Genomic DNA, 144,179 nt, shown 5'->3' on the forward strand with positions numbered 1-144,179 from the left:
AACAAAGTTTAAGATGGCAAAATATCTGAAAATTGGTACAATCAAAGAATTGCTTAGAATCCCAATTTATTTGCGTGGCCACCATATGTACACAATACTTTAACTTTTGTATGGCAGAGTCCAAGGTTTCCTTTAAAAACTAAACTAAACATATATATACTTACATGCACACACTTAAAACATCCAGAGAAAGATAAAACGTTTAAATTTCAAGGACACAGGAAGAGAAATCCAAGTTCCCACTAAAGGGGATTTTGTTTTTACAAGTTCAGAATGCCAAAAAATGTTTTTATCAGGCCTGGTTATTTCCAGAGTGAGTTTTTTTTTTTTCTTATTCCCGATTAATGTTGTAAGTTTTGTATGTACATAAATCTGGCTGGGGTTTTACTTGGAGACTGGCAATCTGTCATTTCTTTTTCTTTTCTTTTCTGTTCTTTATTTTTTTTTTTGAAAGTTCTATTCCCCATTGTAAGGTCGGGTTCTCAGAATAAATTTGCTAGTAAGATTTCCCAGAGGGACAACTCTGTGGCATGAAGTCTTTGTGTCTACCACTCCTGGAAGATTCCCTGTCACCCGAGAATGCTGTTACCAGCCAGGAGGATGGTCCAAAATTTGGAGTTGAAAGTTTCCTCATAAGAGTTTTACTTTTATCCTGAAAAATTCAATGGAGGTAACCAAATTGAGGAAAACATTAGACCAGCCTCTTACCTAACCACTCAGTCCTGAACCCAGTGTCTTTCAACTTGGACCCACTCGGGATGTCTCCACTGGGTGGGTAATTCACCTCAGTTTCTTTCAACTGGAGGGCCACGTACCTGGATACACCGCCAGATAAAACTTAGGATCATCAACCAATATGTGAGATCTGAGAACCAGGAGAGACTCAGCCAAATTCATCTGGACCCCCCGAGGAGGCGGATGAGCACAAAGGGCCACTGCTGGTACCAAGGCTCTGGTTACTTGGAGAGTTCAGGTGGAGAGAAATCTGCTGTGGTGCTTCATGGTGTCCAAAACTGTTGACTGAAATAAACGTGCAGCCTAAAAGTTAAGAGTTATGTTTCATTTGGCGGGAGGACTCGAGCCAGGATGACTGTCTCTCAGAACTCTCTGAGGGACTGCTCCCAAGAGGTTGAGGAAGAGCTAGGATATATAGGAGCTTTACAACAAAGACCAGGTTGTTGGAACAATAAAAGATTACTTGTTATCTAAAGAAAGCCAGGTATCTCAAGTTCAAGAATTTAGTGATTTTGTATGAATGGGAGGAAGCAAATATTAGGACTCACTGAATTCATTTTTTAGACAAGCACCTAGCTATCTCGGGCCAGTAGCCCGTCCTTTCTTATTCTGAGTCTGCTCAGAGGGCACCATTGTGAGTTGCTGCAGTGGCTGGGCTGCAAGCCTGTCCTCGCCGGGGAGTGGCGGAAGCCTTTAATGACTTGGTATCAGTATTCTTTGTTTACTGACATGGTTGCAGTATTCTCATTCACATTGAAGTATTTTCGTTCACAGACCGAATATGGATAATCTGCAAACTTGGAAAGCAACCGAGATGGAATTACTGCAGATACCTTCTGCTTTAATAAGCCGTGTGCAAACATAAACACGGAGGAAGCATACACTTGGATTTGGAGGTGTAGGAAAGGGATCCTGCACATTGCAGGAGAACGCAATGCAGAATTCCTTAAGTCCAACTTTCTTTACTGTAGTGGTTTCTGAGAACAGTTTATGGTAATTAAACAACATTGACAAACGGTGGCACACATTGCTTTTAAGGGATGGCCGGCTGCAAACTTTTATATTGGACAGGTGGAATTCATAGGCAAGTGGTCAGGTGGATGGGAGAGAGATGGAGCCAAGGCCTGGGCCCAGATTCCGGTTTAAATTGCCATTTCTTCACCATAGGGCCTTGGAATAGAATGCATACTCTCAACCTGTTGGTGAATCTGTGAAATGGGCATGATAATATTCATTTCTTCCTGGGATTGTTGTAAGATCTAAAGAGTATTATAGCACACATGAAGCATTTAACACCCTGGCACTTAGCAGTGTTCACTGTGTGGGGCTGCCCCGCTTAGCGTGCGTCAGAGCCGTAAAGGCAGCATTTGTCTGTTGAGGATGCACTTGTAGCCCCTTGGCTAGGTTGTGAATTTGTTGATTTCCTTTAATACTTGTAACTCTGTGTGACATGGGCAGTTATTTTCATGGACAGATGAGGAATCTCAGGGTAAAGAAGACTGTGTAATTTGCCCAAGGTCAGACCATAATTTTGGGTGCAGGGGCCTCAGTTCAGCATGGGCCCCTGGGCCTTCTGCTCTCTCCGTTCAGCACCAGAGCCAGATATGGAGTTGGCTGTTTCCCTGCCCAGAATATCCGGCAGGACCCAAGACACACCTGGCCCTGTGCTGCTTGAGCAAAAACTCCGGAGGAGAGGGAGTTACAAAAGGGATAAACATAAAAACAGACGACAGCAAACTGTGATCAGCTCTGAGAAGGAGAGGAACACGTCTCGCCGTGCAGAGCTGGGAGCTTTCCCGTCTGGGCTGCTCTGGGGGTGTTCATCTCAGCTAAACAAGTTCTGCTGTTGCAGCAAGGCAGGAAGGCAGGGCGCATGTGGGCAGGTAGACAGGGCCTCATTGATCGTACTCATTCCCCATTAAGCGGCAGCTTTCACGGGCACTTACCTAGTAAACATTGGCCATAATCTTCACGCAATTTGCTTGGTAGTTTTATTGACCCCAGCTTTGAGATGAGGTCATTGAAGCTGGGGAGTTTGTCGCATGCCCGTGATTACCTTGCAAATACCCCCACTGGTCTTTCAACCTAGACTGGTGTGGCTGTCATGCCCCATCCCTGTGAATGGCATCGTGTAGCTTCTCCCAAGTGGCCCAAATGACTGACATTGATATGCTTAATTCGTAGGAAATGGTATGTGGCAATAAGAGAAAAAGATAGTAAGAAATTGTTTGGAAAACAAGAAAAAAACCTATTCTTCCCCAGCTGGGGGAGCGTAACCTGTATCACCCACCCTAATCACTGCCTGTCACCTCCTCCCTGAGGATTCTGTGTTCAGAAGCCACTCTGAGCCTTGGGAGAACATTTTTCCTCATGACACTTTTGACTAGGACCCGCGACATCTCTGTCCCTGGTTAACACTCTCTTCAAAGCCGTTTAAATTTTTTGCAGGTTCCTCCACTCTGATGTAAGAATACCCTGTATAACTTCTTGATGCAGCTCCTTAATGAAGATCTTGTGATGGAAACCTAGCCAAAACTGGGATGTATGCACATAGTGACTGCAACTTCAGCACATTGTGAGTTCATAATCAGAGGGGTGGGTGACTCAGGAAAGGCTTTTTTAAGGTAACAAGGGGAAAGTGAAAGGACGCTTGCTGTGTGAGAAAGAAACATCTCGGTCACAGCCAGCAAGACACCTGTGTTCATGATGGGGTGTGGCGAGTGCAGAGTTCTCACAAAGAAAGAAGTGATGTGATGGGAGGGAGGAGAGTTGGGTAATTTATTGGGGAGGAAAAAAGTGGGCTGAACATTTCCTGGTTGAACAAGAGGATTGTGACATGACGTGCTTGTATTTTGGAGAGAAGGGTTTTGTGGGGACAGGCCTAGGAGTACGCTGTATGGCTGGGGAGTCAGCACAACAGAGAAACACAGAGAACCGGGCAGACCCCAAGGCCCAAGCTGGGGAAGAGGCTGCCCGCAAATTGGAACCCTGGAAGCTGGTTCTGTCCCTTAGCTGGGGCCTCAGACGTCACTTCACAGCCCAGTCCTGTTGATACAAGAATAAAAAACGTTGGGCATGAGAAGGGCTGTGTCCCAGGCTTTCGTTGAGCCCCTGGGATGTGCCCCACCAGATTTTGTTCTTTGACTTCATGCAGTAAAGAATTCAAGAGCAAGCCAGTGTTGAGTAAAGGTATATATATTCAGACAGATACATTGAAATGCAAGAGAAACGTCACGAGGTGTGGGGGTTTCATGCACAGATTAGAAGTAGGTACACACCCCACAGACAGAAGGTCTGTCTTCTCCAAAGAGGGACAGAGAGTGGTGACCGCGAGGTGGCGCTGTGTTGCTTGTTTTCTTGGGCTTGGTGGTTTCATATGCTAATAAGTAGAAGGACCAGCCTTAGGGCAAGGGGCTAGGATTCCCAGGGAGTTGGCCATTTCCCACCCTTTGACCTTTTGTGGCTATCATTGGGACTGCCATGGTGCCTGGGGCATGTTATTCACCAGGTTACTATTACAATGGATGTTTACTGAATCTCAAGATCTGCTAGAAGTTAAATCTCTTCATCCTGAGCCTCAAGGCCTATTGGGGGTTGAATCCTTCACCATTTTGATGTCAATTGCTGCGGCCTTCCTTGAATGGCTGTGCTCTTCCCCCTTCCATCCTGTATCACTGTGATGACACAAAGACAGCAAAGGCCGGGCCCTAACCGTGCTCCTGCATTTAACGGCAGGAGGTGTGGTGTGGGCTTATGATGACTCTGAGTGGTGAGAAGGATGTTTCAGATTTTCCCACGTGAGACATGGCGACTTACCAGCAGCCTCCCCAGATTTATCTCACGGGCATTATCGCTTGTGTTGTTATGGAAACAAAAGGCCAGCCAAGAAATAAGAATCACACAGAGGGTTGGAGTACTGAGATTTATTACGCTGGCGGGCTCAGAGGGGTTTCTTTTCCAAAGCTCTGAGCACCTCCAAGACGTGCACATGAGGTTTTATAGGGTTAATTACAAGTATGGGGCTAATACCCAATAAGGCTCAAACAACAAAAAGCAAGGAATCAGTACACTGAAGCTTATCAATTTGGAACAGATCACGTTACTGACAACTGTTGACCTTGGATTTTCGGGTTAGCTTATTAGCCCAGTAAACTGACACTAAACTTCAGATTTACCAGGTAGCCCAGCAAAACTTAGATCAGGAAACCGACACTTATCACACTTTGATTTGTGACTTAGCTTGTTAGGCCAGCTGTGGTTTTCCTTCAGTGTCACTTATCTTTTGAATTTTTCTTTTTTTCTTTTTTTTAATATTTAATCCAAATTTAATATCAGGGTTCTTTGGGAAAGAAATTTCTCTTTTTCTTTTCTTTGGTGATCTTTTAGGGGGGCAGTTAATTAGATGTATTTACCTGTTAGTGGAAGCCCTGGGGCTTCAACCCAGGACCCCGTGCACGCTAAGCACACGCTCTACCACCCGCCCCATCATCTTTTCTTTTTGGTTTCGCTGCCAAGAATCCTACAGCTGAATTTCTAGTCAGCCTTAACACTTGCCCTGACTTCATGGAATCCATTTTTATGAGTTTACTTCCCCCTGGTTTCATTTAAGTATTGAATCTCCATTTTCTCTTCACTCTCCGTTTTGCCTTTTGTTGTTATGGTTGTTAAGCTGTGTTTAACAGAATTGTTTAAATTCTCTTTTAGCAAGAGGCTGAATGTAAATAAATATGTAAGCAAACAGCACAATTAAATGCTTTTATACATTCTGAGCTGTTTAGTAGTAACTTAAAAACCGAATTGAATATTAAAGTGATAGCATTTTAAAAATATTTTTTAATTTTTCATAAAAATATAGCTGATTTAAAATATGATATTAGTTTCAGGTGTACAATAGATGCTCCATTTATAGTTACTGTAAAACATTGTCTGTATTCCCTGTGTTGTAAGATACATCCCTCTAGCGTGTTTACATTACATGTTGCAGTTTGTATAAGAAAGTTGGGTAACGCAGAGTCTGGAACGTGGCTGTGTATGACTCAGGTTCACGCTCACCCTGCCTGTCAGAGCTCAGGCCTTCACTCCTTTCTGCAGGGGAGCGAGTGGAGGCAGCTCTCATCAGCGCTGTCACCACCCTCTGAGTGGCAGTGACAGCAGTGACTGTGTGTGGACGTGCAAATTGTTTTTCCAAGAGCTTTATATGCGTTTCTGCATTTAATAATTAAAGCCCTCCTGTGAGGAAGCGTTTTAAGTTTTTAATGCATAATACATTTTATTTTGATATTGATAGATTTCAAAACTCTGGAAAATTTACAGGAGTAGTACAATAAACGCTTAGATACAGTTCACTTTAAAGGGCACTATTTGGCTTTCTGTGTCTGGCTTATTTTAGCATAAAGTTTCAAGGTTCATCCATAATTGTAGCCTGAATCAGTACTTTATTCTTTTTGCTTGATAATATCCTTTTCCTTTGTTTTCGTTTTTGGTCTATTTAAAAATATTTTCATTGAAGTCTTGTTAGTTTATAATTTTGTGTTAGTTTCTTGTGTACAGCACAACACTTCAGCTAAATAGGAACCTACCTGTATTCATTTTCATCCTCTTTTTAAACATAAGTTACTATAAGATATTAAATATATTCTCCTGTGCTATACAGTATAAACTTGCTGTTTATTCTTTACATACTCAGTATCTGCAAATCTTGAACTCCCAGTTTATTCCTTCCCACACCCTCTCCCCACTGGTAACCATAGTTTGGTTTCTATGTCTCTGTGTCTGTTTCTGTTCTGTAGATAAGTTTATTTTTTTGTTTCTTTCTATTTTTTTTTTTTAGAGTCCACATGTGAGCAATCTCATATGGTATTTTCCTTTCTCTTTCTGGCTTACTTCACTTAGAATGACATTCTCCAGGTCCATTGATGTTGCTGCCAATGTCATTATTTTATTATTATTTTATGGCTGAATAGTAGTCTATTGGACAAATATGCTACAACCTCTTTATCCAGTCATCTCTCAGTGGACATTTCGGTTGCTTCCATGTCTTGATATTGTAAATAGTGCTGCTGTGTACATTGGGGTGTAGGTGTCTTTTTCAATTAGGGTTCCTTCTGGATATATGCCCAGGAGTGGGATTGCTGGGTCATCTGGGAGGTCAATTTTATGTCTTTAGAGGAACATCTATACACTTTTCCACAATGGCTCCACCAAACTGTATCCCCACCACAGTGCAGGTGTGTTCCCAATTCTCCGCAGACTTTCCAGTATTTATTGTCAGTGAACTTCTGAATGATGGCTATTCTGACTGGTGAGAGGTGATACTTGATTGCAGTTTTGATTTGCATTTCTCTGATAATGATATTGAATATTTTTTTATGTGGCTACTGGCCATTTGTACGTCTTCATTGGAGAAATGTTTCTTTAGGACTTCTGCCAATTTTTGAATTGAATTGTTTGTTTTTCTTTCTTATTAAGTGTAAAAGCTGTTTACATATTCTGGGAATTAAGCCCCTAGCAGTTTCATTTATTGCAAATATTTTCTCCCATTCCATAGGTTGGTTGTCTTTTTGTTTTGCTTACTGTTTCCATAGCTGTGCAAAAGCTTGTAAGTTTAATTAGATCCCTCTTGTATATTTTTGGTTGTTTTTCTATTGCTTGAGTAGACTGCTCTAGGAAAACATTGCTGAGATGTATGTCAGATGTTTTGCCTATGGTTGCTTCTAAGAGGTTTATAGTGTCTTGTCTACATGTTTAAGTCTTTAACACATTTTGTATTCATTTTTGTATATTCTGTGAGGGAGTAGTCTAACTTCAATGATTTACATGCAGCTGTTAAGTTTTCCCTACACCATTTGCTGAAGAGGCTGTCTTTACTCCATTGTATGTTCTCACCTCCTTTGTCAAAGTTTCAATGACCAAAAGTTTGTGGGCCTATTCTTGGTAAATGTGTTTATCCGTTCATTGATGGATGGATATTGTTAGTAACTTTTGGCTACTCTGAATGATACTGCTATGAATATTGATGTGAAATTTTTTATGAGAATATGTTTTCATTCTGTTGGCTGTACATTTGCCCCGCCATATCTGTAGTTTCCACTACATGAATCCAGATGGTTGATTGTAAAGGGACTCGAACATCCTTGGATTATGGTATCCAGGGTGTGGGGTTCCTGAAACCAACCCCCCAAGGATATTGAGAGATGACTCTATATGTAGGAGTGGAATTGCTGAGACATATAACTCTAAGCTTTTGAGGAAATACCAGACTTCTCCAAAGAAGCTGCAACATTGTTCCTTTCCCCTGGCCGCATATGAGGTTTCTCTGCCTCCTGAACGACATTTGTTATTGTCCATGTTTTGGTTATAACCATCCTAGTGGGTGTAAAATGAGATCTCATTTTGTTTTTGACTTCCCTAGTGATGCTGAGCATCTTTTCATATGATTATTGGCCATTTGTATATCTATTTAAATTCGTGGTAAATTTAAAAATTGGGTGTATTTTTTTGTATTGTTCAGTTGTAAGCATTCGTTATATATCCTGGATACTACTCTCTTATTAGATACATGCTTTGCAAAATTTTTCTTCTATTCTGCACATTGTCCTTTAACTATATTTTTTTAAACATTAAAACAATTTCTTTACAAGGGAGGTAGTTTGATGTAAAGATTTATTTTATTTTTTTGCAAAGCACGCACTCTCTGACTTGAGATACCCTTTTCCCCTGTCATTTCACTTTCTTGATGATGTCCTTTGTAAGAAAAAGGTTTTAGTTTTGATGAAGTCCAGTTTATCTGCTTTTTCCTTCTATCACTTGTGCTCTTGGTTTTGTATCTAGGAAACCAAAGCCTATCCTAGGCCCACAAAGATTTATACTGTGTCTTCTTTTAGAAAGTTTATAGGTTTAATTTTTACATTTCTGTCTGTGATCTATTTTCAATTAATTTTATTTGTTATATAAAATATGGGTGTTCAGATTCCAGATTGATTCTTTTGCCTGCAGATACCCAGCTGTCCCTGAACCATTAGTTGAATAGACTATTCTTTCAATGGAGTGTTTTTGGCCCCCTAGTGGAAAAGTGTCTGTAAATGTAAGTTTTTCCCCGTGGGTTTTTATTGTGTCTCTTAGACTTATTTATCCAAACTTATGCCAGTATCATACTGACTTAGTACTATAGCATTTTAGTACACTTTAAAGTGAGTCCTCCAACTTTACTCTTCTTTTTCAAGGTTGTTTTTGCTGTCCTGGGCCCCTTGCACGTCCATGTGAATTTTGGGATCAGTTTTTCAATTTTGCATAGAAGTCAGCTGGAATTTTGATAGGGATTCCACTGAATATATAGTTCACTTTGAGGATTCTTAACATTTTTAATAATATTGTCAAACATTCCATGAAAATGGGATGTCTTCCATATATGTAGATCTTTTAAAATTTATTCTGGTGATACTTCAAAAAGTTCAATGTACAAATCTTGTAAATTTTTGTTAAATGTATCTCTCACTTTATTTTTAATGCTGTTGTAAATGGAAAGGCTGAATTTCTTATGGGTGGGACTATGTATCAATCTTCTTATTTGTAGAATTCCTTCACAACAAATACCCTTGGTATATATTTGCTACATAAATCTATCCACAACTATTCCCCGCCCCGTGTTATAAGAAACCAAGACCCAAGGTAAGCTACTTGAAAACACCTATGTGGAAGTGAGAAATGAGACCCTTGGGTGGGTCTTTGTGCAGATGATACTGAGAGCTTATTCTGAATGGCTTCTTCTTAATTACTTTTAAACAACCCTTTCAGTGTATTTAGTCAGATACATTAAGATTATGCCCTTTTGATGTGCGGAGTAGCTAAGACTATAATTTTCAAATAAATTCTAGTGAGAGTGTTGTACTTGAAACCTAATTTGCATCAATCTTTGAAGATTTATGTTTCAGGAGCTTTGACTAAAGAACAACTGTCTTTATTCTATAATGAGAACTAAATGCTCAAGCAACATGTAAGAGTTTGAGCAAACTGCCCCCGCCCCGTAGTGCTGGGTGGCTGCAGCTGTAACTGGAGTCAGCACTTACCTCTCCCAGTATGCTTGTGCTGATCTGCTCAAAGTGGTTCGTCCAACAGTTTGTCAGTAGTCTGTTGGACAAAGTCATAAAACATTGATTGAAGGTTGCTAGAATGCAATATATTCTTATTAATATTAAGTAAGCACATATTGAATGCTTACTGTATGATGGAATTGTCCCTCAGCCTCACATGAATATTATTTCTCTTGAAACCTCACATATTTCCTTGTTATTCTCACTTTACAGATAAGGAGACTGAGAATTAGGTCTTCTCTCTTTGGGGGGAGCTCATTATTAATGATGGGCAGTTGTAAGGAAAAAGATATTGATTCATCATGAGAAAACATTTTTGTGAGAGTCAGCAATGAAGAAGATGAACACTGAAGAAGGTGATCATTGTTCGAGTGAGACAAGCCCTGGGTTGTGCGGAGTCAGCATCCCTGTCCTAGACACGGCACGTGTAGAGCTGCGTGGTGGGTGAGGCGGCGCGGCCGTGCAGGGAAAGCGGATGCTGGGGCCTTAGGCTGTGCTCAGGCCTGGTTGGGCTTTCTCCTAAGGGGAGTGAACCATCATTGACAGATTTTAAGTAGGAGAGTGGGGTGCTCTCATAGTTCATATTTGTCTTCTAGAATGTTTGGAAACATTTAGAAGGCTTGGCAGGAGATGATGTGATGAGTCAGAGTAGGGTGGCTGCGAGGTGTAGCAGTGTCCAATTTTCAAGTGGTTTTCAGGCCCAGGCTTGTGGCTTAGTAGCCGTGTCAGTTTGAATGACGCACGCAAGGAAGTGAAACAATTTATCTAATCAGTTGAAGCAGTGATGTACCCAATTCCCAGGACTATTGTGGAGATCCAGTGAGATACACTGTGCAGTGTGCAGCGTGGTCTCCAGCAGAGGGTCAGTGCTGAGTGAGTGCCAGTGAGTATCTGGTAGGTCAGTTGAGGGTAGTGGGACTCGGTGTCTGAGGATATCTGGTCCCTGAAGGAGGGGTCCATTCACATCTGTGAGTGATGGGCCTGAGTTGGGAGACGCAGGGAGACCTTACCCTCCGACCAGGGGCCCTGGTAAGGACGGCTATGGGAGGAACACCGTGAAGTCAGCTCTTTGCATGTGGAGTTGGAGCTGCCTTTGAGACAACTAACTGCAGTGTCACGAGCTTAAAGAGGAGATCTGGGCCCAGGTTGTGCATTTTCCTAAAATCTCAACTCCTAAGGACGCCGAAGTATTGATCACTGAACGTGAAGTCATACTTTAAAGGACAAACGAATAGTAGTATTATCTCTGTCATCAAAGCTCACGTCTATTTATTCATCACTCACTTTGCTAATTGGGTACTTACAGAGCTCACTTCACCGTCCTCCCGTGGGCTCAGGCTCCACAGAAAAGAGCTGGTGAGACTCCCTCTTTTCTAGAATAAGACACATTTAGCTTGTAGACTTCTGTACCTCGCCAGACTTAGGAAATTAGTTTGTTGGTTTAATTGTATTTTCTGTTGGCCATGTCCTGACAGGAGAGAAATTTTACCTCATGGTCATGTTTCAATTAGCTGTTACTGAGAATTGCTGATCTGATACATAGTGTATGTATTACATTAACTTTGTAGAGTAGTTATCATTTTTCTGTCTTTACCCTTTAATTTTGTTTGCCCCTTCAGTGTTCTATTCTTTTTGGGGCCTTATTTTTTTTTAATTAAAAAATGTCTGTTAGCAGTTAAGAAAAAAAAAGCACAGAAAAAATGCACATGAGAACTAAATTTAGAAAATGTCTAGTGTGTTTTCTGTCTCGGCAATGGAGGGTACTAGAAACTCCTGAAAACCTTCATTACACAAGTTCCTTAAAATGCTGATTGAGAAATAAAACCTTCCTTCCTCATCTTTCAAGCTGCACAACTCATTGTCAAGAAAGTGAGGGAAAATTCTCAGAAGCCAAGACAAACGAGAAAGCAGGGTTTCTGAGAGATACGTGAGCGTTAGAAGCCGTGGTGTGCTGGTTGGCTCCTGAACTGATTTTCAGTTGCCTTGACAGGAGGGAGGGATGTGAGCCCCAGACCTCTCACACTAGGAGTTGGATGGGTGATCATATAATGGGCCAAGCCCATCCTGAGAATCTTGCTTTACTAAAGGGTGAAATAGGAAAAAAAAATTCCTCAAAACAAGAAAGTAAGAAAAGTCAATTTTGTTGGAAGAGGGGAAAAATAACAAATCCAAAGTAAGGATATAGTTTAAAGCTGTTCTGGCATGAGAGTGACCACAAACTCCTGGCAGAAAAGCACAGCTACTCCTTGATTGATAAGTTGTATTTTGAATGAATCAGTGAACAGCTATTCCGAAAAAGGCCTCCAGAGTCTTGTGGATCAAGATACTGGACAGCAAACACCTCTCTTCCAAGGTCTCATTCAAATAACCAGAAAGGTTTTAAAGGAAACTAACAATAATCTGAGTTGTATTTATTGACATTACTATATGCTAAGAATTCAGAGGTGACTATGGAGTTGTCTCCTATTTTATGGACCTTATTTTCTCTTTGGGGAGAAAAATGACATAGTTGGGTATCTTGGTGGAGGGAGGTGTTAGTCTGTTGCAATTAGCCAGGAGAGGAGATTAAGAAAACAGTGAAAGATCGGTGAACTTTTTAGCTGAGGACAGTCTTGTTCACTTGGCTTTTAATTGCAGGCTCAATGAGCTGTCACTGGAGGGAATAGATCTTACGGAGGATGGACTTAGCTCAGGCCTCTTTTGAATGGACAAGTGAACCTGGAAAAAGACAGTCAAATCTGTGCAGACATTAAAGTTCACTTGAACGTGCTGCATCCCTGAGCCAAAGATAGGACAAATATGCAGCAATTCTTGAGGACAGAAGAGTGGTTTTTAAGGTTCTCCAAGAATGAATCCCATGGAACCGAGATGGCCAGTTGTCAAACTGAGACTTTGTTCTTTGGACGGTGTACCCAGCAAGGGTATTGGCCTTTTATATGTTTCCATTTGTCTTTAATACATGTCTGTTGATGAGGACATGGGCACAAATGTTTGACACCTTGTCGAGGCGATTTTGGATACCTGCCTAGAAGCACGGGCACAGTTATGGCTGCTTCATACATCTTGCAGCCCATCCCTTTCCCCGGCTCCGTGATCACGGCAGAGTGGTTCCTTGTTGACCTGTCCGTTTCCTCTGTGACATCATAACCCATGAAAAGACCGGAGCATATTAACTTGGCTTTGTTAAAGTCAAAGAAACAGATCAAATATGGAGTCAGATTTGTTCTTTCCTATTTCAGTAGTACCATGGAGATGGCAGTTTGGGCAGCTTTTTGTAGTGTCCTGGAGGTTTTCTCTCTCAGCTTCTGGGTGCCTCTATTGAAAACCCTTCATTGCTGTCTGGCCTGCTGGTAATGCACACTGCCTGTTTTGCCCTGAAGATGTGTTCTGTTTATAAACTCATCTCTACTCCTTGGAAAACAACTCAAGAAAAACTCAGTTGGTTTTCCACCAGCCATGGGCAGGGGTGAGGTAAACCGTGTTATTATTTCATAAAATAATAGTAATAATAGTAATAGTCATAGTAGTAGTACTTGTAGTAATAGTAATAATAATAATAATAATAATAATAATAATAATAATAATAATAATAATATTAATAGAAGTCTTAAAACAGGACAGAGCACATTGGAGAGAGTCAAAAAATGCTTTCTGGCTTAAATCAAAAGTGATGACTAATGATTCCATGGCTGCTGTATTTGCTAAGCTAATTACTCCTTTGCTCCATTACACATTTCTTTTATCTGAAAAAGAAATACAAGGAAATGGTTTAAAAAAAACTCAGAGAACAAAAATACACAAGTGAAAGAAGTTTTCCCTCATCCTCTGTTCTTTCAGCCCTCTCTGGAGATGCCTCTGTTTACTATCCTTTGGGTGCTTTTCCAGATATGCTTTGCACATTCCCACCTATGTATGTAAATTCCTTTAAAATTTTAGTTATTTTTAACTTAAAGGGGTTTAAATCCTCAAGTGGCATCTGGCCGGGTAATATAACAGAACAAATCTGACTCCATATTAGATTTGTTCCTTTGAATTTAACCCTATGCTCTGTCACCTAGGCTTCATCTTGCTTGTAAAACAATGTTGCCTAGAGCCTGAAATAAACAGGAGACCCTATTCTGAAGGCTCTGACCTTTAAGGATATTTAACACTTTTTCATTCATTAAAAGATAGCAAATTGCAGAATAGAAAATAACGTTTCTTTTGTTGGAGGTTTACAGGGATCTGACCCACGCAGATAGCTGCAAGAAGAAAGGATTCTAACAAGAAGGAATTCCTACACTAAGAAGTTTGCACTAACCAAGCACATAGGAAAGGAGCCTGAATTGTGACTTGGGGAGATGGTTTTCCAGGACATTAGTTTGCCATCTAGGTCTACAGAAACTTGCTATTCCATGCCCCAACATCTGGTCTCCCAACTTATTGGCCTGTCCTGCACTGAGGAGAATTAATTTCGACTTGGTAACACTCCTATCTACCTAGAAAGCTGGGCACTGGAGCTGAGTGTTATGGAAACAGGCCAGCCAAGACAAAAGCACCAATCGGAGTGTTGGAGTACTCAGAATTATTATGCCGGTGGGCTCAGAGGGGCTTCGGCTCCGAAGTTTTGAGTACCTCCAAGACGTGCACATGAGGTTTTAAAGGCTTAGTTACAAGTAAGGGGGCATTAGCCAATAAGGCTCAAAGAACAAAAAGCAAGGAATAAGTACACTGGAGCTTATCAATTTGTAACAGATCACATTACTGACACTTGTTGAGCTTGGAATTACGAGTTAGGTTGTTAGGCCAATAAACTGACACTAAACTTCAGATTTACGAGATAGCCCAGCATAATTTAGATCAGTAAACTGACACTTATCACACTTAGATTTGTGACTTAGCTTGTTAGCCCAGCTGGACTTTTCCTTCACATGAGGACAGCTCTCCCACACCCAGGGAACTACTGTGAGCCCTTGATGTTTCCACTAGGGTGGGGTATGGTTTACCCAGGAGGGATGGGGACTATGCACCAACACTCAGGCAGTCTGCTCTGTCTGGGGCTCTGATCTTGTACCATCCCGCTCCCCGCCAGCCCAACACCTGGGACAGTGGAGCTAAGGCAGAGATCCTGCCTGCCTGTTTCCCAGCGTGTAAAAGGGGAATATGTGCTCTTCCCAAGGTAGTTCTGAGCGACAACACCTGCGGGTGCTTGGTTCTCAGAGCAACAGAAAACCCAGCTCCGCGTGGGGGCAACGGGTGTGATCTCCCTAGGGTTTCTGCAGAAGCATCGGACGGAGGGTTGGATCACGGTGGTAAAATTGAGCTGCGGGGCTTGAAGGGTAACAGAAGGGTACAGAGGCAGGTCTGCCGCCTAGGGGTGCCCCAGAGGTAAAGCTTTTTTTCTCCAACTCCTCTAAGACCCTCCCTTCTCCAGATCCCTTCCTTCTCTCTGCTCATCCTGTCCATCTGTATCCCTCCAATTTTCCCGTCCTCTCCACCCGCTCCCATCTTCTCCCTCCCTCGCTGTCCCACCTTCTCTCACAGAACCCAGAGAGGATCGCTGGCCCTCCTGCGCATGCGCAGTCAGTGCCAAGTGGTCCGCTGGTTGGGAGCTCCATATCCGAGCCGGGGATCGGGCCCAAAGGCTTCTCAACTACGTCGCCCGGTAGGCCTTTGGTTCCTGCCTGGGGTCGGGGCCTCTGACTGTGGAAGTGCAAGGTGGGGGGCTCCTGGGAAAGGGGTCAGGCGGCTGCGGGAGGGCGGTCCGCCTGTCACAGACCCCAAGGGCGCTAGTCAGCCCGTGTTCAGATGAATTGCTCAGGCCAGACCCCTCTGCCAGCGCCACCTGCCCCGGCGTCCCGGCCACAGTGTCCAGGGCCTGGTGTGCACCTGCCATCTCTCACCCAGCCGGGATCCCCTCAGTCCGCGGCTGGCGTCCCCTTCCCCTCTCCCTCCCGCTAGTCCTCTCCTCCCGGGCTTCCTCTTCTCGTCCAGCGGCCCGTCCCCGCCCCTGGGCGGGCTGTGTCCCGGGCGGGCGGGGTCTGCGGACCCGGACGGGGGCGGGCGCTTGGGACTGTGGCTGGGGCTGTCCTCCGAGCGAGGCTGCAGCCCGCGTCCCCCTCCCCGCTTTCCCTGCCCCGCGACCCCGGGGCTGCCCTGCTCTCCCTTTCCCGCTCCCTGAGGACCAGCTCTGTGGCGTGGGCGCTGCTACCTGGGCTGAAAGCCTCCGGCTCTAACGCCCAGCTTCTCCTGGTGGAGTCGGGAAAAGGGAGCGTCACTGCTAAGCGAGGTTCTGTCTCCCCCCTCCATGTTTCTGCCTCAGGTAAGTACCTTGAACACTTTCAGGTGTTATGATGGCGGTGCTTGTTGATGTCACGTGTTTTTATAGTGAGAGGGATTGCAGTGGTGAAAGCAGGGCTTGGTTCTGTTAAAAATGTGCTGAAGGCATGAGGCTGTGACATCCTCCTTCCTTCCCTCTCCCAGGGTGAAAGGAGTGATCCTCGATTTTCAAAAGATAGTTACAGTCCCTAACTAGCCCAGCCCAGCTATTGTGCGTTAACAGGAACAGCACCACCAGAGGCCTTGGAGACCCAGGGATATTGCAGTCCTAAAGTGCTCCTGGCAGAGTTTGGCTTGTTTAGGTTTTTTGTTTTTCTTAAATTGTGGGACAGACTAGTGTATAAACTGAAAAATAATTGTCAAGAAATAATTTTCATAGGACAGTTTTATTGTGATATAGTTCACACACCATGAATTCCATCCATTTAAATGGTAAAATTCAGCAGCTTTTTGCATATTCACAGTGGTGCATGCATTATTATTCCAGAACGTTTTCATCACTTCAGAAAGAGCAGTGGAAATGAATGACCTATCCACCCCTCCCAAGTGGTGGTTCTAAAGAAATTTCTTGGCTATTCCTGACCATAAATTAACTTGTTATATTCCAAGAAAAATCTGGTAGGAATTCTAACCAGAATTGAAATGAATCTGTCTATCAAAACAGGAAGAATTTATACCTTTATGGCATAAACTTCTTCTACCCATGAATATATCTGGGACCCTATCTTTTCATCTGACCAGAGCCTGGCCCATGTGAAGTCCTCACTACTTTTTGCGCTTGTGAATGATGAGATTCTATACATCATTAGTTGCAACTGTAGCCTTTCACAGAAGAGAAAAGTAACCTCAGTGAAGCAAGTGACTCTCTGATGGTCAGAAAGAGTGACAGCCAGTGCTGGAGTGATCCAGTGGACTTGGTGTTTGCAGCTAGATTTCTCGACCACCTACAGTTAAGGGGATTAGAGAGTTCTTTTATTTTTTCTTAATGGCGTTGCATTTATTTTTACTTATTTTTTAAAATTATTTTTTATTTAAGTGTATTCAATTTACAATGTTAGTTTCAAGTGTACAGCAGAGATTCAGTTATAAACATATGCATATGTATATATATATGTTTTAGATTGTTTTTAGTATAAATCACTACAAGAAATTGAATATAGTTCCCTGTGTTATGTAGCAGGTCCTTGTCATTTATTTTATATTTACTAATTTGTATCTGTTAATCCCCCCTTTCCTGCCTGCTAAACACAGTTTGCTTTCTATGTCCATGAGTCCATTACTAGGAGCACCGTTTTTCCTAGTAATATATGCTCTTTTGCTGCTTTCAGTTTCAGTAATTCCATCATATCTGTGGGCGCTTTTCTTCTGGTGGCCTTAATGTGGTTTGCACACGTGGTAATAGAGATCTGTATTTGGGAGAACCCCAGGCCTCGTGTAGTCCCTGGTACAGAGTGCCCACTGAATTGATGCTTGAACTGGGAAAAAAGCACAGTAAATGTTGGAATTTCCAGTATGGTTGAGAATTCTATAACCTCTTTTGACAAACTTAATATTGGCTGCACCCATTCTGGGTAATTTGGTGGAAATTCATGTTATGGTGGTGAAGAGACGGGGCCTTGTATGCTTCTTCTCTTTCTGTTTTCTAACACTCATTCTCCTGGGCCTTCCAGATCCTCCCCTAGAAGTGCCAGGTCTGGCTTGGTGCTGCGCTGAGGCAATATTTGTTAATAAGGCCCTTTCCTCATCTCTTCTGAGCCTCCGGTTCTTTCTCTGCACAATGAGGGCTTAGACTAGATAACTACTTTTCAGTTTCTTTTAAAGCCATGTTTCCTTTGAGAAACAGAAAATGCAAATCTCTCCTCTCAAACCAACCCTTTAGATTTTGAAAAGTCCTCCAAGGAGTGACATAGCTCTTTGTGGAAAATGAATGTGATTGTGATTCCAGGTGACACAGAAAAGACTCTTCAGAGATTGATTGCAGGGAGAGGGCAGAAAAGGGGCAGTATGTCACACTTTCTAGTGTGAGCACTGGAGCAGGGGCTTGGATTTAAATACGGTGTCTGACGTGGCCTCTCTCTAATCTTGTAGAATGTGATAAACTACTCTACCTCAGTTTCTTGATGTGTCAAGTTGGGGTGATAATATTTTAAGGCTTTTGTGAAACATTATGCAGATAAGCCATTTGTGTATGGGTAGAAACAAGACCTGCTAGGGATTCAGGGATTTGTTTAAAAAACAAAATCTTGTCCATAGCACTCTGTCTGTGTGTATTTAGTAGTTCCTGAAGGGTGAGGGTGAGTCTAAAGTCCATCGTGGGACAGGTGGCCCATGGTTCTCTGTGCCCCTGAATGCCCCCTCCTCCCCAGTCCTCTTCCTCAGTCCAGGATGAAGTTCCCTAGTAGATTTACTCAGAGGTCTTGTGAAAATGGCTATTCATTTTATTGTTTCACCAAGAAGGGCTGCCATCATGATCTCTGTGGTCAGGTTTTGAAGGGCTGCCATCATGATATCTGGTAAGAATTCTATGGAATTGGGTGTTTCTATTTAATGAAAAGAAAAAAATTACAAATAGAAAATTAGAACAAGGATGGTCACATGGGCTCTTGGAAGTGGACACCATTAGAAGTTGGAGGGACTAGTGGGCTCAGTGGGAATGTTAACTGAGTGTATCTCATGGGCTGGGCATTGTCCTATTTGTACTGTGTGTTCCTTATTTGAGACAGTGAGCTCACCTAACCTCGAAAACCTCTTTAAAAAATTAGACTTTTTATTTTGAGATGTAATGTAGATTCCCATGTGGTAGTAAGAGATAATATGGAGAGAGCCTATGGACTCTTTGCCCAGTTTTCCTTAATGGTTCCATCTTGCAGTGTTGGGGTACAATTCATTACTGACTCACTAACAATTTGAGGTTTGTGTTATTGCCCTCATTTCTATCCACGATTAAATTGGGGCTTAGAGAAGCACACAGGCCTGCCCAGGTCACCCACATTGTTAGTGCAGAGTCTGGTGAACGTGGGCTTGGGATTCCCAGGAAGTATCATTATGATGGTCTTTGGCAGGGAGCAGCATTCACTTTGCTTGTTTATTCATTCATTCAAGAAACATTTATTGAGTAAATTCTGTGGGTCAGATGCTTTCTTAGGGTTATCTGATTCTTCAGCAGTACTGAGAACCAGGAAATATTTATATTTTTTAAACTGAGAAAATTAGCTCTGAGAGGTTATAACTCCCCCAAAGGAAGAATAGCTCATAAAGGGGGGATAGTACAATTGTACAGTCACCACTTTTTATGCAGGTGGTACCCTAGGCATTTTACATTTGCAAACATCCGTAATCCAGATATATTCTTGCAAGGCATGGATTTTTTTTAATTGATGTATAGTCAAGTTTACAATGTTGTGTCAATTGCAAGGTGTTTTTTGACTTTTGAATTAAAAAATACTTTTTCAGGAGGGAAATTAGGTGTATTTATTTGTTTGATTTTTTAAAATGAGGTACTGGGGTTTGAACCCAGGACCTCGTACATGCTAAGCATGTGCTCCACCAATGAACAGTACCCTCTACCCCAAGGCAAGTTTTCTTATCCATTACTATGAAGCTAAGGGGTTCAAATAAATTGAATAGGAATCCAGATCTTTTGATCCTACTGTGGTCCTTCTCTTTATATTCTGCTGAAGGGGGTTGGGGAAGCATTTCCTTTGTTCATTTCTTTATTCAGCATTTTTGAGCAGTGACTTTGCATCAGGGCCTTGCTAGGTGCTTGGAAATAGAAAATAAGAAATGACCTTTCTCTGCAGAGGCAGGAAGCCTAGACCAAAAGCTGGGTAATGTGATCCGAGCTACAGTAGCCATGTGCAGACTATGAGGACAAACTGTACCCCCGGATTTGCTTTGGCTTCCCTTGCCTTCTGTCTGGTACACACCAGGTCACCGCAACCCAGATGGGCCCATAGCACACAGCAGAGTATGTACCTCGATCTCCTCTCCTGTCTCGGCAGGGCCTGCAACATGAGCATCCCTGACTACGTGCAGTGTGCTGAGGACCACCAGACTCTTCCCGTTGTAGTCCAAACCATGGAGATCATCTCAGAGGAGAATTTCTTTTGCATCTATCAGCTACTCACCTCGGTGAGCCATATCAGCCCATGTGGCTCCCAGTGGACACTCTGTATCCACTACAGGCACCGCTATGTGCCCGAGAATGGGTGGAGCGTCTTCCAGAAACACTGCAAGGTCGTGGGCCTTGTCACCATTACCGACTGTCTCTCTGCCAAGGCCTTGGAGAAGCTCCACGTGCAGAGGAGCTGTATGGCACCTCGATAATGACTCTCAGCTCTTTGTCTTTGTACTGCATGTGGAGGAAGTCGAGCAGCCGCGCACCGACGTTGCCTTCAAATTTAGAGGACTGCAGGGTGGTGGAGAAGAGGATCGAGGACTTCACTGAGTCACTCTTCATCTTGCTCAATTCCAAGTGGCTGGATGGTGGCCCCAAGAATTCTGGGGACAAGATCCCCCTCCCCTGCATCCCGTTTGAGAAGGAGGACTTCATGGGACTGGACACAGACAGCAGGTAAGTTTACCTGGAGGCCAGTCCACCCTGGCTTTGTGCCGGATTGCTTCCCTACATCCAGAAAGGGATCAGCAAGGAAGAAGTCTGTCTTGTAGCCAAGGGGGGATGGAGATGCAGCCCGCCGGTTTCCAGACATTTCAAAGTGAATCCGCCTTTGTTTCAGAGAGATCCTTTTAGGGTTAGTGTGGACACTTACTCCCGCTTTACAGCCATGACCATGGTGGGACCCCTGGGGTTGCTGTCCAATAAAGTAGCCAAAGCCACTGATGCTAGGAGCACTGGGGAGGAGGCTGGACTGAGCTGAGATGTGCTCTAGGTCAAATGCACATCAGACACTGAGGCTTGTCTAGTAAAAGTATATAAACTATCTCTTTACTTCCTATATTGATTACATGTCAAAATGATAGTATTTTACATACAGTAGATTAAGTAAGATCTGTTCTTAAAATCAGTTTCTAGTATTTGTTTTTTGTTTGTTGGTTTGTTTCTTTGTTTACCATTTTAAACGTGGCAAATGGGAAACGTTATTTACATGGCTCTCATTTCATTTCTGTTGGGCAGCCTGTCCTGGGACAGTCTCATCCCTTTGCTTATAGATGAGATGCTGAACCCCGAGAGGCGGAACGAGGAGCTGGTTGAGCTGGGGCTGGAGCCGGTGTCTCCTGCCTCCCAGGCCCAGCACCTATTCTGCTCAGGCCCTCTCTTCTTGCCCGACAGCCTCCATGCCAAGTTAGGACATCAGAAACACCGCCGGGGACTTCCGAATGAACTCCTTATGCAGGGAAAGGCGTATCACGGTGTATGGGACAGAGCAGGGAAATGTTCATTCTCACTTTTTCCCTGTGATTAAGTCAACGGCCCCACATTGCCTCGGAAGTACAGACGAGCTCTTCTGGGCTGCCTACCCCCCCAACTTCAGCTCTGTTTCCCGGTGTATCTGTTGTGCTGTCCCTCAGGCAGAAGAGGGTGAGATGCCTTTTCCGAGACGTGGAAACCTTTGCTGGGGAGAGTGAGGGAAGCTGTGTTCCCCCGGCCTACGGCCTCTGTCCTTGAGTCTGGAGAGGGCTCATGGTGGTCCCACAGGTGACGGTCGGAGAACCTGGCACATGTTTCTGGGCCCGCTGTGAAGGAAGTGCTCTGTGACTCTTGAACTTAGCTAAGATCAGATCCTACTCTCTGGTTGTTGGTAAGTTGGAGGAGAAGATGCTAGAGAATTGATAAAAAGAATGTCTAGACCAGCCCTGTGAGTGAGAAGCACAGGGGACACGAGTCCCACCTGCGAGAGATAATGTAGCGGGCTCTGGATGAATTTTCTTTTCCTCCCAGACATACCTCTATGACTTAAGGAAGGGGAGAGGCATGCTGTAGCCATGATCTGTACTTGTCCTCTCAGGGCCCTGTGATCTACATGCCCGCACTCCCCATCTGCTTCTTAAGATGAGCTGGCATGTATAGGAGCCTGGGCACTGCTGAGGGCATAGCTGCCAGCACCGTGCTACACCAAGTCTGGCTCCGTTCACCTCTCCTGTCAACACCTGCTGAGGCCCCAGGCATTAGTCAAGGTAGGTGCATCAGTGCAACATAAGCAGGGACCACTTCTCCCCCTGGACAGACTGGTGAGTGAGCAGTGGAAGCCTGGAGCCCTGCCCCAGCCCCCACGCCAGTGCCTCCTCTTTTGTCATAGGAGGCACTGGTGATATTTTTGCTCAACAAATGCTTGTCTCTGAGTCTGCAGCCCCACCAGAGAATGCCAGCTTGTTTTTGTCTTTTGAAGTCTGCCCTTGGGACTTGGCGGAGTATCCGGATGTGTAATTAGCCCACAGTGGTTGACACTGTCCCCATTGTTTACCCAGAACCTCGTGTACCAGGCATGGCTCCCAGTATCGAAACACAGCAGCGCATTAAACCTCCCTCCTTTTGGGTCTGTCTGTTCTGGTACCATAAGGGCTCAGCCAGCTTCTGAACGTCAGTGAGATAACGCGGCCAGTGAGCTCGGGTCAAGCACATTCTCCTCCAGTCACTTTTACCCCATTGTTGCTTTTAGTATTCCACAGTCATTAATTATTTAAACAATTCTTTGGTACAGGAGCAGAGCCTAATTCTCTCCTGCTACTCTTGGTGGAAGTGAGTAAAACGGTCCAGACTGAAATGCGACCACAATTTGTAGCTCAAAAGCTGCCTTGAAGCTTGTAGGTGGAATTTTGGTTAGGGGCGCTGACCACGTTGGGGTCCCCCGGCAGCGCCGCTCCCCTTAGGTCCCTGCTTTCCCTGGAGCAGGGGGTGAGGGTGGGTCTCACCATCCCCTCGTCCCTGGCCTCACACACTCACGTAAATTCTTGTACATGCTGTCAAAATCATTTTTGTTCTTGTGTGTTTCTAATTTTCTCTTGTTCCTCTTTTCCTTTTTCTTTATTCCTTTTTCATTTGTACTGCCCAGTGAGCATGTTGTTGCATCTGAAAATGTGGGCTGTGCACACCCTGCATTGGAAATAGCCAGATTGCCCTCCATACTGTCTCCATCGCTTTAAAAAGCAAAATCTTAATATCTGTCTTGATCCATGTATTATCCTAGTCATTTTGTATTTTCTAATGTTTTGGAATATTTGCTTTGTTAGCACATTACCCACTGGTGTTAGATACCTGTTAAAATCCTTGCTTTGAGGGACCTGTTTGGTCCTCCTTTTATTTGGTGACAAATGCGCCCTTATTAAATTTGTTTGATTGTTTTGAAGAAGTAAGATGCGACTTGATTTAGTCGGCTGCTCAGGGATTCTTTTCATGGAGTATTTAAACTTGTAAGCTCAAACTCTGCAGCATTTTGCTCGATTCCTGCTTTTACACAAACGTGCTCGGCACGCGGTTCCTGGCTGTCGCTGTGTGACGTGCGTGACGGCGCTTCCTGGCCAGCGGTCACTGGTGAGGAAGTGGCCGGCTCGGGGGTGACAGCTGCAGGGGACGCTGTTGGAGGAAGCGGTCACCGTTTGGTTCTTTAATTTTTTTTTTTGCATTCAACTTCCCCGTGCCATTTACTTTACTTTGCCTTCATAAAGGGGCAGAATTGGGTCTAAAATCCATGCCACTATTTGTTCCCTTTACGAGGCTGGTTTTTCTGGGTATCAGGACAACATGACCTTCTCCTAAGTAGCTGGCTCACCTGGATCTGTTGGACACAGGGACAGCTAAAAGGGCCGTAGCTTCCTCTCTGCTCCAGCCAGTGGGCATTCAGAGCTGGGTCTGTGGTTTGCCTCAGCAGCCGTGCAGACCTCCCTGCCCCGGCCTTTACTTTTAACCCATGTTGGCAGTAAAGAGTTGAATCCGTTTCTGTTGCAGCTGACATCCACCACTGACAGCCGTGTCGTTAGTTTGTGGTAGTCAGTCTCCAACACCCCAGACAACCGTGAAGGAAGATGATTTGGCCGACCTAGGACCCTGGATTCTCACCCTCACCATGGTTCATCTCACCCGGTGGAAGGGTGTGGCCACCACCATCATGCTGACCATGAGGCCTTGTTTCTCCTTTCATGCTCTGGTCCAAATGTGGACACTTCATTTTTCACTGAATCTGTCTCGCTTGAGACAGGCCAGAATATCTGAATGAGTCCATCACATTCTGGGTGGGGAACAGAACAGAAGTAAGTGTCGCAAGTAGATGGAGTCTAGGCTGTCCGGGTTGGCAAATGCAGGCTGGGATCTGTGATGGCTGGGCTGTACACTGGACACAGGTCTTTCCCGTGGCTCCCGAGAGCCCAGGAGTTGGAGTGATAACAGCCTTGCGTGGGTTCCCCCATCCTCATCTGCTCACTGGCAAGTGTGTCTGCTAATTAGGAGCTCCCCCAGACCTCGGGCCCTTCAAAGCTCAGACCACGGGAAAATCTTGAGTCCCTTCTCCTGGGCCTCCTGTGTGAGAATCCAGTGCCTTCTGAGGTGACCAGCGGCAGGAGATGCCTCCCCCTCCAGGGAGCACCCTACGGCGGACTGTTAGTGAACCATGCTGTGAGCTTGTGTGTTTCCGGCCATGGTCCCTGCAAAACCACACTTGAGATCAGCTTATTGGCGAAAATAAAAGGACTGATTCCAGGGCAGGGCCGGGGGGAGGGAACAGTGGAAATTGAATGTGAGCTGAGACAACTAGGTGGGTGCTGAGCCTGTTACTAAAATGGGGAGTCTGGGAGGTACCTGCCAGGAATCGAATTCCAGAGTAAATGGTGGACATGAGGCATTTTTAAGATGCCATTTTTCATCCAAGTTAGGACTTCAAAGAGGCACTCGGCTCTATGAGACTGGGGCTCAGGTGAAGGAGCTGGACTAGAGATACAAGTTGGGAGTCGTCATTCTTAGCTGGTGTTCACAGCCTTGCATGTGAATTAGATCATCTCGAGAGCTGCAGACTGAGGCTGAGGGAGGGGAGGGCTGTGCCTCGGTTGGAGGTAAGCCCAGACCACGCAGCTTTGGTGTGTCAGCCAGCGGCGTTTATCAATTTCAGAGCAATCCCATTTATCCTTAAGGGGCCTGGGGGTCAGCAGGGCCAGCCAGAAAGAAATCCAAAGGGAGAGTCTTGGCCACGTGTGCGTCTTAGGAAGGTGCAGAGGCTGCAGGATACGGAAGGCTAGAATCCTCAGAAGCTGGAGTTGGAGTGGGGAGAAGGTATTCACAGTCACCTGTGAGGGAGGGAGGGAGGCCTAGGGAGTCCCCACCCTACCGGACTCGCTTTCCCATGAACAGGAGGCAGTCAGACAGAGGATCTGAGGTAAGAAGGATGGGCACTGGGAGGGGAGCCAACCTGGAGAATGGTGCTTGGAAAGTTCTGGAATAGTCTCCCTGAAAAATAGAGTTAAAAATACCCAGACTCTTAAGAATATTGTTAGTGACTTGGGAGGAGGCAGTTGTTTTTCTGGCCTCCTAAGTGTAAGTCATGTATCCAGGGATACACAGAAGATACGGGCAGTCTGTTCCGGGGACTTGATCCTTACCAGGGGGATCAGTGCAAGTTTAAAGGGGCAGAAGGGCAGCGGAGCGAAACTAGCCAGGCCCCGTGTCAGGTAGCAGTCGGCCGCCCTACTTGCGTGTTTCATTCACATCCATGACTCCCAGGTGGGCGCTGACAGCCCCCTTTTGGGGATTGGGAAGCCTTCTCAGAGGGGTTAAGGAATTGGTTTGTTTAGCGGTTGATAAATGCTGTAGCAGGATTCAAGCAGAGCCTTGTCAGACTTCAAGGGCATGTTCTCTCTACTGTTTCCAGTACTTCCCTGTTATACCTGGAATGGTGAAGTGGGTCAGATTTGGAGCCTTTCAGAAAAAGTATGATTTAAGTGCCTCAGGACTGTTTCACAAAGCTCAGCGTTCTTTTATGGTTCTGAAGCATGCAGTGCTTTTCGCCCCACAGAGGTAACGTCTAACTCCATTGTCGATGATGTGGTTGCAAATGATATACAGGTGTAAAACCACACTTCGCAGCTTCTAAAGGGAAACTCTCCAATTCTCCCTTGGTCGGCTTTCTTCCACGGGGTGTAACTGTGCTGCAGCATAGGCCTGAGCTTCCGTATGGAGTGAGGATTTAATATCCGAAGTTAGCATAAAATGGTCAGATGAAGAAAACCGACATTGACAATTTATTTTTGGGTTTCATTAGTCAAGATATACTATCAGTTAATGGCCCATATAGCAAATGAAATTCAGTATAGGACATTGCATTTCTTCCTTTCTATTCAGAGTTCTCTTACCGAATAAGGTTGCCTGCTTTGGAACATCAGTTTCACCACACGGCACCTATCAGTGTGTTGGTGTGATTGCATTTACAGAGTGAATGTAATCTGGGCTTCCTCAGCCCCAAACACTTCAGTGCAGAATCACGGGCTGTAGACGTCTGTTAGTCACGCAAATACTTCTAAAATTATATGATGCCAGAAAAGAAAGAAGACAGAGAGAGAGAGATTGCCTTTATCAAAGTTCCTTTCAGTTCTAACTGCAAACTGTTGTTGAGCAGCTCTTGTTTCCTTTGGATATGAATATATACATTTCTTTGCATGTAACCTAGGTTTTGGACTAGAACACCAAGTTCTTGCTGTCCCCAAGCCACAAAAATAGTAGCCAAATTGCACACGTGTGAAATAGTTTATACTTTTTTCTGAGAAAGTATCCTTGAATTTGGGACTTGGACTGTGATTTCTGCTTTTTGCTTCCCTCAACCGTCTTGTAATCTCTCACTCCTTCCCACGTGGTTCCCAAGTGTTTGTGGTCTCAAAGGAGCGGGCAAACACCCAGTTGGTCACCATGTACTGCTGCTATAGATAGAGACCAGACAAGACCTAAAGGACATTATCGGAGAGGAATTCCTGGAAGAAATGGGCTCTACATTCAGTTGTGAGGACAGAGTAAGAGTCAGCCAGGAGAAGGAGTCAAGAATGTGTCTCAGATCGCAGGTGCAGCCCGGGCAGAGGCCTGGAGGCTTTTGGCATGGGCACCCGGGGAGAGTGCCCTGTGCAGTCCAGGGTGGAGGGAGCCCCTGCTGGGGAGGACACTGGAGAGAGTCCGGGATGTAGGGCTTTGGAAGAAGTTGAGTTTTACTAGAACTGACACAGTAGGCAGTGAAGGGTGTCAACAGAAGTGACCCTCAGGAAAGGTACTTCTGGTTTTGCTTCTGATATTCTACAGACCGAAGGATCGGGACGGGCGAGAGCAGGTATGTCTGTCCCTTTGAGACCCAACCGGTCATTCATTTATACATTACACGTGCACTTCTGTGAGTCTAGGGGAGAGAGCGTGTAGCCACTTTAGTAAGCAAAATGTATTTGATTCTTGAGAGCTTAGCATTGTCAGAAGTTGACTTAGCCTAGAATGTTCTAGGAAGAGAGGAACAAATTGTGGAGGTTGGAGGGAGGGAAGGCTTCCTTGGGAAACAGTCAAAATGAGACTGGAGCAAGTGGGAAGTAGGAGCAGGTCAGGGGCCCCTGTGGTCACTGGGGACCTGTGTACTTAGGTGAGGATGGGCGAGCAGGGTCTGGGGTGGGGCTAGAACTCTAACAGGGAGCCTCTAAAGGGTTTGAAGTGGGGGTTGATGTAATCAAATTTGTGATTTGGGAAGGCTGCCGTGGCTCTCTGTGTTTGTATAGCGGGGAAGAGGGGGTGGGTGCCACCAACTGGGGGATCATTAGAAGACCATTCACAGGCTGGGATATGGGCATCGGGGCTACTTGGGGATGGCAGGGGCAGTGTGGATGCCGGCTTTCCTTATTGGGGGACTTGTTAGCGGGCCGACCTAGAGGCATTTTGTGGCTGGAAGAAAACTGATGGAGGCCGCCAGGTGGATTTTCCTCTTCTCTCCTTCCCTGCCTAGTGTGATGATCTTAGCTCAGCCAACATTTGGAACAAAAGAGCTAATTTCCAGGGTTGCCCAGGACTTTGTAGAGCTCCTTCGAGTGAGATCTGATCGGATTTAGGTTTGTGTTCAGATCTGGATGTTCACTTAGCTAGAAACGTCCTGTCATTTCGATTTCCATAGGGGTTTTTTACTTCATAAAGATTGCTTTCTTGGTGAGAGGAAATTTAATACAGCTGTTGTCTTTTTCAAAAAAATCATATCATTTAAGAACTTTAATATTCAAAAGAATAGAAATATATAAAATATTTAAGGAAGTCTTTGGTGTAGTTTCTTTGCTTTCTGAGCTAATGTGGAGTTAGAGCCTTTGCATTACTTCATAGCACATCCTTGTCAGTATTTAAAGAGCTGATAGTGGGCGCCCCAGGCCCCACCTCTCAAAGAATCGTTAAAGTTTTCTCTGAAATAGTGAGGTCATAAAGGTCTTGTTTTCAGAAATCAAACGGTTTATAATACGCAGCATAGCCACATTTATAAAATAATAATTAGTTCAAAATTAAGAAAGTGGAGGATAATTGATTTTTTTAAAGCCTATACATAAACTTTCTTGTGCTAATGTTGCAAGTGGAAATTTTGAAAAGAAAAATCCTACTGCAATATCATCTACATGGAATACATATGAGTTTTACGCTTGAAAAGTAACTGCGCAGTGGTTTTCAAAGTCAGGAGCATTCCAGCTCAGATACTGGCAGTGATGGTTGCTGGTTTTCAATGAAAGAGCCTAAATTTGCCTTCTTAGCTTTTTTATTTTTGTATTGAGAGGGTTGATTAGTGCTTTGCGAGCATGATTTTGGGGCAAATTGAGGGCAGATGTCGTGTAAAAACAGTGAGATATTTCCATGCATTTTATTTTCTGGACATCACCAGGGCACATGTGCGGTTTGTGCCTGCAGGCTGGAATGCTGCAGGACTCCCTAATCCATCACCATTATGTCCTGGAGCTGCTCAGGTCATTGAATGCTTTTCCGTTGCTTGGAGGAAAGGTGGTCTGATGGAGATGATCAGATGTGCAGTTAAAGTGCTATTACTTGAAATAAGAGTAACCTAGAAACATTGCTCTAACAATACAGGATGAGGGAGGAGAATTGTCTGAGCTACTTGCAGTGGGGAGTCTTCTCATGTTTCTCCCACACCGTGACTCCTGCCAATATCCGCCACAGTCCTGCACGGTAGTCCTGCCGAAGCAAGCAAGCACTTTGCTCAGAAACGCACTGAATTTCCTTGTGCCTCTGTTTGTTGGCTTTTTTTTAAAGCACATTTTGCCCTTTGCTTAAATGCCATCCATGCTAGTCAACTCTTACACTCAGTTTTCTGGAACTCGTCCATAAATAGCTGCTGAATGGATGAACAGAATGTAGTATCTCCATGTAGTGGAAGATTATTCACACGTAAGAGTGAATAAAAAAGAAAAAAAAAAGAGGAAAATGAAAAAGGCCACCTGTTTTTGGAAGTCCACCCTGACTGTTCAACCCACACTTTTCCCTTTGAAACCCAATCACTTATGCTCCACTCTACTCTTTTTGATAGTGCTTACCACCTTCTAATAATCTTTAACGTTTTCAAAAAAAAAAAAAGAAAGAGATGCTGATACCACTTCAAAATATACAAGCCTTGATAACAGCTTGTTAATTGAAAGGAAGCAGACACAAACGGTCAAATATTGTTGATTTCAGTGATCTGAAATGCCCAGAAAAGGCACATGCAGAGGCAGAGAGCAGGTGATGGCTGGAAGGGGCTGGTTGGAGGGGGATTAGGGAGTGACTGTTAGTGATAGGCGGATTCTTTAGGGGTGATGAAGTGTTCTGGAAATAGAAGGTGATGGGTGCTACACAACCGTGAGTTTGCAGAAGACTGCTGAGCGCTGTGTCTGGGAGTGCCTGTTGTTGGGACATCTTTATTTTGTTCTCATCCTGCAATGTGAAGAGCCATCTTCTGCTGTGGCTGTTCTACTCCTGTGAGTGGTGAGGGTCAGAGACTTTGCAGAGTCATGTTTCTTTTTTCCCCCTGGGTGAGTGTAGGCAAAAAAAGATTTAAGCCTAAGAAAGTGCTCCATCTGCAGAAATGTCTTTTTGTTTTGCATGGTGTAAAAACCTTGAGAGCTTTTAATCGTTGAGGCCAGTCTGTGGGAGGAAATAGCCCGTGAAGCCTGTTTGAGCCTGGGAAGCACCATGCATCTCTCCCAGACACGGGTGGGGATTTCACCCCCGTTCAGGCAGTGAAGGGCCCAGACCCGTGAGCAGACTTGACAATCGTGAATATTTACGTGTATCCGCTGCTTCATCTTGGACATTAATTTCAAGCTGAGTCAGTTTGTGGCGGCAGCCTCATCCTACATCAGGAATTTATACTATCTGCTCTTTGAGGTGAAGACCTGACAGACTTGATTATTTAACAGTCTGCCTTGAATTGATATCTCAGATTCCTTTGTCAAAAGCAAACAGCAGAAATACAGAATTCCTTTAATGCCAATGTGACCTGGAACGAGTTTAGTCTCTGTGCCTCAGTGGCCTTATCTGTGAGTGGGAAAGATGATAACAGTGCTTCCCTCAGAGGAGCTGGTGAGGGGAGAGTCAGAAGCACAAATGGAGGACTTACAAAAGATGCTCTTGAATGACCGAATTTAGTGCTCTCAGCCTGGTGAGGCCTGAGGGGCAGAGATGTCAGAACAGAGCAGTCCTAGCCGGAGCTCGATCCGTGATGGAAGCTGTTATGATCAGTATCACCACTGTGCGTTATCAGGTAATTTTAAGACTTGGTAATATGAATTCTTGAATAATGTTAAAGGACTAGACATCTCAGATCCAGTTTACATAGTCCTCAAGATTTCTTCTGAGAAATGGATGGTTTCTTCCCCATCTTAAATCTGAGATGAGTCTCTAAAAAATTCTGTATTCCTCCATCTTTTTGCTTTAATTTTCCATTTCCTAAAAAACCATGTTTTTAAATGGAGTTAATGGGGACTGAACTGAGTGCCTCATGCATGTTAAGCACTTACTCTCCCAAATGAGGTATAATCTCCTCCGTGATTTTTGTTAAAATTTACTTTCTTAGTTTACAGAGGTAAGAGGCCTCTAATTCTTTTTCTGGAGACTTGTCCATGAACCTGTAAATCTATAATTAATGGACAAAATTTGGTTTATTAAAAAATCATTAGAATATTCTGCAATTCATCCAAAAAGAAATGCTCATTGACTTAAAATGTTTCTCCTTTAAGGGGATTTCTCCTGTTTGGTCTAGCTTAATTTGTTAACAGCCATCCTCATCATCATAATGACCAAACTCACTGTGAGTGGACACCTACCTAAGGCTAAAATGTTTTCCTCATGTTTTAATTCATAGCAGGTGTTTGATTGTAGGTATCAGTGTCTCCTTTTTTGCAGCTGAGGGATTGAGAGATGGAGCAGCTTGTCCCAATTACACGCAGCAGGCTGTGGCTAGCTCGGTGCTGGAACCCAGGCTGCACAGAATGCATTCTTAATTGCTCCTCTTATCAGCCTCCCGTTAAGTGGTTACCCGAACACCTGTGACTCCATAAACGGCCGAGTTTAGTGACCTCAGACTGATGAGGCCTTGAAAGGAGAGACACCATTGAGAAGTTGAGACAGAGTGGCAGAAATTAAAATTGTTCATTTTCACAAATTTTTAATTCTCAGGTAATTACATAAAAAGTTATTTTTTTATTTTAGTGCTCTGTAAGCACTAAAAACAAAACATTAAAAATAATTATAGTGCAAAAGAGAAGTGAGCTCTTAAAGTCCAACCACTGCTAATGATGTTGCTTGTTTTTCTCTTGTGGCCCTTTTTGACAGAAACACTTACAAAGACTGAATTGGTTTTATGTAGTTTTAATATGGAAGAAAAGATTGTCAGTGAATATTGTAAGAAAAGTCTTTACTCTTTTCTTTCCTGTTGATGAATATGTACTTTATTTTCATGGCTTATGTACATTTCCTCATTTGTGAAATTTGAGTAATATCGTTTAATTTGTCTGACTGTGAGAGGTAGATGCCTTGTATACAAAGAACCCAAGAGGTGCTTAATAAAAGTGTGCTGTCACAATGACAGATATTTTAGAAGGATCAACTCTGAATACTAAAGAGTGTCGCTTATTTCTGATACATATTCAATATGTATTTGTATGATATATTTGAATATGGTTTAAAGTAACAAGGATTCATTTTTTTTTTTTGGTGTAGTATGAAGTTTTAATGAAATCTGTATCATTCTAGTGAGACAGGGACTAGTTAAATTGCCTTAATCAGATGACCTTGAAGATTATTTACACAGAATATGTATTGTTACAAATCAGAATTTATGTTGCCGTGTAACCATCCACTCAGACATTTAAATTCGTGGGATTCTGACCAGATCCGTTAAGTTTAGTAAAATCCATATTGATCATTTTCAGGGAATAAACTCCTCTATTTTGTGATTAAAGAAAATTTTGATTTTTTTCTACATTCTTAACAGGTTTAAAATATCAAAACATTGATTTGACATGTCACTTTTTTAATAGAGAGAATAAAGCTCATGCTGTTTTATTATGTAAATAAATGTTTTTGTATGGCAACAAAATTGTATGATATCCTGGCTCTTTTAGTATTTTGCAAGATACTTAGATAACCTACTGTTGGAAAAATACAAACGTGAATTTTATGAATATAGGCCTAGTACAGATCTGTTGGTTTTTGCTACAGTGCAAGACATGAGGCATAGGAGAACTTTGCTGCTGATTGCCAGGAGGACAGATCCCATGTCTCAGTTTCCCCTCCTGTAAAATGAAGTGGCTGAACTGGATTCTTTCCTCTTCTAAGATGAGTTTCCATGAGCCTATATCTTCTGTTTATATTCAGGAGTATTAGCAATATCAGATTAAATACTGAATATCCCTCCTTTCCCCCGAATCAAAGTGCAGCATGTGCTATATAAGTTTTATTTATCTGATTCTCGTTACTGATCCTACAGGCAATTTTTGTGTTGCATCTTTCCTGGTAACCTGGAAGGTCATTTTACCCATAGGTGGCACTGTTGCACCTACTTACAGTCTTAACTTTCCTGTTTGTAAAAGGAGGCTTAAACAACGTTATTTTATTTTGATTACTTTACTTAATGCTTCAGAATAGCCCAATGTCCATTATGTCTGTCTAACTGGAAAAGTTATTCTGCTTATATCTTAGATTTATTCTGTCATCTCACTGTGAACATTTCAGACTTGCTGTGCAAACAATAGCAAAATCGGGCTTTTCTTCTAGTGTTAGAAACCAGTGAGCCGGGATTTTATAAAACAGCTAGAAGCGGCATCTGGAGGACCTTAAAGGTGAAAAGTGTATTGAGTTCCCTGAGTTTTGACCCCGCCGCTGTGTGTTAATTGGTGGTAGGAGATTTGGTACATATACGAAGGGGTGTAGTTTTTGATATGGTTTGCCTGCACGCGCTGCCACTGAGCCACTTGAGCCTGAGTCAGTTCGTTTTGAGTTTTTCCCTCGTCTGTGAGATGGGGACATTTGTATCTGATTTGTAGAATTGTGAGAATTAGAAATTATGTGCAGTGTTTACCACAGTGTGTATGTCAAGAGGGCTCTTAAACTTTAGCTGCTGTTTTGTGTGAAGCCATCATTTGAGAGTCTTTGGCAATTACTAAGAAACAGGAAAATAAGAAGAGATGGTTTTATGATGAAAGATATTTGAGGAGGTTCCATAGTTCCTATACCCATAATTTAGCATCAGCAGAGTCAGAACTGTTACACAGTCGCCCTAAACCAACGTTAAGCCACAGAATTATTTGTTACTTCATATATTTTGGGGTTTAAGGAGATCCAATACTTATACTTATGTTGTCTCCAGCAGCCTACTGAGAGATGACACAAAAGAGTAGACAGGCAATAAATGTCTTCTTTGTTACTGATGAAGCCACGTTCTCCATGAACTTCAAGGCTGTGGGAAAATGCGTGTCATGATACTGTGTCCCAGAAATACAGACTCACCCTGTCCCATGTAGCTCTGGGCCACAGCGAGCCTTCCCTTGAGAAGACCTGCCCTTTCATGCACAGGGCTTTCCTGACATGGAGCTGAGCATCCCGCGTGCTTCCCAATGGTGACCAACACTGGAGTGAAAGGAAGGGTTTCACATGCCCTGCTTGTCTCCCCGGACTCACACCTCACTCTGTTAGTGTAATGAGTGCTAGCTGTGGGCCAGGGGCCAGGGGTGTGAAGGGAGAAGCACCCTCCATGGCCCAGAGGAGTGGTTAGGAGACATCCACTCCCTCAGTTTAAACAGGTGGTTGGATGGAACATAAGGGTGCTCCCCAAGAGTGTGTAAAAGGAGAAATAAGGATTTCATTTGGGACTTAGGCTAGCCAGGAAACAGATAAGATGATTAGAGGGGACACTTGTAAAACAATTTGATATTAAGTTGACATTTGTTGAACACCCAAAATGTGCTACATTCTTTTCTGAGCATTTTACAGAAATGAATCCTTCAATCTTCTCAACAAGCAAGTAAGGAAGGTTTGATTGTTATCCCAGTTTTACAGTGTGGAAATTGAGGCACACAGAGGGTAATTAAGTTGGCAAAATCACAGAACTAGTAATTGGCAGAGCTGGTATTTAAACCCTGGCTGTCTGGTTTTGAGGTTCCCAGAGATGGGCTTTGGGTGTTTAGCATTATCGACATCCCTGAATCTTTATACCTCTGTGCATCAGTTAGCCTAGAAAGGACAGGGAAAGGAGTGTTACACAGGAGCTCATAGTCATTTCTTGGCCGCTGTCCACGGAGAGTGCACCGTGATTGGCGTTAATTGACTTCTGGGCAGTAGATCTGTTCGTATAATAGAAATATAGTCCATTGAATTAATCTAGAAACCCTTCCTGCTCCGTTTCTGTCCATGCTTGCCATGTGACTGCCTGCCCGTGATTGGGCCGTGGAGGAGAAAATGTACTCATGGTTGAACTCTGATATTTCAGTCTGGTTCATAGATTCACGTCTTCTGTTACATTAAAAATTTAAGTTTCTGGTTTCCTTGCATCAGTGTCTCATGAGCTTGGTTAATGTGAAACCAGTCCATGGGAGCCCAGGGATGATGACGGTATAATTTCTGAGCACGTTGAGGCACTTCTACCCGTGCAGACGTGGCTGGAGGATGTCCAGCTTCCTCACTGATTTCCCCCAACAGCATGGTCCTCTCCCACCCCTGGATGTGAGGTTGGGAGCTCTCTGAGTAGGCCAGTCAGAGGCCGAGTCCACCAATCAGAAAATGATGAAGTACCTGGAAGTGGGTTTAATAGAAGACAAGGGCTTCCAGGTTGTCAGATGGGCTGTTCGAGTCCATTTGGTGAAAAGCTGTCCACTGTCTGTGGTTGAGCTACTTCTTTGCTGTTGAAAAGTCTGGAGTAGATGAAGGGATTTTAAAAAGCAGAAAGGAGTGATTTCAGGTGGTACGTCCACACCGGTGAGAAGTGATGAATGACCGCCTTTGTGAGTCATAGACAGTCTTACAAACTTCATAAACCAGCTTTAAAAGCTCTTCCATCTGAGTGCACTTCATATGGGGTCCAGATCATCACTGGTCGCACTGTGAGGGCAAGTAACTGATAATGGCAGAAAGGACACGGAGGCATCAAAAAGGTCTCAGTCACTTTCCCTGTTTAAAGGATGCAGCACAGTGTAATATATTTTAGCTGGTTTTTCACTGAAAAGTTTTTAGTGTTTTCTGGGACTCCCCAGTGCCCCAAGGTTCCATGCAGCTGGGTGTCCCCTCAGTGCAGCTCTGTCAGCGCTTGCCCTGGGCTGACGCGGTGTCACGGGGAGCAGGACAGTCAGCGTCCCCGGCTCCTCCGAGCTCCGTCTCCTCATCCGCAGAGCCGGGTTTCTCATCCGTGTCTACTTAGTAGGGTTGCTGAGAATCACACGTGATGCTTCAGGTGTGACTTTTGGTTGTCTCTGTGATTGGCATATAGTTAATATTTGATAGAAACACTTGTTTTTTTAGTATAATTGTAGCACCTAGATTGCAGTGGTTTTTAGTCTGCATTTTTTATAACTTTATTCTTATTTTTAAATATGCACTTATTTTTATTTATTTTTTTTGGAGGTACTGGGGACTGAAGCCAGGACATTGTGCATGCTAAGCAGGTGCTCTACAACTGAGTAATACACACCCTCCTTTTCTGCACTTGAAGGTAAATATTGCTATACACAAAATAGCTCTTAAACACCATCATGGGACCTAGTCACTGTATAGACAATTGAACACGTATACTATTTCAATAGGAATAAATGTTTTTGAGACATACATTTCTGAATCTGTTAATGTGCTTAAAAACGATCATAGGTAGTGATAAACACGAATCTTTGATCCAGTACTTCTTAGAGACTGTTTTGCCATCAAGGGAAATTACATTCTACAGAGAAGGCTAATTGGGTCTCTTTGATATTTAGATGGTTTAGCAGATGATGAAGGCTTTCAAAAGCTGACAGTTTTGTATTTTAAAGTAACTACAAAGTTACCTTCTACAAGTTGTAAGTACTAAGCTTGTGAAGTGCCCAGTAATCCAGGGGGTATGTGTCTGTGTCTGTGTCTGTGTCTGTGTGAACGTTGGTGTGTGTGATTTCAGGAAGGTAGAAAGAAATTCCATATAGACTTCTGATACCTTTCTCCTCCATTTCAAGGTGTTGGCATATATTTACACTAATAAATTGATATTCAGTTGTCATTTGGCATATTGGGAATAAGACTTTCTCATACTTGTTTCAGAAGGATTAGGGAGCATGAGCTTAGGAAATGGGAGGAGATAGAGGCAGGGAGGTTCTTTAAACTTTGTGCAGAATTAGAAACAGTAACTTTTCTCTTTTCTTTTAAAGCAAACTGGCACTGAATTGTAACATACTATTACTCAGAATTGCTTTTCTGATCAGATACATGTACCTCAGTTTTTTAAATGCAACATGAATGATGAAATGTGTTTTAGCAGTTATTTTTAAAAGTAGTCTCTTTTCAAGTAAAAGGCTATAGCCTGTTCTTTCTTCTAGCGGTACAAGAAATTCTCATTGTTCTGTTGCAATGATCTATGTGCTTACTTTCTTTTTTTTTTTTTTTTCTTTAAGTGCTTTTTTCATTGTGGTTTGAATGAATGTTTAAAATTTCTGGATTTTGATCTTTAGAACATGCTGATTTCTCAGAACTGTTAAAAACCTGATTGTTCACTGCTCTTTGTTTGGTGGGGCACCCTATTGATTTCTGTTGTCTGTTAAAGAGTGAAATTCTTCCTCTAGCCTGCAGATCATTAAGTGAATGGTTTGCAGTGTGCCTTTAAAATTATTTGTATGCATTGAGCATGTTTGTCCAGTGAATTTTAAATTGACTCATTGTAATGACTTTGATTTGATTCTGTGTCTTTTGCTCCTCTCCACAAGAATTTGAATTCTCTGTTGCATTTTGTATACGTGTTCTTTACAGGGGAAGAAATTTTGCATTTTTTACAGAGGTGGGTTTTCCTATCCCCTCTGAATGCCTTCTAAAATTGATACAATAAAAATCAGTTATTGCAGTGCATAAATATTTCATAAATTATTTTTTGGCATAATCAGAAACAATGACCAAGAATGATAATAAAAAATACGAAAACCTTCCTTCCTTTGAAGAATAGAAATCAGGTAGTCAGGCTCCCTCATGCTTTGTGCCTGACACACTTAATCTCATGTCATTGTGTATCATGATTCGGAGATGGTATTGTTTCAGGTTTATAGATTTTTGTTTTAACATTTGTGTTGAATTCTTTCTCCAGGCTGATGTTTCCTGTTGGGTTTGTGGAAAGAGTAGAAGGGAAAAAAATACTTTGTTTTGTTTTCAGGAGGCCTGAGTTGATGGGAAAAGAGTTGAGGGTGGGCTGAGGAAAAGAGTGACACTCCCTCTCCTCCTGGTTGAAATTGATAAACAAAGAAATCAATTAAGTATATCGATATTTGACCAAAAGAAGTTAGCGAGCCCAAACTGGCTAGAAATGCACAATGGAAATTACTGAATTCAGCTTCAGAATGAGGTGCTTTACCAAGTAGAAGCAGCTTAGAGCAATCAGAAAATCAGTAATATGATGAGATATAAATGGAATATTATATCTTTTATTGCTGAAACTTTTCTACGTTAAGTTGTGTAGAGCTAAAATTAAGTTTCAATCACCAGGAGTTAAGAGAGTGAGTGGTACTGTAGGATCGTTATTCACGGATGTGCCTAGACCCTGATAGAGTGGCTGAAGATGGCAGGAAGAGACCCACATCCAGGATTTTCATCCTAGGGTGTCCTCCATAATGGTTCCATGTGGAAGCAGATGATTGGGTTAACAAATTGTAACACACCCCAGTCGCCTCTGAATTTTAAGAAGAAAAAATATGCTTTGATACTGCTTTACAAGCAAGTTCCTGTGCATCCTCACTCCAGACGCCTTGCCTTAAAAAGCAGAGACAATGCTTTGCTTGTGTAGTTGAGGTTTTAGATAGCACTCTGCTGGTTGTAAAGCAAGGACCGAGACCCTCAGCTATAAACGCTGGGCTTGTGTGTTGTTAGATAATGTATTATCCCCAAAACAAGGACCTGGCTGGTCTGGTGGTCTGCTTTTTAATGAACATATCTAAAAATGTATCTTGTTCCCCTCACCCCATGACTTCCCTAAAGATACACTAATCCTTTGTACTCATTGTGTATTCTACAATCTCTGCCTCATCCTGTCTTTCCCGAATTTCCTCCTTACTATCTCACAACTGTTAACGAAGTTTTCCTTTGATTATACCCTATAAATATGGGAGCATTTGAGAGGCTTATGGAGATGGCTCCCTAATCCCTCTCGATTTCTTGACTTTTTCCACAGAGTCTTGAATAATCATTCCTTGTCAGTAAGACTTCTTCCAGCCAGAACCCACAGTTCCAGGTGAGAAGGATGCAGGCTTTATCTCTCCTACCGGAGGCAGAGACAGAAGAGAATTGAGATATGCTCCCCCGTGATCCCTTCCTGCCCCAGGTCTACTGCAGTTCACCTGCAGCCTTCTGGCCTCTGCTCAGAGGGCCTCTGTCCCAGGACTGACCTCAGCGTTTTCTTCCCTTGTCAATATTTCCTGTGCCTTTCAGAACTTGGTCTCTTCTCTGCAATTCAAACCTGGCAGATGTGATGGTGGTCAGCGTGCTGGTGGGCAGTCCTTTGGGGACCCCCAGGAGCCATGCTGATTCTCCTTAGTCTCTCAATCGGGGTTACAGAACAGTCGAGCACAGAAGGAAGCCCATTCTCGAGATGTCAACAGAGCATTTCATCACTTTCATTTTATTTTTCAATTTTTGGTGGAGAAATTATTTGTAGTGAACTGTTCCAGATATTTGCCGCCTGCTTTCCTCATCACCATTCCTTGTTGTCTCTGGTGCTAGTTTTATAAACCAGGTTTCTTCTCTGGTCATTTCTGGCAGCTGGGCTTGCCGAATCCTTGATCTGTATTTGAAACAGAATGCTTCCTCGTGATGTCAAGGTGATTTTCCTATTTCTGAATATTTCGTGTACACTCAGCAACTGTTTCAAGTGAAATGCTCTTGTCCAATTTCGGTTAACTCACATTTGCTGATCTCCTGCTTTCATGCTGAGAGCAGTTTCTTTTTCCTCTAATAAAAGTTAGCAATTTGCATTTACTATGGAAGATACTGGCCCAAGGTCCTTTTGTTCTTAAGAGTTTTAATACAATTCACCCATTAAAATGTACATCGGTTTTTACTCTATGCCCAGAATTGTGCGTCCCATTCAATCTTAGAATATTTTCATCCCCCCAACAGGAAGCCCTGTATGCATAAACAGACATTCTCATCTTCCCCATCCTCCCCCAGCCCCAAGGAGCCACTTTTCTCTCTGTGGATTTGCCTGTGCTGGACATTTCATGTAAATCGAGTCACTTCATATAAGTGGAAACGTCTATTGTGACTGACTTCTTTCACACTGAGTAACGTTTTCAATATTTGCTCATGTTGTGGCCTTAGTCACTATTCTATGCTATGCTATTGCTGAATAACATTCCACTCTATGGCTGGGCCCCACTGTTTACCCATTCATCAGGTGATACGCATTTGGGTTGTTTCTGTTTTTGGCTGTGATGAGTAATGTCGCCGTGAACACTCATGTGGTATTATTTATGTGGATATTTGTTTTCAGTTCTCTTACGTGTGTGCCCAGAGAGCAGAATTGCTGGGTAAGTCAGAAACGAAATGTTCAACTCTCTGAGGCCCTGCCAGGCTGTTTTCCAAAGTGGCCACGCTGTGTTACATCCTCACCAGCAAGGGCTGCGTGCTCCGCTTCCTCTGTGTCCTCTTTAGTGCTTGTTACGCTTTTTTTTTATTATACCCTATTGTAGTGAGTGTGAAGCGGTTTCTCCTAGTGGTTTTGACTTGATTTCCCTTACAGCTAATGCTATTGAACATCATTACATTGTGTTTTATGGACATTTGTATATTTTCCTTGAAAAATACCTTTTCAGATACTTTATTAACCTTTTAATTGAGTTGCCTTTTTATTGTTGAGTTGTAGGGGTTTTTTTTCTTCATTTTGAGATACAAATTCCTTACCAGATAAGTGATTTGAAAAAATTTTCTCCTCTGTGTTGTTGTTTCACTTTCTGGATGGTGCCCTTTGAAGCAAAGTTTTAAATTTTGATGAACTGCAATTTGTCTCTGTTTTCTTTGTTTCTTGTGCTTTTGGGGTATTATTTAAACTCTGAGGTATTTTATTTAAGCTTTTATATATAAAATAACTTAATTCTTAGGACCGTTATAGGAGATGGGTGCAGTTGTTGTCCCCAGTCTATGGATAGGAGACTGAGATGCAGAAAATTTCACTGAAATATCAGTGTCACATCTACCTAGTGCTGTGGGATTTCAGACCCTCATGTTTGTCCCCAGCATTTGTGATCTTCACCACCATGCTCCACTACTGCCTGGAATCGTTAATGAAAATGACTTTCATTTTTTGATTTCTTGTTAGTTTGTTTTCTCATTGGGGACCTCATCTCCTTATTTTCCTTTCGGATATCAGTGTAGATTTATTTTAGGTCTCATGTAGGCAGAAGCATTGCTATCAGTTAACTTCTTTATTACTCACTCTCCAGTGATGATTGTTGCTAGTTGACCTAACCAAGTCATGCTTAAGTCTTTCCTGCTAATGACACTAAAAACAGTCATGACTTATAGAATGCTCAAAGAAAGTACTTGATTGATTTTATTTTGCTACCCAATCAAACCAATCAAGTAAAAACCCCAGTGTTGACACAGACTATAAGCCCTCCAGAATAGGATCACTGTCTTCCTTCTGTTTCATTTATTTGGTCACAGTGTCTGGATAGTGACTTGCTGTCCAGCAGTTTTGTGAGGATATGGTGCTCGTGAATCATTGTAAGGACAGAATTTTGACAACAGACTGTGTTGTTCATTTCACAAGGGAAAAGATAATATAGAAATACTGCTCAGATCTATTTTAAAATTAAGCTTGGAATTTTGAGAAGAATTCAAGAAACCATACAAAGCTCTTTTTCACTAATTTTAGATCTATCTTAGACACATATGGTTACATAGCAGAGTAAGTTATCAAGTACATTTGACAATAGGAGTGTAATATTGATTATTTGTTTTAGTTGAAATATTCTACCTGGGATAAAGTAATCAGTGCCCATAAATGAACAAATATGTTTGTATTTCTATGCAACATGGGAGCAGAGTTCATGTTTCTATATAATATGTATGACTGTGTGTTTTAATCTGTCTGTCAGTGTTTTTATAGTTTTTCAGCAATGTTGTAACTTCAGAATTCTTCTAACATATTCACTCCCGATACTACTGCAGTTTGTACTGTGTATCCTATCTTATGCATGGGATTCCACTGTCCCCTCAGTGAGGAATTTCCTCTCCTATTGAGCTAGTAGCAGAGTTAAAGGAACAGTGATTTCAAGGCCTTTGCTCTCCACGTGTTCGCAGTTTCCTGTCAATCACGATTTTCTCTTTCTTGTGTTTTCATTGTGCAATTAGAATTTTTGAAAATAATTATTAATATGTTTCACCAGTCTTCCTAGAAATTTGATGTGTTTGTGCTTTTCAGTTTTCAATTTATGAAAATTGTAAATGCAGACTTGTTTTTAAGTGGTCCTTTTTCACTAGATATTTGTTTACCTCTTTATAGTTAAAATAATTTTCCCCAATGAATGAATCGGTGTGCATGTTTTAAAAGATACTTTAGTTTTTATTTTTCTTATTCTAACAGGTATATTCGTTGTACAGAATTTAGAAAATAAGGATAAACACAATAATACCTTAAAAATGGCCTCTAATCTCACTTGTAGATACAGTTGTAATGTTTGAAATTGAGAATTACAAGTCCTCTCACTTTGTTCTACTCTTTCAGGTACGTTTTGGTTACTGAGACCCTCGAATTCCCATATGAATTGTAGCAGAAGCTAGTCAGTTATTGCTGAGGAGCCCGCTGGGATTGTGATCAAGACCACGTTGTATGTGTGCTTCACTCTGGGGAGCACTGCCATCCCAAGAATATTGTCATGTGATCCAGGAATTTGTGTGGTTTGTCTTTCCAGGTATTTAGGTCTTCTTTAATTTATTTCAGCAATGTGTATGGTTTACATAGTATTATTTTACTTTAATTTTTGCCTTTATACTGAGGACAATTGTGCAAGGTACCAAGATTAGAATTGTATTATAGCCCCTCAACTTGCTGCCACCATGGACGCTGTGGTCTCTCTTTGCCCTTTGTAAAATCTAGCACAAAATAGGACCTAAGTAACTCTCTCTTGAAAGAATGATTATATGATTGCTGGATGACGCTTGAGAGTCCTTGTGATGATGTCTTTTTCCCAGACTTTCCCCTCTTCTTAAATATGCCCTTTCTCTTCCTTTCCTCCAGCCTGGGTTTCAGCCTGCCTGTGGCATTGATTTTCCTTGTCTGTGGACTCTTCTTTTCACTAGTTCATGATAATGTTACATGTCGGCTGTGGAAACTTGCTAGATGTCAAGAAAGAGCAAATCCATTGCATGCTAGTATTTTTAGAGTGTGTTATTGAATTATCAATTGAAATTAAATCAGGCTGACCCATTGAGCCATCCCCTGAGCTCTTTTTGCCTTCCTACAGGTGATACTGCTCTCGTTGCTGCATGTGCCCTTCCCCCAGACTTAGTTTTGGAGTTGAGTAAATCACCATCACTGGAGCCCTCTCTTTAAAAGATGAAGAGAACATTTGCTCCTTCTCCCTGCTTGGGGACTTGGATGAGATGAGGTAACAGATAAAGAATGAAGCCCCACCTCATTCTGACCACTGCTCTTTCCGTTCATTTCTCCAGGGGAAGAGTACAATTCAAAAATATAAAGATTGTGAGCTAATGAAGTATACAAGACAACCGATCATTTATTAAATACACTTTCATGCCAGAAACAAATGTATTATACACACAAAAAGCACATAAATTACGGTAGTACTGTGGTTACAAACGTGGGCCGAGTTCGATTCCTGCTCTGGAGTGACAAGTCCTGTGAAATGGAGAACTTGTAGGTCGGCTTAGCCTCTCCCGGACTTTTTTCTTTCCTGCAGAGACAGGGCTCGCTAGTCATCCCTCCCCCGTAGAGGTGCTGTGGGTTGTAAACGACGCACGTGGGCAGGCCAAGCACAGCTGCTCGTTCCTCGTAAGTGCAGGATAGCACAGCTTTTGCGGTTACGGCTTTATGATCGCACCGTGTAGACCCTCAGTGCTCCGAAGGGATGTCTTGCGGATTGGAGATGGGATTCTCACTTCTGTAAATACCCAAAGATTGTGTTATTGAGCCTTGCTGATATAAATCTATTCTTTAGAAAGTACATAATGTAGATATATTTTTCAAACATGCATGCTTTTTTTCTTTTATTATTTATACTTCTACCCTCTCATCACGTGGTGTGACTTTTGATGGAATCCAGGAAACAGTCCTAAGCCACCTGCCTCTTCACACTTCTTCGTGATGGTTTTCTTCCTTGACTAGAAGAGGGTTTTGCATAGGAAATTTTGTTTGCTCCCCTTCTCTTGGAGTCTCCCTGTTTGTCTGCCCATCTCTCACCTGTCCATCTGTCCATTTCTCTACCCACTCATTCTTCTGACTTGTTCCAAGAAGCACTTCAGGCAGCTTACAGAAGAACAGATACCAAATAAACAGGTGAGAAAATGGGACCAAGTTCACAAATTGAGGCTCGGAGTTGAGCCTGTGTGAGAGTTGCAGGCGTGAGACACACGCCTCTGCCTTGTGACTTATAAGATAGACAGCATCAATGTTCCTGAGGCTCCCAGCACACACAGGGAAGCAGGGTTTGTGGGAGATGCTCACTGGCTGTGAAATAAATAAGTGGCTTAGGAGAAGCCCAGCCTTTCCAAATACTAAGACTTAGGAGAATATTTTGAGTGTCTTCCAAAATCTGAGTATTGCATCTTTTCTTTTTCAGAGTTTTATGTATAGTTGGTTAACATTCTATAACTGGAAATTTCTCCAAAACTGCTGCCCACGTGAGTCCCATGACTCGGGAATGGGGTGGTTCTGCTCATTGACGGGTGTTGGCCAGAAACGGAAAATGACAGCCTCCAAGGAGCCTGAGATTAAGCAGTTATGTTTTGTCAGTGCTGTAGATTTCAGAAAATGCTTTTACCGTTTCTCTCCATCTGAGGAAGCAGCGTGCTCTCTTCCCAGCATCAGGAGTTCAGGGTCTCGGGATGGTGGGGGCTGACTGCACTGCCGTAAAGACAGCTGAGCTAGTCACTGCATGTGTGGTGCTTTCACGTAGTGCATTTCATGTTTTTTAAAAGGTTTCAACATGTAGTTAATTAACTGAGTTAATTAACATTTAATAAATATGAGGCTTTTTTGAAAAGACAGTTATAGGCAGAATATAAGTTGTGAACACTTTAAAAATGGCTTCATTAGTGAAATTTCAGTAAGGAAGATTCAGTTTATCTTATTTACGCCTCTCTTTAAAAGTAACAAAGAAACAAGACAGAAAAAGCAGAGGATTACTTCTGTTCTTCCTCTCGGCTTGCAGGTGCCCTCACCTCCAGTGGCATCCATCCAGACACCAGCACTGACACTGGCCGTGCTCAGAAATGCCTCAGCCCTGAAGACACAACTGACAAATGGAAGGGAGCCGCGTCCTGTTACAGCAGGTGCTCTCACTTTGTGGGTCCTTATGTAACTGCGTGGTGTTATTCAGGATCGCCCTTTCTACACTGTGTGACGGTGCTGCGGTGACTCCTAGTTATTTGTTTCTGTAACTACTCATGTATTTTTTCCAATGTGTGGTACTAGACATCTAAAAATGCATTTTTCAGATGAAAAATAATGTGTATTTAATATAAAAGTCTGAAAAAAGAGTCAAAAGGGTCTATCCTGGTCCCAGTACTCAAAGATAATAATTAACACTTTAACATCTATTTTCTGTTCTTTTCATCAGTGTGTATCAGCTCTGTCATAAAAACCAGTGAGCACTGTGTGCCTGTTTACTGTGTGGAGACCTCCATTTTCCATTCGGCTTATTACACATTTTTCTACAATATTCTATCTCCCCTGACATGATTTTTAATGACCAGTATAGCATTCTGTTTTGTGGAGGCATCGTCCATTTTACTTTGTACTTAAGTAAACTTTTAAATTCCAAGTATACTTAACTGAAATTCTGAAAAGAGATCTGTTGTGGTACCGAAAGTCCCCTACTTCCCTTCCCCTTTTTTCCTGAGAGTAAAAGCTGCTGACAATGTGGAGTATATATTTCATGACCTTTATGCCTTTGTCATATATATATACACACATACATACACGTATATGAGAAATCTATGTATATGTGTGTGTATATATGCTTTATTGAAAAATAAGGCCATACTATATGTTTTCTGTAGCTCGGTTTATTCACTAACGTATATATCATAGACCTCCTCCCACTCCAGACTCACTCGGTCCTTTCAGATAGAGTAAAGGGGTCTCCTGATGTGCAGGTTTGGTCTCTTGTGTAACGACACCTTTCGTGGGAGAGTACTGTGGACAAGGCCTTGGACCACGCTGAAACGCTGCAACTTTAGTGCCCACAGCTCTCCGTGATTTACCGCATCATTGTCTTGATGGTGAACACTTAAGTTTTCTCCATTTTCCACTGTCAGAAAGGGTGTTTGACTGGCATCCTTCTTGTACAAACATTCCTGTGATCTTGTATGAGTATTCCTTTAGCTAAGGTTTCTGGAAATTTAGTCCTTGGATGTGACAACTTCATACATCACAGGATGCTTTCAAGTGAATCTTGAAATTCCTTCTCCTGTGGGGCATGAAAAGATGTAGAATAACTTATGTAACCAATTCTCTATCGCTGGATATGATTTCACTTCAGCATTTCTTCCCACCATTGTAAACAGTGCTGTGCAAATGTTCTGATGAGTACATCTTTTTGAACTGATTTTTTCTAAATGTAACGATTCCTAAAAGTGGAGTTCAGCCTGTGTGCACACACGTTTTTCAGAGTTTACATATCCATTGACATGTCATCCTCCAAAAGATCGCTCACAGTTTGTTGTCTCAAAGATGGACACTAGCTATAATATCTTTTAAACATATTTGCCAATATGACGAGCAAAATGATTTTCATTATTTTAGTTTGCACTTGATGACCAGTGAGGTTTTGAGCATTTTTCACTCATTAGCCATCTGACTTTTAAAAAGTGAATGATCCCTTTTGTCCTTTGCAAACATTTAAGTGGGGGAGCTTCTTGCTGCTTTGTGACAGCTCAATGTGTATTATGAACATTAACCCCTTGTCTTCATCAACATGTATCAGAGAGCTTTTACTTGTCATTTCTTGCCTTTCATTTTGTTCAGTAGGTTCATTATTGTTGTGGCCCAAAATAATCTTAAGATAGTAAATGTCTTCTTTTTGGGTTTTATTCTTAGAAATGCTTTCTTATAATGGTATAAATTTCTTCTGTAGGTTTTTTTAATCTCTAAGATGGAGATGATAATGGTACTTGTTACAGTGAGGAGAAGCTGAATTGATATGAGCAAAGAGTTGTATTTGCTCTTATTAGTACTTTCTAATATTTACATCATTTTCTGTAATTTTTCTTGTGGTCATTTTGACGGGAATAGAATTTGTTTTTTCCAGGTATTCTCTGATTGTAACAAGACAATTATTAAATTCATACTTTGCTTTTTAATTTGAAATCCCACCTGTAAAAAATACTTATGTATACTAGAGTCTCTTTTTGAGCTCATGATCTATTTCTGTCAATCTTACTTTCTTACTCTAGCACTATATCTTACATATTGTAAAAATTTATTTAATATATTACAGTCTGAATTTTTTGATTCTTTTTTTGATCCCTAAATTTCTTGGCTTGTATTATGACTTTATTATTCCTGAAGAATTCTAATATAATTTTTTCAAGTTAAAAAAAAAGATAAGTGTTGTCATGGGATTTTTTAGTAATTTTGAATTATCTTTAGGAGAACGTACATCTTTAAAACTGCTTTCCTCCATACAAAAGGTTGATGTCTCTACTTTCACACTTTTACTTTACCCCTCAGTACAGTCCTGTACTTTCTCCATGTACAACATGGGCATTGTTTTTGAGTTTATTCCAGATTATTGTTGATGTTTTTGTTAATTTTTTAAGTGAGAAATGTTTGCTATTATATTTTTTAACTGTTAAAACTGACACCTAGGAAGGCAGATTCGGTTTGTAAATACTCACTTTGTAACTTCTCATTTAAAATTGTAAGTATTAAGTACTTGTTACAGAATCCTTTCTTTTCTGTTTTTAAAAATTTGTTTCCAAGATTCTCAAAATGGTCATAGCTAAGTAGTATAGGTGGGGAGACAGATGGAGAGAGGTAGTGTGGCTCATGTACAAACTGTGAGCACTTTCATGGCTGCCTTTATGCTGGAAAAGCTGATAAACAGTCCAGCTTAAACCAGGGTGGCTTTGTATGCACTTGAAATCCAGCTTTCCTGCCTGTATGGTGAAGCCTGGTAGGCGTGGCAGGTAGATGATCAAGGTCGAATGGAGGTTATTGGCTGCACAGAGCACTGTGTCTGAGAATTGGAGACCATCGCCATGGGAAATGCTTGGTGCCAGGAACAATGCAGAGGAGCTGGGGAACCTTGTGTTAAGGATTTTCCAGCCCTGGGAGTGGGAATATCAGACTCTGCATTCAGATCTGAGTTTGAATTCATCCTCTTTAGTTTACTTGTCCTCTGACTTTTGTCAAGCTATATACCGTCTTTCACTTCCTGTTTTCTTGTCTCTCAAATTAGGAGAATTACATCCTGCTGCTAGAGTGTTTGATCAGGTTAAATAATTTGTGTCTATAAGATGTCACATACAGTCACAAGCTCAGTGAGAAATGGGCTGTCGCCTGTTCTTCTGCAGCTCAGTGCTTGACAAGACATGGGGGAAAGCCAGTCCCTAATTTGTGTGTGATGCAAGTAGGAACAAAATTAATGTCTTGCCTTTCCCTAGCAGTATTCTTACAGCTTTGCTTCATTTACTTCTTTCCTCCTTTCCTTTCCCCTTTCCCATCCTCCACCAAAAGAGCCTCTCAGAAAAATAGATTCAAATTACTTTAAAGGTTGGCTCATCCTCATGAAATGATAGTATCATAAAAAAAACTGTGCAAATCCCAGAATATATTTTATATGATTTACACACACACATGTGCGTGCAAACACACACACACACAAAATCAGTCTACCTCCCACTTACAGAGGGAGAAGGTCCACTTTTTCTGAGTTTTCATTCACAGAGAGTGAGAACAATGTCTCTTACACAGACTTTCACCAGGCTTCGTGCATGGTGTTTTTAATTGAATTTCTGTTTGTGGCCATAGATATAGTCTCCTAATAGAAGAGAGAAAGTGGAGACATAGACATTCCGCTGAGATATTGGTGTCATCATATTTTAGTTGTAAAGGACTTAAGACAGCATAGAGTCGCAACATTTTATGGGTGAGAATCCATGATGTTGTAACTTAGACAAGAACCTGGGTCTTCTGCCATCTTGTCCACGCGGGTGAAGAGGCAACTGGGCAGGGGATAGTAGGGATCCTTCCTGCTTCACTTCCATGTTCTTGCTAGTTTTCATTTCAGCTGCCTTTAGTTTATGTTCATGAGGCCACTCATGGGAAGGTCACTCTGTCCTGATAGATTGAGTTTCTTATCAGCGAAAAGCTCTGGACCCACTCATATTTCCCAGAGTTTTCTGCTGACCTGCTGACACTTTATATAATTGAGACCTAAGAAACTACTGAATATAAAATCCTTATTGTTATCGTTTCCCCTCGAGTTCCATAGGAATGGGGTGCTGTCTCAGGCTGTCTAAAGCCAGATCTGAACAAAGATAGGGTGATGGGCTGTGCTGCTGGACCTACACAGTCGAAGGGGATTTCCACCTTAGCTTTATAATCAGGCAGATTAGTTCAAATCTTGCCTTTACCAATTATTATCTTTGTGTCTTGGGGGAGAAACTGTACTTTTTTGTGTCCAAATTTGTTTATCTGTAAATAAGTTCAGTATTTATTTTAAGGTTTCTGTTTTAGAATTGAATGAGCTAATTCATTCATTTATACCTAAAATAGCTATCGCATGGTTCTATGCTGGTGCCTTGGTAGTTGATTACTAAGGGAATCGGCAGTGAGAATGGGGGTGGGGGACCCCTGGATAATAGAGCTTATATTCCAGGATATGCTTGTAAAAGACTGGATGTGCAGTAGATTTTTAGTAAATATCTACTCCTTTCCTAATCTGCATTGATTGTTTATATATCTTTATACAAATATATTAACAAGTTTTATTGCAATTTAAATATTTTTGTAGTATTTACATTATGTAGCTATAAAAATACATGAAATAAAATGATTTGACTTTTATTTTCTTTTCAATAAGCAAAACAAAATAAAATAGAAAAGAAAAAAGTCTTGAGGGAGTAGAAATAATTTTATTTCTGTGGAATCAATTCCGTATAATAGGTCTTTGTCATGTTGTTAAACAGCATATAAAATTGATAGGTTGTGACATACTGGAAATGAGGAAACAGTGGAGACATACTACCTCTAATGCAGTCATTTTGTTACCTAGTCCAAACTCGTTCTGCTTGCTGCATGACAGGCCAATAAATGGGGAGATGAGATGTTGGAGTAAGGAATAGTGACTTCATTTGAAAATCTGGCAGACCCAGAAAATGGCATATTGATATCCAGTAGAACTCTCTTCCCCAAAGCAGAATTCAGTCTCCTTTTATACTAAAAAGCGGCGGGGATGTGGTTGGTTGTTGCAAACTTCTCGCTGTACGAATTGTTTGTCCTTGGAATCCTTTGTTCCTGCAGCTGTCCATGGTGGGTCAAATTAAGGTGCCCCCGTAAAACCTCCAAATTAAAGAAAGGTTATTATCTATTTTGCAACTTGCCATCTGTACATAAGTGTAGAAGAGCTAATATCCTTAAAGATCAGAGCCCGGAGAATAGGCTGTCCTGGATATTTCAGGCTAAAGGCAACTTTTTTTTACAAAAGGTGCAGAAATAGCAAGTCGGAGCCTAGAAAACAAGGTACAGGTTTAAAGCCAAACGAACACATCTAACATGGAGTCAAATTTGTTCTTTTCTTTTACAATTTCTTTTTCTAACTCATAAATAATTTTAGTAAGAAACATGTGAAATTTTTTTTTATTTTTGCTTCTTAATAACGGATTACAACTACACTTTAGTGAGCAGGGATGCTGTGCGTGCCTTGGTGTCACAGCAAACTCTTGTTGGGGGTGGTCGACCCTGTAACATACCGGATGTCCCATGAGTGTTGGTGAGGGTCCCCCTAACCAGGGGCTCTCTTCGGGAACCACCATATGGGCATTGACCTCTGGAGACCTCTTTTTCAGCTGCAGGAAATTTTTTCAGATTTTGTGATGGAAAAATCTCTCCAGCTGCAGATAATCAGGGAATAAAGGAAGAGGAAAAGGGCTTGAAGTAGAGTAGAAGAGAAGGACAGAATATCAGGGAACGTGGGGGCTTGGCAGCGGGGCCTCGGGAGAGAGAGGAGCAGAGGTGTGGAGGGTCCCGGCTACGGAACTAGCTCCTGCACCTTTCCCCGCACCCAAGCCACACAGCTTTTAATTGGGCCCAGGACTCCCTCCTGTCTGGGTGTCACCCTGGGCAGAACTTTGAGAATCGAAGCTAAGGGGTGGTCAACACTCACCTAGGGGGTCACTGAGGACTTTGCTCAAGTCCACATTGACTTTTCCAGTCATGTGCCTTCACCTGTTCTTTATCTCAGGATCTGAGAAGCAGGAGCAAGGAACTCATGGAGAGATCCAGGAAGATATCTGACTGTGTTAAGAGACGACAGTCACAGTGACACGTGGAGCGAAGACACTTGCAGTAAAGTAAAATAACTTCACAACTATTGCATCAGAGCTGCAAGTGTGAGAGAACCTAAGCCTGTCTCAGAGTGCAGGGGACAAGAGAAAAGGAATGGTAAAATTACCACTGACATTTGAAATTTTGTTAAAAAGAATGCTACTGTTAATTGTATCACTTGAATGTATGCAGGTGTTTTTCTATGAGCATTCATAGGTTCACAAAACCCCACCAGCCACTCTTGCTCCCATCTGGTGTGGGCTTTCTCAAGCACAGTGCCCTTCCTGCTTGGGTGGGCCACGCTGCTGGTCCTCGCCTGGGGCCGGACTGCTACAGGACACTGAGTCCCCGAGGCACGACCTGGGATACATGACAGGAACATCTCTGCTCTTGGCTGAGGGCCTCCGTTTCCCCCTGCAGTGTAAGAATGCCGGTGACTCAGTTAGAAGCATGCATCCAAGCCATCCTTCCGTGTCATCACCATCTAGAAGCGGTGCCTGAATATTCTGAATTTCTGCAGAATGTTGTTTGCAATCACCTTGAACAAGTGAGTGTGTGTCCTCTTTCAAGTGGAGGAATTACTGCCGTTTTCCTGGAACTTACTCACCACTAGTCCATCTGAATTTTCTGTGCTAGGATTCAGTATAGCCTGCTAATAACTCTGCAGTCAGATCTTGAACCCCTGATGAAGAGGATTATTTATTTTCTTTCCTTATATGATAGTATTTTACTTTCAAAATTCTGAGTTTTCTGTTCTTGGAGGAATTTTTTTGGGGTTTGGAGAAACAACTTTGCTCTTACCATCTTTGTGACCTGTTGCTATATGCATCTCACCTGTCTTCTGTCACTTGTGAGGCGGTTCCATTTGTGACCCTGTCCGGGTTATTCATGTTATAAAACATAAAATCTGTAAAAGTACAGAACCCTTTTACTCCGAAGACATTCCACAAATACTCCTTTAATCTGGGTGTGGTTTTAACAAGACACAAACATTAGAACATATACTTGCAGGTTGCCAGTGCAAAATCCCCAAATGAATAGTCTAGCTCAACATCTAAAATCTTTCTTATCTACCTTGGATATGTATGGATAAGTGAAGCAGTTTGCTAAGAACCCAAGACCAGGTTTAGGATACAGGCTGATGTAGCTCAGCGGGTCCTCCCAAGCTGATGCTCTGCCAGAGAGTGGGGTTGAGGGGAGAGGGCGTGCCCTGCCCTCCATGAGCTGACAGTTTCATGGCAAACACCTTCACAAGGTGAAGAAATTGGGGTTTCTTCTATGAACAGTGGGTCTGAAAAGAGCCCAAAAAGCATGGGAGTGACACAATCCCATTTGTCTCAAGTAGGGGAGAGTGGCTGTGGGGCCACTTGGGAGACTCGTGAGTCCAGGTGGGCTGTGTTGGTGGCTTCCACTTGAGCGGTAGGATAGTGGGTAAAAGCGAACAGATTGAAGGCATGTTTAGATGGTAAAAAGAAAGATTTAAAGCTGTCTGTGAAGGTAGGATGGAGTAAGGCCCAGGTTTCTGGGTGGATTAATGAGTTAAATGATGGTCCTGCTGTGTTCTGAGGAGGGAAAGCTGCAGAGGGATTTCTGGGGGAAAACTGATGAGTTCAGCTGTGGGTAAAGTGAAAGGTTGTTAGATGTGTGGTCTGGGATCTCAGGTGAGAGCCAGTAGTGAGTAGGGAGAGGGGAGAGAGACTTTCAAATAATTTTATCTTGTGAACATACATATAAGGATGAGTAATGACACACTTAACCCCTCTATATTCTGTATTTAAAACCCAGTAACATTTTGTTATATTGGTTGCAGGGGTTCTTAATTTTTTAATACAAATAAAATAAATAGAAACAAAATAGTGGAGTTAATGAATATCTTAGAGTTGATGTGTGTCCTTGTATGTATTTTGATTTCTCATCTTTATAAACATAATCTACAAAAAGTTAACTTGCTTAGAATAAGAGTTAAACACAGGGACATGACACACTCTGTTGGGGGTTGAAGGTGATATCTTTGGCAAATTATATAGCCTCTTTTTGCCTTTGTTGCATCTTCTGTGAATGCCCCCGTGCCCCTCATCACAGCTGATTTCCTAGACTAGAAGTTGGGAGGGAGGCTGCTGAAGGGAGTAAGAGGTGGCAACTGCTAGGAACAAAGAAGACAAAGACAAAAACAGATTAAAGCCGAGAAACTGAGTCCTAATACCCTCAAAGGAAAAATAATCCCGCAGTGTTTTGAGCCACTTATCGTAAGGGAAACAAAATCACGTGGATCCAAATCTCTTGAGCATATGTATATTGTGGGTGGGAGGGTATCATCAGAAAAGGGTTGAGAAGAGGCTTTTTGGTTTCCCTTAACGTTTTCAGTAAGAATGGGGTGCAGAAGCAAAAACCACCCGCTACACAGTAGAGGGTGTTGTTTTGTGCGAAACTGACCAAAGTTTGGAAACCAGTCATCAGTGGTGCTGGGAAATGAAGAGGCTTCTGGATTGGGTGGGGCACTTGCTGTGACTTCCAGGTGACCTGCTGGCTGGGGTCTGTGAGGCGGGCAGTAGGTTTGCAGTGTGACCTGGGCATAATCCCTGGCTCTGAGGCTGCTGGTCTGACTAGCAGACCTGGGCAGATGCAGTCCTATTGGGGCATCTCGCGATGTGGCCTGGGACACCTGCCATGCTGAGGGCGAGAGGAGGGATCCCCTAAGGGGGTGTCCCTGTGAAGAGTAGAAACGTCCTCCTGCAGGGGAGGAAGAGCCTCTGAGCAGCGGGCCGGATGCACAGGCAAGAGCAGCCTGAGCACGGAGATTTCGGGGACCTGGAAGTCATAAAGTGGCCCGAACAGCCTTGTTCCTGAGAAACTGGAGGGAAAAGATGCTGCAAATGCAGGCTAATTTCAGACCCTGTGGTGGGTCATGAGTGATAGGAAAGAACTGGTCAGGCAGGCACGAAAGAACCCTGTGGTTGTCCCAGTTGGGGCGTCACACCAGAGGGAGGAGCAGAGTTATAGACTTTGTCACTTTTTATCTGTGTGACTTTGAACAATAACACCCCACCTCTCTCTATATATATCTTCATCTGTAAAGTGACAGTGTGACAACTCGTGTCATCAGAAGGCTTAGTTTAGCTCTGATCCTCATTGTCCAGTCCTGTCAGTGCTGCCCTGCAATGTTCTGCAGTGGGTGCTCTTACCCTGAGATGGGAGGGCGTAGAAGGGCATTGTAGCACCCGAGGGCAGGAAGGGGTTGCTTTAAAAGCAGACATGTAGCCTCCTGCAGCTGCAGACCTACAGGCAGTTTGGTTTATGGTCGTGGAGAGGACTTTGGAGGTCTTAGCATCGTCTTAAGACTTGTTTTCCCTTGGGGACCTGATTTGCCTTTGCAGATTAATGTTGAAGATTTGGGCTTCTGGCAAAGCTGTTTTCAGAGATGGGTATATATGTAACATATAGTATAAAATGAAAGGTTTTATTTAATATTTGGGACTTTGTAGCTGTAGGGAACAGCTCTGTTTGCCTGGTTTCCACGGAGGACACTAGCAGTCGTCAGAGCGTGCGGGAGGGCAGGCAGCCTGCAGTGCTGCTGCAGGGGTTCTCCCCAGCAGGACGCTCTGCTGAGTTGACTCTTCTCTGAGTTTGGTTGCCAGAGGAGCAGACAGCAAAGTAATGAGTTCTGGTGGGATTGTATAATGACAGGAAGAAAGAGGGAGCCGTAGTTCTTAGGGACTACTACACTCTTTTGGTTCCTGATCCAGTGTGTCCCATTACACAATTGATGAGTTGTGTCTATTCTGGGACTTGATTGAAATAAACGTGCAGCCTGAATATTAAGAGTTATGTTTTATTTGTCAGAAGGACTCAAGCCAGGATGACCGCCTCTCAGAACACTCTGAGGGACTGCTCGCAAGAGTAGGGGAGAAGCTAGGATTATATAGGAGCTTTACAACAAAGACCAGGTAGTCAGAACAATAAAACATTGCTTGTTATCTAAAGAAAGCCAGGTATCTCAAGTTCATGAATTTAATGCTTTTCAATATATGGGAGGAAGCCAACATTTGGGCTGACTGAATATATACTTTAGACAAGCACCTAGCTATCTAGGGCCAGTAATCTGTCCTTTCTTATTCTGAGTCTGCTCAGAGGGCACCGTTGTGAATGGCTGCAGGCCTGTCTTCACTGGGGGGTGGCGGCAGCCGCTGATGACTTGTTTTCAGCATTCTTTGTTTAGTGACATGGTTGCAATATTTTCATTCAATTTGTAGTGTTTTCATTCACAGAAAATTATGGTATTACCCTGATTATGGATAATCTGGAAGCTTGGAATGGAACCGAGATGGAATTACTGCAGGTAACTTCTACTTTAATAAGCCATGTGTAAACATGAACACGGAGGAAGCATACAAAAGGATTCGGTGGTGAATGGGAAGGGTTTCTGCACGTTACAGGAGAAGGCAAGGCAGAATTCTTCTTCTTTGTGGGCAGGTATGTGAGTCCAACTTTCCTTTCTGAAGTGCTTTCTGAGAACTGTTTATGGTAATGAACCAACATTGACAAACGGTGACACACATTGCATTTAAGAGCTGGCTGGCTTCAACTTGGGTATTGGACAGGTGGAATTCATAGGCAGTGGTCAGGTGGATGGGACAGAGATGGAGCCCAGGCCTGGGCCCATATTCAGGTTGAAATCGCCATTTACTCACCATAGCGCCTTGGACTTGAATGTAACCTCTCTTAAACTGATGGTGAGTCTGTGAAATGGGCATAATAATATTCGTTACTTCCTGGGCTTGTTGTAAGTTCTGAAGATTATTATAGCACACATGAAGCACTTAACACACTGACACTTAGCAGTGTACACTTTGTTCGACCACCACGCTTGGTGTGTGTCAGAGCCTTAAAGGCAGCATGTGTCTGTTTAGGATGCACTGGTAGCCCCTTGGCTACTTTGTGAATTTGGTGATTTCCTTTAATACTTGTAACTCTGTGTGCCATGGGCAGTTATTTTTATGGACAGATGAGGAATCTCAGGGTAAAAAAGACTGTGTAATTTGCCCAAAGTCAGACCATAATTTTGTGTGCAGGGGCCTCGGTTCAGCATGGGCTCCTGGGCCTTCTGCTCTCTCCGTTCAGCACCAGAGCCAGATGTGGGCTCGGCTGTTTCCCAGCCCAGTATATCCGGCAGGCCACAAGACACACCTGGTCCTGTGCTGCTTGAGCAAAATCTCCGGAGGAGAGGCAGTTACAAAAGGGATAAACATAAAAACAGACGACAGCAAATTGTGATCAGCTCTGAGAAGGAAAGGAACACGTCTGGCCGTGCAGAGCGGGGAGCTTTCCCATCGGGGCTGCTCTGGGGGCGCTCATCTCAGCTAAACAAGCTGTGCTGCTGCACCAAGGCAGGAAGGCAGGGCGCGTGTGGCCAGGTAGACAGGGCCTCGTTGATCGTACTCATTCCCTATTAAGTGGCAGGTGTCACAGGCACTTAACTAATAAACAGATGTTGGCCAGAATCATCACGCATTTTGCTTGGTAGTTTTATTGGCGCCAACTTTGAGAGGAGGTCATTGAAGCTGGGGAGTTTGCTGCATGCCCGTGATTACCATGGAAATACCCCCACTGGTCTTTCAACCTAGACTGGTGTGGCTGTCATGTCCCAGCCCTGTGAATGGCATCGTGCAGCTTCTCCCAAGTGGCCCAAATGACTGACATTGATATGCTTAATTCGTAGGAAATGGTATGTGGCAATAAGAGAAAAAGGTAGTAAGAAATTGGAAAACTAGAAAATAACCAATTCTTCCCCTGCTGGGGGACCGTACCCTGTGTCTCTCACCCCACTCACTGCCTGTCACCTCCTCCCTGCCGACTCCGTGTTCAGAAGCCACTCTGAGCCTTTGAAGAACATTTTGCCTCATGACACTGTTGACTAGGACCTGCGACCTCTCTGTCCCTGGTTTACTCTCTCTTCAAAGCCATTTAAATTTCTTGCAGGCTCCTCCACTCAAATGTAAGAATAGCCCCTTTAAACTTCTTGATGCAGCTCCTTAATGAAGATCTTGGGAAGGAAACCTAGCCAAAACCTGGGAGGTATTCACAGAGTGAATGTAACCTGAGCATTTTTTGACGTTCAGAATCAGAGTGGTGGGAGACACAGGAAGGCCTTTTTAAGTTAGCAAGTGGAAAGAGAAAGGACTCAGGATGTTTGAGACTGAAACATCTCGGTCCCAGCCAGCAAGGCACCTGCGTTCAGGATGGTGTGTGGGGAGTGCAGAGTTCTCAAAAAGAAAGAAGTGGTGGGATGGCAGGGAGGACATTTAGGTACTTAACTGGGGAAGGAAAAAGTTGGCTGAACAATTCATGGTTGAACAAGAGGATTGTGACATGATGTGCTTGTATTTTGGAGAGAAGGGTTTTGTGGAGCCAGGCCTAAGGAGAAATCTCTCTGACTGGGGAGTCAGCACAACAAAAAAACACACAGAACCTGGCAGACCCCATGGCCCCTGATGGGGGAGAGGCTGCCCACCAATTGGAGACCTGGAGGCTGCTTCTGTCCCTTAGCTGGGGCCTCAGACCTCACTTCACATCCCAGTCCTGTTGATACAAGAAAAAATATGTGGGGCATGAGAAGGGCTGTGTCCCAGGCTTCCGTTGAGCCCCTGGGATGTGCCCCACCAGATTTTGTTCCTTGGCTTCATGCAGTAAAGAATTCAAGAACAAGCCAGTGTTGAGTAAAGGTAGATTTATTCAGAGAGATACATTGACAGGCATGAGAAACGTCACGAAGTATGGGGGTTTGATGCTCAGATTAAAAGTAGGCACACACTCCACAGAAATAGTGTGGGCCTTCTCCGAAGAGGTAGAGAGAGGGGTTCCTGGGATGTGGCTCTGTGTTGCTCCTTTTCTTGGGCTTCGTGGTTTCATATGCTAATAAGTAGAAGGACCAGCCTTAGGGCAAGGGGCTGGGATTCCAGGGAGTTGGCCATTTTCCACCCTTTGACCTTTTGTGGCTAGCCTTGTGACGGCCATGGTGCCTGGGGCCGTGTTATTCACCATGTTACTATTACAATGGGTGTATAATGAAGCTCAGGATCTACTAGTGTTACGGAAATGACAGGCCAGCCAAGAAACAAGCACCACTCGGAGGGTTGGAGTACTCAGATTTATTACGCCGGCGGGCTCAGAGGGGCTTCTGCTCCGAAGCTCTGAGCACCTCCAAGACGTGCACATGAGGTTTTATAGGGTTAATTACAAGTATGGGGCTATTAGCCAATAAGGTTCAAACAACAAAAAGCAAGGAATCAGTACACTGGAGCTTATCAATTTGGAACAGATCACGTTACTGACACTTGTTGAGCTTGGATTTACGAGTTAGCTTGTTAGCCCAGTAAACTGACACTAAACTTTAGATTTACAAGTTAGCCCGGCAGAACTTATATCAGTAAACCGACACTTATCACACTTAGATTTGTGACTTAGCTTGTTAGCCCAGCTGGGCTTTTCCTTCACATTCCCCCCTCTTGATGCTTTCACAACCCTTGTTGGAGTAAGCATCATCATTTACCTGTTGCAGGGGCTCATAATTGGAGGCTAACATCTGAAGTTTTATAGCCTCTATCCGCTCACTGACAAAGCGGGTCAGGAAGTTTAGGACACAGGGCCCAAACAGCAGAACTGCAAAAATCAGGAGTAAGGGACCTATGAACGGTGCCAGCCAGGAGGTCCAGCCCCAGGGGCCTGTCCATGGGCTCTTATCTAAAATATGTTTTCTTTTTTCCACTCGGTCTTGTAACTCTTGAACCATCCCTCTGACAATCCCTGATTGATTGGCATAAAAACAACACTCTTCATTTAGAAAGAGGCATAGTCCCCCCTCTTTGGCCGTGAGTAAGTCCAGACCCCTCCTGTTTTGTAAGACCACCTCGGCGAGAGAGTCAATCTGATTCTGCAGAGTTCCCAGGGTTTCTGCTATTTGTTGGAGATCGTGGCTGAATTCACCTGTAAGCTGATAATAGTAATAAGAGGAAGAGGCGATGCCCCCGATTCCTGTGCCTACCCCTGCTGCCACTCCGAGCCCCACTAGCAAGGGGATCAATTGTATAGCTCGTTTTATTCTCCGTGGATGCTGGTGAGTTATGACAGGGATGGGCAGACTTTGATTATTAGGCATAATGTCCATTCGGGGAGTGAGATAAGCCAAAGCACATAACCCTGCCCATCTGGCAGGGAGGCACCGGTAGGCAAATTCACCACATACAAAATAAGTCCCGTTATTAGAACACCATCTTTGTGTGGGTTGGCACCCTAGACCCATACAGTGAGAGATTTTAATACATTGATTTATAGTTAGATTGCCCTCTAAAGGATTAGTTCCATTGTTGAAATAACATTCTGGTGCCTTGTAGGCGAGCTGTACCCAGTTCAGCCTGGAACTCCTAGTGGTAGAAACGGCATCGCTATGAGTTGTGGTGAAAGTCTTAGTGAGGTTTGTCAGAGGTAAAGCCAGGTGCTGGATGGGGCCAGGACGCAAGCATAGCCAGCAATCTTTAGCCAGGTCTGGATTGGAATGATTGAGAATCCCATGGACTGCGGCTAACAGCCCATTTATTTGTGGATCCAGATCCCGAGGCTCGGCTAAAGATGGAAGTTTTATTGGCTTCCGGGTAGGTAATAACTTCCGGTGTTGCCTCTGGACAGCTTGTTGGACTGCTTGCCGGCGTGCCTGGTCCTGTACGCCCCCTCCATCACTCATCCCATAATGTGTTTGCTTGGTCCAGCACACCAGCTTGCCGGGTGTGCCATAGCATTTGATGCTAGATACATAATAAGCCTTAATTGTGCCAATCCAGTAGGATTTTCCCTGATATGTGCACTCTGAAGCGGAGTCATAGCATTGACTCGGCTGATAAGTATAAGCTGAAAATACAGGCCGGTATATGGACCACCTGTCACCCGGTTCCATGCAGGTGCACTGTACAGCCAAGGAGAGTGAGGACATTAGCATTAGTAACATCAGCCTTATGATTATCTTAGACATGATGCTGCAGTGATGGCACTAATTATAAGAAGATATAAAATAGCTATCAGGATTTTATGGCCTATGTTCCAGTCAGGTGGGGTGGCGCTAGCTAGCCCCACTGCTAATACGCAGACTGGTATAGAAAACAAGGAAAGAGGCAAGGGAGCACAAAAGAAATATATTTAACAGCTGCGTTGGGCTTTCCTCAAGCTTCGGCCGTGCGTTGACTAGCCAGCTTCCGGGTGTGGCTAGAGCAGGGCTCGTTGATCCTCAGGCTTCGGCCGTGCGTTGACTAGCCAGCTTCCGGGTGTGGCTAGAGCAGGGCTCGTCGATCCTTTTCTGGTCCCTCTTGATCTTGATCTTGAGCGGGTCTCCCGGGACACTCTCAATTTTCCAGGGACCCTCTGTCTGAGGTGCAGTTGCTCTCTTGACTCTGGAGTGGTGGATCCAAGGGACGATTCCTGCAACTTTAACAGCTGTAGGAGTAGTTAATACCACTAAATATGGTCCCTTCCATGTTGGTTTGAGAGGTTCCTTTTTCCAATCCTTCACCCATACCTGGTCACCTGGTTTATGGGGATGCACTTGAACCCCTAATGAAATGGGGGTTTTCTCTATCACCCAACCCCAAACTTCTCGTAGTACTTTTCCTAGTCCCAACAGTTGTTGGTGGAGCCCTAGATTTCCTATTTCTGGGGTGGGGTTTCTCATCCTGACTAAAGGTGGCGGTCGCCCATAGAGGATTTCAAAGGGAGAGTACCCAATATTAAATCTTGGGGTGCATCTAATTCGCAACAGAGCCAGGGGTAGAATGTCCACCCAGGGAAGCTGGGTTTCTTGGCTGATTTTAGCTATAATTTGTTTTAGAGTTCTGTTCATTCGTTCTACTTTCCCTGAGCTTTGAGGCCGGTATGCTGTGTGTAGGTTCCAGCGAATGCTCAGTGCCTTTGCCACTTGCTGTACAATTTCTGACACAAAGGCGGGTCCATTGTCAGACCCGATGGAGGTAGGCATTCCAAATCGAGGGATAACATCCCTGAGAAGAGCCTTTGTCACTTCCCTTGCTTTCTCTGTCCTGGTGGGGTAGGCCTCTACCCACCCTGTGAAGGTGCAGACAAAAACCAGCAGGTACTTATATCCCTTATTGGGCCCAAGTTCAGTAAAGTCCACTTCTAAATCTTCAAAGGGAGCCAATCCACATCGTTGTATTCCCATTGGCCCAGTGAGCCCTTGTTTTGGATTGTTTTGTGCACAGAGCAAGCAGCGTTGGGAAACTGATGCACATAGAGTAGGGAGACGAGAAATTAGGAAATATCGCTTTAAGAGGGCCTCTAAAGCTGTTTTTCCCATATGTGTGGCTTCGTGCTGTTGTTGGACTAAACGATAAGCTAGTCGTTCTGGGATGAAAACCCTTCCATCCGTCATGATCCACCATCCGTCCTTTCTTTTCTCTCCTCGTTCAGCCTGTGCCCACTTGTTTTCATCATGACTATATTCTGGGGCAGTGGGTAGCTCTGGCGCTGCCATAACTTTAATTACTGAGTGTTCCCAGGCGGTTGCTTCTCTTGCCTTTTGATCAGCTAGCCTGTTCCCCTGGCTCACAGGGTCATTTCCTCTTTGATGTCCCTTACAGTGAATAATGGCCACTTCCTTTGGATCCCATACTGCCTCCAGTAACTGTAAAATTTCTTCTTTGTTTTTGATTTCTTTTCCCCCAGCAGTCAAAAGTCCTCTCTCCTTATAGATGGCTCCATGTACATGCAAGGTTGCAAATGCATATTTGGAATCAGTGTATATATTGACTCGTTTTCCTTTCCCTTCCCTTAGTGCCTGGACCAGTGCCCAGATCTCTGCTCGCTGAGCAGACCATCCTGGGGGAAGGGACTCTGCCTTTATTACCTCTCGGGTTGTTGTTACAGCGTAACCTGCTCGCCGTTGTCCATCTTGCATGTAACTGCTGCCGTCTGTGAAAAGTTCCAGGTCTGGGTTTTGCAGGGGCTTGTCGGTTAGATCAGGCCTGCTTGCATACACCTCTTCAATGATTTCTTCGCAGTTGTGGTCAGGTTGCCCTTCCCCTTCAGGCAAATATGTGGCTGGGTTTAAGGTTTGCACAGTCTCTAGACGGACTCTTGGATTTTCACATAGAAGCCCCTGGTAGTGGGTCATCCTTGTGTTAGTTATCCATTTGTAACCTGGGCCATTCATCAGGGCCACCACAGAATGGGGCACTTTTACATTTAAAGTCTGTCCCAGTGTGAGTTTGTCTGCCTCATTGACCAGGAGGGCTGTGGCAGCGAGGGCCCGTAAACAGGGTGGCCATCCTGATGCTACAGGGTCCAGTCTTTTAGATAAATAAGCCACAGGGCGCTGCCATGGCCCCACATTCTGAGTTAGGACTCCAAGAGCAGTTTGGTCTCTTTCATGTAGAAACAGATTAAACTCTCGTGTTACATCTGGTAAGCCTAGTGCTGGGGCTTGGGTTAGTAGTTCCTTTAATTGCCTAAAGGCATTTTCTTGTTTAGTTTCCCATTTGAGGGTTTCTTTTCCTGATCCAGCAGTTGCTTCGTAGAGGGGCTTGGCTATTCTTGAAAATCCGGGGATCCAGATCCGGCAAAACCCAGCTGCGCCCAGGAACTCTCTCAGTTTCCTTTTTGTTTCCGGTCTGGGTATGGCACAAATAACTTGTTTTCGTTCTGGTCCTAGGGCTCGGTGTCCCTCTGAGATAATAAATCCCAAGTATTTGACTGTCTTTTTGCAGATCTGGGCCTTTTTCCATGAGACCTTGTACCCAGTTGTTTGGAGTAGCCCTAGGAGGGCTCGAGTTCCTTTCCAACAGTCCTCTTCACTGGGGCTGGCTAACAGCAAGTCATCCACATACTGGAGCAGAGTACAGTTCAATGTTTCCCCAGGGAATTTTACAAGGTCTGTGGCTAGTGCCTCTCCGAACAAGGTGGGCGAGTTTTTAAAGCCTTGGGGGAGACGTGTCCATGTCAGTTGAGTTTTTCCTCCTGTATGGGGATCCTCCCATTCAAATGCGAATATGGGCTGGCTCACAGGTGAGAGTCGAAGACAGAAGAAAGCATCTTTAAGGTCTAGGCATGTAAACCATTTGGCATCTGCCGGAATGAGGCCCAGAAGAGTGTATGGATTTGGCACTGCTGAATGTATTGTAGTGACTACTTCATTTACTTTTCGTAAGTCCTGCACTGGCCTATAATCTGTTCCTTCTGCTTTCTTCACTGGGAGCAACGGTGTGTTCCAGGGAGATCTGCACTCAGTTAGGATTCCCTCTTGTCTGAGGCGCTGTATATGCTTCTGGATTCCTAGGTGGGCCTCTCGAGGCATGGGATATTGCTTCTGTCTGACTGGGCTGGCTCCAGGTTTGAGGTCAATCACCAGTGGTGCCTGATTATGTGCCAAGCCTGGTGGTCCATTTTCAGCCCAGACTAATGGAAACTCTTCCAGGAGTTTGCAAGGATTTTCCTGGAGTTCTCTGCTCTCATACAGACGCCACTCTTCTTCTCGGGGAACTGAGATGGCTAGAATCATAGACTCTCCCTGTAGGGTCAGATGTGCCTGTTTCCCGGGGACAAAGGTAATTTGTGCCCCCAATTTAGACAGAAGGTCTCTTCCAAGCAATGGTATTGGGCATTCAGGCAAATATAAAAATTCATGTGTCACTAGATGGCCCCCTACTTGACAGGATCGTGGTTGGCAGAAATGGCGGGCAGTTGAGTCCCCAGTAGCCCCAATAATAGTCGCCTTTTTTTTTGGTCAGGGGGGCTACAGGTTGGGTCACCACAGAATACTCTGCTCCTGTGTCTACCATAAAAGTCATTGGTTGGCCCCCTATAAACATCTTGACCTTGGGCTCCCGGGGGCCCAGGGGCAGGGAGCCCGGTCTCTCCTATTCTGAGTTAACCCCAGCCAGTCCGATGTGATTACTGGCTGGTGGCTCCAGCTGATAAGTAGGCCTTTTAGGGAGTGCTCTCTTTCCATCCTTTCTGTTTGGGCACTCGCTCTTCCAGTGCCCAGTCTCCCGGCAGTATGCACATTGGTCTCGGCCCAGGGGCATCCATGGTTGGGGTCCCCTCTTCCGGGGTGGTGCAGGGTTCTGGCTGAAGCCTGTTTTCCCCAGGGCTGCTGCAAGGAGCGCGGCTTTCTGCTTCATTCGCTGGTCTGCTTCTCGTTGGGCTTCCCGTTCTCGGTTTACAAAAACTTTGTTTGCTACTTCCAGCAGCTGTGTAGCGTTCATCCCTGCGAATCCATCCAGTTTTTGGAGTTTCCGGCGTATATCTGGGTATGATTGGGCTACGAAGGCAGCGTTGACCATCCGTTGGTTTTCTTGGGCCTCAGGATCAAAAGGAGTGTAGACTCGGAATGCTTCACACAGTCTCTCATAGAAGTCAGTGGGGGTTTCGTCTGGCCTCTGGGTCACTGTGGTCGTTTTAGACATGTTAGTTGGCTTCTTGGCTCCTGCTTTTAGCCCTTGTAGGATGGCCTCCCGGTACTCACGTAGTGCTTCTCTTCCTTCTTGAGTGTTAAAGTCCCAATCTGGTCTGGTGTCAGGGGCACGTGTCATGGCCCACGCCTCAACATCCATTGTGTCCCCAGGGGCTCGGCCCTGCAGCCATTTTCGTGCTTCAGTGAGAATGCGTCTCCTCTCCTCTGTATTGAAAAGAGTCAGAAGCAGCTGGCGGACATCTTCCCAGGTGGGCCGGTGAGAATGGAAGATAGACTCTATGAGGTCAATCATAGCCTGTGGCTTTTCAGAGTAGGAAGGAGTGTGATGGCGCCAATTGAGAAGGTCTGTGGTGCTAAAGGGTTGGTAGTAGAGTACGGGGTGCCCAGGCTGAACAGTCCCGTCTTCCCCAACTTGCTGTGGCCCTTGTGTCTCCCGCAGCGGCATTTGGAGGGCCGGTGGTGCTGGCTTCACGGCTTGTGCTGAGCGGAGTCTCCTTCCTACCGGCTCAGGCTGGGGGCTGAGTTCTGCCTCTGGGTCCTCAGGTTGGGGAGGTGGTGACACAGAGGGTGGTGGTGTCTCCAATGGGACTGGAGGTGTTTGTGCCTTGGGGGCATATGGAGGGGGCAGGCATATCTCGTCTTCTGCGTCTCCCTGGAAAATCGGTTTTTTTTCTGTCTTTTTGGCTTGGACTGGCTGAGCTGCTAATATCTTGCATTGCCCAGGTCCATTCGAGCAAAACCGAATCCATGGGGGTAGAGTCTGGGCGATATTCAGCCAGGAGTCAATGTAAGGGAATTGATCTGGGTGGCCTGGGGTTCCAGTGATTATTTGATAGACTGCTCGCACTGTTGCTAGGTCCAGAGTTCCTCCTGAGGGCCACCCGACTCCAAAGGCAGTCCATTCAAGCTCACACAAAGTGCGCAGCCTGCCAGGGGTCATTCGAATTCCATAGTCTCCTGAGAACCCCTTTTTGAAATTCTTAATCATGCAGTCTAGAGTGGTGGGTTTTGACTTAGAGCCTCCCATTCTTTTAGATATTTAAGGATAATAGTTCTGTTGCTTTAGATGTTTGGGAAGGTAGCCTTTATATCTTTTTCTTCTTCACTCTTCAAAACACCGGAGTTCCCAGAGAGACTGCTCTCTTGCTGGGTCTATGAGTTGTTTTAAGGCTAACTTGGTCAGGGACTCTGGGTTCCAGTCTCAGCTGATGTCTCTGGATCTCAAGGCCTCAAGCAGTTTCAGGGACTTTCTTCATTAAATCCTCTCTATATTCTGAACTAACGTATCAGGGGCGTGGGACTGACGGCAGATGGCAAAACAAATGGACTAGAAAAGGGACCTCCAGGGCTGGGCAAGCCCGGTCCTGAAGGAATTCATCTTCTAAACTTACGTCCTGGGTGTCTGGGGCTAGGCAAAAGGGGCACTACTTGGGTCAGTTCAGTAGGGGAACAATAAGTCTCGGGTGTTCTGTGACAGAGTCAGGTAGGAGACTTTCTCAAAGAAATAGCATCCTAGCCTCCAAGGGCACAGGGGCGTTGACTCATTGGCTATGTCCTTTTCCCTCCCAGTGTAGCCACCCTGTGCCGGTGTCGCAGACAAGACAAGGGAGGGTTTTCGTTGCGTCCGCCTGGCCGCTCCCCTCGCGGGGACGAAGGTGCCTCTTAGCTTTGGCGGGTCAGTATAAGCCGCTGACTCCGATCGGGACCCTGAGGGACCGATACCGCCCTGAGCCGTATGAGGTCACCACGGAACCGCAGGTTGGGACTCACTCGAACTCCGTAGCAGAATGCCGTGGAGCTACAAACTCGAGCCTGATCGCATGCTTCACAGGCCGCTCATTCACTCACACATACACACATACACAGAGGTTAACAACATTCCTCCCACCAATACCAATATCCTATTTCCTGTAGGAGGGGATCAGCCTCCTCTTCTGTCCACTGGGACAGGACCTGATTCCTGACCTGATTCCTGATTTCCCCGTCTGAGTTACCATCAGACGGAGAGCCTGTAGGAGGGGATCAGCCTCCTCTTCTGTCCAATGGGACAGGACCTGATTCCTCCCGGGGGATCCTACCTTGTCCGGACGGCCACCTGGTGAGTCTGTCCGTCCCTCCACGGAGTCTGGCTCTGGTTGTAGCCCAGCCACCCGGGGGGCCGAGTTGCCGTCACGAAAGAGAACCCGGAATACCGTCGGGTGGCGCCACCTCGTTCGCTGCCGGAGTCCCGTCCCCCGGTCGGCCGGAGCCACCAGTCCAGCGGCTCAAGGGGCCGGCGTGGTTGTATCTCACTGGGGCCTCCAGAAATGTTACGGAAATGACAGGCCAGCCAAGAAACAAGCACCACTCGGAGGGTTGGAGTACTCAGATTTATTACGCCGGCGGGCTCAGAGGGGCTTCTGCTCCGAAGCTCTGAGCACCTCCAAGACGTGCACATGAGGTTTTATAGGGTTAATTACAAGTATGGGGCTATTAGCCAATAAGGTTCAAACAACAAAAAGCAAGGAATCAGTACACTGGAGCTTATCAATTTGGAACAGATCACGTTACTGACACTTGTTGAGCTTGGATTTACGAGTTAGCTTGTTAGCCCAGTAAACTGACACTAAACTTTAGATTTACAAGTTAGCCCGGCAGAACTTATATCAGTAAACCGACACTTATCACACTTAGATTTGTGACTTAGCTTGTTAGCCCAGCTGGGCTTTTCCTTCACACTAGAAGTTAAATCTCTTCATCCTGAGCCTCAAGACCTATTGGGGGTTGAATTCTCCACCATTTTGATGTTAATTGCTGTGGTCTTTCTTGAATGGCTTGCTCTGCCCCCTTCCATCCTGTCTCACTGTGATGACACAGAGAGAGCAAAGGCCGGGCCCTGCGTGTGTTCCTGCATTTAACAGCGGGAGATGTGGGGTGGGCTGAGGATGACTCTGAGTGGTGAGAAATATGTTTCAGATTTTCCCACATGAGACATGGGGACCTGCTAGCAGCCATTGCAGATTTATCTCACGGGCATTATCGCTTGTGTTGTTACGGAAACAACAGGCCAGCCAAGAAATAAGCAGCACTCAGAGGGTGGGAGTACTGAGATTTATTATGCCAGCGGGCTCAGAGGGGCTTCTGTTCCCAAGCCCTGAGCACATCCAAGACGTGCACATGAGGTTTTATAGGGTTAATTACAAGTATGGGGCTTTTAGCCAATAAGGCTCGAACAACAAAAAGCAAGGAATCAGTACACTGAAGCTTATCAATTTGGAACAGATCACGTTACTGACAATTGTTGACCTTGGATTTACGAGTTAGCTTGTTAGCCCAGTAAACTGACACTGAACTTCAGATTTACGAGTTAGCCCAGCAAAACTTAGATCAGTAAACCGACACTTATCACACTTAGATTTGTGACTTAGCTTGTTAGCCCAGCTGGGGTTTTTGTTCACAGTGTCACTCATCTTTTCTATTTTCCTTTTATTTTTAAAGTATTTAATCCAAATTTAATATCAGGATTTTTTTGGAAAGAAATTTCTCTTTTTCTTTTCTTTGGGGCTCTTTTGGGGGGTAGGTAATTAGGTATATTTATCTCTTAGTGGAGGCCCTGGGGCTTGAACCCAGGACCCTGTTCACACTAAGCACACGCTCTACCACCTGCCCCATCATCTTTTTCTTTTTGCTTTAGCTGCCAAGAATCTTACAGCTGAATTTCTAGTCCGCCTTTAACACTTGCCCTGACTTCATGGAATCCATTTTTATGAGTTTACCTCCCCCTGGTTTCATTTAAGTATTGAATCTCCATTTTCTCTTCACTCTCAGTTTTGCCTTTTTGTTGTTATGGTTGTTAAGCTGTGTTTAAAAAATTGTTTAATTTCTCTTTTAGCAGGAGGCTGAAGTAAATAAATATGTAAACAAACATCACACTTAAATGCTTTTATATATTCTAAGCTGTTTAGTAGTTAATTAAAAACCAAATTGAATATTAAAGGGATAACATTTTTAAATTATTTTTTAATTTTTTATAAAGACATAGCTGATTTAAAATATATGTTTCAGGTGTACAATAGATGCTCCATTTATAGTTACTGTAAAACATTGTCTGTATTCCCTGTGTTGTAAGATACATCCCTCTAGATTGTTTACATTACATGTTGCAGTTTGTATAAGAAAGTTGGGTAACGCAGAGTCTGGAACGTGGCTGTGTATGACTCAGGTTCACGCTCACCCTGCCTGTCAGAGCTCAGGCCTTCACTCCTTTCTGCAGGGGAGCGAGTGGAGGCAGCTCTCATCAGCGCTGGCACCACACTCTGAGTGGCAGTGACAGCAGTGACTGTGTGTGGACGTGAAAATTGTTGTTCCAAGAGTTTTACATGCTTTTCTGCATTTAATAATTAAAGCCCTCCTGTGAGGAAGCGTTTTAAGTTTTTAATGAATAATACATTTTATTTTGATATTGATAGACTTCAAAACTCCGGAAAATTTACAGGAGTAGTACAATAAATGCTTAGATACAGTTCACCTTAAAGGGCACTATTTGCCCTTTTGTGACGGGCTTATTTTAGCATAAATTTTCAAAGTTCATTCATATTGTAGCCTGAATCAGTACATTATTCTTTTTGTTTGATAATATCCTTTTCCTTTTTTTTCGTTTTTGGTCTATTTAAAAATATTTTCATTGAAGTCTAGTCAGTTTATAGTGTTGCATCAGTTTCTTGTGTACAGCACAAAACTTCAGTTAAATAGGAACATACCTGCATTCATTTTCATATTCTTTTTAAACATAAGTTACTATAAGTTATTAAATATATTCTCCTGTGCTATACAGTATATACTTGCTGTTTATTGTATACATACTCAGCATCTGCAAATCTTGAACTCCCAATTTATTCATTCCACACCCTCTCCCCTCTGGTAACCATAGTTTGGTTTCTATGTCTCTGTGTCTGTTTCTGTTCTGTAGATAAGTTTATCTTTTTGTTCCTTTGTTTTTGTTTGTTTTTTTGTTTTAGATTCCACATGTGAGCGATCTCATATGGTATTTTTCTTTCTCTTTCTGGCTTATTTCACTTAGAATGTCATTCTCCTGGTCCATTCATATTGCTGCAAATGGCATTATTTTATTATTATTTTATTGCTGAATAGTAGTCTATTGGACATATATACTACAACCTCTTTATCCAGTCGTCTGTCAGTGGACATTTAGGTTGTTTCCATGTCTTGATATTGTAAATAATGCTGCTGTGAACATTGGGGTGAAACTGTCTTTTTGAATTACGTTTCCTTTCGGATATATGCCCTGGAGTGGGATTGCTGTGTCATCTGGGCCCGCAAGGTTTTGTCTTTTGAGGAACCTCTATACAGTTTTCCACAATGGCTCCACCAAACTGCATTCCCACCACAGTGTAGGAGTGTTCCCAATTCTCCACAGCCTCTCCAGCATTTAGTGTCTATGAACTTCTGAATGATGGCTATTCTGACTGGTGAAAGGTGATACTTGTTTGCAGTTTTGATTTGCATTTCTCTGATAATGATATTGAGCATTTTTTCATGTGCCTATTGGCCATTTGTATGTCTTCATTGGAGAAATGTTTCTTTAGGTCTTCTGCCCATTTTTGGATTGAATTGTTTGTTTTTCTTTTTTATCAAGTGTAAAAGCTGTTTACATATTCTGGGAATTAAGCCCTTGTCACTTTCATTTAATGCAACTATTTTCTCCCACTCCATAGGTTGTCTTTTTGCTTTAATTTTTGTTTTCTTTTCTGTGCAAAAGCTTGTAAGTTTAATTAGAACCCACTTGTATATTTTTGCTTGTATTTCTATTGCTATAGTAGACTGCTCTTGGAAAATATTGTTGAGATATATGTCAGATGTTTTGCCTATGTCTTCTTCTAAGAGGTTTATAGTGTCTTGTCTACAATTTTTAGTCTTTAAGCCATTTTGAATTCATTTTTTTGTATGTTGTGAGGGGGTAGTCTAACTTCATTGATTTACATGCAGCTGTGCAGTTTTCCCTGCACCATTTGCTGAAGAGGCTGTCTTTGCTCAATTGTATGTTCTCACCTCCTTTGTCAAAGATTCAATTACCAAAAGTTTGTGGGACTATTCTTGGTAATTTTGTTTATCCATTCATTGATGGATGGATATTTTTAGTGACTTTTAGCTACTCTGAATGATACTGCTATGAATATTGATGTGCAAGTTTTTGTGAGAATACATTTCCATTCTGTTGGCTGTACAGTTGGCCCACCATATCTGTAGTTTCCACTTCATGGATCCAGATGGCTGATTGCAAAGGGACTTGATCATCCTTGGATTATGGTATCCAGGGTGGGGGTTCCTGAAACCAACCCCCCGAGGACACTGAAGGATGACTCTACATGTAGGAGTGGAATTGCTCAGCCACATAACTCTAACCTTTTGAGGAAACATCGGGCTCTTCCAAAGAAGCTGCACCATTGCCCCTTTCCAACGGCTGCATATTGAGGGTATCCATTTCTCTGCCTCCTGATTGACACTTGTTATTGTCCATGTTTTGATTATAACCATCCTAGTGAGTTTAAAATGAGATCTCATTTTGATTTTGATTTCGCTAGTGATGCTGACCATCTTTTCAGATGCTTATTGGCCAATTGTGTATCTATTTAAATCCTTGGCAAATTAAAAAATTGGGTCGATTTTCTTTGTATTGTTCAGTTGTAAGCATTTGTTTTATATCCTGGATACTAGTCTCTTATTAGATATATGCTTTGCAAGATTTTTCTCCTATTCTGCAGATTGTCATTTCACTTTAATTTTTTTAAACATTAAAACAATTTCTTTATAGGGGAGGTAATTAGATTTATTCATTTTGTTTTTCTTCCTTAGCACGCACTCTATCATTTGAGCTACCCCTTTCCCCTTTCATTTCACACTCTTGATGTTGTCCTTTGTAACAAATGATTTTAATTTGATGAAGTCCATTTTATCTATTTTGTTTTATCACTTGTGCTCTTGGTATTGTATCTAGGAAGCCATAGCCTATCCTATGACCACAAAGATTCATACTATGTCTTCTTTAAGAAAGTTCATATATTTAGTTTTTACGTTTCTGTCTGTGATCCATTTTGAATTAATATTTGTTATATAAAATACGGGGTCCAGATTCCAGATTCATTCTTTTGCCTTCAGATACCCAGGTGTCTCTGCTCCATTTGTTGGATAGACTATACTTTCAATGGAGTGTTGTTGGCACATTTCTGGAAAACTGACTGTAAATGTAAGTTTCCCCCCAGGATTTTTTATTGTGTCTCATAGATTTCTGCATCCAAACTTATGACAGAAGCATAATGACTTGAGTGCTATAGATTTGCTGTAACCTTTGAGTGAGTCCTCCAAATTTGCTCTTCTTTTTCAAGATTGTTTTGGCTGACCTGGGTCCCTTGCTTTCAATATGAATTTTGGGATCAGTTTTTCAATTTTTGCAAAGAAGTCAGCTGGAATTTTGATAGGGATTCCATTAAATATGTAGATTACTTTGGGAAGTCTTAACATTTTTAACAATATTTTCTACCATTGCATGATCATGGGATGCCTTCCATATATGAAGATATTTTAAAATTTTTTTGGTGATACTTCAAAATATTCAATGTACAAATCTTGTAAACTTTTGTTAAATGTATCTCTCATTTTATTTTTTATGCAGTTGTAAATGGAACGGCTTAGCTTCATAAGGGTGGGACTATATATATCAATTTATTTATTTCTAGGATTCCTACATAGCAAATACACTAGGTTTATATTTGCTACATTGATCTATCCACAATTCTTCCCACCCCCGTGTCATAAGAAACCAAGACCCAGCTTAAGCCATCTGAACACCTATGTGGAAGTGAGAAATGAGACTTTGGGTGGGGTTTGTGTAGATGATACTGAGATCTTATTCAGGATGGCTTCATCTTAATTTCTTTTAAACAATCCTTTCAGAGTACATAGTCAGATACATTAGGAAAATGCTGTTTTGATGTGCGGAGGAGCTAAGACTATAATTTTCAAGTAATTTCTAGTGAGAGTGTTGTACTTGAAACATAATTTGCATCAATCTTTGAAGATTTATGTTTCAGGAGCTTTGAGTAAATAATACCTGTCTTTATTCAATAACTACAACTAAATGCTCAAGCAACATGTAAGAGTTTGAGCAAACTGCTCCCGCCCCGTAGTGCTGGTTGGTTGCAGCTGTAACTGGAGTCAGCGCTTACCTCGCCCAGTACACTTGTGCTGATCTGCTCAAAACAGTTCGTCCAACAGTTTGTCGGTAGTCTTTTAGACAAAGCCATAAAGCATTGATTTAAGGTTGCTGGAATGTAATCTATTCTTATTAATATTAAGTAAGCACATATTGAGTACTTACTGTATGTTGGGAATTGTCCCTCAGCCTCACATGAATATTACTTCTAATAAAACCTCTCATATTTCCCTGTTATTTGCACTTTACAGATAAGGAGACTGAGGATTAGGTCTTCTCTCTTTTGGGGGGAGCTCATTATCAATGATGGGAAGTTGTAAGGAAAAAGATATTGATTCATCCAGAGAAAATATTTTTCTGAGATTCAGTATTGAAGAAGGTAACCACTGAAGAGGGTGATCATTGTTTGAGTGAGACGAGCCCCGGGTTGTACGGAGTCAGCATCCCTGTCCTGGACGCTGCACGTGTAGAGCTGCGTGGTGGGTGAGGCGGCGCGGCCACGCAGGGAAAGCGGATGCCGGGCCGTTGGGCTGTGCTCAGGCCCGGTGGGGCTTTCTCCTAAGAGCAGTGGACCGTCATTGACAGATTTTAAGTAGGCTAGTGCGATGCTCTCGTAGATCACTTTTGTCTTGTAGAATGCTTAGAAACATTTAGAAGGCTCGGCAGGAGGTGATGTGATGAGTCAGAGTAGGGTGGCTGCGAGGTGTAGCAGTGTTCAATTTTCAAGTGATTTTCAGTCCCAGGTTTGTGGCTCAGTAGCCGTGTCACTTTGGATGACACACCCAAGGAAGTGAAACAATTTATCTAATCAATAGAAGCAGTGATGTACCGAACTCCCAGGACTGCTGTGTAGATCCAGTGAGATAACGTGTGCACAGTGTGCAGCATGGTCCCCAGCACAGAGTCAGTGCTGAGGGAGTGCCAGTGAGTACCTGGTAGGACAGGTGTGGGTGGTGGATCTCGTTGACTGAGGAAATTTGCCCCTGAAGGAGGGGTCTTGTCACATCTGTGAGTGATTGGCCTGAGCTGGGAGAGGCAGGGAGACCTTGCCCCCGACCAAGGGCCCTGGGCAGGATGGCTATGGGAGGAACACCGTGAAGTTAGCTCTTTGCAGGTGGAGTTGGAGGTGCCCTTGAGACATCTAAGTGCAGTGTCACAATCACAGAAGTGGTCTGATCCCGGGCTGTGCATTTTCCTGCTGAGATATTGATCTCTGAACGTGAAGACATACTTTACAGGACAAGTGAATAGTAGTATCATCTCTCATCAAAGCTCACATCTCTTTATTCATCACTCACTTTGCTAATTGGGTACTTACAGAACACACTTCACTGTCCTCCCCTGGGCTCAGGCTCCACAGAAAAGAGCTGGTGAGTCTCCCTCTTTTCCAGAAGAAGACACACTTAGCTGGTAGACTTCTATACCTCGCCAGACTTAGAATTTTAGGTTGTTGATTTAATTCTATTTTCTGTTGGTCATCTCCTGACAGGAGAGACGTTTTACCTCATGGTCAGGTTTCAATTAGCTGTTACTGAGAATTGCTGGTCTGATCCATAGTGTATTTATTCTATTAACTTTGTAGAGTACTTATCATTTTTCTGTCTTTGCTCTTTAATTTTGTTTGCCCCTTCAATTTTCTATCTTATTTGGGACCTTATTTTATTTTTTAATTAAAAAATGTCTATTAGCAGTTAACAAAACAAAAGCAAAGAAAAAATGCACATGATAGCTAAATTTAGAAAATATCTTGTGTGTTTTCTGTCTCAGCAATGGAGGGTTCTAGAAACTCGTGAAAAGCTTCATTACATAAGTTCCTTTAAATTCTGATTAAGAAATAAAACCTTCCTTCCTCATCTTTCAAGCTGCACAGCTAATTGTCAAGAAAGTGAGGGGAAATTCTCAGAAGCCAAGACAAACCAGAAAGCAGGGATTCTGGGAGATACGTGAGCCTTAGAAGCCCTGGGGTGCCGGTTGGCTCCTGAACTGAGTTTCAGTTGCCCTGGCAGGAGGGCAGGAGGTGAGCCTGTGGCCTCTCACACTGGGAGTTGGATGGCTGTTCTTATATAAGGCCAAACACATCCTGAGAATCCTGCTTTATAAAAGGTTGAATTAGAAAGAAAAGAATAAAAGCATTCCTCAAGGCAAGGAAGTAAGGAAAGTAAAATTTTTTGGAAGCGGGAAAAATAACATATCCAAAGTAAGGATTTAGTTTAAAGCTGTTCTGGCATGAGAGTGACCACAAACCCATGGCAGAAAATCACAGCTCCTCCCGGAAAGAGAAGGTGTGTTTTGAATGAATCAGTGGACAGCCATTCTGAAAAAGGCCTCCAGAGTCTTCTGGATCAAGATACTGGACTCAAACACCTCCCTTCCATGGTCTCATTTAAATAACCAGAAAGGTTTTAAAGGAAAGAAGCCATAATCATAGTTCTATTTATTGACATTACTTTATGCTAGGAATTCAAAGGTGACTATGGAGTTGTCTCCTCTTTTATGGACCTTACTTTCTATTTGACATAGTTGGGGAACTTGGTGGAGGGTGGTGTTAGTATGTTGCAATTAACCAGGAGAGGAGTTTAAGAAAGCAGTGAAGGGTTGGTGACATTTTTCGCTGAGGACAGTCCTGTTCAGTTGGCTTGTAATTACAGGCTCGTTGAGTTGTCACTGGAGGGAATTAATCTTAAGGTATTTGGACTTAGCTCAGGCCTCTTCAGAATGGACAAGTGAACCTGGAGAAAGACAGTCAAATCTGTGCAGACATTGAAGTTCACTTCAACATGTGGTATCCATGAGCCAAAGATAGGACTAGTAGGCAGCACTTCTTGAGGACAGAGGAGTGGTTTTTAAGGTTCTTCAAGAATGAATCCCAAGGTACCGGGATGGCCAGTTGTCAAACTGTGACTTTGCTCTTTGGACGGTGTATCCACCAAGGGTATTGGCCGTTTATAAGTTTCCATTTCTCCTTAATACATGTCAGGTTATGAGGACGTGGGCATAAACGTTTCACACCTTGTCAAGGTGACTTTGGGTACCTGCCTAGAATCATGGGCACAGTTGCGGCTGCGTCATACATCTTGCCGCACATCCCGCTCCCCGGCTCCGTGATCACGGCAGAGTGGTTCCTTATTGAGCTGTCCATCTCCTCTGTGACATCGTAACCAAACAAAAGATTGGAGAGTATTAGCTTGGCTTTTTTCTTTTCTAACATTCCCTTCAAATTATGATGACTGATAGTGGACCCAGTTACGTTTGCAGATGATTTACAAGTAGGGCTGTCAGTACAAACCTTGTAATCCCCGCTGTGTGATCTAGAGAAGAAAGTTACACTCTTTCCAAATTGTTTTGATGCACTTATGTGGGAAAATGATGTATGTTTGAATATGTATTTCCTCTCTTACTCATCATGGCTAGAGATGAATATTTGTAGACATGGAATGAGTACTCTGTATTTGAACTGTATGGTCCCCTAAATTCTCCCCAGCTTTTTAAAGTCATCACTGGAGTGCTACCTCCAGAGTGCCGCAAAGCATCCAACACTGCCTGCTCTTCGGACACTGTAAGTTTCCAAGTTGGAGAAGGCTGCTGGCTGGTGAGGCAATCTCTCGCACATCTCTGGTTGGGTGATGTGAGCTGAGAACACAAGAATTGGCAGACAGTAACTAACCACGATCACGTCCATTTCTGGAACACTCATGGAGGATTTTACACCTATGCTAGTGGAATACGTTATTTCATTTAGTTTTCCCAAAAATCATAATTAGATTTTATCACCTGTATTAAAAAGGAAACTGTCAAAGCGAGTGACGTGCAGACTTTGGACTGGAACACGGGTCTTTCTGATCCCTGTCTCTGTTCCCTCCCCGGCCTATCCTTGCAAATGACCAGGAGACTCTTCCTCTGTCTTGAGTTTCCCTCTGATGTTACCGCTCTCTTTGTTTCTAAGAGAGGAAAACAAGTCTAAACTTACTTTCCAGTTGGAAATGGAATGGAGAGTTAACGTTGGAAGCCGGGAGAATCTGTCCTGTGATGAAGTGGTCTCCGAGCCACTTCCACTGGGATGTCACATCACTGTCTGGGCCCCTTGCTCAGCCTGTGCACAGGTGACAGCGCAGTTGTGCCGAGCAGTCCTCCCGGACAGGGCAGTGGGTTGGAAATGAGTTTGGGGATTTGGTTTCATTACACAAGTTCCTGAGGGCCTTGACCTGGCACTTCGAGTGGGAGCATTCCCTGTCCCACAGACTGTGCTCTGGGCCCGTGCAGACCTGACGTGGCCTCAGCCTGAGTCTCAGGGCCCGTGGTGATGAGGAGCATTTTAGCCCAGGGTCTGCCGGAGGCTCTGAGAATACTGGGCTGTGGGACTATGTCCAGGATGATAATAATTCCTCCCCGAGTTTCAGATTTCCTTGCCTGTGAGCCGGGGTAGTAGTTGTTTCTGAGATGATTGTAATGATTCAGTAATGGGCGCAGCGTGTGCTGACAGGTAGCTGGGTGCTTTAGGAGCAGAAGTCGCAATCACTCTGTCAGCCTCTCCCTGTGCGCTCTGTGCTTTGAGAAGTTGTGTGTTTGGTGAAAGTCCCGCCCAGACCCTAGGGTCTAGATGAACTGTTGTTCCTTTACTTTCCCTTCCTTTTCCTCTTTCCCTTCTCTGTGTCCCATGTTTAGGTAGCAGATTCCTCTATTTCAGGGAATACGGGCTTTTCTAGTAAAGGGACAGGTGGAATGCGGAGAGGTGGGGCCCAGAGGGGGTCTGGAGTGTCTGCACAGTGCTGCTTCCCTGCGTTTCTGCATCCGGTCCCATCAGTGCACTAAGTCAGCCTTCCTCTTCCTTCCTGTGTCATCGGGTCTCTGTTTTAAGGGAAAACCATTTTTATGGGTCTTTTTTCACTTACGTGTTTCATTCAGATGCTTGTTGCTTTTCTCCCTGTGCTTCAGCGTTCCGAGGAGAAAATTCAGCCGTGCAGCATCCTCTCCGAGCTCTACGAGTTGATCGGCTTCCACTGCAAGTCCACCTTCTTCAAGCGGGTGGCCCCCGTGCGGCACGCGGCCCCCGGCATCCCGGAGCCTGGCGGGAAGGCCTGCTCCCGACTCCTCCTGCAGACGCTTCCTGGCTACAGTCTGTCACTGGACTTGCAGGACTTCAGCAAATGTGTTGGAACTAAAACATTGCTTCAGCCCCATTAACCATGCCTGGTTTGGGCCCTGCTGTCCTGCCTCATCAGGGTGAATCTTGATTCATTTAGAACAGGGCTCAGCAGACTTTTCCTTTCAAGGGCTTGGGGGTAAATATTTCAGGGTCTGAAAACCTCCTGATCTCTGGTGCAGCTGCTCAGCTCTACTGTTTAGATGCCAGAACAGCCAGATAGTCCACACACCCATAGAGCTTTATTAACAGCGGTGGCTGGGGCTGGATTGGGTGTATGAACTGCAGTTTGCCCCCACAGCCTCCTCAATATTGACACCTGCACCAGAGTGTACATTTGTGACAATGGGTGAACCTACACTGACATGTCATCATCACCCATAGCCCATAGTTGACACTAGGATTTACACATTGTGTTGTGCACTCTGTGGGTTTGGACAGATGTACAATGACATGTATCCACCATCACAGCATCATACAGAGTCGTGTGTCTTAGTGACCTTAAAATGCTCCGTGCTGCACCTCATTCATTGCTCTTTCCCCTCTAGCCTCTGGCAGCCACTGATCTTTCAGTCTCTGTGTTTTTCCCTTTCCCAGAACACCATACAGTTGGAATCAGACAGTTGCTGAAACTTCCCAGATTGGCTTCTTTCACTTGGTAATATGCATTTAAGGTTCCTCCATGTCTTTTCATTCCTTGATAACTCATTTCATTTTAGCACCAAATAATAGTCCATTTTCTGGCGGGACCACAGTTTATTTATCCATTCACCTACTGAAGAAGAGCTTAGTTGCTTCTGAATCCTGTTGAGTATGAATAAAGCTGCTATTAACATCTGTATGCAGATTTGTGTGTGAACATAAGTTTCCATTTCATCGAGTAAACACCAAGGAGCACAGTTGCCGGATCATATGTTAGAATTACGTCTAGCTCTGTAAAAAATTGCCAGACCGTCTTCCAAAGTACCTGGGCCATTTTTCATTCCCACCAACAATGCATTATAATTTCTGGTGCTCCACATCCTCACCAGCATTCGGTGCTGTCAGTGTTCTGCATTTTGGCAGTTCTGACAGGTGTGCAGTGGTATCTCGCTGTTTCAGTCTGCATCCCCTTGATGACAGGTGCTGTGGAGCATCTTTCCAAAGGCTTCTTTGGCATCCAGATTTCTTCTTTGATGAGGTGTGTGTTCAGGCATTTTGCTCATTTTTTAATCAGGTTATTCATCCTTCTTGTTGAGTGTAAAGAAATTTTGGTATATTCTGGATTTCAGCCCTTTATCAGTGTGTCCCTGCCCTTCACCTTCAGTGCCAGAGTTGTCCTTTGGGTCTCAGTGGAGTGTCAGATCTTCAAAGAGATTCCCTGTCTTCCCTCAGCCTAAATACTGTCCTTGTATTTTTCACTATCAGTGACTCATTTTGTTCTTTTTAAATAGCATTTCCCATAATTTGTAAGTATATTAAAGACAAAAGGGCAATGATTGAACACCGCCTGCCCCACCAGGCTGTGTGCCCTGTGAGAGCAGAGGCCCTGTCCCCACTCACCGTTTCCCATCACAGCACATGGCACATGTCCATGTAAAAGTGTGTAACGTGGGGCCAAACCTGATGAGCAGCTATGACGACATGTGTTGTCTACCATTTATTGAGTAGACTTTGTTTCTGATCTTAATTATTAAATCATATGAATGAAACTTGGTTGTTTTGAAAAATAAAACAACAAAGCACACCTCAATGTGATTGGTAATTTCTACTTAGATTTCTGACCCAGGAGGGGATGTTCACCATCATTTTGTGGAGGAGGTTGGGAAGGTAAAGTAAGAGAGTGAGATCAAATAAAGTAAAAATGATAACAGTCAGTTGGCTTTATTTTCACTGAAATAAAAGTTATTTTAAACCCTATCTCAGCTGTTGTCCTGTTGTTTTAAACATTTCTCATAGAATTAAAAGGAAGCCAACTAAACCCTGAAAGGGAAACTGTGTGCTCAGGTCCTGAAAATTGTTTATGTCTATTTCTTGAGATACAAATTTCCCTGCTGGTTACAGAAATACGAGGCGGGAACACAACAGTGCACTGCATGTGTCTGCCGGCTTCACGGGCTGCTCAGTGTCAATTTCATTTTCTTGGGTTGCAGTTTAGGACGGATTTCCATGAGAAATATTGCTCAGATTTTCCTAAATGAAGGATTGAATTTTCCACAGGAAATATTATGAAACAGAGTGACAAGGCACAAGGGTTTCCCATAAAGGAATAGTTGATATAATAAACTCTCACTATGGTGAATATTTTTAATAAAAGCAAGTTGAAAATTTTATCACTAGGTCAAATGGCACAAATCCGTCTGAAGAAAAAAGATTCAAATTTTATAGAAGAAGTGGTTTGAATCAAGTAGAAATTATGATTACTACACAATTTGTTGTAAGAACTTATACTCAGTCTTATCATAATTGCCGGTGGTAGGAAGTGGATCATTATTTATTTATTAAAAAAAATTCACAAGGTGCTATTTGCCCCATTCTTGATGCGGCAGTCCTGTGGTTAGTTAAGTTGGAACATTTAGGAAACTTAGCTAGGTTTTCCGGACATTGATTTCAGCCACTTTATATTAACTACAATCTCTTCTTTTGTGTCGGCATATGGTCCATACATAAATATGGGGAGGAACAACCTCCAACTCGGTTTTAGAGTGCAAACCGCAGGAAATTCAAACCTGCACTAGGAAACAAACTGAGAAACCACAGTGAGGGTTTCTCCTGCAACCCGTTCCCTTTGTGCTGGATGAACGAACGTCTCTCCACATGCTCAGGTCTGAGAGATAAGTGTGTGTGAAAGCCGTCCTTCACCTAGCTTGAAGGGAACACAAAGTTTCTTTTCAGTTGCAAATTCCACTCCATACATATATATGGGGATGTACAAGCTCCAACTCGGTTTTACAGTGAAAACGGCAGGCACTTCAAACCGGCACTAGGAAACAGACTGAGAAACCACAGTAAGGGTTTCTCCTGCAACCCGTTCCCTTTGTGCTGGATGAACGAACGTCTCTCCACATGCTCAGTTCTGAGAGATAAGTGTGTGTGAAAGCCGTCCTTCACCTAGCTTGAAGGGAACACAAAGTTTCTTTTCAGTTGCCAACTCCACTCCATACATATATATGGGGAGGTACAAGCTCCAACTCGGTATTACAGTGAAAACGGCAGGCACTTCAAACCGGCACTAGGAAACAGACTGAGAAACCAGAGTAAGGGTTTCTCCTGCAACCCGTTGCCTTTGTGCTGGATGAACGAAGGTCTCTCCACATACTCAGGTCTGAGAGATAAATGAGTGTGAAAGCCGACCTTTACCTAGCTTGAAGGGAACACAAAGTTTCTTTTCAGTTGCAAACCCCACTCCATATATATATTTGGGGAGGTACAAGCTCCAACTCTGTTTTACAGTGAAAACGGCAGGCACTTCAAATGAGCACTAGGAAACAGACTGAGAAACCAGAGTAAGGGTTTCTCCTGCAACCCGTTCCCTTTGTGCTGGATGAATGAATGTCTCTCCACATGCTCAGGTCTGAGAGATAAGTGTGTGTGAAAGCCTTCCTTCACCTAGCTTGAAGGGAACACAAAGTTTCTTTTCAGTTGCCAACTCCACTCCATACATATATATGGGGAGGTACAAGCTCCAACTCGGTTTTACAGTGAAAACGGCAGGCACTTCAAACCGGCACTAGGAAACAGACTAAAAAACCAGAGTAAGGGTTTCTCCTGCAACCCGTTCCCTTTGTGCTGGATGAACGAACGTCTCTCCACATGCTCAGTTCTGAGAGATAAGTGTGTGTGAAAGCCGTCCTTCACCTAGCTTGAAGGGAACACAAAGTTTCTTTTCAGTGGCCAAATCAACTCCATACATATATATGGGGAGGTACAAGCTCCAACTCGGTTTTACAGTGAAAACGGCAGGCACTTCAAACCGACACTAGGAAACTGACTGAGAAACCAGAGTAAGGGTTTCTCCTGCAACCTGTTAACTTTGTGCTGGATGAACGAACGTCTCTCCACATGCTCAGTTCTGAGAGATAAGTGTGTGTGAAAGCCTTCCTTCACCTAGCTTGAAGGGAACACAAAGTTTCTTTTCATTTGCCAACTCCACTCCATACATATATATGGGGAGGTACAAGCTGCAACTCGGTTTTACAGTGAAAACGGCAGGCACTTCAAACCGGCACTAGGAAACAGACTGAGAAACCAGAGTAAGGGTTTCTCCTGCAACCCGTTCCCTTTGTGCTGGATGAACGAACGTCTCTCCACATGCTCAGTTCTGAGAGATAAGTGTGTGTGAAAGCCGTCCTTCACCTAGCTTGAAGGGAACACAAAGTTTCTTTTCAGTTGCCAACTCCACTCCATACATATATATGGGGAGGTACAAGCTCCAACTCGGTTTTACAGTGAAAACGGCAGGCACTTCAAACCGGCACTAGGAAACCGACTGAGAATCCAGAGTAAGGGTTTCTCCTGCAACCCGTTCCCTTTGTGCTGGATGAACGAACGTCTCTCCACATGCTCAGTTCTGAGAGATAAGTGTGTGTGAAAGCCGTCCTTCACCTAGCTTGAAGGGAACACAAAGTTTCTTTTCAGTTGCCAACTCCACTCCATACATATATATGGGGAGGTACAAGCTCCAACTCGGTTTTACAGTGAAAACGGCAGGCACTTCAAACCGGCACTAGGAAACAGACTGAGAAACCACAGTAAGGGTTTCTCCTGCAACCCGTTCCCTTTGTGCTGGATGAACGAACGTCTCTCCACATGCTCAGTTCTGAGAGATAAGTGTGTTAAAGCCGTCCTTCACCTAGCTTGAAGGGAACACAAAGTTTCTTTTCAGTTGCCAACTCCACTCCATACATATATATGGGGAGGTACAAGCTCCAACTCGGTTTTACAGTGAAAACGGCAGGCACTTCAAACCGGCACTAGGAAACAGACTGAGAAACCAGAGTAAGGGTTTCTCCTGCAACCCGTTCCATTTGTGCTGGATGAACGAACGTCTCTCCACATGCTCAGTTCTGAGAGATAAGTGTGTGTGAAAGCCGTCCTTCACCTAGCTTGAAGGGAACACAAAGTTTCTTTTCAGTTGCCAACTCCACTCCATACATATATATGGGGAGGTACAAGCTCCAACTCGGTTTTACAGTGAAAACGGCAGGCACTTCAAACCGGCGCTAGGAAACAGACTGAGAAACCAGAGTAAGGGTTTCTCCTGCAACCCGTTCCCTTTGTGCTGGATGAACGAAGGTCTCTCCACATACTCAGGTCTGAGAGATAAATGAGTGTGAAAGCCGACCTTCACCTAGCTTGAAGGGAACACAAAGTTTCTTTTCATTTGCAAACCCCACTCCATATATATATATGGGGAGGTACAAGCTCCAACTCGGTTTTACAGTGAAAACGGCAGGCACTTCAAACCGGCACTAGGAAACAGACTTAGAAACCAGAGTAAGGGTTTCTCCTGCAACCCGTTCCCTTTGTGCTGGATGAACGAACGTCTCTCCACATGCTCAGTTCTGAGAGATAAGTGTGTGTGAAAGCCGTCCTTCACCTAGCTTGAAGGGAACACAAAGTTTCTTTTCAGTTGCCAACTCCACTCCATACATATATATGGGGAGGTACAAGCTGCAACTCGGTTTTACAGTGAAAACGGCAGGCACTTCAAACCGGCACTAGGAAACAGACTGAGAAACCAGAGTAAGGGTTTCTCCTGCAACCCGTTCCCTTTGTGCTGGATGAACGAACGTCTCTCCACATGCTCAGTTCTGAGAGATAAGTGTGTGTGAAAGCCGTCCTTCACCTAGCTTGAAGGGAACACAAAGTTTCTTTTCAGTTGCCAACTCCACTCCATACATATATATGGGGAGGTACAAGCTCCAACTCGGTTTTACAGTGAAAACGGCAGGCACTTCAAACCGGCACTAGGAAACAGACTGAGAAACCAGAGTAAGGGTTTCTCCTGCAACCCGTTCCCTTTGTGCTGGATGAACGAACGTCTCTCCACATGCTCAGTTCTGAGAGATAAGTGTGTGTGAAAGCCGTCCTTCACCTAGCTTGAAGGGAACACAAAGTTTCTTTTCAGTTGCCAACTCTACTCCATACATATATATGGGGAGGTACAATCTCCAACTCGGTTTTACAGTGAAAACGGCAGGCACTTCAAACCGGCACTAGGAAACCGACTGAGAATCCAGAGTAAGGGTTTCTCCTGCAACACGTTCCCTTTGTGCTGGATGAACGAACGTCTCTAAACATGCTCAGTTCTGAGAGATAAGTGTGTGTGAAAGCCGTCCTTCACCTAGCTTGTAAGGAACACAAAGTTTCTTTTCAGATGCCAACTCCACTCCATACATATATATGGGGAGGTACAAGCTCCAACTCGGTTTTACAGTGAAAACGGCAGGCACTTCAAACCGGCACTAGGAAACAGACTGAGAAACCAGAGTAAGGGTTTCTCCTGCAACCCGTTCCCTTTGTGCTGGATGAACGAACGTCTCTCCACATGCTCAGTTCTGAGAGATAAGTGTGTGTGAAAGCCGTCCTTCACCTAGCTTGAAGGGAACACAAAGTTTCTTTTCAGTTGCCAACTCCACTCCATACATATATATGGGGAGGTACAAGCTCCAACTCGGTTTTACAGTGAAAACGGCAGGCACTTCAAACCGGCACTAGGAAACAGACTGAGAAACCAGAGTAAGGGTTTCTCCTGCAACCCGTTCCCTTTGTGCTGGATGAACGAACGTCTCTCCACATGCTCAGTTCTGAGAGATAAGTGTGTGTGAAAGCCGTCCTTCACCTAGCTTGAAGGGAACACAAAGTTTCTTTTCACTTGCCAACTCCACTCCATACATATATATGGGGAGGTACAAGCTCCAACTCGGTTTTACAGTGAAAACGGCAGGCACTTCAAACCGGCGCTAGGAAACAGACTGAGAAACCAGAGTAAGGGTTTCTCCTGCAACCCGTTGCCTTTGTGCTGGATGAACGAAGGTCTCTCCACATACTCAGGTCTGAGAGATAAATGAGTGTGAAAGCCGTCCTTCACCTAGCTTGAAGGGAACACAAAGTTTCTTTTCATTTGCAAACCCCACTCCATATATATATATGGGGAGGTACAAGCTCCAACTCGGTTTTACAGTGAAAACGGCAGGCACTTCAAACCGGCACTAGGAAACAGACTGAGAAACCAGAGTAAGGGTTTCTCCTGCAACCCGTTCCCTTTGTGCTGGATGAACGAACGTCTCTCCACATGCTCAGTTCTGAGAGATAAGTGTGTGTGAAAGCCGTCCTTCACCTAGCTTGAAGGGAACACAAAGTTTCTTTTCAGTTGCCAACTCCACTCCATACATATATATGGGGAGGTACAAGCTCCAACTCGGTTTTACAGTGAAAACGGCAGGCACTTCAAACCGGCACTAGGAAACAGACTGAGAAACCAGAGTAAGGGTTTCTCCTGCAACCCGTTCCCTTTGTGCTGGATGAACGAACGTCTCTCCACATGCTCAGTTCTGAGAGATAAGTGTGTGTGAAAGCCGTCCTTCACCTAGCTTGAAGGGAACACAAAGTTTCTTTTCAGGTGCCAACTCTACTATATACATATATATGGGGAGGTACAAGCTCCAACTCGGTTTTACAGTGAAAACGGCAGGCACTTCAAACCGGCACTAGGAAACCCACTGAGAATCCAGAGTAAGGGTTTCTCCTGCAACACGTTCCCTTTGTGCTGGATGAACGAACGTCTCTCCACATGCTCAGTTCTGAGAGATAAGTGTGTGTGAAAGCCGTCCTTCACCTAGCTTGAAAGGAACACAAAGTTTCTTTTCAGTTGCCAACTCCACTCCATACATATATATGGGGAGGTACAAGCTCCAACTCGGTTTTACAGTGAAAACGGCAGGCACTTCAAACCGGCACTAGGAAACAGACTGAGAAACCAGAGTAAGGGTTTCTCCTGCAACCCGTTCCCTTTGTGCTGGATGAACGAACGTCTCTCCACATGCTCAGTTCTGAGAGATAAGTGTGTGTGAAAGCCGTCCTTCACCTAGCTTGAAGGGAACACAAAGTTTCTTTTCAGTTGCCAACTCCACTCCATACATATATATGGGGAGGTACAAGCTCCAACTCGGTTTTACAGTGAAAACGGCAGGCACTTCAAACCGGCACTAGGAAACAGACTGAGAAACCAGAGTAAGGGTTTCTCCTGCAACCCGTTCCCTTTGTGCTGGATGAACGAACGTCTCTCCACATGCTCAGTTCTGAGAGATAAGTGTGTGTGAAAGCCGTCCTTCACCTAGCTTGAAGGGAACACAAAGTTTCTTTTCAGTTGCCAACTCCACTCCATACATATATATGGGGAGGTACAAGCTCCAACTCGGTTTTACAGTGAAAACGGCAGGCACTTCAAACCGGCGCTAGGAAACAGACTGAGAAACCAGAGTAAGGGTTTCTCCTGCAACCCGTTGCCTTTGTGCTGGATGAACGAACGTCTCTCCACATACTCAGGTCTGAGAGATAAATGAGTGTGAAAGCCGTCCTTCACCTAGCTTGAAGGGAACACAAAGTTTCTTTTCATTTGCAAACCCCACTCCATATATATATATGGGGAGGTACAAGCTCCAACTCGGTTATACAGTGAAAACGGCAGGCACTTCAACCCGGCACTAGGAAACAGACTTAGAAACCAGAGTAAGGGTTTCTCCTGCAACCCGTTCCCTTTGTGCTGGATGAACGAACGTCTCTCCACATGCTCAGTTCTGAGAGATAAGTGTGTGTGAAAGCCGTCCTTCACCTAGCTTGAAGGGAACACAAACTTTCTTTTCAGTTGCCAACTCTGGTCCATACATATATATGGGGAGGTACAAGCTCCAACTCGGTTTTACAGTGAAAACGGCAGGCACTTCAACCCGGCACTAGGAAACAGACTGAGAAACGAGAGTAAGGGTTTCTCCTGCAACCCGTTCCCTTTGTGCTGGATGAACGAACGTCTCTCCACATGCTCAGTTCTGAGAGATAAGTGTGTGTGAAAGCCGTCTTTCACCTAGCTTGAAGGGAACACAAAGTTTCTTTTCAGTTGCCAACTCCACTCCATACATATATATGGGGAGGTACAAGCTCCAACTCGGTTTTACAGTGAAAACGGCAGGCACTTCAAACCGGCACTAGGAAACCGACTGAGAAACCAGAGTAAGGGTTTCTCCTGCAACCCGTTCCCTTTGTGCTGGATGAACGAACGTCTCTCCACATGCTCAGTTCTGAGAGATAAGTGTGTGTGAAAGCCGTCCTTCACCTAGCTTGAAGGGAACACAAAGTTTCTTTTCAGTTGCCAACTCCACTCCATACATATATATGGTGAGGTACAAGCTCCAACTCGGTTTTACAGTGAAAACGGCAGGCACTTCAAACCGGCACTAGGAAACAGACTGAGAAACCAGAGTAAGGGTTTCTCCTGCAACCCGTTCCCTTTGTGCTGGATGAACGAACGTCTCTCCACATGCTCAGTTCTGAGAGATAAGTGTGTGTGAAAGCCGTCCTTCACCTAGCTTGAAGGGAACACAAAGTTTCTTTTCAGTTGCCAACTCCACTCCATACATATATATGGGGAGGTACAAGCTCCAACTCGGTTTAACAGTGAAAACGGCAGGCACTTCAAACCGGCACTAGGAAACAGACTGAGAAACCAGAGTAAGGGTTTCTCCTGCAACCCGTTCCCTTTGTGCTGGATGAACGAACGTCTCTCCACATGCTCAGTTCTGAGAGATAAGTGTGTGTGAAAGCCGTCCTTCACCTAGCTTGAAGGGAACACAAAGTTTCTTTTCAGTTGCCAACTCCACTCCATACATATATATGGGGAGGTACAAGCTCCAACTCGGTTTTACAGTGAAAACGGCAGGCACTTCAAACCGGCACTAGGAAACAGACTGAGAAACCAGAGTAAGGGTTTCTCCTGCAACCCGTTCCCTTTGTGCTGGATGAACGAACGTCTCTCCACATGCTCAGTTCTGAGAGATAAGTGTGTGTGAAAGCCGTCCTTCACCTAGCTTGAAGGGAACACAAAGTTTCTTTTCAGTTGCCAACTCCACTCCATACATATATATGGGGAGGTACAAGCTCCAACTCGGTTTTACAGTGAAAACGGCAGGCACTTCAAACCGGCACTAGGAAACCGACTGAGAATCCAGAGTAAGGGTTTCTCCTACAACACGTTCCCTTTGTGCTGGATGAACGAACGTCTCTCCACATGCTCAGTTCTGAGAGATAAGTGTGTGTGAAAGCCGTCCTTCACCTAGCTTGAAAGGAACACAAAGTTTCTTTTCAGTTGCCAACTCCACTCCATACATATATATGGGGAGGTACAAGCTCCAACTCGGTTTTACAGTGAAAACGGCAGGCACTTCAAACCGGCACTAGGAAACAGACTGAGAAACCAGAGTAAGGGTTTCTCCTGCAACCCGTTCCCTTTGTGCTGGATGAACGAACGTCTCTCCACATGCTCAGTTCTGAGAGATAAGTGTGTGTGAAAGCCGTCCTTCACCTAGCTTGAAGGGAACACAAAGTTTCTTTTCAGTTGCCAACTCCACTCCATACATATATATGGGGAGGTACAAGCTCCAACTCGGTTTTACAGTGAAAACGGCAGGCACTTCAAACCGGCACTAGGAAACAGACTGAGAAACCAGAGTAAGGGTTTCTCCTGCAACCCGTTCCCTTTGTGCTGGATGAACGAACGTCTCTCCACATGCTCAGTTCTGAGAGATAAGTGTGTGTGAAAGCCGTCCTTCACCTAGCTTGAAGGGAACACAAAGTTTCTTTTCAGTTGCCAACTCCACTCCATACATATATATGGGGAGGTACAAGCTCCAACTCGGTTTTACAGTGAAAACGGCAGGCACTTCAAACCGGCGCTAGGAAACAGACTGAGAAACCAGAGTAAGGGTTTCTCCTGCAACCCGTTGCCTTTGTGCTGGATGAACGAAGGTCTCTCCACATACTCAGGTCTGAGAGATAAATGAGTGTGAAAGCCGTCCTTCACCTAGCTTGAAGGGAACACAAAGTTTGTTTTCATTTGCAAACCCCACTCCATATATATATATGGGGAGGTACAAGCTCCAACTCGGTTTTACAGTGAAAACGGCAGGCACTTCAAACCGGCACTAGGAAACAGACTTAGAAACCAGAGTAAGGGTTTCTCCTGCAACCCGTTCCCTTTGTGCTGGATGAACGAACGTCTCTCCACATGCTCAGTTCTGAGAGATAAGTGTGTGTGAAAGCCGTCCTTCACCTAGCTTGAAGGGAACACAAAGTTTCTTTTCAGTTGCCAACTCCACTCCATACATATATATGGGGAGGTACAAGCTCCAACTCGGTTTTACAGTGAAAACGGCAGGCACTTCAAACCGGCACTAGGAAACAGACTGAGAAACCAGAGTAAGGGTTTCTCCTGCAACCCGTTCCCTTTGTGCTGGATGAACGAACGTCTCTCCACATGCTCAGGTCTGAGAGATAAGTGTGTGTGAAAGCCGTCCTTCACCTAGCTTGAAGGGAACACAAAGTTTCTTTTCAGTTGCCAACTCCACTCCATACATATATATGGGGAGGTACAAGCTCCAACTCGGTTTTACAGTGAAAACGGCAGGCACTTCAAACCGGCACTAGGAAACAGTCGGAGAAACCAGAGTAAGGGTTTCTCCTGCAACCCGTTCCCTTTGTGCTGGATGAACGAACGTCTCTCCACATGCTCAGTTCTGAGAGATAAGTGTGTGTGAAAGCCGTCCTTCACCTAGCTTGAAGGGAACACAAAGTTTCTTTTCAGTTGCCAACTCCACTCCATACATATATATGGGGAGGTACAAGCTCCAACTCGGTTTTAGAGTGAAAACGGCAGGCACTTCAATCCGGCGCTAGGAAACAGACTGAGAAACCAGAGTAAGGGTTTCTCCTGCAACCCGTTGCCTTTGTGCTGGATGAACGAAGGTCTCTCCACATAATCAGGTCTGAGAGATAAATGAGTGTGAAAGCCGACCTTCACCTAGCTTGAAGGGAACACAAAGTTTCTTTTCATTTGTAAACCCCACTCCATATATATATATGGGGAGGTACAAGCTCCAACTCGGTTTTACAGTGAAAACGGCAGGCACTTCAAACCGGCACTAGGAAACAGACTTAGAAACCAGAGTAAGGGTTTCTCCTGCAACCCGTTCCCTTTGTGCTGGATGAACGAACGTCTCTCCACATGCTCAGTTCTGAGAGATAAGTGTGTGTGAAAGCCGTCCTTCACCTAGCTTGAAGGGAACACAAAGTTTCTTTTCAGTTGCCAACTCTGGTCCATACATATATATGGGGAGGTACAAGCTCCAACTCGGTTTTACAGTGAAAACGGCAGGCACTTCAAACCGGCACTAGGAAACAGACTGAGAAACCAGAGTAAGGGTTTCTCCTGCAACCCGTTCCCTTTGTGCTGGATGAACGAACGTCTCTCCACATGCTCAGTTCTGAGAGATAAGTGTGTGTGAAAGCCGTCCTTCACCTAGCTTGAAGGGAACACAAAGTTTCTTTTCAGTTGCCAACTCCACTCCATACATATATATGGGGAGGTACAAGCTCCAACTCGGTTTTACAGTGAAAACGGCAGGCACTTCAAACCGGCACTAGGAAACAGACTGAGAAACCAGAGTAAGGGTTTCTCCTGCAACCCGTTCCCTTTGTGCTGGATGAACGAACGTCTCTCCACATGCTCAGTTCTGAGAGATAAGTGTGTGTGAAAGCCGTCCTTCACCTAGCTTGAAGGGAACACAAAGTTTCTTTTCAGTTGCCAACTCCACTCCATACATATATATGGGGAGGTACAAGCTCCAACTCGGTTTTACAGTGAAAACGGCAGGCACTTCAAACCGGCACTAGGAAATAGACTGAGAATCCAGAGTAAGGGTTTCTCCTGCAACCCGTTCCCTTTGTGCTGGATGAACGAACGTCTCTCCCCATGCTCAGTTCTGAGAGATAAGTGTGTGTGAATGCCGTCCTTCACCTAGCTTGAAGGGAACACAAAGTTTCTTTTCAGTTGCCAACTCCACTCCATACATATATATGGGGAGGTACAAGCTCCAACTCGGTTTTACAGTGAAAAAGGCAGGCACTTCAATCCGGCACTAGGAAACAGACTGAGCATCCAGAGTAAGGGTTTCTCCTGCAACCCGTTCCCTTTGTGCTGGATGAACGAACGTCTCTCCCCATGCTCAGTTCTCAGAGATAAGTGTGTGTGAAAGCCGTCCTTCACCTAGCTTGAAGGGAACACAAAGTTTCTTTTCAGTTGCCAACTCCACTCCATACATATATATGGGGAGGTACAAGCTCCAACTCGGTTTTACAGTGAAAACGGCAGGCACTTCAAACCGGCACTTGAAAAACAGACTGAGAAACCACAGTAAGGGTTTCTCCTGCAACCCGTTCCCTTTGTGCTGGATGAACGAACGTCTCTCCACATGCTCAGGTCTGAGAGATAAGTGTGTGTGAAAGCCGTCCTTCACCTAGCTTGAAGGGAACACAAAGTTTCTTTTCAGTTGCCAACTCCACTCCATACATATATATGGGGAGGTACAAGCTCCAACTCGGTTTTACAGTGAAAACGGCAGGCACTTCAAACCGGCCCTAGGAAACAGACTGAGAAACCAGAGTAAGGGTTTCTCCTGCAACCCGTTCCCTTTGTGCTGGATGAACGAACGTCTCTCCACATGCTCAGTTCTGAGAGATAAGTGTGTGTGAAAGCCGTCCTTCACCTAGCTTGAAGGGAACACAAAGTTTCTTTTCAGTTGCCAACTCCACTCCATACATATATATGGGGAGGTACAAGCTCCAACTCGGTTTTACAGTGAAAACGGCAGGCACTTCAAACCGGCACTAGGAAACAGACTGAGAAACCAGAGTAAGGGTTTCTCCTGCAACCCGTTCCCTTTGTGCTGGATGAACGAACGTCTCTCCACATGCTCAGTTCTGAGAGATAAGTGTGTGTGAAAGCCGTCCTTCACCTAGCTTGAAGGGAACACAAAGTTTCTTTTCAGTTGCCAACTCCACTCCATACATATATATGGGGAGGTGCAAGCTGCAACTCGGTTTTACAGTGAAAACGGCAGGCACTCAAACCGGCACTAGGAAACAGACTGAGAAACCAGAGTAAGGGTTTCTCCTGCAACCCGTTCCCTTTGTGCTGGATGAACGAAGGTCTCTCCACATACTCAGGTCTGAGAGATAAATGAGTGTGAAAGCCGACCTTCACCTAGCTTGAAGGGAACACAAAGTTTCTTTTCATTTGCAAACCCCACTCCATATATATATATGGGGAGGTACAAGCTCCAACTCTGTTTTACAGTGAAAACGGCAGGCACTTCAACCCGGCACTAGGAAACACACTGAGAAACGAGAGTAAGGGTTTTTCCTGCAACCCGTTCCCTTTGTGCTGGATGAACGAACGTCTCTCCACATGCTCAGTTCTGAGAGATAAGTGTGTGTGAAAGCCGTCCTTCACCTAGCTTGAAGGGAACACAAAGTTTCTTTTCAGTTGCCAACTCCACTCCATACATATATATGGGGAGGTACAAGCTCCAACTCGGTTTTACAGTGAAAACGGCAGGCACTTCAAACCGGCACTAGGAAACCGACTGAGAAACCAGAGTAAAGGTTTCTCCTGCAACCCGTTCACTTTGTGCTGGATGAACGAACGTCTCTCCACATGCTCAGTTCTGAGAGATAAGTGTGTGTGAAAGCCGTCCTTCACCTAGCTTGAAGGGAACACAAAGTTTCTTTTCAGTTGCCAACTCCACTCCATACATATATATGGTGAGGTACAAGCTCCAACTCGGTTTTACAGTGAAAACGGCAGGCACTTCAAACCGGCACTAGGAAACAGACTGAGAAACCAGAGTAAGGGTTTCTCCTGCAACCCGTTCCCTTTGTGCTGGATGATCGAACGTCTCTCCACATGCTCAGTTCTGAGAGATAAGTGTGTGTGAAAGCCGTCCTTCACCTAGCTTGAAGGGAACACAAAGTTTCTTTTCAGTTGCCAACTCCACTCCATACATATATATGGGGAGGTACAAGCTCCAACTCGGTTTTACAGTGAAAACGGCAGGCACTCCAAACGGGCACTAGGAAACAGACTGAGAAACCAGAGTAAGGGTTTCTCCTGCAACCCGTTCCCTTTGTGCTGGATGAACGAACGTCTCTCCACATGCTCAGTTCTGAGAGATAAGTGTGTGTGAAAGCCGTCCTTCACCTAGCTTGAAGGGAACACAAAGTTTCTTTTCAGTTGCCAACTCCACTCCATACATATATATGGGGAGGTACAAGCTCCAACTCGGTTTTACAGTGAAAACGGCAGGCACTTCAAACCGGCAATAGGAAACAGACTGAGAAACCAGAGTAAGGGTTTCTCCTGCAACCCGTTCCCTTTGTGCTGGATGAACGAACGTCTCTCCACATGCTCAGTTCTGAGAGATAAGTGTGTGTGAAAGCCGTCCTTCACCTAGCTTGAAGGGAACACAAAGTTTCTTTTCAGGTGCCAACTCTACTCCATACATATATATGGGGAGGTACAAGCTCCAACTCGGTTTTACAGTGAAAACGGCAGGCACTTCAAACCGTCACTAGGAAACCGACTGAGAATCCAGAGTAAGGGTTTCTCCTGCAACACGTTCCCTTTGTGCTGGATGAACGAACGTCTCTCCACATGCTCAGTTCTGAGAGATAAGTGTGTGTGAAAGCCGTCCTTCACCTAGCTTGAAGGGAACACAAAGTTTCTTTTCAGTTGCCAACTCCACTCCATACATATATATGGGGAGGTACAAGCTCCAACTCGGTTTTACAGTGAAAACGGCAGGCACTTCAAAACGGCACTAGGAAACAGACGGAGAAAACAGAGTAAGGGGTTCTCCTGCAACCCGTTCCCTTTGTGCTGGATGAACGAACGTCTCTCCACATACTCAGGTCTGAGAGATAAATGAGTGTGAAAGCCGACCTTCACCTAGCTTGAAGGGAACACAAAGTTTCTTTTCATTTGCAAACCCCACTCCATATATATATATGGGGAGGTACAAGGTCCAACTCGGTTTTACAGTGAAAACGGCAGGCACTTCAAACCGGCACTAGGAAACAGACTTAGAAACCAGAGTAAGGGTTTCTCCTGCAACCCGTTCCCTTTGTGCTGGATGAACGAACGTCTCTCCACATGCTCAGTTCTGAGAGATAAGTGTGTGTGAAAGCCGTCCTTCACCTAGCTTGAAGGGAACACAAAGTTTCTTTTCAGTTGCCAACTCTGGTCCATACATATATATGGGGAGGTACAAGCTCCAACTCGGTTTTACAGTGAAAACGGCAGGCACTTCAAACCGGCACTAGGAAACAGACTGAGAAACCAGAGTAAGGGTTTCTCCTGCAACCCGTTCCCTTTGTGCTGGATGAACGAACGTCTCTCCACATGCTCAGGTCTGAGAGATAAGTGTGTGTGAAAGCCGTCCATCTCCTAGCTTGAAGGGAACACAAAGTTTCTTTTCAGTTGCCAACTCCACTCCATACATATATATGGGGAGGTACAAGCTCCAACTCGGTTTTACAGTGAAAACGGCAGGCACTTCAAACCGGCCCTATGAAACAGACTGAGAAACCAGAGTAAGGGTTTCTCCTGCAACCCGTTCCCTTTGTGCTGGATGAACGAACGTCTCTCCACATGCTCAGTTCTGAGAGATAAGTGTGTGTGAAAGCCGTCCTTCAACCAGCTTGAAGGGTACACAAAGTTTCTTTTCAGTTGCCAACTCCACTCCATACATATATATGGGGAAGTGCAAGCTGCAACTCGGTTTTACAGTGAAAACGGCAGGCACTTCAAACCGGCACTAGGAAACAGACTGAGAAACCAGAGTAAGGGTTTCTCCTGCAACCCGTTCCCTTTGTGCTGGATGAACGAAGGTCTCTCCACATACTCAGGTCTGAGAGATAAATGAGTGTGAAAGCTGACCTTCACCTAGCTTGAAGGGAACACAAAGTTTCTTTTCATTTGCAAACCCCACTCCATATATATTTATGGGGAGGTACAAGCTCCAACTCTGTTTTACAGTGAAAACGGCAGGCACTTCAACCCGGCACTAGGAAACAGACTGAGAAACGAGAGTAAGGGTTTCTCCTGCAACCCGTTCCCTTTGTGCTGGATGAACGAACGTCTCTCCACATGCTCAGTTCTGAGAGATAAGTGTGTGTGAAAGCCGTCCTTCACCTAGCTTGAAGGGAACACAAAGTTTCTTTTCAGTTGCCAACTCCACTCCATACATATATATGGGGAGGTACAAGCTCCAACTCGGTTTTACAGTGAAAACGGCAGGCACTTCAAACCGGCACTAGGAAACCGACTGAGAAACCAGAGTAAAGGTTTCTCCTGCAACCCGTTCACTTTGTGCTGGATGAACGAACGTCTCTCCACATGCTCAGTTCTGAGAGATAAGTGTGTGTGAAAGCCGTCCTTCACCTAGCTTGAAGGGAACACAAAGTTTCTTTTCAGTTGCCAACTCCACTCCATACATATATATGGGGAGGTACAAGCTCCAACTCGGTTTTACAGTGAAAACGGCAGGCACTTCAAACCGGCACTAGGAAACAGACTGAGAAACCAGAGTAAGGGTTTCTCCTGCAACCCGTTCCCTTTGTGCTGGATGATCGAACGTCTCTCCACATGCTCAGTTCTGAGAGATAAGTGTGTGTGAAAGCCGTCCTTCACCTAGCTTGAAGGGAACACAAAGTTTCTTTTCAGTTACCAACTCCACTCCATACATATATATGGGGAGGTACAAGCTCCAACTCGGTTTTACAGTGAAAACGGCAGGCACTCCAAACCGGCACTAGGAAACAGACTGAGAAACCAGAGTAAGGGTTTCTCCTGCAACCCGTTCCCTTTGTGCTGGATGAACGAACGTCTCTCCACATGCTCAGTTCTGAGAGATAAGTGTGTGTGAAAGCCGTCCTTCACCTAGCTTGAAGGGAACACAAAGTTTCTTTTCAGTTGCCAACTCCACTCCATACATATATATGGGGAGGTACAAGCTCCAACTCGGTTTTACAGTGAAAACGGCAGGCACTTCAAACCGGCACTAGGAAACAGACTGAGAAACCAGAGTAAGGGTTTCTCCTGCAACCCGTTCCCTTTGTGCTGGATGAACGAACGTCTCTCCACATGCTCAGTTCTGAGAGATAAGTGTGTGTGAAAGCCGTCCTTCACCTAGCTTGAAGGGAACACAAAGTTTCTTTTCAGTTGCCAACTCCACTCCATACATATATATGGGGAGGTACAAGCTGCAACTCGGTTTTTCAGTGAAAACGGCAGGCACTTCAAACCGGCACTAGGAAACAGACTGAGAAACCAGAGTAAGGGTTTCTCCTGCAAACCGTTCCCTTTGTGCTGGATGAACGAACGTCTCTACACATGCTCAGTTCTAAGAGATAAGTGTGTGTGAAAGCCGTCCTTCACCTAGCTTGAAGGGAACACAAAGTTTCTTTTCAGTTGCCAACTCCACTCCATACATATATATGGGGAGGTACAAGCTCCAACTCGGTTTTACAGTGAAAACGGCAGGCACTTCAAACCGGCACTAGGAAACAGACTGAGAAACCAGAGTAAGGGTTTCTCCTGCAACCCGTTCCCTTTGTGCTGGATGAACGAACGTCTCTCCACATGCTCAGTTCTGAGAGATAAGTGTGTGTGAATGCCGTCCTTCACCTAGCTTGAAGGGAACACAAAGTTTCTTTCCAGTTGCCAACTCCACTCCATACATATATATGGGGAGGTACAAGCACCAACTCGGTTTTACAGTGAAAACGGCAGGCACTTCAAACCGGCACTAGGAAACAGACTGAGAAACCAGAGTAAGGGTTTCTCCTGCAACCCGTTCCCTTTGTGCTGGATGAACGAACGTCTCTCCACATGCTCAGGTCTGAGAGATAAGTGTGTGTGAAAGCCGTCCTTCACCTAGCTTGAAGGGAACACAAAGTTTCTTTTCAGTTGCCAACTCCACTCCATACATATATATGGGGAGGTACAAGCTCCAACTCGGTTTTACAGTGAAAACGGCAGGCACTTCAAACCGGCCCTAGGAAACAGACTGAGAAACCAGAGTAAGGGTTTCTCCTGCAACCCGCTGCCTTTGTGCTGGATGAACGAAGGTCTCTCCACATACTCAGGTCTGAGAGATAAATGAGTATGAAAGCCGACCTTCACCTAGCTTGAAGGGAACACAAAGTTTCTTTTCATTTGCAAACCCCACTCCATATATATTTATGGGGAGGTACAAGCTCCAACTCTGTTTTACAGTGAAAACGGCAGGCACTTCAACCCGGCACTAGGAAACACACTGAGAAACGAGAGTAAGGGTTTTTCCTGCAACCCGTTCCCTTTGTGCTGGATGAACGAACGTCTCTCCACATGCTCAGTTCTGAGAGATAAGTGTGTGTGAAAGCCGTCCTTCACCTAGCTTGAAGGGAACACAAAGTTTCTTTTCAGTTGCCAACTCCACTCCATACATATATATGGGGAGGTACAAGCTCCAACTCGGTTTTACAGTGAAAACGGCAGGCACTTCAAACCGGCACTAGGAAACCGACTGAGAAACCAGAGTAAAGGTTTCTCCTGCAACCCGTTCACTTTGTGCTGGATGAACGAACGTCTCTCCACATGCTCAGTTCTGAGAGATAAGTGTGTGTGAAAGCCGTCCTTCACCTAGCTTGAAGGGAACACAAAGTTTCTTTTCAGTTGCCAACTCCACTCCATACATATATATGGTGAGGTACAAGCTCCAACTCGGTTTTACAGTGAAAACGGCAGGCACTTCAAACCGGCACTAGGAAACAGACTGAGAAACCAGAGTAAGGGTTTCTCCTGCAACCCGTTCCCTTTGTGCTGGATGATCGAACGTCTCTCCACATGCTCAGTTCTGAGAGATAAGTGTGTGTGAAAGCCGTCCTTCACCTAGCTTGAAGGGAACACAAAGTTTCTTTTCAGTTGCCAACTCCACTCCATACATATATATGGGGAGGTACAAGCTCCAACTCGGTTTTACAGTGAAAACGGCAGGCACTCCAAACGGGCACTAGGAAACAGACTGAGAAACCAGAGTAAGGGTTTCTCCTGCAACCCGTTCCCTTTGTGCTGGATGAACGAACGTCTCTCCACATGCTCAGTTCTGAGAGATAAGTGTGTGTGAAAGCCGTCCTTCACCTAGCTTGAAGGGAACACAAAGTTTCTTTTCAGTTGCCAACTCCACTCCATACATATATATGGGGAGGTACAAGCTCCAACTCGGTTTTACAGTGAAAACGGCAGGCACTTCAAACCGGCAATAGGAAACAGACTGAGAAACCAGAGTAAGGGTTTCTCCTGCAACCCGTTCCCTTTGTGCTGGATGAACGAACGTCTCTCCACATGCTCAGTTCTGAGAGATAAGTGTGTGTGAAAGCCGTCCTTCACCTAGCTTGAAGGGAACACAAAGTTTCTTTTCAGGTGCCAACTCTACTCCATACATATATATGGGGAGGTACAAGCTCCAACTCGGTTTTACAGTGAAAACGGCAGGCACTTCAAACCGTCACTAGGAAACCGACTGAGAATCCAGAGTAAGGGTTTCTCCTGCAACACGTTCCCTTTGTGCTGGATGAACGAACGTCTCTCCACATGCTCAGTTCTGAGAGATAAGTGTGTGTGAAAGCCGTCCTTCACCTAGCTTGAAGGGAACACAAAGTTTCTTTTCAGTTGCCAACTCCACTCCATACATATATATGGGGAGGTACAAGCTCCAACTCGGTTTTACAGTGAAAACGGCAGGCACTTCAAAACGGCACTAGGAAACAGACGGAGAAAACAGAGTAAGGGGTTCTCCTGCAACCCGTTCCCTTTGTGCTGGATGAACGAACGTCTCTCCACATACTCAGGTCTGAGAGATAAATGAGTGTGAAAGCCGACCTTCACCTAGCTTGAAGGGAACACAAAGTTTCTTTTCATTTGCAAACCCCACTCCATATATATATATGGGGAGGTACAAGGTCCAACTCGGTTTTACAGTGAAAACGGCAGGCACTTCAAACCGGCACTAGGAAACAGACTTAGAAACCAGAGTAAGGGTTTCTCCTGCAACCCGTTCCCTTTGTGCTGGATGAACGAACGTCTCTCCACATGCTCAGTTCTGAGAGATAAGTGTGTGTGAAAGCCGTCCTTCACCTAGCTTGAAGGGAACACAAAGTTTCTTTTCAGTTGCCAACTCTGGTCCATACATATATATGGGGAGGTACAAGCTCCAACTCGGTTTTACAGTGAAAACGGCAGGCACTTCAAACCGGCACTAGGAAACAGACTGAGAAACCAGAGTAAGGGTTTCTCCTGCAACCCGTTCCCTTTGTGCTGGATGAACGAACGTCTCTCCACATGCTCAGGTCTGAGAGATAAGTGTGTGTGAAAGCCGTCCATCTCCTAGCTTGAAGGGAACACAAAGTTTCTTTTCAGTTGCCAACTCCACTCCATACATATATATGGGGAGGTACAAGCTCCAACTCGGTTTTACAGTGAAAACGGCAGGCACTTCAAACCGGCCCTATGAAACAGACTGAGAAACCAGAGTAAGGGTTTCTCCTGCAACCCGTTCCCTTTGTGCTGGATGAACGAACGTCTCTCCACATGCTCAGTTCTGAGAGATAAGTGTGTGTGAAAGCCGTCCTTCAACCAGCTTGAAGGGTACACAAAGTTTCTTTTCAGTTGCCAACTCCACTCCATACATATATATGGGGAAGTGCAAGCTGCAACTCGGTTTTACAGTGAAAACGGCAGGCACTTCAAACCGGCACTAGGAAACAGACTGAGAAACCAGAGTAAGGGTTTCTCCTGCAACCCGTTCCCTTTGTGCTGGATGAACGAAGGTCTCTCCACATACTCAGGTCTGAGAGATAAATGAGTGTGAAAGCCGACCTTCACCTAGCTTGAAGGGAACACAAAGTTTCTTTTCATTTGCAAACCCCACTCCATATATATATATGGGGAGGTACAAGCTCCAACTCTGTTTTACAGTGAAAACGGCAGGCACTTCAACCCGGCACTAGGAAACAGACTGAGAAACGAGAGTAAGGGTTTCTCCTGCAACCCGTTCCCTTTGTGCTGGATGAACGAACGTCTCTCCACATGCTCAGTTCTGAGAGATAAGTGTGTGTGAAAGCCGTCCTTCACCTAGCTTGAAGGGAACACAAAGTTTCTTTTCAGTTGCCAACTCCACTCCATACATATATATGGGGAGGTACAAGCTCCAACTCGGTTTTACAGTGAAAACGGCAGGCACTTCAAACCGGCACTAGGAAACCGACTGAGAAACCAGAGTAAAGGTTTCTCCTGCAACCCGTTCACTTTGTGCTGGATGAACGAACGTCTCTCCACATGCTCAGTTCTGAGAGATAAGTGTGTGTGAAAGCCGTCCTTCACCTAGCTTGAAGGGAACACAAAGTTTCTTTTCAGTTGCCAACTCCACTCCATACATATATATGGGGAGGTACAAGCTCCAACTCGGTTTTACAGTGAAAACGGCAGGCACTTCAAACCGGCACTAGGAAACAGACTGAGAAACCAGAGTAAGGGTTTCTCCTGCAACCCGTTCCCTTTGTGCTGGATGATCGAACGTCTCTCCACATGCTCAGTTCTGAGAGATAAGTGTGTGTGAAAGCCGTCCTTCACCTAGCTTGAAGGGAACACAAAGTTTCTTTTCAGTTGCCAACTCCACTCCATACATATATATGGGGAGGTACAAGCTCCAACTCGGTTTTACAGTGAAAACGGCAGGCACTCCAAACCGGCACTAGGAAACAGACTGAGAAACCAGAGTAAGGGTTTCTCCTGCAACCCGTTCCCTTTGTGCTGGATGAACGAACGTCTCTCCACATGCTCAGTTCTGAGAGATAAGTGTGTGTGAAAGCCGTCCTTCACCTAGCTTGAAGGGAACACAAAGTTTCTTTTCAGTTGCCAACTCCACTCCATACATATATATGGGGAGGTACAAGCTCCAACTCGGTTTTACAGTGAAAACGGCAGGCACTTCAAACCGGCACTAGGAAACAGACTGAGAAACCAGAGTAAGGGTTTCTCCTGCAACCCGTTCCCTTTGTGCTGGATGAACGAACGTCTCTCCACATGCTCAGTTCTGAGAGATAAGTGTGTGTGAAAGCCGTCCTTCACCTAGCTTGAAGGGAACACAAAGTTTCTTTTCAGTTGCCAACTCCACTCCATACATATATATGGGGAGGTACAAGCTGCAACTCGGTTTTTCAGTGAAAACGGCAGGCACTTCAAACCGGCACTAGGAAACAGACTGAGAAACCAGAGTAAGGGTTTCTCCTGCAAACCGTTCCCTTTGTGCTGGATGAACGAACGTCTCTACACATGCTCAGTTCTAAGAGATAAGTGTGTGTGAAAGCCGTCCTTCACCTAGCTTGAAGGGAACACAAAGTTTCTTTTCAGTTGCCAACTCCACTCCATACATATATATGGGGAGGTACAAGCTCCAACTCGGTTTTACAGTGAAAACGGCAGGCACTTCAAACCGGCACTAGGAAACAGACTGAGAAACCAGAGTAAGGGTTTCTCCTGCAACCCGTTCCCTTTGTGCTGGATGAACGAACGTCTCTCCACATGCTCAGTTCTGAGAGATAAGTGTGTGTGAATGCCGTCCTTCACCTAGCTTGAAGGGAACACAAAGTTTCTTTCCAGTTGCCAACTCCACTCCATACATATATATGGGGAGGTACAAGCACCAACTCGGTTTTACAGTGAAAACGGCAGGCACTTCAAACCGGCACTAGGAAACAGACTGAGAAACCAGAGTAAGGGTTTCTCCTGCAACCCGTTCCCTTTGTGCTGGATGAACGAACGTCTCTCCACATGCTCAGGTCTGAGAGATAAGTGTGTGTGAAAGCCGTCCTTCACCTAGCTTGAAGGGAACACAAAGTTTCTTTTCAGTTGCCAACTCCACTCCATACATATATATGGGGAGGTACAAGCTCCAACTCGGTTTTACAGTGAAAACGGCAGGCACTTCAAACCGGCCCTAGGAAACAGACTGAGAAACCAGAGTAAGGGTTTCTCCTGCAACCCGCTGCCTTTGTGCTGGATGAACGAAGGTCTCTCCACATACTCAGGTCTGAGAGATAAATGAGTATGAAAGCCGACCTTCACCTAGCTTGAAGGGAACACAAAGTTTCTTTTCATTTGCAAACCCCACTCCATATATATTTATGGGGAGGTACAAGCTCCAACTCTGTTTTACAGTGAAAACGGCAGGTACTTCAAACCGGCACTAGAAAAACAGACTGAGAAACCACAGTAAGGGTTTCTCCTGCAACCAGTTCCCTTTGTGCTGGATGAACGAACGTCTCTCCACATGCTCAGTTCTGAGAGATAAGTGTGTGTGAAAGCCGTCCTTCACCTAGCTTGAAGGGAACACAAAGTTTCTTTTCAGTTGCCAACTCCACTCCATACATATATATGGGGAGGTACAAGCTCCAACTCGGTTTTACAGTGAAAACGGCAGGCACTTCAAACCGGCACTAGGAAACAGACTGAGAAACCAGAGTAAGGGTTTCTCCTGCAACCCGTTCCCTTTGTGCTGGATGAACGAACGTCTCTCCACATGCTCAGTTCTGAGAGATAAGTGTGTGTGAAAGCCGTCCTTCACCTAGCTTGAAGGGAACACAAAGTTTCTTTTCAGTTGCCAACTCCACTCCATACATATATATGGGGAGGTACAAGCTCCAACTCGGTTTTACAGTGAAAACGGCAGGCACTTCAAACCGGCACTAAGAAACCGACTGAGAATCCAGAGTAAGGGTTTCTCCTGCAACCCGTTCCCTTTGGCCTGGATGAACGAACGTCTCTCCACATGCTCAGTTCTGAGAGATAAGTGTGTGTGAAAGCCGTCCTTCACCTATCTTGAAGGGAACACAAAGTTTCTTTTCAGTTGCCAACTCCACTCCATACATATATATGGGGAGGTACAAGCTCCAACTCGGTTTTACAGTTAAAACGGCAGACACTTCAAACCGGCACTAGGAAACCGACTGAGAAACCAGAGTAAGGGTTTCTCCTGCAACCCGTTCCCTTTGTGCTGGATGAACGAACGTCTCTCCACATGCTCAGTTCTGAGAGATAAGTGTGTGTGAAAGCCGTCCTTCACCTAGCTTGAAGGGAACACAAAGTTTCTTTTCAGTTGCCAACTCCACTCCATACATATATATGGGGAGGTACAAGCTCCAACTCGGATTTACAGTGAAAACGGCAGGCACTTCAAAGCGGCACTAGGAAACAGACTGAGAAACCAGAGTAAGGGTTTCTCCTGCAACCCGTTCCCTTTGTGCTGGATGAACGAACGTCTCTCCACATGCTCAGTTCTGAGAGATAAGTGTGTGTGAAAGCCGTCCTTCACCTAGCTTGAAGGGAACACAAAGTTTCTTTTCAGTTGCCAACTCTACTCCATACATATATATGGGGAGCTACAAGCTCCAACTCGGTTTTACAGTGAAAACGGCAGGCACTTCAAACCGGCACTAGGAAACAGACGGAGAAAACAGAGTAAGGGTTTCTCCTGCAACCCGTTCCCTTTGTGCTGGATGAACGAACGTCTCTCCACATACTCAGGTCTGAGAGATAAATGAGTGTGAAAGCCGACCTTCACCTAGCTTGAAGGGAACACAAAGTTTCTTTTCATTTGCAAACCCCACTCCATATATATATATGGGGAGGTACAAGGTCCAACTCGGTTTTACAGTGAAAACGGCAGGCACTTCAAACCGGCACTAGGAAACAGACTTAGAAACCAGAGTAAGGGTTTCTCCTGCAACCCGTTCCCTTTGTGCTGGATGAACGAACGTCTCTCCACATGCTCAGTTCTGAGAGATAAGTGTGTGTGAAAGCCGTCCTTCACCTAGCTTGAAGGGAACACAAAGTTTCTTTTCAGTTGCCAACTCTGGTCCATACATATATATGGGGAGGTACAAGCTCCAACTCGGTTTTACAGTGAAAACGGCAGGCACTTCAAACCGGCACTAGGAAACAGACTGAGAAACCAGAGTAAGGGTTTCTCCTGCAACCCGTTCCCTTTGTGCTGGATGAACGAACGTCTCTCCACATGCTCAGGTCTGAGAGATAAGTGTGTGTGAAAGCCGTCCTTCTCCTAGCTTGAAGGGAACACAAAGTTTCTTTTCAGTTGCCAACTCCACTCCATACATATATATGGGGAGGTACAAGCTCCAACTCGGTTTTACAGTGAAAACGGCAGGCACTTCAAACCGGCACTAGGAAACTGACTGAGAAACCAGAGTAAGGGTTTCTCCTGCAACCCGTTCCCTTTGTGCTGGATGAACGAACGTCTCTCCACATGCTCAGTTCTGAGAGATAAGTGTGTGTGAAAGCCGTCCTTCAACCAGCTTGAAGGGAACACAAAGTTTCTTTTCAGTTGCCAACTCCACTCCATACATATATATGGGGAGGTACAAGCTGCAACTCGGTTTTACAGTGAAAACGGCAGGCACTTCAAACCGGCACTAGGAAACAGACTGAGAAACCAGAGTAAGGGTTTCTCCTGCAACCCGTTCCCTTTGTGCTGGATGAACGAACGTCTCTCCACATGCTCAGTTCTGAGAGATAAGTGTGTGTGAAAGCCGTCCTTCACCTAGCTTGAAGGGAACACAAAGTTTCTTTTCAGTTGCCAACCCCACTCCATACATATATATGGGGAGGTACAAGCTCCAACTCGGTTTTACAGTGAAAACGGCAGACACTTCAAACCGGCACTAGGAAACAGACTGAGAAACCAGAGTAAGGGTTTCTCCTGCAACCCGTTCCCTTTGTGCTGGATGAACGAACGTCTCTCCACATGCTCAGTTCTGAGAGATAAGTGTGTGTGAAAGCCGTCCTTCACCTAACTTGAAGGGAACACAAAGTTTCTTTCCAGTTGCCAACTCCACTCCATACATATATATGGGGAGGTACAAGCTCCAACTCGGTTTTACTGTGAAAAAGGCAGGCACTTCAAACCGGCACTAGGAAACAGACTGAGCATCCAGAGTAAGGGTTTCTCCTGCAACCCGTTCCCTTTGTGCTGGATGAACGAACGTCTCTCCCCATGCTCAATTCTCAGAGATAAGTGTGTGTGAAAGCCGTCCTTCACCTAGCTTGAAGGGAACACAAAGTTTCTTTTCAGTTGCCAACTCCACTCCATACATATATATGGGGAGGTACAAGCTCCAACTCGGTTTTACAGTGAAAACGGCAGGCACTTCCAACCGGCACTTGAAAACCAGACTGAGAAACCACAGTAAGGGTTTCTCCTGCAACCCGTTCCCTTTGTGCTGGATGAACGAACGTCTCTCCACATGCTCAGGTCTGAGAGATAAGTGTGTGTGAAAGCCGTCCTTCACCTAGCTTGAAGGGAACACAAAGTTTCTTTTCAGTTGCCAACTCCACTCCATACATATATATGGGGAGGTACAAGCTCCAACTCGGTTTTACAGTGAAAACGGCAGGCACTTCAAACCGGCACTAGGAAACAGACTGAGAAACCAGAGTAAGGGTTTCTCCTGCAACCCGTTCCCTTTGTGCTGGATGAACGAACGTCTCTCCACATGCTCAGTTCTGAGAGATAAGTGTGTGTGAAAGCCGTCCTTCACCTAGCTTGAAGGGAACACAAAGTTTCTTTTCAGTTGCCAACTCCACTCCATACATATATATGGGGAGGTACAAGCTCCAACTCGGTTTTACAGTGAAAACGGCAGGCACTTCATACCGGCACTAAGAAACCGACTGAGAATCCAGAGTAAGGGTTTCTCCTGCAACCCGTTCCCTTTGTGCTGGATGAACGAACGTCTCTCCACATGCTCAGTTCTGAGAGATAAGTGTGTGTGAAAGCCGTCCTTCACCTAGCTTGAAGGGAACACAAAGTTTCTTTTCAGTTGCCAACTCCACTCCATACATATATATGGGGAGGTACAAGCTCCAACTCGGTTTTACAGTGAAAACGGCAGGCACTTCATACCGGCACTAAGAAACCGACTGAGAATCCAGAGTAAGGGTTTCTCCTGCAACCCGTTCCCTTTGTGCTGGATGAACGAACGTCTCTCCACATGCTCAGTTCTGAGAGATAAGTGTGTGTGAAAGCCGTCCTTCACCTAGCTTGAAGGGAACACAAAGTTTCTTTTCAGTTGCCAACTCCACTCCATACATATATATGGGGAGGTACAAGCTCCAACTCGGTTTTACAGTGAAAACGGCAGGCACTTCATACCGGCACTAAGAAACCGACTGAGAATCCAGAGTAAGGGTTTCTCCTGCAACCCGTTCCCTTTGTGCTGGATGAACGAACGTCTCTCCACATGCTCAGTTCTGAGAGATAAGTGTGTGTGAAAGCCGTCCTTCACCTAGCTTGAAGGGAACACAAAGTTTCTTTTCAGTTGCCAACTCCACTCCATACATATATATGGGGAGGTACAAGCTCCAACTCGGTTTTACAGTGAAAACGGCAGGCACTTCATACCGGCACTAAGAAACCGACTGAGAATCCAGAGTAAGGGTTTCTCCTGCAACCCGTTCCCTTTGTGCTGGATGAACGAACGTCTCTCCACATGCTCAGTTCTGAGAGATAAGTGTGTGTGAAAGCCGTCCTTCACCTAGCTTGAAGGGAACACAAAGTTTCTTTTCAGTTGCCAACTCCACTCCATACATATATATGGGGAGGTACAAGCTCCAACTCGGTTTTACAGTGAAAAAGGCAGGCACTTCAAACCGGCACTAGGAAACAGACTGAGCATCCAGAGTAAGGGTTTCTCCTGCAACCCGTTCCCTTTGTGCTGGATGAACGAACGTCTCTCCCCATGCTCAATTCTCAGAGATAAGTGTGTGTGAAAGCCGTCCTTCACCTAGCTTGAAGGGAACACAAAGTTTCTTTTCAGTTGCCAACTCCACTCCATACATATATATGGGGAGGTACAAGCTCCAACTCGGTTTTACAGTGAAAACGGCAGGCACTTCCAACCGGCACTTGAAAACCAGACTGAGAAACCACAGTAAGGGTTTCTCCTGCAACCCGTTCCCTTTGTGCTGGATGAACGAACGTCTCTCCACATGCTCAGGTCTGAGAGATAAGTGTGTGTGAAAGCCGTCCTTCACCTAGCTTGAAGGGAACACAAAGTTTCTTTTCAGTTGCCAACTCCACTCCATACATATATATGGGGAGGTACAAGCTCCAACTCGGTTTTACAGTGAAAACGGCAGGCACTTCAAACCGGCACTAGGAAACAGACTGAGAAACCAGAGTAAGGGTTTCTCCTGCAACCCGTTCCCTTTGTGCTGGATGAACGAACGTCTCTCCACATGCTCAGTTCTGAGAGATAAGTGTGTGTGAAAGCCGTCCTTCACCTAGCTTGAAGGGAACACAAAGTTTCTTTTCAGTTGCCAACTCCACTCCATACATATATATGGGGAGGTACAAGCTCCAACTCGGTTTTACAGTGAAAACGGCAGGCACTTCATACCGGCACTAAGAAACCGACTGAGAATCCAGAGTAAGGGTTTCTCCTGCAACCCGTTCCCTTTGTGCTGGATGAACGAACGTCTCTCCACATGCTCAGTTCTGAGAGATAAGTGTGTGTGAAAGCCGTCCTTCACCTAGCTTGAAGGGAACACAAAGTTTCTTTTCAGTTGCCAACTCCACTCCATACATATATATGGGGAGGTACAAGCTCCAACTCGGTTTTACAGTGAAAACGGCAGGCACTTCAAACCGGCCCTAGGAAACCGACTGAGAAACCAGAGTAAGTGTTTCTCCTGCAACCCGTTCCCTTTGTGCTGGATGAACGAACGTCTCTCCACATGCTCAGTTCTGAGAGATAAGTGTGTGTGAAAGCCGTCCTTCACCTAGCTTGAAGGGAACACAAAGTTTCTTTTCAGTTGCCAACTCCACTCCATACATATATATGGGGAGGTACAAGCTCCAACTCGGTTTTACAGTGAAAACGGCAGGCACTTCAAACCGGCCCTAGGAAACAGACTGAGAAACCAGAGTAAGGGTTTCTCCTGCAACCCGTTCCCTTTGTGCTGGATGAACGAACGTCTCTCCACATGCTCAGTTCTGAGAGATAAGTGTGTGTGAAAGCCGTCCTTCACCTAGCTTGAAGGGAACACAAAGTTTCTTTTCAGTTGCCAACTCCACTCCATACATATATATGGGGAGGTACAAGCTCCAACTCGGTTTTACAGTGAAAACGGCAGGCACTTCAAACCGGCACTAGGAAACAGACTGAGAAACCAGAGTAAGGGTATCTCCTGCAACCCGTTCCCTTTGTGCTGGATGAACGAACGTCTCTCCACATGCTCAGTTCTGAGAGATAAGTGTGTGTGAAAGCCGTCCTTCACCTAGCTTGAAGGGAACACAAAGTTTCTTTTCAGTTGCCAACTCCACTCCATACATATATATGGGGAGGTACAAGCTCCAACTCGGTTTTACAGTGAAAACGGCAGGCACTTCAAACCGGCCCTAGGAAACCGACTGAGAAACCAGAGTAAGGGTTTCTCCTGCAACCCGTTCCCTTTGTGCTGGGTGAACGAACGTCTCTCCACATGCTCAGTTCTGAGAGATAAGTGTGTGTGAAAGCCGTCCTTCACCTAGCTTGAAGGGAACACAAAGTTTCTTTTCAGTTGCCAACTCCACTCCATACATATATATGGGGAGGTACAAGCTCCAACTCGGTTTTACAGTGAAAACGGCAGGCACTTCAAACCGGCACTAGGAAACAGACTGAGAAAACAGAGTAAGGGTTTCTCCTGCAACCCGTTCCCTTTGTGCTGGGTGAACGAACGTCTCTCCACATACTCAGTTCTGAGAGATAAGTGTGTGTGAAAGCCGTCCTTCACCTAGCTTGAAGGGAACACAAAGTTTCTTTTCAGTTGCCAACTCCACTCCATACATATATATGGGGAGGTACAAGCTCCAACTCGGTTTTACAGTGAAAACGGCAGGCACTTCATACCGGCACAAAGAAACCGACTGAGAATCCAGAGTAAGGGTTTCTCCTGCAACCCGTTCCCTTTGTGCTGGATGAACGAACGTCTCTCCACATGCTCAGTTCTGAGAGATAAGTGTGTGTGAAAGCCGTCCTTCACCTAGCTTGAAGGGAACACAAAGTTTCTTTTCAGTTGCCAACTCCACTCCATACATATATATGGGGAGGTACAAGCTCCAACTCGGTTTTACAGTGAAAACGGCAGGCACTTCATACCGGCACTAAGAAACCGACTGAGAATCCAGAGTAAGGGTTTCTCCTGCAACCCGTTCCCTTTGTGCTGGATGAACGAACGTCTCTCCACATGCTCAGTTCTGAGAGATAAGTGTGTGTGAAAGCCGTCCTTCACCTAGCTTGAAGGGAACACAAAGTTTCTTTTCAGTTGCCAACTCCACTCCATACATATATATGGGGAGGTACAAGCTCCAACTCGGTTTTACAGTGAAAAAGGCAGGCACTTCAAACCGGCACTAGGAAACAGACTGAGCATCCAGAGTAAGGGTTTCTCCTGCAACCCGTTCCCTTTGTGCTGGATGAACGAACGTCTCTCCCCATGCTCAATTCTCAGAGATAAGTGTGTGTGAAAGCCGTCCTTCACCTAGCTTGAAGGGAACACAAAGTTTCTTTTCAGTTGCCAACTCCACTCCATACATATATATGGGGAGGTACAAGCTCCAACTCGGTTTTACAGTGAAAACGGCAGGCACTTCCAACCGGCACTTGAAAACCAGACTGAGAAACCACAGTAAGGGTTTCTCCTGCAACCCGTTCCCTTTGTGCTGGATGAACGAACGTCTCTCCACATGCTCAGGTCTGAGAGATAAGTGTGTGTGAAAGCCGTCCTTCACCTAGCTTGAAGGGAACACAAAGTTTCTTTTCAGTTGCCAACTCCACTCCATACATATATATGGGGAGGTACAAGCTCCAACTCGGTTTTACAGTGAAAACGGCAGGCACTTCAAACCGGCACTAGGAAACAGACTGAGAAACCAGAGTAAGGGTTTCTCCTGCAACCCGTTCCCTTTGTGCTGGATGAACGAACGTCTCTCCACATGCTCAGTTCTGAGAGATAAGTGTGTGTGAAAGCCGTCCTTCACCTAGCTTGAAGGGAACACAAAGTTTCTTTTCAGTTGCCAACTCCACTCCATACATATATATGGGGAGGTACAAGCTCCAACTCGGTTTTACAGTGAAAACGGCAGGCACTTCATACCGGCACTAAGAAACCGACTGAGAATCCAGAGTAAGGGTTTCTCCTGCAACCCGTTCCCTTTGTGCTGGATGAACGAACGTCTCTCCACATGCTCAGTTCTGAGAGATAAGTGTGTGTGAAAGCCGTCCTTCACCTAGCTTGAAGGGAACACAAAGTTTCTTTTCAGTTGCCAACTCCACTCCATACATATATATGGGGAGGTACAAGCTCCAACTCGGTTTTACAGTGAAAACGGCAGGCACTTCAAACCGGCCCTAGGAAACCGACTGAGAAACCAGAGTAAGTGTTTCTCCTGCAACCCGTTCCCTTTGTGCTGGATGAACGAACGTCTCTCCACATGCTCAGTTCTGAGAGATAAGTGTGTGTGAAAGCCGTCCTTCACCTAGCTTGAAGGGAACACAAAGTTTCTTTTCAGTTGCCAACTCCACTCCATACATATATATGGGGAGGTACAAGCTCCAACTCGGTTTTACAGTGAAAACGGCAGGCACTTCAAACCGGCCCTAGGAAACAGACTGAGAAACCAGAGTAAGGGTTTCTCCTGCAACCCGTTCCCTTTGTGCTGGATGAACGAACGTCTCTCCACATGCTCAGTTCTGAGAGATAAGTGTGTGTGAAAGCCGTCCTTCACCTAGCTTGAAGGGAACACAAAGTTTCTTTTCAGTTGCCAACTCCACTCCATACATATATATGGGGAGGTACAAGCTCCAACTCGGTTTTACAGTGAAAACGGCAGGCACTTCAAACCGGCACTAGGAAACAGACTGAGAAACCAGAGTAAGGGTATCTCCTGCAACCCGTTCCCTTTGTGCTGGATGAACGAACGTCTCTCCACATGCTCAGTTCTGAGAGATAAGTGTGTGTGAAAGCCGTCCTTCACCTAGCTTGAAGGGAACACAAAGTTTCTTTTCAGTTGCCAACTCCACTCCATACATATATATGGGGAGGTACAAGCTCCAACTCGGTTTTACAGTGAAAACGGCAGGCACTTCAAACCGGCCCTAGGAAACCGACTGAGAAACCAGAGTAAGGGTTTCTCCTGCAACCCGTTCCCTTTGTGCTGGGTGAACGAACGTCTCTCCACATGCTCAGTTCTGAGAGATAAGTGTGTGTGAAAGCCGTCCTTCACCTAGCTTGAAGGGAACACAAAGTTTCTTTTCAGTTGCCAACTCCACTCCATACATATATATGGGGAGGTACAAGCTCCAACTCGGTTTTACAGTGAAAACGGCAGGCACTTCAAACCGGCACTAGGAAACAGACTGAGAAAACAGAGTAAGGGTTTCTCCTGCAACCCGTTCCCTTTGTGCTGGGTGAACGAACGTCTCTCCACATACTCAGTTCTGAGAGATAAGTGTGTGTGAAAGCCGTCCTTCACCTAGCTTGAAGGGAACACAAAGTTTCTTTTCAGTTGCCAACTCCACTCCATACATATATATGGGGAGGTACAAGCTCCAACTCGGTTTTACAGTGAAAACGGCAGGCACTTCAAACCGGCACTAGGAAACAGACTGAGAAACCAGAGTAAGGGTTTCTCCGGCAACCCTTTCCCTTTGTGCTGGATGAACGAACGTCTCTCCACATGCTCAGTTCTGAGAGATAAGTGTGTGTGAAAGCCGTCCTTCACCTAGCTTGAAGGGAACACAAAGTTTCTTTTCAGTTGCCAACTCCACTCCATACATATATATGGGGAGGTACAAGCTCCAACTCGGTTTTACAGTGAAAACGGCAGGCACTTCAAACCGGCCCTAGGAAACCGACTGAGAAACCAGAGTAAGGGTTTCTCCTGCAACCCGTTCCCTTTGTGCTGGGTGAACGAACGTCTCTCCACATGCTCAGTTCTGAGAGATAAGTGTGTGTGAAAGCCGTCCTTCACCTAGCTTGAAGGGAACACAAAGTTTCTTTTCAGTTGCCAACTCCACTCCATACATATATATGGGGAGGTACAAGCTCCAACTCGGTTTTACAGTGAAAACGGCAGGCACTTCAAACCGGCACTAGGAAACAGACTGAGAAACCAGAGTAAGGGTTTCTCCTGCAACCCGTTCCCTTTGTGCTGGATGAACGAACGTCTCTCCACATGCTCAGTTCTGAGAGATAAGTGTGTGTGAAAGCCGTCCTTCACCTAGCTTGAAGGGAACACAAAGTTTCTTTTCAGTTGCCAACTCCACTCCATACATATATATGGGGAGGTACAAGCTGCAACTCGGTTTTTCAGTGAAAACGGCAGGCACTTCAAACCGGCACTAGGAAACAGACTGAGAAACCAGAGTAAGGGTTTCTCCTGCAAACCGTTCCCTTTGTGCTGGATGAACGAACGTCTCTACACATGCTCAGTTCTAAGAGATAAGTGTGTGTGAAAGCCGTCCTTCACCTAGCTTGAAGGGAACACAAAGTTTCTTTTCAGTTGCCAACTCCACTCCATACATATATATGGGGAGGTACAAGCTCCAACTCGGTTTTACAGTGAAAACGGCAGGCACTTCAAACCGGCACTAGGAAACAGACTGAGAAACCAGAGTAAGGGTTTCTCCTGCAACCCGTTCCCTTTGTGCTGGATGAACGAACGTCTCTCCACATGCTCAGTTCTGAGAGATAAGTGTGTGTGAATGCCGTCCTTCACCTAGCTTGAAGGGAACACAAAGTTTCTTTCCAGTTGCCAACTCCACTCCATACATATATATGGGGAGGTACAAGCACCAACTCGGTTTTACAGTGAAAACGGCAGGCACTTCAAACCGGCACTAGGAAACAGACTGAGAAACCAGAGTAAGGGTTTCTCCTGCAACCCGTTCCCTTTGTGCTGGATGAACGAACGTCTCTCCACATGCTCAGGTCTGAGAGATAAGTGTGTGTGAAAGCCGTCCTTCACCTAGCTTGAAGGGAACACAAAGTTTCTTTTCAGTTGCCAACTCCACTCCATACATATATATGGGGAGGTACAAGCTCCAACTCGGTTTTACAGTGAAAACGGCAGGCACTTCAAACCGGCCCTAGGAAACAGACTGAGAAACCAGAGTAAGGGTTTCTCCTGCAACCCGCTGCCTTTGTGCTGGATGAACGAAGGTCTCTCCACATACTCAGGTCTGAGAGATAAATGAGTATGAAAGCCGACCTTCACCTAGCTTGAAGGGAACACAAAGTTTCTTTTCATTTGCAAACCCCACTCCATATATATTTATGGGGAGGTACAAGCTCCAACTCTGTTTTACAGTGAAAACGGCAGGTACTTCAAACCGGCACTAGAAAAACAGACTGAGAAACCACAGTAAGGGTTTCTCCTGCAACCAGTTCCCTTTGTGCTGGATGAACGAACGTCTCTCCACATGCTCAGTTCTGAGAGATAAGTGTGTGTGAAAGCCGTCCTTCACCTAGCTTGAAGGGAACACAAAGTTTCTTTTCAGTTGCCAACTCCACTCCATACATATATATGGGGAGGTACAAGCTCCAACTCGGTTTTACAGTGAAAACGGCAGGCACTTCAAACCGGCACTAGGAAACAGACTGAGAAACCAGAGTAAGGGTTTCTCCTGCAACCCGTTCCCTTTGTGCTGGATGAACGAACGTCTCTCCACATGCTCAGTTCTGAGAGATAAGTGTGTGTGAAAGCCGTCCTTCACCTAGCTTGAAGGGAACACAAAGTTTCTTTTCAGTTGCCAACTCCACTCCATACATATATATGGGGAGGTACAAGCTCCAACTCGGTTTTACAGTGAAAACGGCAGGCACTTCAAACCGGCACTAAGAAACCGACTGAGAATCCAGAGTAAGGGTTTCTCCTGCAACCCGTTCCCTTTGGCCTGGATGAACGAACGTCTCTCCACATGCTCAGTTCTGAGAGATAAGTGTGTGTGAAAGCCGTCCTTCACCTATCTTGAAGGGAACACAAAGTTTCTTTTCAGTTGCCAACTCCACTCCATACATATATATGGGGAGGTACAAGCTCCAACTCGGTTTTACAGTTAAAACGGCAGACACTTCAAACCGGCACTAGGAAACCGACTGAGAAACCAGAGTAAGGGTTTCTCCTGCAACCCGTTCCCTTTGTGCTGGATGAACGAACGTCTCTCCACATGCTCAGTTCTGAGAGATAAGTGTGTGTGAAAGCCGTCCTTCACCTAGCTTGAAGGGAACACAAAGTTTCTTTTCAGTTGCCAACTCCACTCCATACATATATATGGGGAGGTACAAGCTCCAACTCGGATTTACAGTGAAAACGGCAGGCACTTCAAAGCGGCACTAGGAAACAGACTGAGAAACCAGAGTAAGGGTTTCTCCTGCAACCCGTTCCCTTTGTGCTGGATGAACGAACGTCTCTCCACATGCTCAGTTCTGAGAGATAAGTGTGTGTGAAAGCCGTCCTTCACCTAGCTTGAAGGGAACACAAAGTTTCTTTTCAGTTGCCAACACTACTCCATACATATATATGGGGAGCTACAAGCTCCAACTCGGTTTTACAGTGAAAACGGCAGGCACTTCAAACCGGCACTAGGAAACAGACGGAGAAAACAGAGTAAGGGTTTCTCCTGCAACCCGTTCCCTTTGTGCTGGATGAACGAACGTCTCTCCACATACTCAGGTCTGAGAGATAAATGAGTGTGAAAGCCGACCTTCACCTAGCTTGAAGGGAACACAAAGTTTCTTTTCATTTGCAAACCCCACTCCATATATATATATGGGGAGGTACAAGGTCCAACTCGGTTTTACAGTGAAAACGGCAGGCACTTCAAACCGGCACTAGGAAACAGACTTAGAAACCAGAGTAAGGGTTTCTCCTGCAACCCGTTCCCTTTGTGCTGGATGAACGAACGTCTCTCCACATGCTCAGTTCTGAGAGATAAGTGTGTGTGAAAGCCGTCCTTCACCTAGCTTGAAGGGAACACAAAGTTTCTTTTCAGTTGCCAACTCTGGTCCATACATATATATGGGGAGGTACAAGCTCCAACTCGGTTTTACAGTGAAAACGGCAGGCACTTCAAACCGGCACTAGGAAACAGACTGAGAAACCAGAGTAAGGGTTTCTCCTGCAACCCGTTCCCTTTGTGCTGGATGAACGAACGTCTCTCCACATGCTCAGTTCTGAGAGATAAGTGTGTGTGAAAGCCGTCCTTCTCCTAGCTTGAAGGGAACACAAAGTTTCTTTTCAGTTGCCAACTCCACTCCATACATATATATGGGGAGGTACAAGCTCCAACTCGGTTTTACAGTGAAAACGGCAGGCACTTCAAACCGGCACTAGGAAACTGACTGAGAAACCAGAGTAAGGGTTTCTCCTGCAACCCGTTCCCTTTGTGCTGGATGAACGAACGTCTCTCCACATGCTCAGTTCTGAGAGATAAGTGTGTGTGAAAGCCGTCCTTCAACCAGCTTGAAGGGAACACAAAGTTTCTTTTCAGTTGCCAACTCCACTCCATACATATATATGGGGAGGTACAAGCTGCAACTCGGTTTTACAGTGAAAACGGCAGGCACTTCAAACCGGCACTAGGAAACAGACTGAGAAACCAGAGTAAGGGTTTCTCCTGCAACCCGTTCCCTTTGTGCTGGATGAACGAACGTCTCTCCACATGCTCAGTTCTGAGAGATAAGTGTGTGTGAAAGCCGTCCTTCACCTAGCTTGAAGGGAACACAAAGTTTCTTTTCAGTTGCCAACTCCACTCCATACATATATATGGGGAGGTACAAGCTCCAACTCGGTTTTACAGTGAAAACGGCAGACACTTCAAACCGGCACTAGGAAACAGACTGAGAAACCAGAGTAAGGGTTTCTCCTGCAACCCGTTCCCTTTGTGCTGGATGAACGAACGTCTCTCCACATGCTCAGTTCTGAGAGATAAGTGTGTGTGAAAGCCGTCCTTCACCTAACTTGAAGGGAACACAAAGTTTCTTTCCAGTTGCCAACTCCACTCCATACATATATATGGGGAGGTACAAGCTCCAACTCGGTTTTACTGTGAAAAAGGCAGGCACTTCAAACCGGCACTAGGAAACAGACTGAGCATCCAGAGTAAGGGTTTCTCCTGCAACCCGTTCCCTTTGTGCTGGATGAACGAACGTCTCTCCCCATGCTCAATTCTCAGAGATAAGTGTGTGTGAAAGCCGTCCTTCACCTAGCTTGAAGGGAACACAAAGTTTCTTTTCAGTTGCCAACTCCACTCCATACATATATATGGGGAGGTACAAGCTCCAACTCGGTTTTACAGTGAAAACGGCAGGCACTTCCAACCGGCACTTGAAAACCAGACTGAGAAACCACAGTAAGGGTTTCTCCTGCAACCCGTTCCCTTTGTGCTGGATGAACGAACGTCTCTCCACATGCTCAGGTCTGAGAGATAAGTGTGTGTGAAAGCCGTCCTTCACCTAGCTTGAAGGGAACACAAAGTTTCTTTTCAGTTGCCAACTCCACTCCATACATATATATGGGGAGGTACAAGCTCCAACTCGGTTTTACAGTGAAAACGGCAGGCACTTCAAACCGGCACTAGGAAACAGACTGAGAAACCAGAGTAAGGGTTTCTCCTGCAACCCGTTCCCTTTGTGCTGGATGAACGAACGTCTCTCCACATGCTCAGTTCTGAGAGATAAGTGTGTGTGAAAGCCGTCCTTCACCTAGCTTGAAGGGAACACAAAGTTTCTTTTCAGTTGCCAACTCCACTCCATACATATATATGGGGAGGTACAAGCTCCAACTCGGTTTTACAGTGAAAACGGCAGGCACTTCATACCGGCACTAAGAAACCGACTGAGAATCCAGAGTAAGGGTTTCTCCTGCAACCCGTTCCCTTTGTGCTGGATGAACGAACGTCTCTCCACATGCTCAGTTCTGAGAGATAAGTGTGTGTGAAAGCCGTCCTTCACCTAGCTTGAAGGGAACACAAAGTTTCTTTTCAGTTGCCAACTCCACTCCATACATATATATGGGGAGGTACAAGATCCAACTCGGTTTTACAGTGAAAACGGCAGGCACTTCAAACCGGCACTAGGAAACAGACTGAGAAACCAGAGTAAGGGTTTCTCCTGCAACCCGTTCCCTTTGTGCTGGATGAACGAACGTCTCTCCACATGCTCAGTTCTGAGAGATAAGTGTGTGTGAAAGCCGTCCTTCACCTAGCTTGAAGGGAAGACAAAGTTTCTTTTCAGTGGCCAAATCCACTCCATACATATATATGGGGAGGTACAAGCTCCAACTCGGGTTTACAGTGAAAACGGCAGGCACTTCAAACCGGCACTAGGAAACCGACTGAGAAACCAGAGTAAGGGTTTCTCCTGCAACCCGTTCCCTTTGTGCTGGATGAACGAACGTCTCTCCACATGCTCAGTTCTGAGAGATAAGTGTGTGTGAAAGCCGTCCTTCACCTAGCTTGAAGGGAACACAAAGTTTCTTTTCAGTGGCCAAATCCACTCCATACATATATATGGGGAGGAACAAGCTCTAACTCGGTTTTACAGTGAAAACGGCAGGCACTTCAAACCGGCACTAGGAAACAGACTGAGAAACCAGAGTAACGGTTTCTCCTTCAACCCGTTCCCTTTGTGCTGGATGAACGAACGTCTCACCACATGCTCAGTTCTGAGAGATAAGTGTGTGTGAAAGCCGTCCTTCACCTAGCTTGAAGGGAACACAAAGTTTCTTTACAGTTGCCAACTCCACTCCATACATATATATGGGGAGGTACAAGCACCAACTCGGTTTTACAGTGAAAACGGCAGGCACTTCAAACCGGCACTAGGAAACAGACTGAGAAACCAGAGTAAGGGTTTCTCCTGCAACCCGTTCCCTTTGTGCTGGATGAACGAACGTCTCTCCACATGCTCAGTTCTGAGAGATAAGTGTGTGTGAAAGCCGTCCTTCACCTAGCTTGAAGGGAACACAAAGTTTCTTTTCAGTTGCCAACTCCACTCCATACATATATATGGGGAGGTACAAGCTCCAACTCGGTTTTACAGTGAAAACGGCAGGCACTTCAAACCGGCACTAGGAAACAGACTGAGAAACCAGAGTAAGGTTTCCCTGGAACCCGTTCCCTTTGTGCTGGATGAACGAACGTCTCTCCACATGCTCAGTTCTGAGAGATAAGTGTGTGTGAAAGCCGTCCTTCACCTAGCTTGAAGGGAACACAAAGTTTCTTTTCAGTTGCCAACCCCACTCCATACATATATATGGGGAGGTACAAGCTCCAACTCGGTTTTACAGTGAAAACGGCAGGCACTTCAAACCGGCACTAGGAAACAGACTGAGAAACCAGAGTAAGGGTTTCTCCTGCAACCCGTTCCCTTTGTGCTGGATGAACGAACGTCTCTCCACATGCTCAGTTCTGAGAGATAATTGTGTGTGAAAGCCGTCCTTCACCTAGCTTGAAGGGAACACAAAGTTTCTTTTCAGTTGCCAACTCCACTCCATACATATATATGGGGAGGTACAAGCTCCAACTCGGTTTTACAGTGAAAACGGCAGGCACTTCAAACCGGCACTAGGAAACAGACTGAGAAACCAGAGTAAGGGTTTCTCCTGCAACCCGTTCCCTTTGTGCTGGATGAACGAACGTCTCTCCACATGCTCAGTTCTGAGAGATAAGTGTGTGTGAAAGCCGTCCTTCACCTAGCTTGAAGGGAACACAAAGTTTCTTTTCAGTTGCCATCTCCACTCCGTACATATATATGGGGAGGTACAAGCTCCAACTCGGTTTTCAGTGAAAACGGCAGGCACTTCAAACCGGCACTAGGAAACAGACTGAGAAACCAGAGTAAGGGTTTCTCCTGCAACCCGTTCCCTTTGTGCTGGATGAACGAACGTCTCTCCACATGCTCAGTTCTGAGAGATAAGTGTGTGTGAAAGCCGTCCTTCACCTAGCTTGAAGGGAACACAAAGTTTCTTTTCAGTGGCCAACTCCACTCCATACATATATATGGGGAGGTACAAGCTCCAACTCGGTTTTACAGTGAAAACGGCAGGCACTTCAAACCGGCACTAGGAAACAGACGGAGAAAACAGAGTAAGGGTTTCTCCTGCAACCCGTTCCCTTTGTGCTGGATGAACGAAGGTCTCTCCACATACTCAGGTCTGAGAGATAAATGAGTGTGAAAGCCGACCTTCACCTAGCTTGAAGGGAACACAAAGTTTCTTTTCATTTGCAAACCCCACTCCATATATATATATGGGGAGGTACAAGCTCCAACTCGGTTTTACAGTGAAAACGGCAGGCACTTCAAACCGGCACTAGGAAACAGACTGAGAAACCAGAGTAAGGGTTTCTCCTGCAACCCGTTCCCTTTGTGCTGGATGAACGAACGTCTCTCCACATGCTCAGTTCTGAGAGATAAGTGTGTGTGAAAGCCGTCCTTCACCTAGCTTGAAGGGAACACAAAGTTTCTTTTCAGTTGCCAACTCCACTCCATACATATATATGGGGTGGTACAAGCTCCAACTCGGTTTTACAGTGAAAACGGCAGGCACTTCAAACCGGCACTAGGAAACAGACTGAGAAACCAGAGTAAGGGTTTCTCCTGCAACCCGTTCCCTTTGTGCTGGATGAACGAACGTCTCTCCACATGCTCAGTTCTGAGAGATAAGTGTGTGTGAAAGCCGTCCTTCACCTAGCTTGAAGGGAACACAAAGTTTCTTTTCAGTTGCCATCTCCACTCCGTACATATATATGGGGAGGTACAAGCTCCAACTCAGTTTTCAGTGAAAACGGCAGGCACTTCAAACCGGCACTAGGAAACAGACTGAGAAACCAGAGTAAGGGTTTCTCCTGCAACCCGTTCCCTTTGTGCTGGATGAACGAACGTCTCTCCACATGCTCAGTTCTGAGAGATAAGTGTGTGTGAAAGCCGTCCTTCACCTAGCTTGAAGGGAACACAAAGTTTCTTTTCAGTGGCCAACTCCACTCCATACATATATATGGGGAGGTACAAGCTCCAACTCGGGTTTACAGTGAAAACGGCAGGCACTTCAAACCGGCACTAGGAAACAGACTGAGAAACCAGAGTAAGGGTTTCTCCTGCAACCCGTTCCCTTTGTGCTGGATGAACGAACGTCTCTCCACATGCTCAGTTCTGAGAGATAAGTGTGTGTGAAAGCCGTCCTTCACCTAGCTTGAAGGGAACACAAAGTTTCTTTTCAGTTGCCAACTCTACTCCGTACATATATATGGGGAGGTACAAGCTCCAACTCGGTTTTACAGTGAAAACGGCAGGCACTTCAAACCGGCACTAGGAAACAGACTGAGAAACCAGAGTAAGGGTTTCTCCTTCAACCCGTTCCCTTTGTGCTGGATGAATGAACGTCTCTCCACATGCTCAGTTCTGAGAGATAAGTGTGTGTGAAAGCCGTCCTTCACCTAGCTTGAAGGGAACACAAAGTTTCTTTTCAGTGGCCAACTCCACTCCATACATATATATGGGGAGGTACAAGCTCCAACTCGGTTTTACAGTGAAAACGGCAGGCACTTCAAACCGGCACTAGGAAACAGACTGAGAAACCAGAGTAAGGGTTTCTCCTGCAACCCGTTCCCTTTGTGCTGGATGAACGAACGTCTCTCCACATGCTCAGGTCTGAGAGATAAGTGTGTGTGAAAGCCGTCCTTCTCCTAGCTTGAAGGGAACACAAAGTTTCTTTTCAGTTGCCAACTCCACTCCATACATATATATGGGGAGGTACAAGCTCCAACTCGGTTTTACAGTGAAAACGGCAGGCACTTCAAACCGGCACTAGGAAACCGACTGAGAAACCAGAGTAAGGGTTTCTCCTGCAACCCGTTCCCTTTGTGCTGGATGAACGAACGTCTCTCCACATGCTCAGTTCTGAGAGATAAGTGTGTGTGAAAGCCGTCCTTCAACCAGCTTGAAGGGAACACAAAGTTTCTTTTCAGTTGCCAACTCCACTCCATACATATATATGGGGAGGTACAAGCTGCAACTCGGTTTTACAGTGAAAACGGCAGGCACTTCAAACCGGCACTAGGAAACAGACTGAGAAACCAGAGTAAGGGTTTCTCCTGCAACCCGTTCCCTTTGTGCTGGATGAACGAACGTCTCTCCACATGCTCAGTTCTGAGAGATAAGTGTGTGTGAAAGCCGTCCTTCACCTAGCTTGAAGGGAACACAAAGTTTCTTTTCAGTTGCCAACCCCACTCCATACATATATATGGGGAGGTACAAGCTCCAACTCGGTTTTACAGTGAAAACGGCAGACACTTCAAACCGGCACTAGGAAACAGACTGAGAAACCAGAGTAAGGGTTTCTCCTGCAACCCGTTCCCTTTGTGCTGGATGAACGAACGTCTCTCCACATGCTCAGTTCTGAGAGATAAGTGTGTGTGAAAGCCGTCCTTCACCTAACTTGAAGGGAACACAAAGTTTCTTTCCAGTTGCCAACTCCACTCCATACATATATATGGGAAGGTACAAGCTCCAACTCGGTTTTACTGTGAAAAAGGCAGGCACTTCAAACCGGCACTAGGAAACAGACTGAGCATCCAGAGTAAGGGTTTCTCCTGCAGCCCGTTCCCTTTGTGCTGGATGAACGAACGTCTCTCCCCATGCTCAGTTCTCAGAGATAAGTGTGTGTGAAAGCCGTCCTTCACCTAGCTTGAAGGGAACACAAAGTTTCTTTTCAGTTGCCAACTCCACTCCATACATATATATGGGGAGGTACAAGCTCCAACTCGGTTTTACAGTGAAAACGGCAGGCACTTCAAACCGGCACTTGAAAACAGACTGAGAAACCACAGTAAGGGTTTCTCCTGCAACCCTTTCCCTTTGTGCTGGATGAACGAACGTCTCTCCACATGCTCAGGTCTGAGAGATAAGTGTGTGTGAAAGCCGTCCTTCACCTAGCTTGAAGGGAACACAAAGTTTCTTTTCAGTTGCCAACTCCACTCCATACATATATATGGGGAGGTACAAGCTCCAACTCGGTTTTACAGTGAAAACGGCAGGCACTTCAAACCGGCACTAGGAAACAGACTGAGAAACCAGAGTAAGGGTTTCTCCTGCAACCCGTTCCCTTTGTGCTGGATGAACGAACGTCTCTCCACATGCTCAGTTCTGAGAGATAAGTGTGTGTGAAAGCCGTCCTTCACCTAGCTTGAAGGGAACACAAAGTTTCTTTTCAGTTGCCAACTCCACTCCATACATATATATGGGGAGGTACAAGCTCCAACTCGGTTTTACAGTGAAAACGGCAGGCACTTCATACCGGCACTAAGAAACCGACTGAGAATCCAGAGTAAGGGTTTCTCCTGCAACCCGTTCCCTTTGTGCTGGATGAACGAACGTCTCTCCACATGCTCAGTTCTGAGAGATAAGTGTGTGTGAAAGCCGTCCTTCACCTAGCTTGAAGGGAACACAAAGTTTCTTTTCAGTGGCCAAATCCACTCCATACATATATATGGGGAGGAAGAAGCTCTAACTCGGTTTTACAGTGAAAACGGCAGGCACTTCAAACCGGCACTAGGAAACAGACTGAGAAACCAGAGTAAGGGTTTCTCCTTCAACCCGTTCCCTTTGTGCTGGATGAACGAACGTCTCTCCACATGCTCAGTTCTGAGAGATAAGTGTGTGTGAAAGCCGTCCTTCACCTAGCTTGAAGGGAACACAAAGTTTCTTTACAGTTGCCAACTCCACTCCATACATATATATGGGGAGGTACAAGCACCAACTCGGTTTTACAGTGAAAACGGCAGGCACTTCAAACCGGCACTAGGAAACAGACTGAGAAACCAGAGTAAGGGTTTCTCCTGCAACCCGTTCCCTTTGTGCTGGATGAACGAACGTCTCTCCACATGCTCAGTTCTGAGAGATAAGTGTGTGTGAAAGCCGTCCTTCACCTAGCTTGAAGGGAACACAAAGTTTCTTTTCAGTTGCCAACTCCACTCCATACATATATATGGGGAGGTACAAGCTCCAACTCGGTTTTACAGTGAAAACGGCAGGCACTTCAAACCGGCACTAGGAAACAGACTGAGAAACCAGAGTAAGGGTTTCTCCTGCAACCCGTTCCCTTTGTGCTGGATGAACGAACGTCTCTCCACATGCTCAGGTCTGAGAGATAAGTGTGTGTGAAAGCCGTCCTTCACCTAGCTTGAAGGGAACACAAAGTTTCTTTACAGTTGCCAACTCCACTCCATACATATATATGGGGAGGTACAAGCTCCAACTCGGTTTTACAGTGAAAACGGCAGGCACTTCAAACCGGCACTAGGAAACAGACTGAGAAACCAGAGTAAGGTTTCCCTGGAACCCGTTCCCTTTGTGCTGGATGAACGAACGTCTCTCCACATGCTCAGTTCTGAGAGATAAGTGTGTGTGAAAGCCGTCCTTCACCTAGCTTGAAGGGAACACAAAGTTTCTTTTCAGTTGCCAACCCCACTCCATACATATATATGGGGAGGTACAAGCTCCAACTCGGTTTTACAGTGAAAACGGCAGGCACTTCAAACCGGCACTAGGAAACAGACTGAGAAACCAGAGTAAGGGTTTCTCCTGCAACCCGTTCCCTTTGTGCTGGATGAACGAACGTCTCTCCACATGCTCAGTTCTGAGAGATAATTGTGTGTGAAAGCCGTCCTTCACCTAGCTTGAAGGGAACACAAAGTTTCTTTTCAGTTGCCAACTCCACTCCATACATATATATGGGGAGGTACAAGCTCCAACTCGGTTTTACAGTGAAAACGGCAGGCACTTCAAACCGGCACTAGGAAACAGACTGAGAAACCAGAGTAAGGGTTTCTCCTGCAACCCGTTCCCTTTGTGCTGGATGAACGAACGTCTCTCCACATGCACAGTTCTGAGAGATAAGTGTGTGTGAAAGCCGTCCTTCACCTAGCTTGAAGGGAACACAAAGTTTCTTTTCAGTTGCCAACTCCACTCCATACATATATATGGGGAGGTACAAGCTCCAACTCGGTTTTACAGTGAAAACGGCAGGCACTTCAAACCGGCACTAGGAAACAGACTGAGAAACCAGAGTAAGGGTTTCTCCTGCAACCCGTTCCCTTTGTGCTGGATGAACGAACGTCTCTCCACATGCTCAGGTCTGAGAGATAAGTGTGTGTGAAAGCCGTCCTTCACCTAGCTTGAAGGGAACACAAAGTTTCTTTTCAGTGGCCAACTCCACTCCATACATATATATGGGGAGGTACAAGCTCCAACTCGGTTTTACAGTGAAAACGGCAGGCACTTCAAACCGGCACTAGGAAACAGACTGAGAAACCAGAGTAAGGGTTTCTCCTGCAACCCGTTCCCTTTGTGCTGGATGAACGAACGTCTCTCCACATGCTCAGTTCTGAGAGATAAGTGTGTGTGAAAGCCGTCCTTCACCTAGCTTGAAGGGAACACAAAGTTTCTTTTCAGTTGCCAACTCCACTCCATACATATATATGGGGAGGTACAAGCTCCAACTCGGTTTTACAGTGAAAACGGCAGGCACTTCAAACCGGCACTTGAAAAACAGACTGAGAAACCACAGTAAGGGTTTCTCCTGCAACCCGTTCCCTTTGTGCTGGATGAACGAACGTCTCTCCACATGCTCAGGTCTGAGAGATAAGTGTGTGTGAAAGCCGTCCTTCACCTAGCTTGAAGGGAACACAAAGTTTCTTTTCAGTTGCCAACTCCACTCCATACATATATATGGGGAGGTACAAGCTCCAACTCGGTTTTACAGTGAAAACGGCAGGCACTTCAAACCGGCACTAGGAAACAGACTGAGAAACCAGAGTAAGGGTTTCTCCTGCAACCCGTTCCCTTTGTGCTGGATGAACGAACGTCTCTCCACATGCTCAGTTCTGAGAGATAAGTGTGTGTGAAAGCCGTCCTTCACCTAGCTTGAAGGGAACACAAAGTTTCTTTTCAGTTGCCAACTCCACTCCATACATATATATGGGGAGGTACAAGCTCCAACTCGGTTTTACAGTGAAAACGGCAGGCACTTCATACCGGCACTAAGAAACCGACTGAGAATCCAGAGTAAGGGTTTCTCCTGCAACCCGTTCCCTTTGTGCTGGATGAACGAACGTCTCTCCACATGCTCAGTTCTGAGAGATAAGTGTGTGTGAAAGCCGTCCTTCACCTAGCTTGAAGGGAACACAAAGTTTCTTTTCAGTTGCCAACTCCACTCCATACATATATATGGGGAGGTACAAGCTCCAACTCGGTTTTACAGTGAAAACGGCAGGCACTTCAAACCGGCACTAGGAAACAGACTGAGAAACCAGAGTAAGGGTTTCTCCTGCAACCCGTTCCCTTTGTGCTGGATGAACGAACGTCTCTCCACATGCTCAGTTCTGAGAGATAAGTGTGTGTGAAAGCCGTCCTTCACCTAGCTTGAAGGGAAGACAAAGTTTCTTTTCAGTGGCCAAATCCACTCCATTCATATATATGGGGAGGTACAAGCTCCAACTCGGTTTTACAGTGAAAACGGCAGGCACTTCAAACCGGCACTAGGAAACCGACTGAGAAACCAGAGTAAGGGTTTCTCCTGCAACCCGTTCCCTTTGTGCTGGATGAACGAACGTCTCTCCACATGCTCAGTTCTGAGAGATAAGTGTGTGTGAAAGCCGTCCTTCACCTAGCTTGAAGGGAACACAAAGTTTCTTTTCAGTGGCCAAATCCACTCCATACATATATATGGGGAGGAAGAAGCTCTAACTCGGTTTTACAGTGAAAACGGCAGGCACTTCAAACCGGCACTAGGAAACAGACTGAGAAACCAGAGTAAGGGTTTCTCCTTCAACCCGTTCCCTTTGTGCTGGATGAACGAACGTCTCTCCACATGCTCAGTTCTGAGAGATAAGTGTGTGTGAAAGCCGTCCTTCACCTAGCTTGAAGGGAACACAAAGTTTCTTTACAGTTGCCAACTCCACTCCATACATATATATGGGGAGGTACAAGCACCAACTCGGTTTTACAGTGAAAACGGCAGGCACTTCAAACCGGCACTAGGAAACAGACTGAGAAACCAGAGTAAGGGTTTCTCCTGCAACCCGTTCCCTTTGTGCTGGATGAACGAACGTCTCTCCACATGCTCAGTTCTGAGAGATAAGTGTGTGTGAAAGCCGTCCTTCACCTAGCTTGAAGGGAACACAAAGTTTCTTTTCAGTTGCCAACTCCACTCCATACATATATATGGGGAGGTACAAGCTCCAACTCGGTTTTACAGTGAAAACGGCAGGCACTTCAAACCGGCACTAGGAAACCGACTGAGAAACCAGAGTAAGGGTTTCTCCTGCAACCCGTTCCCTTTGTGCTGGATGAACGAACGTCTCTCCACATGCTCAGTTCTGAGAGATAAGTGTGTGTGAAAGCCGTCCTTCACCTAGCTTGAAGGGAACACAAAGTTTCTTTTCAGTGGCCAAATCCACTCCATACATATATATGGGGAGGAAGAAGCTCTAACTCGGTTTTACAGTGAAAACGGCAGGCACTTCAAACCGGCACTAGGAAACAGACTGAGAAACCAGAGTAAGGGTTTCTCCTTCAACCCGTTCCCTTTGTGCTGGATGAACGAACGTCTCTCCACATGCTCAGTTCTGAGAGATAAGTGTGTGTGAAAGCCGTCCTTCACCTAGCTTGAAGGGAACACAAAGTTTCTTTACAGTTGCCAACTCCACTCCATACATATATATGGGGAGGTACAAGCACCAACTCGGTTTTACAGTGAAAACGGCAGGCACTTCAAACCGGCACTAGGAAACAGACTGAGAAACCAGAGTAAGGGTTTCTCCTGCAACCCGTTCCCTTTGTGCTGGATGAACGAACGTCTCTCCACATGCTCAGTTCTGAGAGATAAGTGTGTGTGAAAGCCGTCCTTCACCTAGCTTGAAGGGAACACAAAGTTTCTTTTCAGTTGCCAACTCCACTCCATACATATATATGGGGAGGTACAAGCTCCAACTCGGTTTTACAGTGAAAACGGCAGGCACTTCAAACCGGCACTAGGAAACAGACTGAGAAACCAGAGTAAGGGTTTCTCCTGCAACCCGTTCCCTTTGTGCTGGATGAACGAACGTCTCTCCACATGCTCAGGTCTGAGAGATAAGTGTGTGTGAAAGCCGTCCTTCACCTAGCTTGAAGGGAACACAAAGTTTCTTTTCAGTTGCCAACTCCACTCCATACATATATATGGGGAGGTACAAGCTCCAACTCGGTTTTACAGTGAAAACGGCAGGCACTTCAAACCGGCACTAGGAAACAGACTGAGAAACCAGAGTAAGGTTTCCCTGGAACCCGTTCCCTTTGTGCTGGATGAACGAACGTCTCTCCACATGCTCAGTTCTGAGAGATAAGTGTGTGTGAAAGCCGTCCTTCACCTAGCTTGAAGGGAACACAAAGTTTCTTTTCAGTTGCCAACCCCACTCCATACATATATATGGGGAGGTACAAGCTCCAACTCGGTTTTACAGTGAAAACGGCAGGCACTTCAAACCGGCACTAGGAAACAGACTGAGAAACCAGAGTAAGGGTTTCTCCTGCAACCCGTTCCCTTTGTGCTGGATGAACGAACGTCTCTCCACATGCTCAGTTCTGAGAGATAATTGTGTGTGAAAGCCGTCCTTCACCTAGCTTGAAGGGAACACAAAGTTTCTTTTCAGTTGCCAACTCCACTCCATACATATATATGGGGAGGTACAAGCTCCAACTCGGTTTTACAGTGAAAACGGCAGGCACTTCAAACCGGCACTAGGAAACAGACTGAGAAACCAGAGTAAGGGTTTCTCCTGCAACCCGTTCCCTTTGTGCTGGATGAACGAACGTCTCTCCACATGCACAGTTCTGAGAGATAAGTGTGTGTGAAAGCCGTCCTTCACCTAGCTTGAAGGGAACACAAAGTTTCTTTTCAGTTGCCAACTCCACTCCATACATATATATGGGGAGGTACAAGCTCCAACTCGGTTTTACAGTGAAAACGGCAGGCACTTCAAACCGGCACTAGGAAACAGACTGAGAAACCAGAGTAAGGGTTTCTCCTGCAACCCGTTCCCTTTGTGCTGGATGAACGAACGTCTCTCCACATGCTCAGGTCTGAGAGATAAGTGTGTGTGAAAGCCGTCCTTCACCTAGCTTGAAGGGAACACAAAGTTTCTTTTCAGTGGCCAACTCCACTCCATACATATATATGGGGAGGTACAAGCTCCAACTCGGTTTTACAGTGAAAACGGCAGGCACTTCAAACCGGCACTAGGAAACAGACTGAGAAACCAGAGTAAGGGTTTCTCCTGCAACCCGTTCCCTTTGTGCTGGATGAACGAACGTCTCTCCACATGCTCAGTTCTGAGAGATAAGTGTGTGTGAAAGCCGTCCTTCACCTAGCTTGAAGGGAACACAAAGTTTCTTTTCAGTTGCCAACTCCACTCCATACATATATATGGGGAGGTACAAGCTCCAACTCGGTTTTACAGTGAAAACGGCAGGCACTTCAAACCGGCACTTGAAAAACAGACTGAGAAACCACAGTAAGGGTTTCTCCTGCAACCCGTTCCCTTTGTGCTGGATGAACGAACGTCTCTCCACATGCTCAGGTCTGAGAGATAAGTGTGTGTGAAAGCCGTCCTTCACCTAGCTTGAAGGGAACACAAAGTTTCTTTTCAGTTGCCAACTCCACTCCATACATATATATGGGGAGGTACAAGCTCCAACTCGGTTTTACAGTGAAAACGGCAGGCACTTCAAACCGGCACTAGGAAACAGACTGAGAAACCAGAGTAAGGGTTTCTCCTGCAACCCGTTCCCTTTGTGCTGGATGAACGAACGTCTCTCCACATGCTCAGTTCTGAGAGATAAGTGTGTGTGAAAGCCGTCCTTCACCTAGCTTGAAGGGAACACAAAGTTTCTTTTCAGTTGCCAACTCCACTCCATACATATATATGGGGAGGTACAAGCTCCAACTCGGTTTTACAGTGAAAACGGCAGGCACTTCATACCGGCACTAAGAAACCGACTGAGAATCCAGAGTAAGGGTTTCTCCTGCAACCCGTTCCCTTTGTGCTGGATGAACGAACGTCTCTCCACATGCTCAGTTCTGAGAGATAAGTGTGTGTGAAAGCCGTCCTTCACCTAGCTTGAAGGGAACACAAAGTTTCTTTTCAGTTGCCAACTCCACTCCATACATATATATGGGGAGGTACAAGCTCCAACTCGGTTTTACAGTGAAAACGGCAGGCACTTCAAACCGGCACTAGGAAACAGACTGAGAAACCAGAGTAAGGGTTTCTCCTGCAACCCGTTCCCTTTGTGCTGGATGAACGAACGTCTCTCCACATGCTCAGTTCTGAGAGATAAGTGTGTGTGAAAGCCGTCCTTCACCTAGCTTGAAGGGAAGACAAAGTTTCTTTTCAGTGGCCAAATCCACTCCATTCATATATATGGGGAGGTACAAGCTCCAACTCGGTTTTACAGTGAAAACGGCAGGCACTTCAAACCGGCACTAGGAAACCGACTGAGAAACCAGAGTAAGGGTTTCTCCTGCAACCCGTTCCCTTTGTGCTGGATGAACGAACGTCTCTCCACATGCTCAGTTCTGAGAGATAAGTGTGTGTGAAAGCCGTCCTTCACCTAGCTTGAAGGGAACACAAAGTTTCTTTTCAGTGGCCAAATCCACTCCATACATATATATGGGGAGGAAGAAGCTCTAACTCGGTTTTACAGTGAAAACGGCAGGCACTTCAAACCGGCACTAGGAAACAGACTGAGAAACCAGAGTAAGGGTTTCTCCTTCAACCCGTTCCCTTTGTGCTGGATGAACGAACGTCTCTCCACATGCTCAGTTCTGAGAGATAAGTGTGTGTGAAAGCCGTCCTTCACCTAGCTTGAAGGGAACACAAAGTTTCTTTACAGTTGCCAACTCCACTCCATACATATATATGGGGAGGTACAAGCACCAACTCGGTTTTACAGTGAAAACGGCAGGCACTTCAAACCGGCACTAGGAAACAGACTGAGAAACCAGAGTAAGGGTTTCTCCTGCAACCCGTTCCCTTTGTGCTGGATGAACGAACGTCTCTCCACATGCTCAGTTCTGAGAGATAAGTGTGTGTGAAAGCCGTCCTTCACCTAGCTTGAAGGGAACACAAAGTTTCTTTTCAGTTGCCAACTCCACTCCATACATATATATGGGGAGGTACAAGCTCCAACTCGGTTTTACAGTGAAAACGGCAGGCACTTCAAACCGGCACTAGGAAACAGACTGAGAAACCAGAGTAAGGTTTCCCTGGAACCCGTTCCCTTTGTGCTGGATGAACGAACGTCTCTCCACATGCTCAGTTCTGAGAGATAAGTGTGTGTGAAAGCCGTCCTTCACCTAGCTTGAAGGGAACACAAAGTTTCTTTTCAGTTGCCAACCCCACTCCATACATATATATGGGGAGGTACAAGCTCCAACTCGGTTTTACAGTGAAAACGGCAGGCACTTCAAACCGGCACTAGGAAACAGACTGAGAAACCAGAGTAAGGGTTTCTCCTGCAACCCGTTCCCTTTGTGCTGGATGAACGAACGTCTCTCCACATGCTCAGTTCTGAGAGATAATTGTGTGTGAAAGCCGTCCTTCACCTAGCTTGAAGGGAACACAAAGTTTCTTTTCAGTTGCCAACTCCACTCCATACATATATATGGGGAGGTACAAGCTCCAACTCGGTTTTACAGTGAAAACGGCAGGCACTTCAAACCGGCACTAGGAAACAGACTGAGAAACCAGAGTAAGGGTTTCTCCTGCAACCCGTTCCCTTTGTGCTGGATGAACGAACGTCTCTCCACATGCACAGTTCTGAGAGATAAGTGTGTGTGAAAGCCGTCCTTCACCTAGCTTGAAGGGAACACAAAGTTTCTTTTCAGTTGCCAACTCCACTCCATACATATATATGGGGAGGTACAAGCTCCAACTCGGTTTTACAGTGAAAACGGCAGGCACTTCAAACCGGCACTAGGAAACAGACTGAGAAACCAGAGTAAGGGTTTCTCCTGCAACCCGTTCCCTTTGTGCTGGATGAACGAACGTCTCTCCACATGCTCAGGTCTGAGAGATAAGTGTGTGTGAAAGCCGTCCTTCACCTAGCTTGAAGGGAACACAAAGTTTCTTTTCAGTTGCCAACTCCACTCCATACATATATATGGGGAGGTATAAGCTCCAACTCGGTTTTACAGTGAAAACGGCAGGCACTTCAAACCGGCACTAGGAAACAGACTGAGAAACCAGAGTAAGGGTTTCTCCTGCAACCCGTTCCCTTTGTGCTGGATGAACGAACGTCTCTCCACATGCTCAGTTCTGAGAGATAAGTGTGTGTGAAAGCCGTCCTTCACCTAGCTTGAAGGGAACACAAAGTTTCTTTTCAGTTGCCAACTCCACTCCATACATATATATGGGGAGGTACAAGTTCCAACACGGTTTTACAGTGAAAACGGCAGGCACTTCAAACCGGCACTAGGAAACAGACTGAGAAACCAGAGTAAGGGTTTCTCCTGCAACCCGTTCCCTTTGTGCTGGATGAACGAACGTCTCTCCACATGCTCAGGTCTGAGAGATAAGTGTGTGTGAAAGCCGTCCTTCACCTAGCTTGAAGGGAACACAAAGTTTCTTTTCAGTTGCCAACTCCACTCCATACATATATATGGGGAGGTACAAGCTCCAACTCGGTTTTACAGTGAAAACGGCAGGCACTTCAAACCGGCACTAGGAAACAGACTGAGAAACCAGAGTAAGGGTTTCTCCTGCAACCCGTTCCCTTTGTGCTGGATGAACGAACGTCTCTCCACATGCTCAGTTCTGAGAGATAAGTGTGTGTGAAAGCCGTCCTTCACCTAGCTTGAAGGGAACACAAAGTTTCTTTTCAGTTGCCAACTCCACTCCATACATATATATGGGGAGGTACAAGCTCCAACTCGGTTTTACAGTGAAAACGGCAGGCACTTCAAACCGGCACTTGAAAAACAGACTGAGAAACCACAGTAAGGGTTTCTCCTGCAACCCGTTCCCTTTGTGCTGGATGAACGAACGTCTCTCCACATGCTCAGGTCTGAGAGATAAGTGTGTGTGAAAGCCGTCCTTCACCTAGCTTGAAGGGAACACAAAGTTTCTTTTCAGTTGCCAACTCCACTCCATACATATATATGGGGAGGTACAAGCTCCAACTCGGTTTTACAGTGAAAACGGCAGGCACTTCAAACCGGCACTAGGAAACAGACTGAGAAACCAGAGTAAGGGTTTCTCCTGCAACCCGTTCCCTTTGTGCTGGATGAACGAACGTCTCTCCACATGCTCAGTTCTGAGAGATAAGTGTGTGTGAAAGCCGTCCTTCACCTAGCTTGAAGGGAACACAAAGTTTCTTTTCAGTTGCCAACTCCACTCCATACATATATATGGGGAGGTACAAGCTCCAACTCGGTTTTACAGTGAAAACGGCAGGCACTTCATACCGGCACTAAGAAACCGACTGAGAATCCAGAGTAAGGGTTTCTCCTGCAACCCGTTCCCTTTGTGCTGGATGAACGAACGTCTCTCCACATGCTCAGTTCTGAGAGATAAGTGTGTGTGAAAGCCGTCCTTCACCTAGCTTGAAGGGAACACAAAGTTTCTTTTCAGTTGCCAACTCCACTCCATACATATATATGGGGAGGTACAAGCTCCAACTCGGTTTTGCAGTGAAAACGGCAGGCACTTCAAACGGCACTAGGAAACAGACTGAGAAACCAGAGTAAGGGTTTCTCCTGCAACCCGTTCCCTTTGTGCTGGATGAACGAACGTCTCTCCACATGCTCAGTTCTGAGAGATAAGTGTGTGTGAAAGCCGTCCTTCACCTAGCTTGAAGGGAAGACAAAGTTTCTTTTCAGTGGCCAAATCCACTCCATTCATATATATGGGGAGGTACAAGCTCCAACTCGGTTTTACAGTGAAAACGGCAGGCACTTCAAACCGGCACTAGGAAACCGACTGAGAAACCAGAGTAAGGGTTTCTCCTGCAACCCGTTCCCTTTGTGCTGGATGAACGAACGTCTCTCCACATGCTCAGTTCTGAGAGATAAGTGTGTGTGAAAGCCGTCCTTCACCTAGCTTGAAGGGAACACAAAGTTTCTTTTCAGTGGCCAAATCCACTCCATACATATATATGGGGAGGAAGAAGCTCTAACTCGGTTTTACAGTGAAAACGGCAGGCACTTCAAACCGGCACTAGGAAACAGACTGAGAAACCAGAGTAAGGGTTTCTCCTTCAACCCGTTCCCTTTGTGCTGGATGAACGAACGTCTCTCCACATGCTCAGTTCTGAGAGATAAGTGTGTGTGAAAGCCGTCCTTCACCTAGCTTGAAGGGAACACAAAGTTTCTTTACAGTTGCCAACTCCACTCCATACATATATATGGGGAGGTACAAGCACCAACTCGGTTTTACAGTGAAAACGGCAGGCACTTCAAACCGGCACTAGGAAACAGACTGAGAAACCAGAGTAAGGGTTTCTCCTGCAACCCGTTCCCTTTGTGCTGGATGAACGAACGTCTCTCCACATGCTCAGTTCTGAGAGATAAGTGTGTGTGAAAGCCGTCCTTCACCTAGCTTGAAGGGAACACAAAGTTTCTTTTCAGTTGCCAACTCCACTCCATACATATATATGGGGAGGTACAAGCTCCAACTCGGTTTTACAGTGAAAACGGCAGGCACTTCAAACCGGCACTAGGAAACAGACTGAGAAACCAGAGTAAGGTTTCCCTGGAACCCGTTCCCTTTGTGCTGGATGAACGAACGTCTCTCCACATGCTCAGTTCTGAGAGATAAGTGTGTGTGAAAGCCGTCCTTCACCTAGCTTGAAGGGAACACAAAGTTTCTTTTCAGTTGCCAACCCCACTCCATACATATATATGGGGAGGTACAAGCTCCAACTCGGTTTTACAGTGAAAACGGCAGGCACTTCAAACCGGCACTAGGAAACAGACTGAGAAACCAGAGTAAGGGTTTCTCCTGCAACCCGTTCCCTTTGTGCTGGATGAACGAACGTCTCTCCACATGCTCAGTTCTGAGAGATAATTGTGTGTGAAAGCCGTCCTTCACCTAGCTTGAAGGGAACACAAAGTTTCTTTTCAGTTGCCAACTCCACTCCATACATATATATGGGGAGGTACAAGCTCCAACTCGGTTTTACAGTGAAAACGGCAGGCACTTCAAACCGGCACTAGGAAACAGACTGAGAAACCAGAGTAAGGGTTTCTCCTGCAACCCGTTCCCTTTGTGCTGGATGAACGAACGTCTCTCCACATGCACAGTTCTGAGAGATAAGTGTGTGTGAAAGCCGTCCTTCACCTAGCTTGAAGGGAACACAAAGTTTCTTTTCAGTTGCCAACTCCACTCCATACATATATATGGGGAGGTACAAGCTCCAACTCGGTTTTACAGTGAAAACGGCAGGCACTTCAAACCGGCACTAGGAAACAGACTGAGAAACCAGAGTAAGGGTTTCTCCTGCAACCCGTTCCCTTTGTGCTGGATGAACGAACGTCTCTCCACATGCTCAGGTCTGAGAGATAAGTGTGTGTGAAAGCCGTCCTTCACCTAGCTTGAAGGGAACACAAAGTTTCTTTTCAGTTGCCAACTCCACTCCATACATATATATGGGGAGGTATAAGCTCCAACTCGGTTTTACAGTGAAAACGGCAGGCACTTCAAACCGGCACTAGGAAACAGACTGAGAAACCAGAGTAAGGGTTTCTCCTGCAACCCGTTCCCTTTGTGCTGGATGAACGAACGTCTCTCCACATGCTCAGTTCTGAGAGATAAGTGTGTGTGAAAGCCGTCCTTCACCTAGCTTGAAGGGAACACAAAGTTTCTTTTCAGTTGCCAACTCCACTCCATACATATATATGGGGAGGTACAAGTTCCAACACGGTTTTACAGTGAAAACGGCAGGCACTTCAAACCGGCACTAGGAAACAGACTGAGAAACCAGAGTAAGGGTTTCTCCTTCAACCCGTTCCCTTTGTGCTGGATGAACGAACGTCTCTCCACATGCTCAGGTCTGAGAGATAAGTGTGTGTGAAAGCCGTCCTTCACCTAGCTTGAAGGGAACACAAAGTTTCTTTTCAGTTGCCAACTCCACTCCATACATATATATGGGGAGGTACAAGCTCCAACTCGGTTTTACAGTGAAAACGGCAGGCACTTCAAACCGGCACTAGGAAACAGACTGAGAAACCAGAGTAAGGCTTTCTCCTGCAACCCGTTCCCTTTGTGCTGGATGAACGAACGTCTCTCCACATGCTCAGTTCTGAGAGATAAGTGTGTGTGAAAGCCGTCCTTCACCTAGCTTGAAGGGAACACAAAGTTTCTTTTCAGTGGCCAACTCCACTCCATACATATATATGGGGAGGTACAAGCTCCAACTCGGTTTTACAGTGAAAACGGCAGGCACTTCAAACCGGCACTAGGAAACAGACTGAGAAACCAGAGTAAGGGTTTCTCCTGCAACCCGTTCCCTTTGTGCTGGATGAACGAACGTCTCTCCACATGCTCAGTTCTGAGAGATAAGTGTGTGTGAAAGCCGTCCTTCACCTAGCTTGAAGGGAACACAAAGTTTCTTTTCAGTTGCCAACTCCACTCCATACATATATATGGGGAGGTACAAGCTCCAACTCGGTTTTACAGTGAAAACGGCAGGCACTTCAAACCGGCACTTGAAAAACAGACTGAGAAACCACAGTAAGGGTTTCTCCTGCAACCCGTTCCCTTTGTGCTGGATGAACGAACGTCTCTCCACATGCTCAGGTCTGAGAGATAAGTGTGTGTGAAAGCCGTCCTTCACCTAGCTTGAAGGGAACACAAAGTTTCTTTTCAGTTGCCAACTCCACTCCATACATATATATGGGGAGGTACAAGCTCCAACTCGGTTTTACAGTGAAAACGGCAGGCACTTCAAACCGGCACTAGGAAACAGACTGAGAAACCAGAGTAAGGGTTTCTCCTGCAACCCGTTCCCTTTGTGCTGGATGAACGAACGTCTCTCCACATGCTCAGTTCTGAGAGATAAGTGTGTGTGAAAGCCGTCCTTCACCTAGCTTGAAGGGAACACAAAGTTTCTTTTCAGTTGCCAACTCCACTCCATACATATATATGGGGAGGTACAAGCTCCAACTCGGTTTTACAGTGAAAACGGCAGGCACTTCATACCGGCACTAAGAAACCGACTGAGAATCCAGAGTAAGGGTTTCTCCTGCAACCCGTTCCCTTTGTGCTGGATGAACGAACGTCTCTCCACATGCTCAGTTCTGAGAGATAAGTGTGTGTGAAAGCCGTCCTTCACCTAGCTTGAAGGGAACACAAAGTTTCTTTTCAGTTGCCAACTCCACTCCATACATATATATGGGGAGGTACAAGCTCCAACTCGGTTTTACAGTGAAAACGGCAGGCACTTCAAACCGGCACTAGGAAACAGACTGAGAAACCAGAGTAAGGGTTTCTCCTGCAACCCGTTCCCTTTGTGCTGGATGAACGAACGTCTCTCCACATGCTCAGTTCTGAGAGATAAGTGTGTGTGAAAGCCGTCCTTCACCTAGCTTGAAGGGAAGACAAAGTTTCTTTTCAGTGGCCAAATCCACTCCATTCATATATATGGGGAGGTACAAGCTCCAACTCGGTTTTACAGTGAAAACGGCAGGCACTTCAAACCGGCACTAGGAAACCGACTGAGAAACCAGAGTAAGGGTTTCTCCTGCAACCCGTTCCCTTTGTGCTGGATGAACGAACGTCTCTCCACATGCTCAGTTCTGAGAGATAAGTGTGTGTGAAAGCCGTCCTTCACCTAGCTTGAAGGGAACACAAAGTTTCTTTTCAGTGGCCAAATCCAATCCATACATATATATGGGGAGGAAGAAGCTCTAACTCGGTTTTACAGTGAAAACGGCAGGCACTTCAAACCGGCACTAGGAAACAGACTGAGAAACCAGAGTAAGGGTTTCTCCTTCAACCCGTTCCCTTTGTGCTGGATGAACGAACGTCTCTCCACATGCTCAGTTCTGAGAGATAAGTGTGTGTGAAAGCCGTCCTTCACCTAGCTTGAAGGGAACACAAAGTTTCTTTACAGTTGCCAACTCCACTCCATACATATATATGGGGAGGTACAAGCACCAACTCGGTTTTACAGTGAAAACGGCAGGCACTTCAAACCGGCACTAGGAAACAGACTGAGAAACCAGAGTAAGGGTTTCTCCTGCAACCCGTTCCCTTTGTGCTGGATGAACGAACGTCTCTCCACATGCTCAGTTCTGAGAGATAAGTGTGTGTGAAAGCCGTCCTTCACCTAGCTTGAAGGGAACACAAAGTTTCTTTTCAGTTGCCAACTCCACTCCATACATATATATGGGGAGGTACAAGCTCCAACTCGGTTTTACAGTGAAAACGGCAGGCACTTCAAACCGGCACTAGGAAACAGACTGAGAAACCAGAGTAAGGTTTCCCTGGAACCCGTTCCCTTTGTGCTGGATGAACGAACGTCTCTCCACATGCTCAGTTCTGAGAGATAAGTGTGTGTGAAAGCCGTCCTTCACCTAGCTTGAAGGGAACACAAAGTTTCTTTTCAGTTGCCAACCCCACTCCATACATATATATGGGGAGGTACAAGCTCCAACTCGGTTTTACAGTGAAAACGGCAGGCACTTCAAACCGGCACTAGGAAACAGACTGAGAAACCAGAGTAAGGGTTTCTCCTGCAACCCGTTCCCTTTGTGCTGGATGAACGAACGTCTCTCCACATGCTCAGTTCTGAGAGATAATTGTGTGTGAAAGCCGTCCTTCACCTAGCTTGAAGGGAACACAAAGTTTCTTTTCAGTTGCCAACTCCACTCCATACATATATATGGGGAGGTACAAGCTCCAACTCGGTTTTACAGTGAAAACGGCAGGCACTTCAAACCGGCACTAGGAAACAGACTGAGAAACCAGAGTAAGGGTTTCTCCTGCAACCCGTTCCCTTTGTGCTGGATGAACGAACGTCTCTCCACATGCACAGTTCTGAGAGATAAGTGTGTGTGAAAGCCGTCCTTCACCTAGCTTGAAGGGAACACAAAGTTTCTTTTCAGTTGCCAACTCCACTCCATACATATATATGGGGAGGTACAAGCTCCAACTCGGTTTTACAGTGAAAACGGCAGGCACTTCAAACCGGCACTAGGAAACAGACTGAGAAACCAGAGTAAGGGTTTCTCCTGCAACCCGTTCCCTTTGTGCTGGATGAACGAACGTCTCTCAACATGCTCAGGTCTGAGAGATAAGTGTGTGTGAAAGCCGTCCTTCACCTAGCTTGAAGGGAACACAAAGTTTCTTTTCAGTTGCCAACTCCACTCCATACATATATATGGGGAGGTATAAGCTCCAACTCGGTTTTACAGTGAAAACGGCAGGCACTTCAAACCGGCACTAGGAAACAGACTGAGAAACCAGAGTAAGGGTTTCTCCTGCAACCCGTTCCCTTTGTGCTGGATGAACGAACGTCTCTCCACATGCTCAGTTCTGAGAGATAAGTGTGTGTGAAAGCCGTCCTTCACCTAGCTTGAAGGGAACACAAAGTTTCTTTTCAGTTGTCAACTCCACTCCATACATATATATGGGGAGGTACAAGTTCCAACACGGTTTTACAGTGAAAACGGCAGGCACTTCAAACCGGCACTAGGAAACAGACTGAGAAACCAGAGTAAGGGTTTCTCCTTCAACCCGTTCCCTTTGTGCTGGATGAACGAACGTCTCTCCACATGCTCAGGTCTGAGAGATAAGTGTGTGTGAAAGCCGTCCTTCACCTAGCTTGAAGGGAACACAAAGTTTCTTTTCAGTTGCCAACTCCACTCCATACATATATATGGGGAGGTACAAGCTCCAACTCGGTTTTACAGTGAAAACGGCAGGCACTTCAAACCGGCACTAGGAAACAGACTGAGAAACCAGAGTAAGGCTTTCTCCTGCAACCCGTTCCCTTTGTGCTGGATGAACGAACGTCTCTCCACATGCTCAGTTCTGAGAGATAAGTGTGTGTGAAAGCCGTCCTTCACCTAGCTTGAAGGGAACACAAAGTTTCTTTTCAGTGGCCAACTCCACACCATACATATATATGGGGAGGTACAAGCTCCAACTCGGTTTTACAGTGAAAACGGCAGGCACTTCAAACCGGCACTAGGAAACAGACTGAGAAACCAGAGTAAGGGTTTCTCCTGCAACCCGTTCCCTTTGTGCTGGATGAACGAACGTCTCTCCACATGCTCAGTTCTGAGAGATAAGTGTGTGTGAAAGCCGTCCTTCACCTAGCTTGAAGGGAACACAAAGTTTCTTTTCAGTTGCCAACTCCACTCCATACATATATATGGGGAGGTACAAGCTCCAACTCGGTTTTACAGTGAAAACGGCAGGCACTTCAAACCGGCACTTGAAAAACAGACTGAGAAACCACAGTAAGGGTTTCTCCTGCAACCCGTTCCCTTTGTGCTGGATGAACGAACGTCTCTCCACATGCTCAGGTCTGAGAGATAAGTGTGTGTGAAAGCCGTCCTTCACCTAGCTTGAAGGGAACACAAAGTTTCTTTTCAGTGGCCAACTCCACTCCATACATATATATGGGGAGGTACAAGCTCCAACTCGGTTTTACAGTGAAAACGGCAGGCACTTCAAACCGGCACTAGGAAACAGACTGAGAAACCAGAGTAAGGGTTTCTCCTGCAACCCGTTCCCTTTGTGCTGGATGAACGAACGTCTCTCCACATGCTCAGTTCTGAGAGATAAGTGTGTGTGAAAGCCGTCCTTCACCTAGCTTGAAGGGAACACAAAGTTTCTTTTCAGTTGCCAACTCCACTCCATACATATATATGGGGAGGTACAAGCTCCAACTCGGTTTTACAGTGAAAACGGCAGGCACTTCATACCGGCACTAAGAAACCGACTGAGAATCCAGAGTAAGGGTTTCTCCTGCAACCCGTTCCCTTTGTGCTGGATGAACGAACGTCTCTCCACATGCTCAGTTCTGAGAGATAAGTGTGTGTGAAAGCCGTCCTTCACCTAGCTTGAAGGGAACACAAAGTTTCTTTTCAGTTGCCAACTCCACTCCATACATATATATGGGGAGGTACAAGCTCCAACTCGGTTTTACAGTGAAAACGGCAGGCACTTCAAACCGGCACTAGGAAACAGACTGAGAAACCAGAGTAAGGGTTTCTCCTGCAACCCGTTCCCTTTGTGCTGGATGAACGAACGTCTCTCCACATGCTCAGTTCTGAGAGATAAGTGTGTGTGAAAGCCGTCCTTCACCTAGCTTGAAGGGAAGACAAAGTTTCTTTTCAGTGGCCAAATCCACTCCATTCATATATATGGGGAGGTACAAGCTCCAACTCGGTTTTACAGTGAAAACGGCAGGCACTTCAAACCGGCACTAGGAAACCGACTGAGAAACCAGAGTAAGGGTTTCTCCTGCAACCCGTTCCCTTTGTGCTGGATGAACGAACGTCTCTCCACATGCTCAGTTCTGAGAGATAAGTGTGTGTGAAAGCCGTCCTTCACCTAGCTTGAAGGGAACACAAAGTTTCTTTTCAGTGGCCAAATCCACTCCATACATATATATGGGGAGGAAGAAGCTCTAACTCGGTTTTACAGTGAAAACGGCAGGCACTTCAAACCGGCACTAGGAAACAGACTGAGAAACCAGAGTAAGGGTTTCTCCTTCAACCCGTTCCCTTTGTGCTGGATGAACGAACGTCTCTCCACATGCTCAGTTCTGAGAGATAAGTGTGTGTGAAAGCCGTCCTTCACCTAGCTTGAAGGGAACACAAAGTTTCTTTACAGTTGCCAACTCCACTCCATACATATATATGGGGAGGTACAAGCACCAACTCGGTTTTACAGTGAAAACGGCAGGCACTTCAAACCGGCACTAGGAAACAGACTGAGAAACCAGAGTAAGGGTTTCTCCTGCAACCCGTTCCCTTTGTGCTGGATGAACGAACGTCTCTCCACATGCTCAGTTCTGAGAGATAAGTGTGTGTGAAAGCCGTCCTTCACCTAGCTTGAAGGGAACACAAAGTTTCTTTTCAGTTGCCAACTCCACTCCATACATATATATGGGGAGGTACAAGCTCCAACTCGGTTTTACAGTGAAAACGGCAGGCACTTCAAACCGGCACTAGGAAACAGACTGAGAAACCAGAGTAAGGTTTCCCTGGAACCCGTTCCCTTTGTGCTGGATGAACGAACGTCTCTCCACATGCTCAGTTCTGAGAGATAAGTGTGTGTGAAAGCCGTCCTTCACCTAGCTTGAAGGGAACACAAAGTTTCTTTTCAGTTGCCAACCCCACTCCATACATATATATGGGGAGGTACAAGCTCCAACTCGGTTTTACAGTGAAAACGGCAGGCACTTCAAACCGGCACTAGGAAACAGACTGAGAAACCAGAGTAAGGGTTTCTCCTGCAACCCGTTCCCTTTGTGCTGGATGAACGAACGTCTCTCCACATGCTCAGTTCTGAGAGATAAGTGTGTGTGAAAGCCGTCCTTCACCTAGCTTGAAGGGAACACAAAGTTTCTTTTCAGTTGCCAACTCCACTCCATACATATATATGGGGAGGTACAAGCTCCAACTCGGTTTTACAGTGAAAACGGCAGGCACTTCAAACCGGCACTAGGAAACAGACTGAGAAACCAGAGTAAGGGTTTCTCCTGCAACCCGTTCCCTTTGTGCTGGATGAACGAACGTCTCTCCACATGCACAGTTCTGAGAGATAAGTGTGTGTGAAAGCCGTCCTTCACCTAGCTTGAAGGGAACACAAAGTTTCTTTTCAGTGGCCAACTCCACTCCATACATATATATGGGGAGGTACAAGCTCCAACTCGGTTTTACAGTGAAAACGGCAGGCACTTCAAACCGGCACTAGGAAACAGACTGAGAAACCAGAGTAAGGGTTTCTCCTGCAACCCGTTCCCTTTGTGCTGGATGAACGAACGTCTCTCCACATGCTCAGGTCTGAGAGATAAGTGTGTGTGAAAGCCGTCCTTCACCTAGCTTGAAGGGAACACAAAGTTTCTTTTCAGTTGCCAACTCCACTCCATACATATATATGGGGAGGTATAAGCTCCAACTCGGTTTTACAGTGAAAACGGCAGGCACTTCAAACCGGCACTAGGAAACAGACTGAGAAACCAGAGTAAGGGTTTCTCCTGCAACCCGTTCCCTTTGTGCTGGATGAACGAACGTCTCTCCACATGCTCAGTTCTGAGAGATAAGTGTGTGTGAAAGCCGTCCTTCACCTAGCTTGAAGGGAACACAAAGTTTCTTTTCAGTTGCCAACTCCACTCCATACATATATATGGGGAGGTACAAGCTCCAACTCGGTTTTACAGTGAAAACGGCAGGCACTTCAAACCGGCACTAGGAAACAGACTGAGAAACCAGAGTAAGGTTTCCCTGGAACCCGTTCCCTTTGTGCTGGATGAACGAACGTCTCTCCACATGCTCAGTTCTGAGAGATAAGTGTGTGTGAAAGCCGTCCTTCACCTAGCTTGAAGGGAACACAAAGTTTCTTTTCAGTTGCCAACCCCACTCCATACATATATATGGGGAGGTACAAGCTCCAACTCGGTTTTACAGTGAAAACGGCAGGCACTTCAAACCGGCACTAGGAAACAGACTGAGAAACCAGAGTAAGGGTTTCTCCTGCAACCCGTTCCCTTTGTGCTGGATGAACGAACGTCTCTCCACATGCTCAGTTCTGAGAGATAATTGTGTGTGAAAGCCGTCCTTCACCTAGCTTGAAGGGAACACAAAGTTTCTTTTCAGTTGCCAACTCCACTCCATACATATATATGGGGAGGTACAAGCTCCAACTCGGTTTTACAGTGAAAACGGCAGGCACTTCAAACCGGCACTAGGAAACAGACTGAGAAACCAGAGTAAGGGTTTCTCCTGCAACCCGTTCCCTTTGTGCTGGATGAACGAACGTCTCTCCACATGCACAGTTCTGAGAGATAAGTGTGTGTGAAAGCCGTCCTTCACCTAGCTTGAAGGGAACACAAAGTTTCTTTTCAGTGGCCAACTCCACTCCATACATATATATGGGGAGGTACAAGCTCCAACTCGGTTTTACAGTGAAAACGGCAGGCACTTCAAACCGGCACTAGGAAACAGACTGAGAAACCAGAGTAAGGGTTTCTCCTGCAACCCGTTCCCTTTGTGCTGGATGAACGAACGTCTCTCCACATGCTCAGGTCTGAGAGATAAGTGTGTGTGAAAGCCGTCCTTCACCTAGCTTGAAGGGAACACAAAGTTTCTTTTCAGTTGCCAACTCCACTCCATACATATATATGGGGAGGTATAAGCTCCAACTCGGTTTTACAGTGAAAACGGCAGGCACTTCAAACCGGCACTAGGAAACAGACTGAGAAACCAGAGTAAGGGTTTCTCCTGCAACCCGTTCCCTTTGTGCTGGATGAACGAACGTCTCTCCACATGCTCAGTTCTGAGAGATAAGTGTGTGTGAAAGCCGTCCTTCACCTAGCTTGAAGGGAACACAAAGTTTCTTT

General features: G+C 45.1%; 1 protein-coding gene and 1 long non-coding RNA gene across 4 annotated transcripts; both read left to right on the plus strand.

Moving 5' to 3' along the window:
* Window positions 1-1,505: 1,505 nt before the first annotated feature.
* Window positions 1,506-20,361, plus strand: LOC140694814 (uncharacterized). 3 transcript variants are annotated; one of them, XR_012070454.1, is made up of 3 exons: window positions 1,506-1,631; window positions 3,184-3,310; window positions 20,144-20,361. It is a non-coding gene; the product is annotated as an uncharacterized lncRNA (long non-coding RNA). The 3 variants fall into 3 exon arrangements; XR_012070452.1 differs by lacking the exon at window positions 1,506-1,631 and having other exon boundaries at window positions 3,041-3,310; XR_012070453.1 differs by lacking the exons at window positions 1,506-1,631; window positions 3,184-3,310 and adding an exon at window positions 15,875-16,125.
* An 80-nt stretch (window positions 20,362-20,441) lies between these two features.
* On the plus strand, window positions 20,442-78,641 carry LOC140694812 (trafficking protein particle complex subunit 9-like). The gene is made up of 9 exons (XM_072957871.1): window positions 20,442-20,715; window positions 36,181-36,268; window positions 42,503-42,689; window positions 43,242-43,385; window positions 45,168-45,288; window positions 51,426-51,625; window positions 51,929-52,055; window positions 55,774-55,844; window positions 78,115-78,641. Exons 8-9 carry the CDS (start codon window positions 55,797-55,799, stop codon window positions 78,361-78,363), a joined length of 297 nt encoding a protein of 98 aa, XP_072813972.1. The 5' UTR covers window positions 20,442-20,715; window positions 36,181-36,268; window positions 42,503-42,689; window positions 43,242-43,385; window positions 45,168-45,288; window positions 51,426-51,625; window positions 51,929-52,055; window positions 55,774-55,796; the 3' UTR covers window positions 78,364-78,641.
* Window positions 78,642-144,179: the final 65,538 nt, after the last annotated feature.

The sequence above is a fragment of the Vicugna pacos genome, unplaced genomic scaffold (assembly GCF_048564905.1).
Source record: "Vicugna pacos unplaced genomic scaffold, VicPac4 scaffold_104, whole genome shotgun sequence".
NCBI lineage: Eukaryota > Metazoa > Chordata > Mammalia > Artiodactyla > Camelidae > Vicugna > Vicugna pacos.

Excerpts from the sequence above, each read along its gene's own strand:
- LOC140694812 (XM_072957871.1), top strand. The coding sequence starts at position 55,797 with ATGGATAATCTGGAAGCTTGGAATGGAACCGAGATGGAATTACTGCAG. Across the intron at positions 55,845-78,114 it reads CCGAGATGGAATTACTGCAG|CGTTCCGAGGAGAAAATTCA; the intron begins GTAACTTCTACT and ends CCTGTGCTTCAG.